A 121,896-nucleotide genomic window follows, 5' to 3' on the forward strand; every position below is an offset into this window, starting at 1 on the left:
TTATCTGTTGTCCCTTTTAGGATGAATATAAGGACAGAGCTTTCAACTCCTCTGGGGAAAAGTCATTTGATATTTTTTCCTGAGGAGAATTTGGCAGATGGAGCAAAACCATTTCAGTGCCCACATTTCCCACCTGATTCCTCCTGGGGATTTTCCTTTTGAGCTTCCCACCTCCCTGCCTCCTCACATCAGTAACACACTGGTCCCATATTACCAAGCAGGGCTGGATCCTGCTGAGCCCAACAAAATCCTCAACCAAGGACACGGCACCTTCCTGACTTTACAATCCATGCTCCCTCAGTCATTCCTGTGGGTTATCTTGGAACATGGACGGGGACCACTTCTCCATCCAAGCAGTGCAGACCCAAAGCCTAGTTCAAGGCCAGGTGACAAAGTTCTTGAGGAGCCATAGGTGTTGTGATCCATGCCATGGGTCCTGAAAATCTGCTTCAGAGGAGAAGGATTTGGAGTCATTCAGGCTGAGTGCTCCTCCAAGATTAGTGCTTTGAAGTAATTCCTGCACCATCTTTGGAGAATGTTTTTTGCATTTCTGCAGCATCTTCGGAGAACACTTTTTGTGTGCGGAGACAACTGACTTCTTGCAGTTGTCCCATTTGGCTCCTGTGTCCATGGAAATGCAGCAACTGGGAAGGCAACAGGCCAGCCAAGGACTCCTTCCCCAGGTAGAGCCTCCTATCCCATTGTTCCTAGCAGGGTCATAGGTGGTCACAAAGCTAAAGCAGGGGTCTGTAACACTACCAGAGAAATTGTGTTTATGTAGTGTCCTCCCATCTTTCCTGGAGCCTCAGGGGACCCAGGGGTGTGCAAAGAAGGATAGTGAGGCTCCAAACCATCATCAGATTACATTTGTTTACTGACACAGAACCAGAGTGATGGCGTCGTTCACATTTATGGCGTCTCTATTTCTCATTCTGGGAAGCACAGCAAACAAATTAATTGAATTTCACTGCATCACTGGCATGTAATAAACTCATCTGATTGTTAGTCTCTCTCATAAAGACCCAGTCCCTAGAGTCAAGATATGACAGAACTAATTCAACTTTTGTTAACCAAATAATATGTTTCCAGCCTTTGGCTAGGCAATCAGGCATGAAAAGGAGGTTCCCTGGATGACACAAATCCAGAAGATGAATAAAAGACCTCAGCTTTTTTAGATATTTGTTTTGCAATTCATAACTGGTTAAATTAATCTAACTAGTTGGGAAGCTGACATTATTCTTGGGGTTATGAGTATTCGGGGAAGCTTAGGAGAGCTCTATGCTTATTGGAGGGACTCATAAACAACTGAAGCCATAAGCAGAGTATATGCTGACACTAAAACCTGTCCAAAGCTCTGCAATAACCTGAAGGGTCTGGCCAAAAAAAGAAGTTGCAATGGCTCTTGAATCAAGACTTTCTGAGTCAGGATCTCAGGAAATATATCACAAAGTACTGTGTACTTTGACTCCATATTGCTCATTATTCTCCCTCCCAAAGGAGAAGCTGTTATATGTATGCAGACTTGTAGTATAGCAGGGAATTTCCCAACAGGAAAAAAAGAAGGGCCATAAGGTCAAATTGCAGTTTCCAGAGGTCACCACAGATCCCACAGTCCTAGGCCAAAATAATCTGGATTTTTTTTCACCAGAAGTTTTTCATTACAGCTATTTTAAAAGGGAACAGATACTCTTTATGAAAACATAAAAGAGAAGAGAATGGGACAGTAGGAGCAAATCACACCTGCTGGGAAGCATTGCATTTGTCAGTTGTCTAAGCCAAAAATGTCATCCAGATTTATCCCCTTAGAAAAGAAGTACATGTGCTATTTCAATAAAACATTTTAAACAGAAATCATGCAACCACACCTAAAGGAATGAAAAAAACCCCTAGCCTTTTGAGATTTCTGTGTCTGACAGAAAGCAGTAGCATTAAACTCCTCTCCCTCCATCCCTAAAGCCACTCTCTACCATGCAGCATTTCTTCAGCTAAGCAACAATCCAAATGTAACAGAGCTCACCATGGGCAGCATGACCTGGGAGCCAGGACACCTGGGGTCTTCTCCTGTCTCACAGAAAAACTGGCTTGTGAAGACTGAGAGGCCTCAGTTCCCTACACTGGTGCATAATAGCAAAAGACAGAAAGGACTGGGGGTCAGTATGCCTTGGTTCTCTGCCAAGCCCTGGCAAGGAAGCAGTGTGAGATGAGCAGGAAATATGTCTATTCTTGCAAACCACTTGCAACAGATGCTAAAATTGTTGTGAAAGAAATATGCCGTGAGCACTGGAGCCTGCTCCCCACAGTGCCAGCAGTCCAGACTCAGGAGATGAAGACGGCTGAGGGAGATACTGATCATGTAAGATGACCACAAGGCTCTAAGACTGCTGTGACTTTGAGTCACAGATCCTCATCACAGGATGGCTATTGTGGCACCCAAAAGCCATGAGTCTGCTGGGACTCATCACTCCCAAACTGTAGCTTCACTGCTGTCCTACAAGCTATGCTCCAAACCAGAGTATTGAAGTCCCTGGAGAAGTGCATATACCACATGCCCTATCAGGAGTCCTGAGCCAAGTTCTGGGTGACAAGGAGGTAGATTCAGGTGATCTGGGACTGTGGAAACAGTCTGGGACGTGGGGGAGGGCCAGGGAGTCTCTCCACAGCACTGAAGCAAAGGGAGGGGGTGAAAAGCAGGATCTGCTCACATCCAGGCTGTTAATTAACCTTTTCTGGTCCTCATCACAAATGCAGCACTGTCTTCTATCTGCCCCCATGGAAGAAGGATTGTTTCCAAGGAACTTTGTCCCTGTTATCCAGGCCTCCATCACTTCCCACCTCTCTACTGCCCCATGTTTGACATTGGTGACAGCGATAAAGGACCTGCTTATTGGATGAGGGAAAGGCTGTGGATGTTGTCTACCTTGACTTTAGTAAGGCCTTTGACACCATTTCCCACAGCATTCTCCTGGCAAAACTGGCTGCTCGAGGCTTGGATGGGCACACGCTTCGCTGGGTAAAAAACTGGCTGGATGACCGGGCCCAAAGAGTTGTGGTGAACGGAGTTAAATCTGGTTGGCGGCCGGTCACGAGTGGTATCCCCAGGGCTCGGTTTTGGGGCCACTCCTGTTTAACATCTTTATTGATGATCTAGACGAGGGGATCGAGTGCACCCTCAGTAAGTTTGCAGACAACACCAAGTTGGGTGGGAGTGTTGATCTGCTCGAGGGTAGGGAGGCTCTGCAGAGAGACCTGGACAGGCTGGAGCGATGGGCTGAGGCCAACTGGGGGAATTTCAATAAGGTCAAATGCCGGGTGCTGCACTTGGGCCACAACAACCCCCAGCAGCGCTACAGGCTTGGGGAGCAGTGGCTGGAGAGCTGCCAGTCAGAGAGGGACCTGGGGGTGTTGATTGACAGCTGGCTGAACATGAGCCAGCAGTGTGCCCAGGTGGCCAAGAAGGCCAATGGCATCCTGGCTTGTATCAGAAATAGCGTGGCCAGCAGGGACAGGGAAGTGATCTTACCCCTGTACTCGGCACTGGTGAGGCTGCACCTCGATGACTGTGTTCAGTTTTGGGACCCTCACTACAAAAAGGACAATGAATTACTCGAGCGTGTCCAAAGAAGGACAACGAAGCTGGTGAAGGGTCTGGAGCACATGTTGTACGAGGAGTGGCTGAGGGAACTGGGGGGGTTTAGTCTGGAGAAGAGGAGGCTGAGGGGAGACTTCATCGCCCTCTACAACTACCTGAAAGGAGGTTGCAGAGAGATGGGGATGAGCCTCTTGAACCAAGTAATAAGTGATAGGACAAGAGAGAATGGCCTCGAGTTGTGCCAGGGAAGGTTTAGACTGGATATTAGGAAGCATTTCTTTCCAGAAGGGGTTGTTGGGCGTTGGAATGGGCTGCCCAGGGAGGTGGTGGAGTCCCCATCCCTGGAGGTGTTTAAGAGTCAGGTTGACATAGAGCTGAGGGATATGGTGTATTTGAGAACTGTCAGTAGTAGGTTAATGGTTGGACTAGATGATTTTCAAGGGCTTTTCCAATCTTGATGATTCTGTGATTCTGTTCTGTGATTCTGTGACAAGTATTGCTGTCCCAGCAGCATCAGCACAGATGCAGCCTTCAGCACCTTGGCAGAGTTGGCTGTGGTAAGTAAGAAGAGGGCAAAGCTATGGGTGGCACCCCTGGGGGTACCCTGGATGGGGAGGAGGGGCAGCACGAAAAAGCAGCTGTCTTGCTTGGTACAACAGAGCTTAACAGTGGACCTAGGCAAATGGAGACCATGCCAACCACAGCTAAATGTCAGCCAGTACTGCACCTTCATGTTCTGTTGCTTGTTTCAGCGTAGCAGAGTATCCTGTGGCTTGGGGAGCTCAACAGTGGGGTTTGTAAACCATGTGCTTGCATCTGTGTCTAGTCCCCCCACTCATAGTCCCTTTTCTGATTAATTCCAGATGTTTGTAGCACTGAGTCACAGTAGGATAGCACAGACGACGTACCTCCATCCAGTTCTCTTTCACTACTGGTTTCAGCTGCAGTGCACCCTTTCTTAGGTTGCATGGCAAACCAGAAGCCAGGCAAGAGGTAGGCAGGAGGGGTGGAAAAGAGAGACAAGGACCCTCTTGTTAATCCAAATTTGGAGGGACATGAGAGTTCAAAGCTGGACCTGAATTGTCCCTCTGTTTACTTATCTACTGGCCTGCTAGAGGGACTGGGCTAGAATCTGAAAATATCTGTTTACCCAGAGGGATCAGCAGAGAAACTGAAATTATTTATCTAGCTGGCTAGGTGATGAAGGTCTGCAGAGATCAGTACTGAACCTGAAATTGTCTGTCAGCCCATCTGTGCATCACCAGGACAAGGACCCAGAGGAATCAGCACAGAATTCAAAATTACATATCTATTCATGGTTCAGTCTATTTACTTTCCCAGATCTGAGACACGAAGCAGGGCAGCAGAAACATGAAGTATATCAGATTGGGGCCAGCCTGCTCTTGAGTGGTATAAAATGCTACAAATTGTCAGAGTATCCCTGCAGTTCTTGGAGAATTCATAATTTGCAAGGGAATTGCTAAAACACTGTTTCAACAATGGCCAGGACCGCTATGTATTAAAAAAAGGTACCACGTGGGCCCATTCCCTCAACTGTCTAAAGCGTTTGACCATTTATGCCCAGCCATTCCCTCCATCTGATCCTATCATTTTTCCCTCATGTGTCTCGCTGTCTGGATTGCACAGAGGCAGAGGGGAGGAAGGGGGATTGGGTCTAGTGGTGAGCTTTTTAGTGTAAATAAGAGATTCCCTTTTCCCATGGGCTATTAGCAGCTAAACCCCCAGCACCCTGTTTCCTGGGGTCCTCAACTACAAACACAGCACCTCACTTTCTTGCTGGTAGAGAGGAGAGGAGCCCAGGGCCACAGCCCTGCAAGGGATGTGATGAATTGCTGTGAACTTGTAGCTTTCTTGGTGCCTCTTTGTGAAATAGGGGTTTAAAGGTGCTCGATGTCACAAAGTGTCTTATTGACCAGGTGCCTTACAATAGTAATTTGGCTGACAGGTGAAAGGGATGGATTTGTGAGTTGCTTACACAGGATGTGCTGATGGCCACCTCCTTCATTTTGTTGCCTTAGTTTCACCGCATTTCCAAAGTGGCGGGACATCTCTCTTTGAGGAGAGCTAAGGCTTATTGTAGCCACCCTCTATCAATCATGTCCAGAAAATAAAGCTGTGTTTTGCTTGCAAAGTACTTATTGGTGTCTATTTTCAACAATCTCAAGGAAAACTATGTATTTCTGCTCCTGTAAGCATTTAAGCAGCACATTACTTGACAGTAAGCAGGGAATTTGCTCTCCTCTCCTGACAAGGTCCCAGGGTCACTGAAGTGTGTAAGGAGCTGGCGATGCTCTTTCATGCCAGACCAAAATGTTTCATCTAGTCAGTGCTGAAAAAAAAGCCAGGATAATGTGTTGCTCTCTGTGACAATTCTCTGCTCTCTCAGCTTTCTGTGGCAACGGGCTGCTCTTCTGGAGTCAGTCCCTAAAAATGTGGAATTATGCTCACACATGGATACCACTGAGATCAGGGCTGAAAGGAGTTCAGGGCTTTAAGACACTTTTCTTTCTTATTGGAGAAAACTCTGATTGTGAGAAATGGTGGAGCCCTGGGCAGCATCGAGCAGCTGTTTCAAGGCAAATTCAAATGCAATTTAAAGAGAACAGAAGTGACTTCAGAATGGTTCAGCTTTTGTGAGATTCACAGTGAATCAAATCTTTGACAGCAGACAGCTGCAACATCTATTGATCAATGTTTTGAGAAAAAAAATAGAAAGTCATGGCTATATCGATTGGCCATTTATCATATGAAATGCGTTTTAAAGAAAGCAGAGGAGACAAGCATAGCCTTAGCACTCGTGTTTAGGAAATGGACACCTGTTTCTCTGATGAACCCCAGTACCTCCAGGCAGAATGACTGGCAGCACAGCCAGCTGTGCCAGCAGCTGGGCAAAGCACTTCCATCCACATTTCTGGAATTCAACATTTTGATTCCTCTCCCCAAGCCCAGATCACTTTCTGCAGCAGTTGCTGTTTTTTCCCATTATTGCATTATTGCTCTGAAGAGTCTTAATTTGGTTTCCTCACAGGTTCCTCCTGGTCCAAACTCCCCAGCCCGTGTGTGCTGTGCTCCTCCAAGAGATTCCTTGCTGCTCCTTTTGCAGAGGGGAAAAGAAGGTGCAGCAGAGGACCTGTAACCATGACAGAGAAAACAGAAGCACAGGGCATGTTTCCAAGTAGGCACATGTCAGTTATTAACCAAAACATTTCAATTTTCAGCTGAAATGTTATCAGTATCCAAATTTGCATCCTTCTTTTAACCCCCCCTCCCTTCTTCCAGACCCCCAGATAGTACACCACCAATAAAACGTTTAGGAATGAGAGTAAGAAACATGGAAGGGGGTGAATATGGAAAAGCAACACTGTTAGTTTTGTGTAATATTAATATGCCACTGAGACCTGGAAACAGATTACTTCAGCCCCTGCCACAATAGGCACAGTACAGACAAAAAGTGAATGACTTATGTCATGAAGCACCTCCTAGCAGCATGCAGAAGCCCTACCCTAGTGAAAGGGAATACATGCATATTCAAAGCCATTTACCAAAGTAATGAAGAAAAGAGAAGCAATACTTTCCTTTGACTTGGAATTCCTGCTTCTGCTCAGCTGGGAATAGAGGCATAATTAATCAAAGTGCTTAAATAAGTTTCTCTCTGCCTTAATCAGAGCTGTGCAAATAAATCATTTTTCAGTTCAGTAGCTGAACCAAAATAATAATAATTGTAGAAATATTTTTAAGTTGTCTGAAATGAAACTTCAGGCTTCCTCAAATATTTTCAGTGAGCAGAAATATTTGATTTAACTGAAATGAGATGGTGACTCTTCACTTTAATTGCTCTTTATTTTAAACACACAGAGCTAAATTTGTCCTTAAAAGGTTGTTTTGAGGGGAAAAATCAAAACAGATCTCTTAAAAACCGTGTTCAAATTAACAGTTGTGGCTGTCCTATTTCTTTCCTCATTTTCACCAAATTCACACTTAATATCACCACCCTCAACTGGCATCCCCTGGCAGCTGAACGAGCTTGTCCAAAACAACTGCCATCCAGCTGTGGCTGACATCTCCCTGAAACACTTTTGCCAAGGTATTCCAGAACTGGCTACAAACAGAAGTTGTGCAGAGCAAGGGGTAAGAGGGATGGGAAGAGAAAAGGATTGACTTGGAGGCACTGCTTGAAACCGTGACATGTTGTTCCTCCAGAGGTCTTTCCTTACAGAGCAATCACTTCTACTGTTTTAACGTGATGGAGAAATCACGTCACAAAAATGCTTTCTCAAACTTCCCCTGTTTGTCCTCAGCTTACATTCACCACATTTGGCAAAACAGGTATTACCAGGGCCAAGAAAAAGTCAGAGTCAAGCCCCTCATTTGACTGAAGCCAGTTCATGGCTATGGACCTCATGGAAAGTACGGTCATAAACGTCCTGGGAGACACGCTGGGTGCTGCCCGTGGGCTCATATCAGTGTTGTGAGATGTAGCAATGGTTGCATGGCTGCCCAGCCCTTCTTGGCCCCAGAAGTGTTTATTTTTATGTTTAACATGATTCACTTCTATCTGCTCTTCTCACCCATTCTCTCTCCCTCCTGAGGGAGCCCATGGAGTCAAAGGTCGAGGGACTCAGAGGTCTGTCAGGGTCCTCGCCTTGTCCAGCCTCGGTACCGAGGTGGCTAACTCTGACAGAGCCACCCAGGGAGCCAGGCACCCACTGCAGCAGCTGCTGAGCACACACAGCCTGTCAGGCTTCTGCAAAAGCTGTTGTATCTGAGGTGTTCGATCACATTTGCAAATGCCAGGTCATGTTTTGCTGCCATATCTTGTGAAATGTGTATCCTCCCAAGAAGCAGGAGACATCCTGGGATGCCCAGCTGGTCTGGGGAGCTGCTGGCTAGGGCTGGAGGCTGGGAAACATCACAGCTGCTGTTCCTTTGATGGAAAAGGCTCCAACAGTCCCCCAGCATTCACTTGCCTGTGTAGCCAGCCGTATTTTTAGTAATTGTGAGGCCCAGATTCACACTATTTCAACTTTAGGTGCCTAATGAAGAGAAAGAGATCTTTCCAGACAGGCTGGGGACTGGCTCAGACCTGAGCCTTCCTCTGTCACTCCCAGGTTCATCAGTGGGAAGAGCCAAGTGATGCTCTGCATTTCGTTTACCTGTGCCCAGTGACTAAGACCCTGAAGTGATAATGGGGTGGATCCGGCAGCAAGTGTTAAATTTTGTGGTTCAAAGAGCCCAGATTTGGAAGCAAACCCCTGTGCACATGCCATTGGCAATGCAGGATGAACTCACAGCCACCCAGGGGTTACAGAAATCACCCTTACTGAAAGTCTGCAGCCCAAAAGTCGTACAGCAGCTCTGTACACCAGCAAAAGTTCCCAATATGACTGCCAACTCACCATACCCACAGGAATCGCGCCTGCTTTATTTGGCAGCACCAAGTCAATTTAAGCATAGTACCTTTTATTAAAGCAATCAATGCATTCAGTGTGAAACAAGCTGCTTTTCAGGCATGCACACGTCTTCAGGTTTGGGATGGACATGCGAGCTGCAGTGCTAAATACAAACTGAGAACAACTGCTCAAGATTTAATTTGATTAATTAATTTGGTGAAACCTTGGGTGAGAAAAGGTAGTCGGTACCCACTGAGTGGGGGAGGGACATTTTTAGCATCAGGAGAGGTAAAAAAGTCATTCGGTCCTCTGGGAAAGAGAGAGGGAGAGAGAAAACGAGAGTAGCAGGTAATTTATTGCTGGTGGAACAAGAAGCTGTTAGCTGAGAGGAGGGGATAAGAATTATAAAGTGCCGTAAAACCAATATCTCTATCGAGCCCGTGATGTTTAGTGTCCAGAGTTATGAATTTCAGTTCCCTGGCTTGTCTCTTGCTGCTCCTATTTCAGACATGAAGAAGGACCTGGGAGCTCTAAAGCTTGTCCCTTTTATCCACCTCTGTGAATTGCTCCCATAAAAATTATTACCTCTCCTGACAAATCTTTCCTCCAGCACCTCCTCGGAGCCAAGCTACTCCCAGCACGGCAGTGCAGAGCTCAGGGCTCGATCCTGCCCTGGCTCATGCAGCAACACAGCGCACGATGAGCATAAAATGCTTCCAGCGCAGAAGGAGATGGACTGCCCTGCCTTATCTCTCCCCATGCCCTGCTGCAGATCACTGGTCATAAAGCAGGACTATGGAGATGCACAGCCTGCTGCTTTCTCCTTGTAGAACTAAAACCAGTCTCTCCTGCAAAATGCAGCAGTTCCTGGTTGCTCCGGAGGTCAAGGAGTTTATATCTGCTGGTCTACAAGACTGATGTGGTTAAACCAGTGGAAACTGGTGGCCATATAAACCCAAACCTTCAGGCATCCACCTACCCCTTTTGTCCCAGGGACTTTTCAAACTGAACTTCTAATGGGACAACTGTTTTTCTCCCATATAGAGCATCCCTGCAGCCAAGCCCTGGCCTTCTGGCTTGTCTTGGAGGAGAGGAAAGCTGCAGCATGCATGGGAACCACCCCCTGAGCACACACAAAAGAGGACTTCTCTTTGGATGGGGAAGGCTTTTCCCACCTACTTCCCACCATATGGCCTCACACAAGAGCCAAGAGCAGCGCTTACCCGCCGGCAGCACAGCTTATGGGATCTGCCACAGCAGGGAAAACAGCATTCACATCCCTTCCCCAGCCTGCCCTTGGCCTGTCTCCAGCTTGCTCGGAGTGACTCACTTTCTGTGAGTTACTGGCAAAAATGGTACAAAGTCAAAGCAGAAAATATCCTATATGAAGCAATTATAACAGAGGGAGGGAGGTGTGGGTTGGTTAGTTTTTTTTCTTTTCCAGAGAGAATGAGAGAGAAAGGCTGCAAGTGAAAAAGTCTGATGCTGATGGCAGGTGAAACCATCAGCCTTTATTAAACTGCTGACAAGTACAGAGGTCTGCCACCTTCTGCGGGTCTGCAACTTAGCACCAAGTCCACGCTGACCTTGCAGTGCCTTATCTGGGTATCTCTGGCTCGCTGCATGAAATCCCTTTCTCCCAAGACCTTTGCTCAATAAGAAAGGTGGCTTCCAGGATGCTTTGGGGCTCCGAGTCAGGCTGTCCCTCGGCGCTGCCTTTCACCACTCTACCTTGGAGGGAGCTCTAACTGAAGGACATCGGCTGACAAGCCACAGAGATTTTAATGAAGTTGCTACCCTCAGGAGCTAAAAATCCAGAAGTCAGCTCTCCAAAATTCAATTAGCTGAAAAACAGGAGTTTGAAAGACAGAACAAATGTTGGTATCTTCTCTTTTTCCTTAGGGCTTTTGTGTCAAACCATTGCCTGCAGCAAACAAGCTAGAAATGTAATGCCGAAAAGAAATAACATCCATGGCTCTCACTCAACTGTATGACTCCTTGAGCTCAGACTAACAGGTAGGGATATCACTGCAGTCACTGGAGCCTGCCACAGGTAGGATCAGGGAGGTAAGAAAGCACAAGCTGGTTTTTCACCTGTGGGGCAAGGGGGTTCCCCAAATCAGATATGATACATAGGGAGAGGGGCAGAGCCTTTGCACCACTTGCCCATCTAGCTGAGGGGCTTGTTGCAAACAGCAGCAACAGCTAGTAGTGAGCAAGATTCCACTCCTGCCTAAATGAAGCCTGGAGCTCAACATGCATTATACCTCTCCTACCTAGGAAGCAGGAGGTGCTTATGGCCGGTTTGACAGGCTGCAAAGGTTGATCTGCAAGTGATTCAGACCACCAGCTTAGGTGGTGTCCTGGTGCAGCTGTTGTCAGCCCATAAACATGGCCCATGTTTTCTATGCTGCCTTTGGTCACAGCTGGGTTTTCAAGTGTGCTGGCCTGTGGGGTTTTCCACATACATAAAGAAGCTGGCACATCACATGGAAATGTCACTGTACATCTCAAAAAAGTTATTTTTCTCCTGGAAGCTGCAATTTTTCCACAGACCTTGTCTCAGGGATACACTGAAGGCAGCTGGGTGTGGGGAGGGGATCCTGAACGAAGATAAGGTGTGTCCAATGCATTTGGAGCACCTCCAGATTAGGCTTTTGGGGCTGGGAACAAAATTTTGTGTCTTAAGATATTTGAGGTCTCATCACTAAACATCATCTCAGGATCCTACTCTTGCATAGCAAAACCATCACACAGAACATATTTATGGGACTGGGTGTTCTTACCCATTTGCTAAAATGAGATACATTGAGTCTCAGCCTACAGCAAGACTGTTTCCAGTTCAGGCATCTTCATCAGGCAGTCCCGGGCCTGTCCCCCGAGTGATGGTCCCTGTTCCCTGTAAGTGAGAGCCTTTCTTGTATGAAGGAGAGGAGAGAGGAGATCAGATCCATGGCAACAGGATTGAAGGTCCCAAAGCCCCTGCAAGATGGGTGGAGGGACAGAAGCCCAGCCCTTGTGCAGCCCAGGTTGTGCCTGGGACCTGCAGAGGGTGAAGGAGACCAGATCAGATTTGGGGGAAGGAAGGTTTTTTGAGGATGAGGAAAGATGCTACAGTAGTTAGCTAAGAAACAGAAGCTCAGAAAAATGGAAATATCAGGCCCCAGGAGACACCAAGAAAAGTTCTACTCCTTCCCCCTGCTCTGAGGGAAAATCCAATTTATCTATCTGGACCATTCCGTGAGAACTTGGTCCTGCCAGCTCCAGTGAAGTGCTCTGGGATCTTCTCTTCTGATGAATTGTCATGTCCCTGTATACTCTATGTCTGGCTTAAATAACCCCTGATACAACAGGACCACTTTCTTCAAGTCTACCCTCATTAGACATGGAGAAAAGTCACTACCTCCTATGCCCTGAAAGAGTCTTAGGAATCTAGAAACCTCAACTTACCTTCCCAGTCACTGATTTGGGGTTGAAGTGTTTTGGGGGTCTTCCTTCCAACTTCAGATGTGACAAGAACAACATTACACACCCTTAAGAAAATGAAGATATAAACAAATGAAATTCTTAGTTCTCGCAAGTATATCTATGGGGAGACACTGGGCCTGATTCTTGTTCACATGAGGACCTGTTTATGCTGCTGCAGTAAAATAATTGCTGTCTAGGCTTTGTTGTAAATCCAAATTAGGCTCCTAATGTTGCTGCTGGGAGAGGATTAAATTTATCACAAGCAGTAGGTATATAATATTACATATTCCCCAAGCAAATCCTTCCACAGCAGAATGAAAGACTAGACATTGTGTCTGTGATCCAAATGGAAGGGCTTTTTTTCTTCATGTTAGGCAAACTAGCAAAAAAAAAAAAAAATTTGGACCCCTTTCCAACTTTCCTGTATTGCAGATGATTTACAATTTATTTTCCTGGGAAAAAGATGCCAAAACAAAACAAACAAAAACTAGTAAAAATAATTACCAAGGCTTCCCGTGGGTTCAGAGTCTTACTTATTCATTACAATGACAGATAATAATGCTGAAGGAAGTCTACACGGAACATGAAGTCAGTAAAATGTCCAACAAATCTTGGTCCTGTGTTCAGGCAGGGAGGAGACATGCCAAAGACGCTAGAGGAATAGACGGAGGTAAGGGTAAAGATTTTTCAGCTTTCTTTCTGAGGCCAAGGGTCAGTGGGAAGTCATCACTGACATGATGATGGACTCTCCAGGTGTTCACTCACCCAGACTTGAGCAGTGGCCAAGCTACTGCACTTTTCTGCTTAGCAAGGTGACCACCAAGAAGCACTGAAAAGACTGCAGTGGGTGTTTGCAAAAGGAGCCACCAGCAAGACATCGCTGTGCCATGTAGGATATCATCAAGTCTGAGGGGCTCTTTGGGCACTGAACACCTGCCTTCAGGCTCTACCCAAATCATGACTGCAGACTCACTGCCTACCAAGGAGACAAGCACTGTCTTGACGATGGCTCCAGAAGCACCCTCAGTAAGAACACAGACAAATATATTTACAAGGAAATGGTGAACTCAGGAGAGCTAAGCTGGATGGCCTAGGTAATTTCTAAAAGGCAAGGGTCTCCCTTCCTCTGTGTTGCCCTCTTACTTTAATACACCACTTGTATTGAGCAAGGATAACTGAACATGGTGTGAGGCCACTGTGGTTGGACATGCATGGGGGCTGCTCAGCTCCACATCCCCATCGGGCCAACCCCCAAGTGTATCAGTGCACTCTGAAGGATCAAGACTATATGCACGATTTGCAAGGATATCTATTTGGCCAGCTGCTCGGTGACCTGCCAACAGGTCTGGTGACAAGGCCCAGTGTGCTCTTCACTGAGTCCTCAGCCCCTCTGTACCGTGCAGAGCTCACAGCCCAGCTCGGCTCCCTCCCTCCCTCTCTCCTTCTCTCACATCTAAGCTAGTCAAAATAACTTGTTAGCAGTCCAATTGCATTCCACCGCTTATCATTTATTCATTCCGATTTCTGAGCCAGACATAACAAATACACCCACCATTAGCTCTGAATACCCCCTCCCAGGATGTAGAACACACTGTAATCAATAAATATGCAGAGCCTGTTGCTTCCACTGCCAGAGGCTGGTAAAACCTACATTCACTTCCCTTCAATTCACTCAGTTCTACTTCAGTTCACCCTTCTTTTAAAACACCCAGGCTATTGGCAGGGAGGTGTGCTAGAAGGCTCTACTATGCAAAAGATGGGCTAAACATTTTTTTCTTTTCTTTTTTTCTTTATCTTGCTTCTGGGTTTTATCTTACACATATCAGAGTCAAAGCAAACATTGCCACAGGGGTTAAGACCATCTCTGAGGACAAAGGGTAAAAACCACACTCCAGAAACCAGTCCATGTTCCAGTTTTGGAAAGCTAGGCTCTATTTTAGAGTGCAGTAGCTCAAAGAGTATCTGGCTATTGCTTTGAGAAACCACCTGTAGTACAAGCCTAGAGTGTAAGTAATGTGCCCTTCAGCACAGAGGGATATTGCTGTAATGCAGAGCCACACGCCTAATGCACCTATTTATCTATGAACTCAGACAGCTCCAAGCTTTGCAGCAGGACTACCCCTACTATTTCACTATCAAACCTGAGAAACAGCAGTTATACATGAAATAACACAGACAATCCCAGAAATCCAGCCATCAGCATTTAGACCATACATAGTGATCATCAGCTGCAATACACTACCCATTGAAAATCCCCAGCTATGCTGATAGAAAGCAATTAGAAAACAAAGCAAAACCCGGATCAACAACAAAGAAAACACACAAGCTGAAAAAGGAAAACCCACCAGAGAAATTCCTGCTCGGGAAGAGCTGAGCAGTTTAGCTGGTTTCACCCCTAAGTTAAGGAAAAATCAGAATCAAGCCAAATTCTGAGAGCTTGGAGGACCGACCTGGTCTGGAACAACTGTTCTCCTGCTCAGTTTGTCTAACTTGGTACTGAGTGTTACACAGCTAAAGGCACTGAGCAAAGCACTGTTTGCCGTGGCAGAGTTAGGGTCTGAGAAATATGCCATCTGATTCATGTAGACTGCACTCAGCTTCAGTTTGAGCTTCAGCGGTTATTAGAGTCAGATGAGAGCTAGAAACTAATTTATATCATCACTGTAAGATGCACCTGGGCTTGGACAACCACTTCATCTTCTGTTGTTCTTGCAGAAGCCAATTTTGGGATAAGGCAAAAGCATTTATATCCAATCCAAAGGGTTCTTAGGCGTAAAGCTCAGGTCACTGGAGACGTGTATAGATCTGTGGGGTTTTGTTCACTCGTACCATAGTTGTGGTTGCCTGTAAAAGCCAAGAAACAGAACAAGCTCTGAAAGAGGGAGCTTTCAGAAACGTCAAAGCGGGTTTCATTTTCGGAAAGAATTCAGTATCTTTACAAATGTCTAGCAGAGAACAAAGCTAGAAAAATGAGAACCCTGCTTCAAATCATGAACAAACATGTGAATTACAGATTCCCTGATTGTCTTTATCTGCCCATTCATCCATCCATCCCCTCCTCAAGGAGTTCTGTACTGCGGTACAAGTCTACAGATGTGTCAGGAATACCAGGTGACAGCTGAGAGCTGCATTAATATTCTGCCCTATCACCAAGCGAGTTGCAGGAGTTTGGAGGGGAGGGAGCAAAGTTTTTAGCCTTTCAATATGCAGCTAGTGTGCGCTACCACATGCAGAACGAAGCTCAGCCACAGAGATTCACACCATGATTAATTCATATGCAGGCAATCCTGCTTCACATAGCTCCTTCAGCAGAGAGCATGCGAGGTGGGAGGCTCCCCTATAAGTCAGCCCACGTATAATTATTAATGGTATTGTTAAAACTTTTGTGGTGTTGTCTGTCTGATTAAGACAGTCAGGTCATTCATGCAAGTGCTAACAGCTTTCATTACCAACACTGTAATTCTGCAACGCTAAGATGAACATGAAGAGAAGAACCTCACACCCCCAAACCTCCTTTATCTCAGGTCTTGCCCAAAGCTGTTTGGCAGTTTCAAGTCAGGAGGCACTTGCTGTAGTAAATATGGGAGAGGTTGTCTCAAATGCTGCAATAAAGACTGTCTTCCAAGTCTTACCATCTTTATGTTCCTGGGAGCCCCTAGGGCTACGTCTTCACTGTAAATAAGCAGGGGCCATGACCAAAGGGTAAGTGGCACCACACAGTCCCTGTCCGTACTGCTAAATTCTCTTTTCCTCCCTCATGCTGCTGCTTGGGAATACATCAAAGCCGTGACAGGAGAAGTGCTAATGCTGATGACTAGTGTACAGTACTTGAGCCTCTGTTCTAGCCTTATTCATTTAGACTGAACTGATATCTCCACCCCATCATGCTGGACTTGCCTCCCCAGCTAGAGAAGGGGAGTCAGGCCACACATTCAGCTTCCTAAATTTCAAGCTAATTACCTTAAGCTCAAGCCTGTTAGTGACACTGGCAGTGTTAGCAGGGTGCTAGGTGTGCCCCATACCTGCAGCCTATCTGGGGAGAAGTGACATGGAAATAAGGCTGGCAGGAGGAGGAGATATTCCTCCTGCTCCACCTGCTCCTGTTTCTGTTCTTCCTCTTCCTTGTGATCCTAATCTCTCGTTTCCTCCTTCTCACGCCCTGTTTCCCAAACACCTCCTCTCCCACTGCAACCTTGTATACACAGATCTTCAGAAATGTTTTATATAAAATTACTGTCTTGGGCTCTATATTTGCTTCACCTATACCCTCTCACGAACACCAAATGTCGGCATTGTTGGAGGCAGGGTACAGGGCTTGAAGTTTTGTGTTAACCCCCTACAGCTGGTTGTTGTCATATTTCGTGGAGGAGTACTTGGAGGTCGAATTTCCTCAGTCCACTCAGCCTGCCTCCATACAGCCTTTCCGTCAGCCACACCAGTATGGGAACCTGTGAAGGTGGGCATCTGGAGGTTTGGGGGCACAGAGCTCAGCGCACTTTTTCAACCCCAGAGTTGCTTCAATAGAAAGCCAAAACAGTTTAAGAACTGTGGTCCAAATTGATAGTATTAAAAAGCTGTGAAAACTATCTCAGAAAGCCTGTGCCTTTCTTTATGGTGGGGATCCTAGAGCTCTGCCTTGCCACAGTCATAAAAAGTTCATTTCCCAGACAGCCCTTGTGCTAATTATAGTACAGATAGCTTTCAGCTGGGATCTTTTAGCTGTTTCCATGCCAGGTTGCAAGTGAGAGTGTGTCTGTCACTACATTTGTGCCTCTTCTCCACCAGACAGGCATATGTATTGTGATAGGGGATAGGAAAATGGACTCCTGTTGACCTGTATTCAGTATGACTATAGGCAGGTCAGTTCCCCTCCCCTGCCTCCATCCAGAATATTGAGGGCAGGGTCTTTTCCCTCTATATCTGTAGTGCTCCTCACATCAAGAAACCTTCATCTCATTTGGTGACTGAATGATTAGTGGCTGCCTACAGAGTACCAAAACCTGGACCCGGTAATGAAATGAAAAATGAAAATGTTAATTAGGATTTCCTAACAAGGAAAAAGATAGACTCAAAGGAATTGAACACAAAAAGAAAATAACAAAAGCTCTGTCAAAATGTACTACACTATTTTTAGCCTTTCTTTATTTTCCAGGGATGATAACATTGCATTAATATAATGTCTTCCATATATTAATCAATTAAGCCTTCCACTACCAGCCGGGAGTATTATCACCATTCTACAGATGTGAAAAGCAGTGTCTTGGCCAGAGAATACCTCCCCAAACAGGGACAGAGCCCAGGTTTTGGAAACGCCACATCCTAAGGTTTCCCCACCCTGGTGTCCTTCCCTTTCTTCCACCCTCAGTCAAAGAAATGTTACGATGCAAGACATTAAACCCAAACAGCATTACTGCAGTAACCTCCCAGAAGAGTTACCAGGGGGCAGAACAGGCTGGGGAACTTCCTGTATGTCCATTATCATAGAATCATAGAACCATTTAGGTTGGAAAAGACCCTAAAGATCACCAAGTCCAACTGTAAAACTAACACTGCCAAGTCCACCACTAAACCATGCCCCTAAGCACCATGTCTACACGTCTTTTAAATACCTCCAACCAGTGACTCAACCATGTCCCTGGGATGCCTGTTTCAATACCTGACAACCCTTTCAGTGAAGAAATTTTTCCTAATATCCAGTCTAAGCTCATCAGTCTCACAAGCATGCCTTGTGTGCTGTCCATACAGGTCTCCAGCCCTACTGTTAGGATGAGATGGTGTCCTGCTTCCCTCCTGGCTGTTTGTAGCTCAGTGCCTTTTCTCCTGCTCCTACAACGTAAAGACTTCCTTGGCCTGCTCTGTAGGTGGGTGATGCGTTGCAGAGGGAGAATGAGACCAGGATGTGGGAAGGCATGGAGGTACTAAACTCTTGCTGACAGAAGGACCAGGAAATCCTGGTCTGGTGCCTGTCCCTCTGAGAGCCAGGGAGCTCTCACCTGAACTTCTGCCCTCTAACCCACAAGCTTAGAAATCATGCTCCATCCATATTTCATGTTTTATTGCTTACACTGTAGTAGGCCTGTTGATGCTGCTTTCACGTCTGTCCTGGGTGCCAGCCCAATGTTATATTACCATCTAAGGCTCAAAAGCATGTTTCTCTATGCCACAGTGGCCCATCCACACTTCTATAGAATGACTCAATATAGACAATTTTGCAAATGAATTAAGCAGAAAGAAAACAATGTAATCAATCAGTATTACGTTATGATTGTTTACAAGCTGTTTCCATGTTTCAGCTGCTGTCTTTGATCTCCTGTGCAGATGAGTGCTGGCTCTATGTCAAAATGCAAACTATATCCTGATCACTGGGGCTCAGTGTTATGTACCTCTGCTGACAGTGGATCGAGCAAAACGAGTGCACGACTTCAACTTGCTGATTTATTGCACAGCACTGGCCAGTGGTAGCTGGCTGGGAGTAAACGCATGTCCAAGGCGAAGATCTGATCTCAAGACCAAAACATTGATAAAACAAAAGCCAATCCATCAGGGCTATTTTTTTGCACAAGGGGGGACAAGGGGGACAGATGACTGTACAACTATGAAATGAAGGGTAGGTTTCTCAAAAAAATGGGAACCCATATGTTTTTACTGCAGTACTTAATACATGGCTGGGTTCCCCAGAGCACATAGGAAATCTCTGGCAAGTGAAATCTTGTAGGGATTCACCTGCTGCAGCTGCAATGTGGTCAATAAAACTAAGTGGAAAGTGAGGTGGTGAGGAAGAGCTAATGCAAAATAGTCAACACTGTCAAAAAAACTGCAGGGCTGAACACATCGCATTTGGTAGTAGCTTTCCGATGGGTAAAGATGAATAAAGGGAGAGTAGGATACTCACAGGAATGATTTCAGAATTATTCTGAACAACGCTAGAGCTTTTTCTTTGTGTCAGGGATTGTCTGTATTTGTACAATGCCTAAAGCTGCTTCTCTCTTCTGGCCCCAGCCATTATGGTAATAATGAGAATAACAGCAGCAGCCGTGCTGTGTATGTTAATGACCATGTACTCAAGCGAGAGCAGGTTACATATTGCTAGGAAAGATGAAGAGAAAAAAACAGCAAGGTTAAGATATGACAGGAACATTTAATGATAACTGTATAAACAGGAGAGAACTGACAGGCTAAAACTTTGGTGAAGAAGCATAATACTGCTGGAGGGATGTATTAGAAAGACAACAAATGAGGTACGTAATGAAGAACTGTTGGAAAGGAGAAGGAAAATTTGTAAGGAGAATTTGTATTTTTTTTCCTTGTCTTGTTTTCTTTAATTCTTAAGAAGAAGGTGGAAAACAATGAATAACTTCTCAAAGGAACGATGGAGAGGGTTTTTTTTGTATTGGTACCACAAGAAACAGGCTGTGAACATGAGATTCTTGAGGGCAAAGATTATTGGCAGTGTGAGATATGTGAGCAGGCCATACTGATGAGACTGATGTACTCAGGGTGCTCTGCAAGAAATAAGGTCCAGAAATAAAAGAGAAGCTGTAGTATCACAAGTAATTTAAATGAAAATAAAAGCCAAACTGTAAGATGGAATGTTTCATTTGTCACTGTTCATGAGATGTATATGAGCCCCCCACATAAAAGAAAGGTTTGATAAAAGGCAGGATGCTGCCTCACCCTGGGCTTTTTTTTTTTTTTTGCCTTTTGAAGAACCTGTTTCGTGGGGCACATGGGATTGTAAGAAATGATGGTCAAATCTGAACAATTTTAGCAGGTGCAAAGATGTCCATAAAGGCAAGACTGCAGTGTCCTGGGATTTTGTGCTGGGGAGCCAAAACATTGTGTAAATTAGAATATCGCTTTATTGTAAGACCACGGGTCTTTCAAAATACAAGACTGATTGACAGGGAGGATGTCTGATGTTGAGGAAGGAAGTAGCACTTTCGGGTCAGTGTTGTCTTGGTGTAAGTTAGCTGTGTCTTAGCCATTGCATTTCCTCTGAGGCTTTGGATGCTGAAGAGAAAGAAGTCAGCAGAAGACATCAGAGCAGCAGGAGAAAGCAAAGGAATTTCTTAATTAAGTTTTGATCTTTCTTTCTCATGCTCAAACTTTATCTTTTCTTGGCTGAACTTGTCAAAACCAAGTGTCATTCAGTGTGCAGCATTACAGACAAAACATGCTTTTCATGCTGGGTACCTCTGTGGTTTGGAAGGCTTCTTCCTTCATAACATAACAAAGATCAAGCCAAGAACTTGCAGAACCAAAACATATGGGGTGACAGCTCAGGCTGAAGAGGTCAAGTCTCAGCATTGGGAGGATGAGATATCTTATATTCTCTGCAGATTAGTGCAGAAGAGGGGTGCAGGGGGCCCTTGCTAGTGAATAGCACAGGAACAGGACAGCTGATAAAATCCCTACTGAAAGTGGAGAGGTAGAAAGAAGCAAGGCAGCAAAGCAGAGATGTGCAGTCTGATTCACTGTTCTCAATATCTTCTCCCACAATAGACTGAGTAGGTTCATTATCTGTGGAAAAAAAAAAAAGCCAAACACCCAAGCAATAACTTGTGCACCTCTCTCCCCAGCTAGAGCAGAGTGTGCAAGTCGGAGCGTACCGCACTGCTCCCAGACCCTGGTACAGAGCCCACCACCCATACTTGAGACTGAAGCAGACTGAAGTACAAGAATCCAGGTCATGGACAAAGCAATGCAGAGGTATCCACGTACCTCTCCTGTATTTTCAGATAACCATACTATTCAGAGTAACTACAAACTTGCATTGTGAGCCCAATAGCTGGTGCACCATTAGTGCCAGCAAGGATGTATTGAAAGGATTCATCTCCCATGTAATAATTTCTTTCCAGTTGACACTGAATTTCCTTTGCCATTTCCCAAACCACTTACCCAAAAGACCCTTCTGCACTCTTCACTTAATCGCAATCACCATCCTAGGAAATTCTCTATCATCTGCAGTCTTGGCAATTCCCCTACTTGTGTTCTTCCTTATGTCCCTTATGAATACGATGGGTAAGCACAGGTCAGTGAGAAGGAGGGGAGACACCTTCAGGAATCTCCTTGCACTGTGAAAGCAGATCCTTACTCCCTACCTTGAGCTGGTGGTGAATCTGTAACATGCTTGACCAGTTTCTCCTTGACAGGTTTTATGAGGGATCTTTGTTGAGGGACCTTGCCTACTACATTTTTAAAGAAACATAGACTAGGTAAGACTCCCTGTTATCCAGAGTCCTCCCAAGAACATTAATAGATTTGACAACATGATGTTTTGTCAACTTTCTCTGACATACCCCACTTGTTCTTGTGTTTACTACTTCTACTCTGCTCTATAGCAAACACATTTTACCCCTTCCATTCTTCTGAGATGAGGCTGGTTCATGCAGCCGGAGTACATTAGAGTGAATAGTTCAGCACTTTCAGTACTTTTAGAACTTTTGGGTGGATTTCAGGTGGTTCCGGTGATATAATAAATAAATAATAAAAATAGAGTAATAAAATTATGTTTTCAATGTATTCAGAAATATTCTGTACTGAATTTGGCCTGGTTCTTTCTTGGTTCTGGGTTTTCTTATTGTCTCAGATGATGCCAGTGACCAGCTCAGCAGGGCTGATAGGGTCAGTTTATTCATGCGAGCAGCCTCTCAGTCGCATCCCTCCAGAGCGGGTCACGTCACTCAGCCGAGATAACCCTTGGTTCTCTCCCCATGACTCAGGTCAGGCAGAGGAATCAATCAGATGCCACAGCCACTGCATGAGTGAGTTGCCTCCATCAGGGACCTCAGGGTTTTGTTCCAGCTGGGCACGTCTGTTTTCTCCTTCCATCAGTCATGTCGAGCACTTGCCCCACTTGTGTGCGCCAGTGGCCTGTTGATGCACAGAGTGGACCGGGCACATACCAGGAGTGTAGCACACAGGCTACTTTCCCTTGCAGAGCTTTTGTTTAAAATATGAAAAAAAAACCCAACCAAGAAGTAAATGACCTCTTCATATCCAATGAAAATAGTTAATCTATAAAAAAGGGCAGGGACTATTTCAGAGGACACTGCTTCTCCCAGGGCACTGCTCGCTTCACTTTGTTCTCATGGGCTCCCTGCTCAGCTGAAGATCTTCAGTGGGCAACTGCCACTCAGGTTGGACACTCAGTCACTCACGTCAGCCTCACCCACCACCTCTGTGCCTGATCTGCCAGCCACACCAGTGCCTGCTGCCGTCTCGGCCAGTGGCGGGGCTGAGCTCGCTGTGCCAGGCGGGTGCTGCAGCCAGCCAGCGCTGGCAGTCACAGCACCCTCCAGCTCCCCTGGTTGCTCCTGTCAGTCAGGTAGCTCTTGCTCCAGGCATGTACCTGGGGTGGTCACTGATGGAGGTGATGCCAGACAGGTCCTGCAGCTAAGTACGAACTCCACTGTCTGTGGAATGCCTACAAAAGGCATCCTTTGCAGACATTTTTATTCCAGATGCTTTCTTTAGTCTGAATAGCTTTTCAAAATACTGTTAATCCTTAATACTAAAATAACTGATAATGTCTGTCTAAAAAAACTGAATGTAAAGGGAACAGTTCATAGGTATAAGCTAATGGTTTTCCTCCTCCAAGTCTCTCCAGAGGTTGGGAGGACCAGGAGTCAGAGCACAGCTGGAAGATCCTTCCTAGGCTGGCACTGAGGCAGCCAAGCCAAGCCCACCTTGGTGCCTGGAGAATAATTCACAGCAGGCTTTGGGCTGCAAAGAAGTTGCCGTCCCCAGGCCTGCAGGGCCTGAAGAGACATTCTGGTTTCTCCTCAGTGAACCTTTGCAAAGAGACAGACTTAGCCAGATCTCTAACACAGTCCCTGGGGAGCAGAAGGCATCACCAGATCTTCCAGTCAGTACAACCCAGCTGTTTTAAATATTAACCCTTTTTATGCTGGGGTCTCTGTTGCTTTTAAGCAACACTTTTTTGCACAGGGGTAATCATGTCCCAGAGAAATGCTGAAGACTCTGCTGTCCCTTGACCCTCAGCCATGAGCTGGAGACCAAGAAAGCTGAAAGAATGAGCCTCACTAAGAGCAAATGTTACAAGGAACTGACCTAGAAATAAATTCACTCAAAATACTGATTGCTGAATACAGCATGTAATTAAAAAAAAAAAAAGAAAAAGAAACACAAATGTGGGGGAGAGGTTTTATCTTGTCAAAAAATTACTTTTCTGCCTAGTAAAAAGTTTCAACAGATACGTTTTGTCCAGCCCTCCTTCCCATAGTGAGACAACTCAGAAAATACTGCCTGAAATGGATAAGACTCCCTCCCAGTGCTCCTTATTTAGAGTATTGCTTCTTAACCAGATTTATAACTGCAGTCCCATGAAGCTAACCCTTAATCTAATGATGCACTGGAGAAAGAAACTCTTCAGTGCTTAAAGAAGACAGAGTGGGGATAAAAAAGAAGAAATAACAGTTCCAACCTTGATCTTGCTCCTTTTTAGACCCTGAAGGGACCCATGTGGGTAAGGTATGATTTTTAAACAATTGTCTTTTCTGCTCTTGTGACTGCTTCCACTGCTCCGTTAGGCTTCCTGATAACAACCCAAGTGGTAATGGGATTGTGCAGGAGGGAGTTTCTCTTGCTTTCCTGGAGACAGTAAGGCAAAACAGGCTCATCATCTGCCTCAAATCCTAACAGAGATAGGCTGAAAAGGGGCCCAGAAGAACTCTTCAGCTAGCTGCACTATTCGTAAGAGGGTTGGGGAGTTCACATCAACGTACCTAGATCACGTCAAGTCAGCAAGTCTTCCCATCGCACTCACAAGCCATGCCTCAGTATATGCAAGAAGCAGAAGCTCCCATTTTTGTTTCTAGGCAGATTTACTATTCTAGCCTAGCCCATCTTCTCTCCCCTTTGGTAAGAGATTTGGTGGCATACAGAGGTGAGATTGATGGTCTGCTTAAGCATGCAGCCAGCACCAGTCTCAATGACTGACATGAGCTAATGAGAAAAGTTTAAGAAGCCTCCATGTGTTTCACAGCATCTCCCAATCAGCCACACCTCTCTCACCAGGAGAAAATGAGTTGGCCCTTCCTCTTCTCCCTGTAGATAGTGTAATCAGATTGCAACTTCCCAGTTAGGCTCTCCTCAGAGATAACAGCCAACTACAAATGGAAAGTGTGCCAGGGAACTTCAAGCTCCAGCCCTGATACATGGCACAAATTAAAGGCAATCTCACATCACCAGCAGGACACACGTGTTCTTTGAAGTGACCCTCAGCATACAGACAGACTAATAATGGCAAAAGTTAGATGGGCAGGTCAGCAGCAAAATTTCCTCTACCTTCAGTAGCTCCATGCTTCTACCTACCACAAATGTGACTTCCCAGAGATAGAAACATGAAAGAATTGCACAGACAGTGCTGTAGGCTGCAGGGGCTGGGGAAGGTGGGGCTGTTTCTTCCTTGCAGCTCTGCAAAGGGCTGAAGTCTGGCAGCACCTCTGTCTGGCCGGGGCACTTCTCCAGGCAGGATGCTGAGAAGAGCAAGTATCTGTTCCCCAAGGCCTGACTGACAGACTCTGCCATCCATCACAGCTGAGATGCTGGACACACGGTTGGGTGCAATGGTTGGTCCTTCCCAATTTGAATGGACTGTGAAGAAGCACAATAAAAAGCACATTATTTTCTGAGCTCTCCCCATCTCACACAACAAAGCTGCTGTTTGCAACTCAGTCATGTTTGCTATGCCATCCTTTCTCCTTTCTGAGCCTCCTCAGAGGTTACTTCTGAAAATCTGGCAAGACATCAACCAATCTCATCATGGTTACATAGTTTTGTTTCTCTTCTTCCCTTTTTAATTGAAAAATATGTCTAACCATTGTAGATAACTAAGCAAAATGTACTGCCAGTTGGGTGGTATTACAAGGGATGGTTGTTTTTTCTTCTCCACCTGGACTTTTTTCCCAGCTGAACACCATTCTGACTTCACACAGGTTTGAAACACTCCTCAGCACATGTGAAGGTGATTTTGAAGACTCTTGCAACAGCGGGTCTCTTCCATCCCAAGAGGAATCCTGAAATGCTTTTTCCTACCCAGTAATGGTCCTAGTGGACTAAAGTACCTGCCACTTAAAAAGCAAGCGAGCACCAGCTCTCTGAAGTGGGGAAATACCTGACAAGACATTAAGAGGCCACTAATGTAAACACACGTAATACGGATGTCCCTTCCCCATATTTGCTCAAGCCAGTCTTGGAGGGGAAGGACAGCAGCTGAACAGCTGAGACTTGGCCACTGCACACTGCGGTGATTTACTGTTGTGACAGTGTGTGCCACACCACTGTTCCATCAAGGGCCACGGGGATGGAGAGGCAGAGCTGGCAGCGTACAGGGCAAACGCTGCTGCAGCTCCAGCTTTAAATACAAGCTCTTAAGTTGTTACCAGCGCACAACGGGTTTACAAGCCACAGTGCCGCATTAGGAAAAAACATCTCTAATCTTATGTAACAAGTCCTGAGAGGCATGTTGCCAAGTAAGCACAGTTTAAAATCAATCAGGCAATAGCATAAAACATTTAGCACTTGGCTGCATGTTTCCGCTTGCCCCTGCTCAGCAGCCATCCTGGGACAGACACGGGACCTGTGGGCAGGGCAGGAAGAGCAAACCACCACTTTGACACAGCCTCCCATCCTCAGCCAGGACTGTCCCAACTCCAGGGACCAACTAGACTCTCAACCTTGGCATTCAGCTTGACTTCGTCCAGCAGTGAGGACAAGTCCATACCCATGCCAATCTGCTGTGAGCACAGTTACAATGCTGTAACTGCTACTTCTCTGTGCTCCTGTATGCTTGCTGTACCCAAATACAGGGTCCCCTGGGAGCTACAGCTCTCTGTCTCAGTGGAAACCATCTCTCAGTCTGGAGCAGACTGGTGCCAGCATCCTACAGTCTGCTCATGGGCCAAATCGATTCCTGGAGTAATACCTTCCCTCCTGCTGTCTGTTGGCAGCATGCAGCAGCATCTCAGCTGGACCTGGGGCTCCTGCAAAGCCTACCTGCATGCATGAGGTCTGTGTTAGCGGTGAGGTGATTTTTACACTTCCTTCCTGAGGAAATATAAAGCTTTGCATAAATCTACCCTAAAAGAGGGTAGATTCAGACTAGATACAAGGAAGAAATTTTTTATGATGAGGGTGGTAAAACACTAGAACGGGCCCAGAGAGTGAGATGGTAGATGCCCCATCCCTGGAAACATTCAAGGTCAGGTTGGACGGGGCTCTGACCAACCTGATCTAGTTGAAGATGTCTCTGTGTATTGCAGGGCTGTTGGACTAGATGACTTTAAAGGTCCCTTCCAACCCAAACCCAAGCCATTGCTCCATGGCTGAGGTCTGGGGGGAATCATAGAGGAGCCATGGAAGAGGCAAAGCACCTGGCAGCAGGCAGGGTTGGCGGCATGGGATATTGCCTCTTACTTACACACTTATTCACTGTTACCTTCAGTGCCTAATGCACGTTTTCCTCACAGATGGTGGAAGCAAGTACAGCTTTTATAACATAACTGAAGCCATGGCTCATTGTGGACATCCCTCCTCTGAGCTGCTACCCAGGGGGTGGAATTTCTGGCCCATGTTTGCCCTGCTGTAAAAGCACTGGGCAACAGCTTGATGAAGGAACATCAACCGCATAGAGCATCTGCTCTCCTGCATAGGTTTCTTACCACATCTTCCTGGCTCAGAAAGGTAGACTTGCCCTGGTGGAGATAGCTGCTGAATTACAGCCCAATGGAGAAGGATCATGTGGGTCAGTGATCACCAGTGGGAGAACAACAAAACTTGTATCTTTCATGACCCCAGCATTTTAGATAGATCTTCTTGAAGCAAACATTGATATAAATTCCCGATCACCCTGGGGGCTCAGAAGACGTAAGAACTATCCCATTTAGGGAGTGCGTACCAGCCCTTCTACTTCATGCTGTGATGTTCAAGAATGAAATCCTGTGTCCTAATGTTAACTTCTGCAGATGAACTTGCAAAGCTCCAAAAGCCCATGAAATATCTACAGTTGACCAGTGCATTAGAACAAAACCCCACAATGACAAAGATAGGGCTCAAATCAAGTTTCCACAAAGACTATAAAGCAAAAGCTAAGTGAAGCACAGAAGTTTTCTACAAAAGGCTGCTTCATAGCATTCATTTTCATCATGTCTTTGAGCTGACTTGTAGACAATAGCTACCTCTGTCACTTCTTGGCAGTGGCTCCATATCAGTCCAGAGGCCAGATAGTTATCACCACTTCTGTGTTGAAGTGGCACCTGAAGATGGACTGAGTATATCTTGCACATAACAAATCTCCTTCACTGCAGAAGTGACAGAGATGTATCCACTGGTGGGAAAGGTTATGTTACAGAAACTTCGTTTTTGTTGAACAACGGAGTGTGACACTGTTTCAGCAGAGCTACAAGCCTACGCTGTTGAATCAGCCACAGTCACACTTTGTGAGCTGCTTTGGAGAGGCGAGGGATCTGGCAAGACCCCAGCAGAGTGGAAGGGGGGTGCTCTGAGATCACTGCCAAAGGCAAAGGTCTGCTCTTAGACTGCAGCAGCTGTCCTCCAATCACAGCTGTGTCTGCTCTGGGAAAGCAATGCCCAGTTTCTCCTGGCCAAAATTCAGCTGCTGCTGACTCGTAAACACCACCCAGAACAATCCAGTTTCACTGCTGGTTGATCAGCCATGCGTGCTGTATGTCCTACAGCTATTGGCAGAGAGACGCCAACAACTCAGCTGCCCTTTATATGCTGCTTTCACAGATAGGAAACTTGCTTTCAATTCCACAGGCAGAGAGGCAGCACACAAGGCAGCAGCAGCTTAAATAACCTACTGAGTGTGATGCATGAGCTTCACAGGGATACAACAGCAAGACAGGAAGAACCCTTTGGGTTCATCGTCACAACAAGAGCACAGGCAGGGTGCATCTTTGACTTGGGGTTACTCTTTACAGCCTGTGGCCTGGGTTTTAGAACAGGTATCAAGTAGCCCAAGAACCATCAGTGTCAGTATGATCTCACAAAAGATGTAAATAACATAGATTTTTCTGGAAAGTTGGCACAGCATCTGGAATCCACACACAAATGCTTTGTGACCACAGCTGTGTCTCACTTGGTCTCTTTCTTGAACTCAGACCAAGGTTCAAAAGTTGGTGTATAAGAACAATTCATGCAGAACTTGCTGAGGTTCCTTTTGGGAAAATACTCACATTAGCCTCAAGCAATGTTTCCTGGGCAAACGTCTGCCAGACAGCCTCTGAACAATTACTATGGCCAGACTCCCAGTGAAAGGTATATAGAGCATACATTGCAGCTAGGTATCACACATGAAGATCTATCAGATGTTATCCTCCCAATGTGATTATGTGGATCCAAGACACTGAAATGCCAGAGGAGCAACTGGATTAGGCTGGAGACACATCACAGAAGTGCCAGCTATAAAGCAGCACAACTGTACTTAACCCAGATTGCAAACCAGACAGCAAGATTTGAGGAGTTTGAAGTGTTGATCAGAGAGCAGCTCATGTTTCTGGATGATGCACACTTAGGCACATTCAGCCCTGCTTTCAAATCTCTGAAGCTCACCAGCAGCACCAGCCCAAAGAGATGTTCCAACCAATGGCAGAGGCCTTGGGGTTACTTCTCTCTATCTTGGTTATATCAAGCAGCCAACAATTTGTCTTCCCCAGTGATTACATTTAGAACAAAACTATACTCAAGGGTCATTGTGGACCATACTGCAGACCCCCAGGTCCAAGCGAATGAAACAAATTAATGATCCTGCTCTACCATTGCCCTCAATGGGAGAAGGGTTTTTTTCCTTGCAAGCAAGGAGTGCTAGCAAGTGATTTTTGGAGAATACTCCAACTGATACACGAGACACTTGGAAAATCTGTGTTTGAAGAAGCCAAGGCGTGACATTCTCTAGCAGCAAAGCAGTAGTGGGAGGAGAAAGGCCCTCTCACACATACCAAAGGCACACACTCCATCACAGTGTGAATGCCTCAGTGTTTTTTAAGTTTGCCTTTTCAGTGAACATTTTTCTTGAAGCTTCAGATATTCACAGGGATGAAAGATAAGGATTTCCTCAGGATTTCTGCAAGATGTTTGAGTACCTTCTCATCCCACCTTTTTAACTGGACCTAAAAATGAGCCAGTTTGGTTTACAGTGCATCCCAGAGAATTATCCCACTGAAATTCCTCGGGTGCCTCCAGAAAGATATGAAGTCATCATAATGATGGGAGTGGAGGTGTTCAGACAGAGAAGAAAGGTGAACAAAACATAAACCCCTTACTAAACCACCTGAAATCACAGTCTCTGCAGTCTGCATCCAAGTCTTCTGGCATATGGAACAATGAGAATATAGTCATACATCTGATTTCTGTGTAAATGTAAAGCCAATTGTTCTTATATTTTATGCTTTTCAAAAAAGTAGGGTTAGGATGAAGTCATGTGCCATAGGATCTTTAGGATATTGCCTGATGAAAGTCCGTCTAATCTCATCTGCCATGCCAATTCAACCCCAGCTGAAGCTGTTTTACAAGAAGTGCAAATGTCTTCTTCCTTGACTTACCTGTAGGTGTGTTGTAGTTGGAAATTACAAGAGCTTGAAGCTATTGAATAGCACTAGCAGGCCCAGGAAGCTTCGACTGACCAGATCTGAGGTTAGAGCTGTGGTTGTACATACCAATTTGGATTCAGTAACTCTGCTTTGTCAACTGCCTTGAGCAGACTGTGCTGATTTCTGCATTTTGTATGCTCAGCATAGGCTGCTGTAAGTTTTCCTCTTGCTGATCAGTAGAAAATTTCCCTATGGGACCCTGCTCTGCATTTCCCTGGAGTAAAGGAGATTTTTGGACTCAAAAAGAAAAAAAGTCAGTGTTTGTATATTATTAGAATTCATTATTTATGAAGCAATGACTGCTACAAATCCCAAAGCTTAAACTCTCTCTGCCTCCCTTTTGGTAAGTGTTACACAAAAATGTAAGAAGGAGGAGTGTTACTGTCCCAGTGATTCCAGTAATTTGTAGAACAGGTAGATTACAAGAGGTGGATAAAGCTGGCAGACTAACTCCTTGTAGGCAAGAGGCATTTAATGGAGACACGTTATTTTGTAAGAAAGAATCTGCACTAATCAAGCACTAATCTGCACTAATACAAGACACCCATAAAAACTGGTATAATGTATCAGTATTTTGTCAGTAGAAGAGAAAGAGAAAGAGAAAGAGAAAGAGAAAGAGAAAGAGAAAGAGAAAGAGAAAGAGAAAGAGAAAGAGAAAGAGAAAGAGAAAGAGAAAGAGAAAGAGAAAGAGAAAGAGAAAGAGAAAGAGAAAGAGAAAGAGAAAGAGAAAGAGAAAGAGAAGAAAGATCGTCAGTTGTCTAGTACCAAAAAGCCAGACATTTGGAGTTCAGAAGTATTGGGTTATCCATCCAAAGCATCTTTAATTGGCTAGGCCCACAAATGCGGGAAGAAGCAGCTATTTTGAAGTGGACGCATGTAAGACAAATCCAGGGCAAATTTTTCCTATTACATTACAAAGCAGTAAGATTAAGAGGCTTCTGTTGTTTTATTTAGGCCAAAATGCCTGGGAATGAATTTCAAAGCTGTCTAAGAGCTTTGGGCACCAGTGCCACTCAGATCAACAGGAAACCTTGTATAAACATGCGAGGCAGCTTCTTTTTTTTTTGTTTTTAATAAGGAAAAAAACTACCTGGAACATCTTTAAGTTGAATAAAGATTTTTTCATTTGCATCAGTATCTCACTGTACACAATATTTAGAAGAGCTTTGAAATATGGAAGGGTTCTTAATCAGAGGCTGTGATATTTCTTCTAAAAATATGTCCCAAACCTTGAACGCTGCAGTTTTCCATTAATGATGTGAAAAGTTGGAACACCTAAACATTGTGGAGAGAGGTTCAATTTTCCTTTTAAAAGCAAAAGTTCTCAAGGAAAACAAACACCCGCTGAAAAGACAAAAACCCCAAACCACAAAAAAACACTTTGCAGATCCAGGCTTTTCCAAACCAGACATAATCTTTATCCCTCACTGAACCTCTTCAATAAACCTATCCTATCGCCTCCTGCACCCATGTAATCTGTCTCATCCGCAGTGTCTTTCAGCAAGATGCTCCACAGATCTGCAACCTGTTGTACAGAGAAACCCTTCCCTCTGTTTGGAAACTTGGCACTTCTTATCTTCATTTGATGTCAGCTGTGGTAGTTAGAAATCAGCCTAATTATATGCCAAAAGCCACCTTCTTCTGCTCCCCTCTTGCCTGGAGGCTTAATCAGTGTATCTCCCCTTTTCTTCCACATGCCCACATAAAGGCATATTTCATTCCCTTCATATACAAGAAGGGCAGGCACAGTTTACATACTAGAAGTGTGGTCCATTTCCCAGTAAGCTCCTTCCTTCAGCTTCAGTGGATTTTTCAAACAGGCCTTAGATTGCCCAGGTGAGATTCTGGCTTTCCTCAAAACTCTTGTGCTCTGCAAGGTGTCACTGAATAATGATGTGACTGGCATCAGGACACCCACAGTTTGAAAGGGCCATGCTATCAGGGCAGTCATCCACTTCTCCTGTCCATGGGCCAGAACTGCCATTTGGGGTCATGATGTGAAAGGTTCTGTGGATGCAGGTGGAGTCATCCTGCTGCTGCAGAGGTATGAGCACGTTGGGAACCAAGCTGGAAGATGGGCAAAAGGCAGCTGTGGCTAGAGGGCTTGAAAGGGGAGGACAGGGTGACGAACTCTACATCAGCTCATTTCCTGCACACATAATATAGCATTTCTGTCAAAATAAATCTGTGAGTATTTCTGATGACTTTGGTTATAAAAGGAATAGGATATAGCAGCGACTAAGTGTGCCCATTTGGAAGAAATCACTAGCATGTTATTAAATATTTAACCTTCCAAATTTAATTTGTTAAATCTGCTGGGAGGAGTTTCCAGATTGCTTGCAGTGTGCTTTGGGAGCAGTTCCAGGTCAGCAGGGACTTTAGCCCTGCTTACCCTTACGCTGGGGCAGAAGGAACTACATATAGTGACGATGATTTTGATTTCGTTTTCAGCTCTCCCTTTTTAGAAACAATGGCTCAGCTCCTCAGCCAGTTGTAAATCCAAGGCTCTGCAGTGGAGCTATTCTGATTTACACCAGCTGAAGGCCTGGCCTCTAGTTCAGAAGAAATGGGCTGCCAGTTTAATTACTTCATTCCAGGTATGGCATTAATAATATGGGGATAAATTTAATGCTGCTAAGTAACAGCAATACAGAGGATTTTGTCACATGCATGACAATTAATGTGTGGTGCATGATATTTCTGCTTCTCCTGAGTTCCCTTTTAAATGATGCTCCTTGTGATTTGAATTTCAAAGAGTACTTCCCCTAGTATTTCTCATTATTGGTGGTGACTGTTTGCAGGAACAGCTCAGTGCTGCTTTGTTGGCTCATCACTTTTGATTCCATGCCCAGATGCTAAGGACAGAAGCATGCAATTAATTTGGAAGCACAACTCTTCACTGATTTCAGTTGGGAGATTTTCCTTGAACACCAAAGGCCTGATCTGTCCCTTACTACTTTTAATATTGTCTTTACATGGAAAACGCCTTCCTTTTTCACTATAGATCTCTTGTGAGAAAGGATCTCAAAACTCTGCTTGCCTATAAGAAAATACAAGGAGACCAGCAGAGAACCATAAGCTATAGATGAACCCTTCACTATCATGGGGAGAAAGAGATCTGATTTTGGGGACACTGATGAGCAAGGTGAAAAGGACAAGCAGTTTGGGATCCAGACCTTTTCCCATGGACAGGAAGGACAAGAGAAAAAGTTGCCTTTTTTTCGAAGATCATGCCTTTTTTCCCTGGAATGATAGAGGTCTTTGTGGGTCCAGACTTCCTGAAGAGCTTCCCTACCCATCCCCAGGTGCTGTGAGCCTGAAAGCTCTGGCTAGGTTAGGACAAGTGGAGTATTCCCACCTCAAAAGCATCTCCATAGTCATGCCGTGAGCTATGGCACTCTGAACACAGCATGCAAACGAGCCTAGGCTTCCTGCATCGCACAGGGCAAGCAGGGAACTGCCACAGCACCTCTAGGGTATTTGTTAGGACATCTTCTTTGTGAAAAACCTGTCCTTTCTCTTTAGCAGATACTCCAGGGGAGAAAACCCCCTCAACATATATAAAAGGCAGGTAAGCACATGGAAATTAATAAGAAAGATAAACTTATGTTCCCCTCTGCATTTTAAGGTGGGATCAGCTCATTCAATGAGCATTTCTGGCAACTAGGTATTTATCAGCTAGACAGAAGAATTCCTTTAGTGAATCTAGTGAAATGTTTGTGGGACAATTCATTAAGGAGGATTCAAGCCATGTCTTCTCAACCACACTACTTACTAACCATAATGTCCTATCATTTTGGCCTGTCTTCTCAAGTTTGCCCTTCCACAAGTTTTCATATCAGTCATTCTCCTCCCCACCTGTGAAACCTGATCATTTCTCATGGAGCTATCTGTAACTTTCATCAGGTTCTCACTCTGTTATTACTCATGTTCAGCATCTTCTCTCGTCATGTCCAGCAGTTTCCCATGGTCTGCCCAGGTAGCCAAACCTGAGGCGAGGTCCCGTCACCTGCCTGCATGCCTTAACAGGTCTTGTCCTCTGCAAGCTCTTGGCAGACATCCTGAGGAGCAGTGGGACTGCATCCTTGCCACAGGATCTGCAGCAGGAAACTGGAGGTGGGAATTGGAACTTCTCTTTATTTTCATGGCCTGTCAGTGCAGAAAGGAAAAGGCTTTTATGTTTGTTTCTTGTCAACCCCAAAGCATGTTCCTAATGTTACAGGACGGGCACTGACTAGTTTAAATCTGCAGGATGATGGAGAATTTGGAAACCATCATGTCCTTCATGCACAGCTGTTGTTGAGACTTCTAAGCTATGAGGTTTCACCCACACTATTGTAGGGTGCAGGCAGCAAGAAAAAGGCTTGGCGCTCTCCTTAAATCACAATTGCCAAGGTGGAAATGAGACCCACAGGTCTCAGCTCAGCTATACCGTTGGGGTATCCTCCTGCCTCCAGCTACTCCTCCAGAGAGGTACAGCTCTCCCAGATGTCTTGTGACAAGTCCACTGACACTGCCTGGATGACACAGGGCTTCTCCACAGGCCTGGGCATGGGCACCTCTCTTTAAGGGACTGAACCAACCCAATGTGACAATCTGCAATTCATTTAATTTAACTTAATGTCTGCCCAGTTAGGCATCAACATGCCCATATAAATCTAGGTCCAAGACCTCCAGTGGGACTAGGTGCTCCCTGCACTCCCTGCTTTTCCTGTCCTGGCTACTTAAAGTATCATACCGTTATGATATGAAGGAAAAAGACTGTCTCTTACCATGTTTATACACATGCCCCTACATACTGGGAGCCTGAGCAATACCGTAAGACAAATAGTAGGTCAATTTTCATGGCACTCAGCTCCAGAGAAGTACCTGACTTAAACAAAGCAGTTATGCTGAGGTTTCACAGTGGATGAAAAGGTATTTAATGGGAGATGCTGAACAACTCAGGAGATCCCTAGTCATATCCAAGGGGACCCTTTATCATCTCAGATATCTCTCTGACTCTGTTCAAGGTCTGTAGCACCTAAATATGACTACCAATGACTGGTTCCTTCCCTTAGAAAAAATCACAAGGTGGCCTTGGCATGTTTCCTGTCTGACAGATGGCCACATCTCAATTAGCACTAACCTATGCCTTTCCTGGCTACCTCGGAAGGCCAGAAACGCAAGGCAGCACAGAAACGATACAGTTCCCTCTCCCTTGGAGCCATCCATACTGGTCAAGGAGCTGCCTTATGAATAGGGAAGCATTGGTGCCAGCGCTTGCTATGAGGCTTCCTGGAAGAATCCCAAAAAGTTCAAACATGAGAACTGCATGCAGTGAGACGACGCACAGATGGCAAAATAAAAGCAATGCAATTTTTTTTCCCAAGCTTCTGAGTCTCTCAGCTCCTGGACATATGAGAAACTAGGCCACTTTAGCTGAATTCATACAACTTGTCTGGAGCAAAGGAGATACAGACAATCCATTCCGGAGACTGGGCTAAGGACTTCTGTATGTGAAAAGATGGTCCTGTCTCACTTTTGCTAACAGGTCCTTCCAAATTAATTTAGTACCAGATGTAAAGTGCTACACCTTGTTTACTTCATCCTCCTAGCAGATGATATCTAGCAGACACACTTTCTTGGTGCATGTTAGTCAAGGAGTGGCAGTGATTGCATTTAGATTCTTCCTCTGTTGCAAGTCAGCATGCATGTCCAGTTTATAAGAGTAAAGAAGAGTTCAGAGCAATGAGACATTTGATTTTGAGCTAAGTTACATGGTTCACTCAGCCAAAAAATTATATATTTTACTTTTCCATTTGCCATAAATACAGAATAAGAAAAAAAATGCTCAGCTTGGGTTAACCCAAGCTTTCATTTTTATTCTGGTTTCAGAACTACCAGCAAAGAAATCAACACAAACTTCAGCCCCCACACAGATCAGCCATCTCAGCTAACCCTTTTTTTCTTTCTCAGAAAGTTAAAAGCACTCCTGGCTACACCTCTGGGGTCTGATCCAATTAAATGGAAAGATTCTTCTTGCCTTTGGCAGGAAGAGATTACAGATTTTGGGCCACTTCCCGATTGCTCTGTACCATCACTCTGAATTATAATCAAGCAAAATGTAGTTCAGACCACACCAGTACCTATGGTGCCAGGATTTTCGACAGACAGAACCCTTATGTGCTGACCTGCCAGCCAAAAGCCCTGCACACTTTGGAACACAGGGTCCTAGAGCCCAGCCGTGTCCTCTAAAGAATGAAGAATTCTTGTGGTCTTGTAGATCTGTTTGGCTTGGGGTTTTTTTGCCAGCTCATTGTCACTGTAAATACCAGCTCTCAGTCCTTCTCTCCCCAAACCTTCTCCTTTCCATCCCCTCCATTTCCCTCTGCTAGCTCTGCACCACAGCAAGATCACTCCACAGCCACACCCCCAAGTTGTTAAGGCTGCGTGCATTGGCTGGGTTACCTCCCTTGAACTGACAAGCATTGCCATGTTAACTGGGGTCTGTTCCTGTTGAGCTTGAGATGACCTCAGGGGATAGTCTACTACCCAGCTATTGCTTTAGAGGCATTACATGACATTTCGTTTCTATGCAATGAAGGATGCTAGATCCTGGACAAATAAGGAGCCATCCACAGAGCCAGCAGGAACCTTTAGGAGAAAGCTTGCAAGGAAAGATTTAAGCCATGTTCTTCTGCTGGAAGAAGGGAGTTTCTCTTTGGTCATCTAGAAGGTCTGGGCTCCAATCTTGTACTGGAAACAGTGAGAAGGAGCAGCACTTTGTCCTCTCTCCTTCCTTCTCTGGTGATAGGTGGTGCTGCTGCTCTTCCTAGAGCCCAGGGATGCTTGCAGGACACAGTCTTTCCACTTTCCTACTCGGGGTGTCCTGGCCTGTGAGAGCATACACCACACCAGAGACCCTCAGACTTTGTTTGGACAGCTGAGGACCACAGCCTCCCACCAGCTCCCATAAGCATTTTAGCACATCAACAGATCTACCAGCTAACGATGTTCCCCAAATCCTCATGGCTACCAACAAAGCTCACCCTCACTTCCCACAGCATTCGACATGTGGTTTCCAAACACGGACTCTTTCCTGCTCAGAGCAGCTCTGTCTCCAAGGGCTCTCACAGATTGACTCTGCAACTCTGATCAGGTGCTGTTACTTAGGGTGCTTCCACTGAAGACAGTGGTCAACTCCTTGTAAGTCCTTGTAACAGCCCTGATCAGAGCAACCAGCAGTGAAATTATTTCCCTGGAGCTATAATGATATATGCCTGCGAAGTCCCATCCCTTTCTTAACTTCTGTAAAACCCGTGTTCCAATAAAAGCTGGAAGCACATCTCTGGTAATTCCTGCTTCCAGGTGGCATTTCCTCTTTACATCCTGCCTGGATGGCTCCCAGATACCTAGTTCTTCACAGACAGCAGGAGATCACAGGAGCTATGGAGGCTCCCAGGCCAACCTGGGCTGCCCCGCATCCCTCCCATCTCTCTCTCTTCTTTTGGCAGCCTTGCCTTCCACTCTTCCTCTTTGCAAGGATTATTCTTGTTCTCACTATTCACCAGGTCTTTGAATGGTAGGTTCTCAGGAGCTGGGGAGCAATTACTCAGATACCTGTTCTCAAAGCAAGAAGGGGTCCCTGGCTGCTATGTAGTTTGTCCTAGCAGGTTTCTGGCGTAAACTTAGAATAGCAAGCAGCCGCAGTGAGCCTCTAACGCTCATCAGACCCCAGCAAGGTGGACTTTTCTTCCTCCCCTGCCTTGTCCCTTTCAAACATCTCTTCATGCAGTGCTCTGTCACTGCAGTGCTTTGCACTTCTGTCTACACAGAAGCTTTCCTACTGAGGTGCATCTGCATCAGACCTGGAGGGATGAAAAGTGCCTTTAGAAACAGAAATGAAGCGTTAGTTACCACTGCTAGACACATAGCATGAATCTCCCCAATTTCTTCCCACCCACACCTCTTACCAAGAAGCTGTGAAATGTGTTTACCTGGTGTTGAAGAGAGCTCTCAGTGATGCCCCTAGACCTGAAGAGAAACCCCGTATCACAGACTAGTCTTCTGCAATTCACCTCACCATAAGCCCCGTTCTTTGGAAACCTTTCTCCAAATATCAGCAGAGTACCAGGTGGAAACTAAGAGCTGCAAATATCAAAATCGAATCAGACATAGTCATTAGCTTCCCAGCATCAGGAACAGGCCAATTCATGGTAAGCTTAGTGCAAATAGGGAAATGGCATGATTAACACTAGTTAGAGCACTGGTAAGCTCCTTCTTGGGTAGTTTTTGGCAAGAGAAGAGAAAAAAAGGGCAAAGTATGTCCTAGTGTGTAGCAACAGTTAAAACCACTGTGGCTGTTGGATTGTGATTGCTCCACTACTTACATTGTCTTGGTTCTGCTGCAAAAATCAACTAAACCAAATGAGGCCTGATTTCCTCATGGACACAAAGGCCCGTGGTCTTCCCGGACTGAATGAAGAACGTGCTTAGTTTGGTGCAGGGAGAATGGGAAAGGTGGAGGAAAAGTGTTAGAGAAAATGATTACTTCCCTGAGGTCACTGAACCTCACCTTGATAACAACATGGAAAACACTTCATTTTAGAAGTGTCAGAAGGAAACAAACAGGCTCACAGGATGTGGCTGCGTGGAAGCCAGAAAATTTGACTTAATGACCCAGAAATCCCTTCCCCGTTCCATTCTGTATAAGCACCATATTTTCTTCTAAGGAAAAACCAACAAATCCATTTGGAAATCTTGCCACATTTCTTCCTATTTCACAAATACTTGTGGTCACTGAGGAACTGTTTTTTGCCAGGAATTCACCAGCCATCCAGGCCAGCTGATCTCTCCAATCAGTAGCAGTAATGCCTGACGAGAAGAATTTGCACTGTAGCAGCTAGAAGCCATTTGGTTGCAAGCCAGCCCCCCTACAGTTTTGTTCCTGTACAAGCAGAATAGAAATACAGTCTTTTTCCTAAAAGTCTTGCTCAGTAAAGCCATAATGAATGTGGTTTACAGGCTTCTATTCCCAAGAAAGGAGAAGTTAAAAGCACTTTGGAGAATCAGGGTGATCATAATTTGGGGCTATTTTTTCTGCTGATTATGTATTTATTCTCTCCCAGTGCCTATTACATTAAGGAAGAAACTGTTTTCTGTAAGACACAAAACCTCTGTGAAGTCCAGAGCCAGTCAGGAATGAACAAGGGACCAGATATTTAGATGGAGAGAAAAATCTTCTGTGAGTACCGCTAGAAAACACTGAAAACAGAGTTTGGAAAAGAACTAAAATGTTGTGAAAAGGGGAAAAATGGGGCTGGAGGGATTTTCTGCTGAAAATCCTCAAGACAGGCTCAAGTTAGTTAATGTGTGTTTTAAATCTTGAACATTCTCCTTCAGCAAAGATTGGGCATGGGTTATTTTGGGAGCATGAATAACAAATAATCAGCAAGCAGGGAGAGAAAACAGCCTTAACCCAGGGAGAGAGGTGAAGGCAACAAAAATGCACCAGGGCTATAAGGCCTCGTGTCTCTCTCTCCCTGCAGTGGCAAAGGAAAGCAGTGATCTAAACTGGGCATGTGATCTTCCAACAGCATTTTGAGCCATTTGAAGCATCTAGAAAGAAGCTTTTAGGCAAATGAGTTGGCTAGCAGGCCTGCTGGGGATGGGAAGAGGAATGAATGAACCCTGCTTACCCATATTATGTAGTTATTAGGAAAGCAGGGAACACCCCCTCAACGCTGCAGCATGCAGCCCGGCGTGCTCGTCACTACGCTAAAAAATAAACCACACAAAGAAAGTTCTTCGGACCTGCTGGAGCTTCCCCATCACCGTGGGGAGCTGGCGCCCCAGGGTCCGTGCTCGCAGGTGCCGGTGTGCGGCTGGGGAGCGGTCCCGGGGTGGCCCTGCGGCAAGGCGAGGGGTGGGGGGGCAGCCTGGGGGGGAGCCGAGCTCCGGCGGCTGGGGAGCAGCGGAGACCGCCCGGCTGGGAGGAAGGCCCTGGGAGGAGGAGGAGGAGGAGGAGATGGGGGGCAGATTTGGGAGGATTTGGCCGTGCCGTACCCTCCCCGGAGAGGGGGGGAGCACACCAGGAGATGTGAGACTGCTCCTGCTGCAGGAGGAAAGTTGGCCGCGCTGCCACGCAAGGCTGGTTCTCCTGCCTCCCTCCGCCTGCCTCCCTCCCTCTCTCTCTCTCTCCCTCCTCCTCTTCTTCCTCTTCCTCCTCCTCCCCGCGAGTTGAGCGCACAGTGCAGCCAGGCGGTGCAGGCGGCGCAGCCCCGCCGGCCGCTCGCCCTGCCCGGCCCCAGCCCCGGCCCCGGCCCCGGCCCCGGTCCCCCGCCGCCGGGATGCTGCAGGTCTCCGCGCCCGGGCGCTGAGCCGCCGCCGGCCCGGGAGCACCGCCGCCCCTCCTGCCGCCCCCGGCGGGAGCATCGCGCTGCGGGTCACCTTGCAGGGAGGTAAGTGACAGCCCCCCATCCCATCCCATCCCATCCCATCCCATCCCATCCCATCCCCTCCGGGGAGCGATGCAGCAAATTCCGCCCCCCATCCTCCGGAGGGGGCCGCCGGGCACGGAGCGGGGGCGGGGGGCAGCGCGGCTCCCGCAGCCGCGGCGGCGGCGAGTCTCCGGGGGGAGCCCCGGGCCGTGGGGCCGCCCCCGGGCCGGGGCGGGGGGATCCTGCCCCCGCCGAGCAGCGGGGGGGCCGCCCGCAGCCGTGCTTCCCCGGTGCCCTGCCGAGAGCCGAAATCAGCATGCCCGGTCTCGCACGGCGCTCCCGGCGGGGGTCAGGGGAGGGATCGGGCTTTCCCAGTGCCGGGCAAGCTTTGGGTTGGGAACACTGGAAGGGAAACTGTGCGGCGTTTCTCCCTTTCCCTTCCCTCCCCAGGAGGAATCCCCTCCAGCTCACTGTGCCAGAGCATCTTCCCCTCGCAGCGCCCGGCCGCCCTGCCAGTCCGGGCAGCCCGGGAAGGGGCAGAGGGGCTGTCCAGGGGTGCGCGGCCCTGGGCAGGCTCCGGGGCAGGTTCTGAGCCGGGGGGCAGGCAGCAGGGAGGCTGGGCTCCTTGCAGCCACAGCCGCCCTCTCCCCTCACCATCCTGCTCAAGAGGCGCCGGATTGAATTTGTCTTCCTTCCCATCCTTTAGTTTGCGGGCAGTGACAGCTAAGTTGGGGAGAGGGATGGTTTAGGCGAGGAGGCAGGAGTGGCCCCTGCTATTCAGTGGCAGAGAAGGGTGACCTTGGGTAAGTCCTCCATGCCTGCCCCGTCCTTCTGGGTCAGGTATCACTACAGCATCCCTCAAGGGATCAAGGATCCCTTCCGTAGGAAGAGGCTGGTAAATGCATTGAGACCTTTCTGGAATTGGCAGTGCAGGAGCACCAGCCTTCCTGGAACAGGACCGGCAGCGCTCGACAGTCCAGAGCGCGCTGCAGGAGGAGAGGTGCAAGGGACTGGCGGCGGTGGTGGGTTTTGTCCCCCCATTAGAACATGGAGCTACCTAGTGGCAGGAGTTGCTCTGGAGAGCAATCTGTTGAACTGTGTCTTCAAAATAACTGGAGAGGAGGCTACAGCCTCAGTGTGAGATGAGAGAGAAAGACGCCAGAAAAAGATCTAAACTTTCCAGGGAGATTAAATATTCAAATCACAAATAATTAGTCATTAATCCCTCATAAACAGAGCATTAACAACAATTAAAAGATGCTTTGATATTCTTAAACCCAAGAAGATGAGTTAACTGGTACTTTCAGGGGGATTATTGTGTATTATAAAATGCAGTCAGAGCAGAGAATGTACTTTTCTACATTCAGGTATTTAAATGACTTGCTCTTAATTATAGTTAATGAGCTATCGTTTCAAAGTAGCTGCATTTAGATGCTCTCCATATTAGTTTCAAATTACCTCACTCCAAAGAATAAGCCACTTAGGGTTTTACTGGCCAAGGTGACATTTTATTGGCAGTTTGGTAACTACAGGTCATGCCAGCATGTACATAGGATAAATGCATTTGTAGGAATTAAATGAAGTTTCCTTTTATTAAGTGGGCAAACAGACATCTCACACCACTGGTGCCATACGCTCTGGAATAAATCTCACATGCACAGGAAGGCTCTTCGTTATACAAATGCAGATGTAATGCAGTATTAGTGTATATAGGCACCACCACAATACATTTAACTTGATGAAGGTTGCTTTCTGGGTTTAAAATGCTTTTGCTTCTGAGGATAGTATTAAAGAAAAGATGCAACATAGTGGGTTAAAGTTTTTCGTCTTTCTACTGTAAATTCATATCCGCAGACGGCTATAAATGCTTCTGTCCAGGAGAGTTTTTAATACTGCCTATGTGGTTATTAAAATTGCAGATTACATATGGGACTTCCAAATTTTGTTTTCTTCACTTTGAAGACTGGACTTTTACAGGTTATTGTTTGTACAGTGCCATTAGGAAAAAATGGAGAAGAATTGTGGAGGTTCAAACAGGAGGAAAATACTCTGTGTTCAGTTTGACAGATGTGGATTCAAATGTGAATGTGCGTGTGTGAGTGTGTATCTGCTCATGTCTGAATACACATCCTCAGGCTATCAGATCAAATGTTTCTGACTACTCTTTCTCTAGTAGAACTTGGAAACTACTTTGAGGAATGAGATCACACCAAAATGCTCCTCTTCAGATGTAAATGTCTGTGACCCTGAGGATTCAGGTGGAGCTGGTCCAACTTGTAGCACCTAAGGATCAAAAGATTTTGTGCTTTGAATTTGCTGTCATAATATCAGAAGAGTGGCAAACTCTGGTTATTTTCATTACACCAGCAAAGACTGCATTTTAAAATGATGGTGCAGTACGTGAGAAGTATGAGCCCATGCGTGCCTTCAGCACTCTTATACATGTCATCCCTGTACACGTGTACCTGTGTATATGTATCTATATAAAACCTGAATGTGTGAAGTTCCCTCATTAACCGTCCACCCAAATCCGTGCTGTAAAGTATTTCTGTCCTTAAGCTCTAAGACTTTCATTCACTGGGGCACCAGAGGAATGAACTGACTGTTCATATCAATTTGGCATAATTTGAGCAGAGGTTTAATGAGGTTTATGTGCTTTGATTGAGTGCTCAGGCCCCTTAAAAATCCCCAGGGAGAATGAAGATCTCTGAAATGGTGCTTGCAAATGGATAATTTGCTTGGAAGACAATCATACCAAAATCAGAGTTCATCTCCTTGACGGGGGACCTGCCCATCCTAGGTCCCACGAGACATCCAGCCGGGTGTCAGGTCCTGCAGGACAGATGTGCTCAGCGTGCTTCTTCAGGACATCTCCCACAGGATCTGCCTGCTACGTGCAGTGGCTGATCCAGCCCTCTCCCAGTGCATGGCGCCCCACGCCATCCACCCACCTTCCAGCTCCTATTCTGGTGCTCTCTGCAACAAAATCATCTCCCTTCTCCCCACTGCATGTGGCTTGCGAGATCACAGAGGCAATGTTGAGTTTATATGCTGCCAGCCAAATGCCTCTGCCTCCCATACAGAAATCTCTGAGGTCCTATGTTCCTTCTCCTCCCAGAGGGAAAAGGTTATAGGATTTTTCTTCAGGCTCTGGCAATGCCCTAAGTCTAATGGGCCTCATTATTCATTTCAGCTCTGATTTCTGCAGGGAAGGATGAGTATGGGGTTAAGAAAGGTCTGTAAAGGTCAATGTACGCCCACTGATGCTACTTTTCAGTGTTTTGCCTGCCCTGTGTGCCTCCAGCTACCAGTATCACTATGTCTGAATCACTTGTTCTGTAAAGCTTTTGTCCCACAGCGTATTCCTGGCTCTGCAATTCTTCTAGAGCCTGATGAAGCAAGGCTGATTTTATTGCCCCAGCAGTGGCTGCTTAATCTAATCATCCTCGCCCTGATGAACTGGCATTAGCAATTTTACAGTATCACAGAAGTGTTTTTCTAACAAAGTGACTTACAACCCTGGGGTGCCTTGCTTGGGGCAGAAGGTACGGAAACCTTCATTTTGCACTAAATCTGCACCACCAAGCTGTCCTCCTGTTTTGTCCTCTCTTTATTTATCATTCCTGCTTCAGGAATATCTCAAATGCTAGCCTCGAGCATAGCGCTGTTGTGTTACACACAGAACACTTGTGAGGCAGATGTCTCGTCCTGCTTTGCTTCCTGCAGGCAATGTGGAAACAGTAGAGCCAGATGAGCAGGGTGTACACAAGAACCAGGTTCTGTGGGGGCTTGGCTGCCCATCAGGAATGAGACTTGAGGGAGTTAGTAGGGCCAGTCCTGGAGCCACATCTGGGTGTTTCTGTCTGTCGGCCAGCCTGGTAACAAGCACAGTTAAACAGGGGTTTTAGGTCAAAGGGGGGCAACTGGAGTTAGCATGCAGGCAGACCAAGAGGGCCAGGTGATGCTGTGATGTTGATATTCCTGGGTGAGCCTGTCAGTGTTCATTTAGATGCTCTGTTGTGTGCGGCAGGGACTTTGCCTTGCTGCAGGTTTCTACAGGGCAGAGCATCAGGTAGCTTCTTCTAAGGTGGAGAATTTTAATTCTGTTGTAACACAAGGCAGAGGGGTTTTGTGGTAACCTAGTCCTTCCCAGACCTTTAAATCTAGATTGACTCTCAGAAACTATCCAGACTCTGTGGCATAGCGACGAAGAAGACCGAAGCATTGCATCTTTTCATCTGAGAATGCGGCTTGTCTATCACGTAAACAGGGAGCAAAGCAAGCAGTTCAGCTGTGCATAAGTTTTCACTCTGCAAAACATGAGTCATGGTTAAATCCACAAAAGCAGTAGTTCTGGCCCCAAACTTGGCATGGTAAGTGTGGGTTTGAGTCAAGTTTTCCCCAGAAGCTGGAGCAGCTCTTGGGCAGAGCCTAAGAGTGCTCTCCACTCTTTTTAAGAGGGTTGTAGGACTCACTCTAGAGAAGTTTTTCTCAGTGAGGGCACTCTGAACAATTAAGGATGCAATTATACACCCCAGAGAACAGCTGTATTCACTTCTTTGCAGGTGAAAGGCAGCACAATTTTCTGCTCTTCGAGTTGGCAAACAGATCCTTCAGCCTGACCACACTGCTGAAGGTAGTGACCTGAGCTGTTTCATTATGTGTCTCTCTATTTAGTATGTTATGAATGTTAGTTTTATTGCGCTGGACATAATCAGAGAGTTTTACAGAACAGCTTTTGGGGATGGATGGAGGAAGAAGAAATGTCAGCTTAGCCTTCTGTTGGGAGAGATACGTCTTTTGAAGAAAGAATCACTCCTCATGACTCGATGTCCCCAGTTTGAAATGGGGGGCAGGGGGCTCAGAGGGTTATGATGAGGCTGGATACATTTGGGGTTGTCAAATGGTCCTATTCTGTGGTATTGGAGACCCTCTGAACAGCAGTGCTGCAAAGGCCCCGGTGATACAAGCTGGTGTGAAGGCATCCTTTGCTGTGCGTGTTACTGGATAGCCAGGCTCAGAGCGGAGGGTACATATTTGCAGCCAGGAGAGAAGGAGAAGGCATGAGAGAAGCATGTGTCGGGCATGTGCACAAAAGGCTTTGCTCCTGTGGAGATGCAGAGTTAGGACAGGATCCAGCTGTTTTATAGGTTCGCACTGAGCTCACCGGCCCCTTGGTCAAGGCTGATGCATAGCATTCATGTGTCCAGATGCAGTTAGGTAGCTGATAATAGCTTTCCAACACCAAGCTCTCCCCAATTGCTTTGGTGAAATGAATTTCTCACTTAAAAAGGCACGGAGCCTGATTTTTGACTGGTTTCACTTTGCAAAGTAATTGCTGTCGGTTGTGCAGATGGCAAGGTGTTTTTATACTGCTGCCTTCCACAACAGGTAGGGTTATTTACATTATGGCCAGGTGCTGTAATTCAGGTCAGTTATTTATTAGCTGGAAGGTGCAGTTTTGTTGTCAAATGAAAAAAGTTGTGAATTTGGACTGAACTCAACAAATAGTTGAGGCTGTCAAAATTAGTTGGGAAGGAGGATTGCTAGAAAAGCCTGAATGTGTAATTTTTTTATTGGAGGCAAATTGAGGCAGATTGAACTAAAAGCCAGTTCATTCAATTAAAAATAAATAAATGAAACATCACACTTCATTTTGGCTCAGGCAAGATGCTTCCATCTGCTCAGAAGGAAATATTTTGTTGCAGGGATAACATTTTATGTTTTAGGTCAACACAAGGTAGTTCCTCCTTTCTCCCCCCCCCCCCCCCCCCGCCCTGTTCTTTGGTTCAGCTACTGAATCAGGCAATCAGTTATTCAGGCAGATCTAATATGCATATGGTAATTGTTTCCACATTTAAATATACCTCTGGACAGGCAATCAAGAGACCTGGATTTTATTTTCAGCTCTGGTACCATGTCTGATGTGACCTTGGGCATTTCACTGTATTCTGAGTCCCTCCTTTTCAGGCCAGGCCAGGCCCATGTCTCACAGTGGATTTGCTGCATATTGGTAATACTAAAATATCATGAAGGTCTTCTATTTCCACTGTTAGCAATTAAACATTTAGCTATCACTAAAGCATGCATTCCTAATTTTCCCAGTGCGAGTTAGTTGCATTGCATTATGAAACTCCCTGTAGTTTACTTAATAGGTCAAAAGGAATTTCAGCTGCTGAAATAGCAGCATTCCCTTAAAACAAAACCTATTTTAATGAGTCCAGCTAAACCAAAGGAAAATACAAGTGGGAAAGGCTTTTTCCTTCCTTTCCTTAAGTATTTCACTTTGTAATTAGCTCTCCAGATCCATACATTGCCTGTGATTTCTCTCAAGCAAAAGGTCCCTATGTGTTGTTGAAATTTCTAGATGTTTGAAATACCTTAAACCATGTTGAAGCCTATTGCATTATGCATTAAAAATTCCATCATACCTGAAAGCCTGCACCAGGAAACCTGCAGCCTCCAAACCTGTCACAATAAGCCTCCACCACCTCTCTTTTACCAGGCTGCATCCCTCACCATTTGGCTCGCCTGCTTTTCCAGACAGCTTTCTCCCCTCTGCCTTCTGCGTGCTGGCAGTGTAGGAACCAGCATCAAACCCAGCAGCACTTTGTTGAATCTGGTAGTCATGAGGCTGCATCAGTTTCTGCTGGTGACACAGCCCTGCAAGGGGTGGCTATTGTCCCTTCTTGCCATGCTGGCGTTAGGTTTATAGTCATTGAGGAGTTGGCAGAAGGATGTGGGAGTGGTGAATATCTTGTTGGGAGCATGGGAGACAGGTGGGAATCTGTTAGAAGCAGAGAGGTTTGGATCATAGGGTAACTCAAGTTGAAGGAACCTCAGGAGGTCTCTAGTCCCATCTCGTGCTCAAAGCAGGGTCAACTATGGGGTCACAGCAGATTGCTCAGAGCTTCATCCAGTTGGGTCTTAAAAACCTCTGAGGATGGAAACTGCACAACCTCCCTGCACAACCTTTTCCAATGCTTGACTGTCTTCATGGGGAGAAGATTTCTCCTTGTATCCAAGACCTCCATGCTGAGGCACACGAGCTCTTCGAGCCCTTTCTCCTGGCTTGTGCTCTGCAAGATCTGCAGGGAATGGCAGCAGGTACAGCCATAAGCCAGATAGTTGTTGGGCACTCTGCCTTCAGCCTCACCATGGCTTGCCTTCATCTCCGAGTTTTCCTGCCAATAAACCAGGCCCTTTGGGATTGTGATCTTAGTCTGCCTGCATGAATGTCTTTCTGACCTGTTGTGAGAAAAGGGATGGGGCTTTTCAACTGTAGTCTGGTATTTCAGACGTAACTGAATTGCTTGTTCACACAGGAGTTTTGGTAGCTGGCAGGGGTCTCCAGAAGGCTGAAACACCCTGAGGGTGTGCTAGAGCTGTGCAAAGGGGAGAGCCCCACGGAGGCTGGAGGACAAGAGCATCCTGCTGGGTCACAGAAGAGCGAAGGAGTGTTGGGATGGTGGGCAGTAGCAGAGCTGGCTTCTGTTCCTTGTTTGCAAGAGCCCAGGGCACAGCGTTTAGCTGTTCTCTCCTTGCCCTCTCTACAGCTTGCATTTCTCTGTCTCACACCCTTTGCTTAATTAGTTTGTCAGCCACTGTCATCATAGCAGGAGTCTGCAGAACACCCAGCGGAGCGTAGCTCTCATTGCAGCTACCATAGCTGGGCTCTGCTGTAACATAAGTGATAGCTTAATAAACCACAGCATTGCAGACTAAATATCTTGGCACTAGTTGCAGCTTCTTATTTTAATAAGAAAGAGAGAGAAAAAAAGAAATGCAAGAAATTGGAAAGAATGAAGGTTATAATAATTAATGGCTTCACTCTTAATACCAGAGACCTGGGTAAAAATGTCTTAATCCCCAAGGTAGAAATTACTATTGAAGTTTGATCTACTATTTGTCAATAGCTTGAACTTGGTTTTCCCTTCTGGTTCCAGCCTCAAGTCTGAAAATGTAGAATTATTTCTGGTCAGCCTGAGTACCAGTGAGTGATTTGTGGGGAGAAATTCAAACTGTGCAAAGACAAATGAAACCTGAATCAAACCAGTTAAATTAACTCTGCATCTTGGAGCAGGCTGAACAGCACTGTTATTTAAAGGGCTCCGATGAGTTTCATTTTCCTGTCAGCATCATTCTGAAACCTCACTGCGGTCCTAGGTAATGAGAGTGGCTCTTTTTTGCTTTGAGTGTTGGCTCCCTGCAGAGAAGGCATCCTGCAGTTGCCTCTGGTAGTCTATCAGAGGTTATCTGCTCAGTCATGCTGCCATCCAGGATCCTCTGGGCTGCAGTTTGACCTGGAAACTGGGGCAATCTTAATTTTAGGACCTGCCTGTGAGTCGCAGACATGTGAGCCTGGCCCAGGTCTGGTCAGTGAAAGCCCTTAATGAAAGGATGGTGAATGAATCCACCTCCAAGCTGTCCTTGCAGGCAGGATACAGGCTCTGAGCCATTGCATAAGCATTTGCTGCTTTTGCCCCTAAGCATCACTCTTGGCCACGTGCCACTGTCCATTGATCCTACGTTTGAACCCGGGGGACTTATTTCACCTGCTTCACTCATCTGAAGGTTAGTATTAAACTGAGAGGGTCTCACCTGTATTTTACAGGGGTATTGTTACTCCAAAGGGAGACTGAGCCCACTGGTCCTGTGCACCTTGCATAATTGTAGTTAATTTCTCCCAAGAAACATCCTCAAGTGTCTGCAGTAGGTGAAATGAAGTCCAGCCTTTGAGTCTAATTCTCCCACCAACTCCGAGGTAGCAGCACATTACAAAGGCCTTAGAAATCTGATTTAACTCACTTCAGCCAGTGGTTGGGAAGAGAAAAGCCCAGGGGAGGTTCTGTTTTGTCCATGAAGACATGAAATTTCATTTCTGGCTGACAGTGCTCTTAATCCTGCCTTTTTATTGATGAAGAATCTCTGGGAACCTCAACTGTTTCTCAGTTTCCCTAGACAGCAATTGACCTTGTTTCAGCTATGCATCAAAATGCACTGGCAATCAAGGTGCTATTGATTTAAACCTAATGGCCAGCCACTCAGGAATTTCACCCAGAAAAGAAAAATCAATGCCACCTTATCATTATTATTATTATTAATTTTATTTTCTGTTAAGATATTATAATAAAAAGGCATAAGAGTCTTGCCAGCTCCTTACCATTAACCAAGGCCGAGAACATTGGGTCAGGCTCTGGTAAGGTAGCCAGCCAGCTATGGATTGAAATGACTCTAGAGTTAAACAGTTTTCCTTGATTGCATGCTGCCATCCGTGTCCCTCTCTGATGACCTTCCCCGAGGCATGTGAGTTGCACTGCTGTGTGGAACTCCAGAGAGGATGTCTTGAGCAATGCATTAACCCTATTACAGGAGGAGTTCTGTGTGGGAAGGATGCTCCCTGTCTTGCCCTTGCCTCATTTTGGATGTTTTCTTGCCCCCTTCCCACATCCCAAGGGGAAAGTGTTACTCAGAATCTGCAAGACTGGTTTACAACACTGGTTTAAATGCACAGCAGGTAGGCACTGGCCAGATAGATGCTTAGATCCATGGTAGGACTGAGCAACACCACAGTCTCCCTCCTGTCTAGTAGGTGAGACATGCCAGGATTCATCCTGTTGCCCACAGGCTGAATGGTCCAACATCGACTGTGTACATTCTGCTAAACTCTTACCTGCCAAAAAAAGGTGATTTTCCCATTTGGGCTTCTCAGGAGCATGCAAGGCACTTATTCACTGCAGAGTAGGTATTGTCTGGAAGAGGGCATAGGCTGAAGCCAGGCTATGGGGTGTGACAATACTTTACTGGTGTGGGTGATTAGGGAGGATGCTTGAGCCTTGAGCCAATGTAGTTGCTCCCAGTTCTTGGGATGGTAGAGCCATAGAGTACCAAAGCCATTGTGAGCAGTCCTGGTTTAGGTCTTTTGCAGAATGTTATCTGTCAGCACTCCAAATGCTTTGGAGCCAAACCACCTTTTGAAATGATGTTGAGTCTCAGGCCTCCTTTTAATCAGCCAAAAGGACTTGGCTCCTTCATCACATAAACTGGTGAACATTGAGGAGCAAGGGATGGTGTGGGACAGTCCTGACTCCTGATAACACTGACATTCCAATGACGTTCTGAAGTGCTCCTGGGTCTCAGGTCACTTAGGCATACTAAAGCATTTTCCCCTGTGGCCTCTGCTTACTTTTCTCCTCTTGTTGCTGGGAAGCGTGAGAAGAACTGAAGGCTGTTTTTCATTTCTCATGAATCTGGAGTGTCCCCATGAAAGTCAACTTTGAAGAGATGGGAGTGACCCTTTCTCATAATCCATCCCTTTCAAGACGACCACCTAAAGCTGCATGAAGAACATGTACCAGTCTGCATAGCAGCTACGTCTGGTGTCGCTGTGCCTGTGGAGCCTCACTTGCACCCATTCAAAGTGAGAATTTTCCGTGAAGACAGTACAGCTGTCAGAGTAACGCCTGGAGTGAGACCTGTGTTTCCAGAGCCAAGCCTTGTTTGTATAGGCAAGTGCAGAGACAACATGAAGGGAATCTGACAGCGTAGCTCGGAAGCACGCAGTAAAGCTGCCTTGAAGTGGCATTTTCCCGAGAGCTGCTCAAGCCAGACAATACCCATTTGTTGAAATTATGTGACCGCATTGAGTTGCAAGGCCTGACCCAAGCTTTGCTGCAGCCATTGATGCGGTGACCAACTATTGACCTCTTCATCCATTTTTCTGGGAGGGGACCTGTTTGATTTGTGCATCTTCTTCCAATTTCTACTACATCTGTGGCATATTTCTGCTGACCATTTCAGTTTGTTTGGACAAACAGCAGGGCTAAGAATGTTTGCGAGATGGTTTACAGTTTTGGGTGAAGTCTCTGGCTTCAGTGAGGTTTATGGTTGCTGTCACATGTCAGGGAGCCTTGCACATTTTTCAAGCCAGCTCAATGGGAACTGAGCAAAATCTCCTGACAACTTACTTTTCAATTACTGAGTTTTTCTCAGCTTCTGCCTGTGATGATGCACTTTCATTTTGTTTCTTTAGGAGGGGCAGGAGGAAGAAGGGGAACGTTTGCAGGCAAGCTGTTGGAGGCACAGCAGAATGGTCTCCTAGGCAGGTGGTCCCACCCAACCTGGGTGTTCCTCAACTGAAGTTGTGACTGGGTCCCACCCAGCCTCTGAAGCCTCCTAAACAGCAAAATTGTGACAGCTTAGCAGCCCACAGGATGCCTTGCAGGTTGTCAGTGCTCAGTGGGGAGAGGTGGATGAAAGATTGTTGTTCTGCAAGCACCAGTCCTGAGGCAAACGTCAACATGTTGGCCTGCCCACCCACTCTCCTCTGCTGAATGTCGCTTGCTTTCTCCAAAAGCAGCTCCACCTCACACCAGTACATCTGTGCTGACACAGGCTGATGTTACCCCACCGGGAGTGGGAGGAGGGCATGGTCCTCTGTTCATTTATCACAGGCATGGTTGCATAGGGAAATGAGTTTTCCTTGGAAAGGCAGGGCACCTGCTCTACCTCTTACCTGCTGCAAAGAGATTGAGGGCTTTGGAACTAATCCTGTTGTGAAACTGAGTCCAAACTTCCAAGCTAATCTGCAAATTGGTTTAATTTTGCCAGCGGGTTCCCCAGGTTTGGGACTGAGAGCCACGTAGTGTAAATTCCATGGGATCCCACTGTGGTGTATTTTCACTTGTGTAGCTTCCTGCCAGTTCACAGAGGACAAACACTGAACTATTTGACAACACAGTAAAATGGGTTTTATATGTGTTAAACTAAGTGCTGTGAATGAAAACATTGCAACATACTTCGTTAAGCTCTCTTGTATGTTAAACAAGTTTCTTGCTTCATTTGTAGTGTAAGAACAGAAGACCAGCTCTTACCAATGGTTTAAGTATCTCTTGCAAGCTAAAAGGGAGACTGCAGATGTTTGAAGTCTGGTGTTACTTAGAGGGAATAAAATTAGGCTTTTACTAGCCATTGGTCTGTTAGAGGATCTCTGATATAAAAGGGGAAAGAGAGAGAAAGCATCAAGTAAAAATAATATGTATGTATGTATGTTTGTATGTGTAATTCTTGTTTTCCTTCAGGCAGCACACTGGGGACAGGTAATCCTACCTTAAGAATTTGTCCTTAGAGGATCTAATATATTTGAAGCCAAGAGCATTTTTGTGTTTTCTATGGTCAGGCCCAGAAACAAAACCCTGAGCTCATTGTTGTTGTTGTGGCAGATACATCCGTATTTCAAAAAGCATTTTCCTTTGACAGCACCGGAGCAAAACTTGCATCCTGGTGAGAACGTGTTTGGGCTGGAAAAAAAGTACTTTTAGCCTTCTGAACTGTCCCTTGATTTCTCATATCCTAGTGCAAACCACACGAAACAGAGCCAGGCTGGTGCTCTGGTGAGACAGAGGACGGCTGTTGTTCCTGCACAAAAGCAGACAGCCAGCTCCTGGGGCTCAAGCGCTGTGCCTCCAAGTCTTCCAGGTGAATCTGGATGGGGATGGCCATGCTGACAAGCCCCATCATAGCCCTTCAATCTGTTGCCCTGGAGCAGCCTCAGAGGCATTGGAAGAAGTAGGGCACCCAGAGCAACACAGGGGATTCGAGACCCTGTCCAGAGGAGTTTTAATTCCTCTGGATTAGATCTGATCTCGCCTTCAGGTAGTGTTTTCTCAGTTGATTTGAAGAGCACTTGCCTGCTTCTTTTCCTTCAGCTGGGTTTTCAAAGGGTAGTAGAGCACTTGCCAAGGGTGAAGGGTGGCTGCATAGACTGACAGCTGAACACACCAGCTGCCTGTCCTTCTCAGTTGCAGTTTTCTGAGAACTGAAAATGGTTCTTTTATCTTCTATCTTTGTTTTTTTCCCCCCATATCTCTTACCAAGAGTGTTTAAAGGCAAGGGACATTGTCCCCAGAGTGACAGTGGTGTACCTGTGGGAAGATGGAGGAGGCATCATAGCCCTTCTCTGATGGGGTCTGCCATTACCAGGACATCTCAGGAGGTCCTCTGTCACCACACATTGTCATCTGCTCCTGTTCACCCCATGGATTTGGGGTGAGTTTGTTTTGCCTCTCCAAGTGGGGATATATTTGGAGAGCTAGGGCAGGGTGTCCGCATATGTGGGTCTGTATTTCCTTGTGAGGTGATACCAATGACAAACTGATTTGGGTGCCTTGATATGTTATTCATTGCCTTTGTCCTCACCTTGTTATCTGTTTCCTTTCTTCATCAGGAAAATGGGAGCTACTGCCCCAGTGTGATGTGTCTCTAAGGTACAACAAAATAAAGACCACCTGTCCCACTCCTTCAGACACCTCCCAGTATGGATGGCTTGGTTGAGCAGAACAGCGTGATAATGCACAATAAGATTGCTGAAGCCGGGAAAAGGAATGGTTTAATTAATACAAGGAACTTAGTGGCAGAGAGCCGGGATGGTCTGGTCTCTGTGTACCCGACCCCCCAGTACCAGAGCCACCGAGCAGGCAGCCTTTCCTCTCCGAGCTGCCTGGAAAACGGCAGGAATGACCCTGTGCAGCAGCTCCTGGACCCCAACATGCTGCAGCAGACGGTGGAGTCTCACTACCGGCCCAACATCATCCTCTACTCGGAGAATGTGCTGCGCTCATGGGGTGAGAGCATTGGCTCAGAGTGCTGCGAAACTACCTTCATCGAGGATCGCTCTCCCACCAAAGACAGCCTGGAGTACCCGGACAGCAAGTTCATCGATCTCTCAGCGGATGACATCAAGATTCACACCCTCTCCTATGATGTGGAGGAAGAGGAGGATTTCCAGGAGCTAGAGGTCAGATGTCATTTGGGATATGGGGGGAAGGCTGAGGGGAGGAGGGCGTATTTAGGGTTAAGTATACAGCTTCCAAGAGCTGGTCTGCATGGCATCAGCTGTATCACCCTCTCCTCCAGTCAGGACAGTGAGCAATTGCTTATTTTTATTAGTTAAGTAAAGTCCCAACTCTGTGGAGACTAATGGCAAAATTCCCACTGGCCCTGACAGAGATCAGCATTTCCCTCCTGCCTCTGAATACGCTGGTCAGAAACTGAAGAAGACCTGTGTGCTTAAATGCTGTGTAAGGTCGAGGCCAGGAGCATTTGTCCACGTACATGGAGCTTGTCTTACTCAGCAGGCCAACTTCTTACTTTCTTCTGACTTGAGCTGGGCATGAAGCAGATTGTTCTGCATACTGGCTCAAACATAAAACATTTCTGTCTCTGAATGAACACAAAATCAGAAGTCTCTGGATTTCAAGCTGCAATGAATCCCATGTCTCTGAAATAAAAGATTTTTTTCTGATGGAGTGAAACACCTCATTACATCCCAAATGCAATGTTTTCTTTTAGGTTCCTGTGCTTCATTGATTGCTCACAGTAAAGTAAGATGCATTTTGTTCTCCAAATGGGGCAGACTGTGGAAATCAACTTCATTCTCTCTTAAATGATGCATTTTTTAGTTTAAAAAATCTTTTTGGTTTGGCTGAAACCAGCTGTCCAAGTGTGGTGCAGATTTGTGTTTGCCAGTGTGTGTGGGAATGGAGGGCATGCATAATGCTGCTGATCCCAAAACTTTCTCAGGCATTGGTCATAGACTCCTAGCCTAGGAAAGACCACTTGGCTGTCTGGAGCAAAGCCATAGCGTCAATTCAAATGTCCAAGCTGAGATTGAGAGACTGTTTGCTCGTGTTTCTCTGTTGCAGGAATTTTCTCCACCGAGACATAACAAGTCCTAAAACTTCTATTTTCACCTCCTGTAATACCAGTGTCTCACCCTGTGATCAGCACAGGGGCAACCCAACAACAGCCTGACTTTTCTTTTATTCTCTTTTTTCTCTGTATTGATAAGGTAGGAACGGAGAGGTGTTTTTCCCAGTGTGTGCCAGTAATGCAGTATTCAGTGCCTCCACGGGGAGACAAAAAGTTTCTCTCTGAGGCATGTGAGAGTGTTAGCTCAAATCACACCCTTCTACAGCATTTCAAAATTGGCTGTGGGAAGTCTCGTTTGCTTAATCAAAACAAAATCCCTAGCTGCTGCCTTTTTGCCCTAGTTTTTCTTATGTAGTAGTGATGCAAGTGACTGCAGCAGGCATGTAATTGCTTAATGGTGTTATTGACACATCTGGCCTGACATTTAGGCAGCAAAGAAAAATGTCTCCCTCTTGTCAATCCAAATCCAGCAAGACCTTCTTTAGCCAACTGTTGGAAAATAGGCTGAAAAAGGCTGGGAGTATAAGCAGAACAAGAAAAAACGTTTTATACCAAAAATATTTTCTCTTTTCTTGGTGTGATTTTTTTTTTAAGATGCCTTTGCAATGTAGGACCCTCGATCTGGGTGTCTCTTTGAAGTGGTCCTGTAGGAGCTTATCAGCTTTTCATAAAGAACATTTGTTTCTAGAAAACCAACTGTAAAACAAGGTCTGAGGAAAGCAGCTTCATCCTTCCCCTCCCCAGATCTCAAGAGGAGAAAGGAGAGAGTCTTTAACAAATTTTGGCACCATGCTGTGACAGTGTGTGCATCATTTTCCATGGATCCTCCATCTTTCTGACCTATTTCTCTGGACTGTAGACTCCTGAGGTCACACGTGTCCCTTCTCAAATGGGTGTACTGCATCTGGCACCGCAGATTCCCAGACTCACTTAACCCTGTGGGATGTCACTGTGCTAATAAACCGAGAGGTGTATGGACAGCCATCCTGACCTGCACGTACAAAGCGCTCAGAAGAGGATGATATTCATAAAGTACATAGGCACGCGTCTTCCTCTCTTCTGTATCAGGTTTTCTCCTCCACCATAAGAATGGAGCGAGGGAGGAGAAAATGAGGCAAGCTCTGGAGAAGGACCTGCCTGTCTGGAAACGTGCATTGCTAGAATTGCTAGAAGTCTCTGTTTCTGGCCCAGAATCAGTCTCCATTGCTGTGCTACTTGGCCAACCCAGTGCAGTGCTGCAGTTTTCACGCTTCTCTGTGAACCAGACCCAGATGACCAACCCGCTGAGCAGCTGCACTCAGCACGAGGGCTCTCAGCATGGGGAGGAACTTCCATCCCAGGAAGGTCCAAATTCTGCAGTTGTGCAGAAAGATGGGGAGGAGAGGAAAGATGCATTTGAAAGCACAAGACCAGCAAAAAAGGTGACTGCTGTGTTGTGCTTTTCTGGTTCCCATGTGTATGTATCTATGTGGCCAGATGCATGAGGGCCTCCTGGACTTGGCTAGTACAGAGGTTCGTTAGACATGTAGCTTCACGAGTTGAGACTTCGGGAATAGAAGAAAAGTATTTGAGGACAGCAGTCACTGAGTATGGGAATGAGCCATGCCAGATTGTTAACTACATAAAAATTTGTTTATCTGTCCAAATGAGAAAAACAGCACCTGAATCACACAGCACAAGTCTGGCCCACTAGAAAACTTTTTTTTTCCCACCAGGTACTGACAAGAAGCAAATGCTTTTTAAAGTTACTAATAGACCTGAAGTGGGGTGGAAAGCATTAGCACCAGGACTAGGAGCAGAAGTTAAAAGGAGAACAATGAGAAAGGGTGCAGAGGTGCAAGGTTTTGCTTACCTACTGTGAGGGCCTTGAAGAATTTGATTCTGCCATCGAGGATGCACAGCATGTTGCTCAGTATCTTGCCACATTGACTGTCATGCTGCAGCTGCTCAAGGGATGGAGCTGCATAGTATAAGAGCAGATGAAGGCTCAGTTCTTGTAAGGGCTCTTTGTTGTAACATACCTGCTTTGGCGCTTCTTTCTGGGAGAAAACTAAAAATATCCCCTTTTTTCAAACATTAGAAAGAGGGGAGCTTTGTGCAAAAGAGCTGTTGTCTCTTGAAAATGGAGGGTTACCGCCAGTTCTCCTCATGTTAGGGCAAGGCAAGTGGATTCCCAACTCAGGCATCTCAGTAAATGCCTTCTGGGAAACAGAACAGCCCTGGGGTTGTGAGTTGTTTCTCTTCCCCCACATCTCTCCAGCACTGCCTGTCTTATTGCAGAGTGCCTGCCTAGGGGTTTTCAGGACTGGATATTTAGTTTCTTAGAAATGCAGAAAAATCTAACTCATTCCTTTGTAGTGATCCCCTCCATCTAATACTTGCAGGAGTCCATGGACACATGCAGAAAATAGCTTTACTACTGGTCAGTGTGTTTCTGCCAGAGTTTGTTTTTGAAGAGAGTTGGGCTCTTGATAACCAGAAAGGTTGTTGTTCTCTTGCAGAAAACTTCACCACAGAGAAAGTTTCTGAAAAAAAACCCAGCTAATTTCACTGGTAGCAATTTGATTTTTGTTTGAAGAGCTGACCCAGCCAGGCTGCAGGGGTTACTGCCATGTTACATGTCATGCCCTTCAGGATGGCTCTATCCTGCTCAGCAATGTCTCTGACAAGTTGCCTAGAAGGAGGAACCTTCTTCCATCCCCAAGCCCAGTGACTCTGAAGAACCTGGGAGATATAGCAGAGGAGCAGGAGACATCCTAAGCAGGGGTCCTGCACGCTGCTGCAACACCATGGCCATGTTTAACTTACTGATTTTTTTTTTTACTAGCAGTGTTTCTCAGGTCCTGGTGTAATGTTGTTCAGACTGCCTACAAAAATCATAATTGTCTGGAGGGAAAAACATTTCTGAAACAGCTCTCATTAGCATATACAGCCCCACTTTGCTCCAGCAATTACCAGGCATGAAAGCAGAAGGCTTCACGTTCTGTCAAAGCTTTAAACTTCTCTCTTCGGTACCCATCCCTGAAATCAAATGCCTCCCTATTTAGGTATCTCTGGTATGCTTATAAATATCTTATGAGTTCTTTACGCCACAACTAATGGACAGACAACTTGTCAAATGTGGCGGCAGTGAAATATTACATGAGTTGCTAGCTGAAATACCCTCCTGTTAGAGTTCATGTGTAAATGTAGTGCCACCTTTCATCCAGAAACGTCATTTGTCATATTACACTCCTGCTAGTTTTCCTCCTAACCCCTAGATAGATGGCTTATTTAGAAAAATCCAAGCTATTGATGACAGCAAATTGAATTATTCATGTGTCGCATAAAAGAATACATCTGAGCTCTCTCTTAAAACTCTTTTTCTTTTTCCCAGCATTATCTAAAGCAATCTCTGAAAATGAAATAAATAGAATGTTCTGGGGAGTGAAAGAAGAAAGGAAACGTAGTGCTTTCAAGCTAAACCTTCCTTCTTATTTTCCACTACAAATTGCTGGATGCTGCTGTGAAACTCATTCCCTGGACATGAGCATAAAAACACAGAGACAGAAGGTGAATCCTAAGCTATGTCCTGTTCTATCTGACCTCTCTTCTCAATGTTCCCAAGCACCTCCTGGCCACCTCTCTTCTACAACGTGAAGAGAGGCCCTGGAGGGGTTTATGCATGTTGAGCCCCATGACATGCTTTTTCTCTCAATGCTTGCAGCTTGCACAGGCTTGGATAGTCCTGCGTTGCACTGATAAGACCTGAGCTGCTGTGTCCTCAGAGTCCCCAGGAAGTAGGTGTCAAGAAAGCATGTTTGGACACCCCCTTGGGGAGCTAGCATGGTGGGGCTCCCCTTCCAAAGAGCTCTGCAGTGTGGGCGAAGAGGCAGTCTGGTGCAGATGTGGGAGGCTGTAGCACAGATGACATCTGAAGCAGATCTTGCATGCTTCTTGCTTGTGTGGCCATTTTCCTTCAGGGTCTTGCACCTAGTTTTCACTAATAAATTCACTGGTCATCGCAGTGCTCTTGTGAGGTGGGAAAAAGTATTTTCTCTATTCTGCACCTGGGGAACTGAACAAAATGATGCAATTAAACACCCAAGCTCAAGTAGGGATGTGTTGTGGATCTGGGAATGTCATTTTGGTTTCTTTTGTCCCGTGATACATGCTCAGAAGAACTCGGGGACAGGGGATAAGGTCAGAGGGAAATATGGAGGCATTTGGACTCTTAGACTCTCCCAAGTTTCTGGATTGTGTTAGTTTCTTTCGGGTATTCAGGTGGCATGCCAGTGGAGAAGAACTCTGGAAGGTCTGCACAAAACTGACTGGCAAAACGGTGGCGGATGTGTTTCAATGTAAATAAATGGAAACTGGTATATTTATGGAAAAATAAACTAGTCCATGTGAACTCGAGACTGAGCTTGTGACTGAGCTAAACTCAGGAAAGACTGTGGAGAAATCAAGTCAACAGAATGTTGGGTATCTTAAAGAGCGGTGTTGAGAGCAAGACAGAGCACTGGCAGCATTTTGCCACTGTGTTTTGCTCAGTGCAATCCACTTTCTTAAGTGAGGTGAGCGATTGTGGTCCCCACTTCTTAAGGGCATTGTGGAGATAGAAAAGGACAAGGAAAATGATCAAGTGGAAGTGGCAGCCTCCTTACAAGGAGCGGTGAAAAAGTTTGGAACTCTCCATATTGTAGAGAAGGTGACCAAGGGGTATATGAGAGGGTTGCACAAGATCATGAAAGTGAAGGATGAGGTGAATGCAGACCCACCATTCACCAAACCTGCAATATTGGAAACAGGGGACATTTGAGGAAGGTAGTAAGGTATTGGCTTAACACAGATAACAGAAAATCGTTGTTAACCCACGGGGTAGTGAATACTTGGTGACTTGTTGCCACAAGAGATTATGGCAGATCAGCAAGTTCGAAAGGGATTAGATTCATGGATAAGGAATCCATAAACTGGTATTAAAAGGAATTCAAAAAGCTTTTCTTTCCAATACCTCTTACACAACAGTTGTGGGTGCTGAGGGAGCAGAAAGGATGGACTGCAAAGTGTTCAGGTTTATGTCATGTCCTCCTGCTCCTGTCAGAGGCAGAGGATGGGGCTCAATGGGCCATTGGTTTGACCCCATAGGACACACTTTATGTCCCTGGATTCCTTCACAGGGACATTATTAACAGGTTACAAGAGTGATTACACTTCATTTGCATTTGATTTATTTTTCTCCCTTAAAGGAGAAGCCACTGGAGTCTGGTGATGCTAAGCCCTGCCAAGGGATATTAACCTTTATTAGCCAGCCCTAGGTGAAGGGAGCATGGCTGTGAAGTCACCTTCAGCAGTCTGCAAGTGCCCTGCTATGAATCTTGTTAATAGCAGCGAGGGCCCAGAGCGATTCCCTTTCTCATCATCACTTCCCTGAGTTTTCAGACTGATGATATGCAATGAGGTCCCTGGGCTCCAGCCCATAAGTGGCAGGAGCTCTGGATGAGCTGCACAGTCATTTGCAGAAGGTGGGGATGGGGCATGCTTCTTTGAGAACTGTGCTACAAAGGAAGCTGTGTCAGCTCTGAAACAAAAAGAGGACAGTCATGAAGGGCCACCCCACCTGCCCCAGCTTGAGTGGTGTACTGCTACTCTTCCTGCTGAACTGGCTCAGTGAAGAGGGGTATCTCCCTAATCTTCAACAGGCAGAGTTGAGACCATCTGCTCTGCAGGAACTGCCTTCTCTGCTCCTCCGGGCAGGAACCTCTGTGTCTGCAAACTGTGGAGGTCTTCCTCTCCCTGAGTGGGAGCCCTGAAGTGATGCCCCATGCCACGAAGAATAGCATTGATGAAGTGCATTGCATTCACTGCAGCTTCACCCTTCTCAACAGCTGCCAGCGTAAGCTGCTGAGAGCCACTTCTCTGTGGTAGCTGCTGTCCCACCTGCAAAGACAGGAGTGTGCCACGGTACACATGTGCCTTCCCCATGAATTCAAAGTGTTGTTGGCAGCCCCTGTCACTCACACAAAGATGAGGGATATTTACTTTATGGCTGTGATTACTGCTCTCCCAGAGGAAGAGTGTGATTTAGGAGGCTGGCAGCTGGCCCGTTTTAGTATGGGTCTGTTTAGTGCTGTCTGTAGTAATCCCCTTCCAGTTGCAATGAGTTGAATGCAAGTTACTGATGAGCTATAGGCAGACTGGCTGTGGCTGTCTAGAAAACATCACAATGGAGATGATCAAAATCCAGGGGGACAGGAGGAAGAATGGGCTTGGACAGCTGCATTCAGGGGTTTTTGCCCCTGATACATACTGGTTTTGCAAGGTTATATATGAAAAGCTTTCCAAGCAAGGAGAGACCTCTGTGAGCCCATTCTGCAAGGCTGGCTGCTCAACTGACAAGGCAATTTAGACTGGGAGTTGTGGAAACGAGAGGAGTTGGACCGCGTCAGGTTTAGTGGATTATGGATCTTTAAATACCTTTAAAATTGAAGGGAAGCAACTGCAAAACTCAAAATGGTAAAAAGAAATAAATAAAGAGGCAAAATAAATTAAATAAATAATACATTATCAGGACAAAATCCCATGATGGCAACAGGTTTTAGAGGCATCACCTCTTAAGTAAGTATCAGTCAGATGCTGCTCAGTGAGTGTGTTGAGGCAGAGCAGTGATAAACCACAGCCCTTGGTGGGAGGGCTACCGTCCAGCATGCTATCTTCAATGTCTGCTGCATTTAGGTGAACTCAGACTGCTTGCAGAAGAGCAAAGGGATGCAGAGTGCTGGTCAAAACATGCCCTTATCATGTTTATCTGCATTACTGAAACAGGCATTGTGTGGAGAGAAACAGAGCACATGTTATCTTATAGTTGCATCATGTGTTGGTCTTTGTCAGAAACAGACCATTGAACCATCTGGATTTGAAGCAGATCCCACAGGGCCGTAGCAGGAATTAGTTTTGTATGCAGTCTGTGTGTGTTGCTGAATTGGTTGCTTTGAAGGAAAAAAGGAGTAATACCAAAAAGGCAGTTTCCTGAATATCCATCAAAGGTTGCTGACGGCTGTGGTTCCAGCAGACCTTGTTGTCTGACTTCTCCAGTGTGCCTAGCCTTTTAATACTGGAAGGGACTGTGTGACCGTCAAGTCCAGCCTCTGGTATGTCACAGGCAGCCCACAGCAGGCTGTCTGCAGAGTCTCTGTTCACTTATAATGTCTTGCTTGAGGTAAAGCATATAGCTTTTAGGGATAGCTAGCCTCAATTTAAGAAAGGGCTTCATGTAATAGAAAATCCATTACAACTGCAGAAAATTGTTCATCACCATCTCTGTTAAAAATCTGCACCTTGTGTCTGTTCTTCATCTGTTCTGCTTTCAGTCGCTGGGGTTTCTTCTGCTTTTCTGCCAAATGAAAGAGCTGTCTCTGATCAGAAATTATCTACTCATGCAGGCACTTACAGACTGATGAAATTGCATCTTAAATTTATCTTCCAAGTCAAGTTGGCTTCTCTACTTTCTTCCTGTGTAGATGATTTTCTGTGGCATGACGCACGTACCTGCCTTCTGATTCCTCATTTCTCCAACATACTTGAGAAGTGGGGGTACCAGAACTGGACCCATTATGTACGTGTCTGTAGTACTGTACCTTTGCTTCCCTCTCCATGGGAAGTTCGTTCCTCCTGTGGTGCATCACAGAGTAGGTTTATTTTCAGCTTGCTCTTGACTGAACACTCTGGTCTGGTGGTCCTTCTTGAGGTTTCTGCCTTGTGAAACACAGTTCAAAGGACACACCCTGCATTCAGCACTGTGTACAGACAGCCTTGATCTGTGCTGGGTCACTCCTGCTCCTAAGCCATGGTCCTTTCAGGAATGGGGTGTCTACATGATTCAGTATCCCATCTTAAATACCCTCTTCTCTCTCCATCCCTTCTGCACCTGTTTGCTGAGGAAGCATTACTATCAACTGAAACAGCTAGTTGAATTTCATGGACCAAAATTCATCGGTGTTTCAGCTTCATTCCATCAGTCTCCAGGGTGACCACCTTTGTAGTTATGTTCAAGGCTGACTTCTTGCACAGGTCATTTGGGAAGTGTCAGAAGCACTCCCCTTGAATACAGAGGTCAAAGTTTCCTGTTGAATTGTCTAGCACCCAAATTCCAGCTGCTGCAAAATCCCACGTACTCCGGGACTGGGAAGGGAACCTCCCTTCTCCCAACAAAGTTGATTTCTCCTCTTCATCCTTTGTCACATCCACAGTTTCTGCAGAAATCCAGTTTATGTCCCACCCACATTGCCTGTGCGTAATGCATTTAAGGGCTGCAGAGATGTGCACCACTGAAAAACATGCATAAATAAGACAGAGTCAAAGAGCTTGTGTGGGGGTGTCCCAGCTGGTTCACCCAGTGGAAGCCTTCCCTCTGAGGGGAACCAGGCTGTTGTCTTCAGGTCATTTTCCTACATCAACAGGGGAAAATGGGAAGGGAAGGGAAGGGAAGGGAAGGGAAGGGAAGGGAAGGGAAGGGAAGGGAAGGGAAGGGAAGGGAAGGGAAGGGAAGGGAAGGGAAGGGAAGGGAAGGGAAGGGAAGGGAAGGGAAGGGAAGGGAAGGGAAGGGAAGGGAAGGGAAGGGAAGGGAAGGGAAGGGAAGGGAAGGGCTGCTTCCTTTCTTTGTCATTCACTGTAATCAACATTCATCTGGGCAGGGTGTTGTGCTTTCTGCAGGAATTCATGCTCTGGGGACATGTCCTCTGGGGCCTCATCTCCTGGTAACTCCAGTCTTGCCTGCACTCCTGAAGTCACCTCTTCCTCATAACAGCCCCAAAAAGGCTTGTGGATAAACTGAGACTGAGATTGCTTTATCCTGTGCTGTCTTCTCAGCTGAACTCCAAGTGTGTTGGCGAGGGACATGCAGCAGGTGTCAGCGAGGATGAGGAGGGTTGTTGTCAATGTAATAACTGCTTTTGCTACAAAGGATCCACTGGAAGCAGAAAATCCCCCCACTGCGTACTCAGTAATTTCAGAGATGTGTCATTTCTGCTACAGGGCCACTTGCACAAGTATCTGTTCTCACAGCAGCACGTTGCATGGGCTGCAGAGAGCACAGCTCACTTGGCAAGGGGAAGGACTGTGGAACTTGCTGAGATTACATCTTTCATGTTAAAGCACAAAGATGTGTCTTCAAGTCAGAGCCTGACTTGCAGTGGAAAGGTGCTGCCTTCTGTAATTACTCTCTGTGTATTGTGGTTAGAAGTGATCGTGCAATTGCAGTGGAAGCTGCTGGAGCCAGATGTCATGTCTGAAAAGGGGTGAATCCCTCCACGTCCCGGAGAGGCTGTCAGCTGCTGCTGTTCCTTGACACCCCATGACCCTTCTTTCTCTTGTCATTTACTTGATTGCAGCTGCATCAGGATGTATTTTGCCTTGTTTCTTCCTAAGATTTTTCTAGCATCATGAAGACAATAATATCATTTGACTGACAGGATAGAAGAGCTCTGTTCAAAGAGGATAACTTGATTGTGTTTTAACCAGCTCAGTAAAAAGCCTGGAGTAACTGGGATTTGTTAGGAGAGTAACTATGAAGGATCTTTGCTCCAGTGATGAACAGAGTATATCAACCAAGAAAGGGATGCTCTTTGCCTGGTATTTTTTTTAACGGTTGCACAAGCTCTCTTTTGATTGCTTATTGTTTGGTTGAAGGATGCACTGGTGGTACACCTGTAGAAAGAAAAACCTGATAATTTGATACTTCAGATTGCTTAAACTCATCTAGCTTAACATTAAATAAAGAAAAGTTTGTCTGTGCAGTCTTGCTTACCACCCAAACCTTGAAAATTAATTAGTTATGCTATTCCCTAACTTTTGCAAGAGTTAAAAGCTTTCAGTCAGGTTAGTGAAATTATGATGTAATTGTGAAAAGTTCCATGTAAATTTGTAAAGACACTTAAACATGAAAGGAGCAGTGTTGTGGACAAGAATATTAGTGATTATGCAGAATTAGTCTGCTAACCCAAAGTGAGTGTAACTGGTCAAAGTAATTCTGACTTCTCAGCACCCGTAACATCCGGCTCCTCCAGTGTCAGGATGCAGCTCTTGCAGAACCAGGAACATGTGAAGACAGACAGCTAGGTAATCAAATTGTCAACAGCTTCCCAATATCAGAAGGGTTTCTGAATAGGGAAGATCCCTCAGTAAGTTCAGGATTGGGTATTGTGTTGTAAGAGAGAACATTAGAGAGGAAGGTTTGCTTGGAGAAAGGAGTCTTTAGCTGGAAGGGGTAAGAGGTACCTTTTGCTATTGGATTTCTTTCTGTGATTTATGACTTTTTTTTTTTTTTTTTCCCCCTGCCCTTCTGGTTCATATCTGGACTTCATGATCAGGGCTTTCTGATCAGAATTATACTATCACTCTTGGTGACTGATGCAGTGTGTACTACGGGGACTTTGCCTATCAAAATGGCATTCACAGTGTAACTCTACTATTCAATTAATATGAGCCTATAGTGACTTAATCTTCCCCAGTAAGGGTTTTTATAGGATCATACAATCATTTAGGTTGGAAAAGACCTTTAAGATCATCAGGTCTAACCGTTACTCTAGCACTGCCAAGTCCACCATTAAACCATGTCCCTAAGCACCACCTCTACATGTCTTTTAAATACCTCCAGGGACGGTGACTCAACCACTTCCCTGGGCACCCTGTTCCAATGCTTGACAACCCTTTCATGTTAACATAACTAAGCAAACTTCCACATTATCCTCTTACAATCTAACAGCCACATGTCCAGTCAGCATGGAAGCTATCATCTGAAATGTCATGACATCACCACCCAAAGAATGGTTAGTCTCTTTGGAAAGCAGCATAACTGATAATTTTCTGCTTCTGCACTTGATCAAAGTTATCTAGAGAATTTTTGCCCTGTTTCATCTTCATCTGCAAGAAAAGGCAATTTGAAATATCAGACAGGTAGTCTCCACAGATACAATGCTAGCACACTACTCAGCAAAGAAGTAGGAAATCAAAAGTGGTTTTTTGTGTCTTATCTGTCATGAAGCTCAAGGAAGAGGACTGTTTCAAGAGACCGTTTCAGCAATGTTGTGGATTTCCTCCCCCCCCCCTCTCTTCTCTTACTCTTGAAAGGAAAGATTATTGGTATTAAAATTTACTACCATGACCTGTTCTGAAAATTAAAGCAGAAAGGGAAGCCACCAAGCTCAAACACTGTACACCAGCATGAGCAGGTGTCCCTTCAGAAGTGGGTTTTGTTGAGTTTGTGCCGAACGGAGCTTTGTCACTTCTGATGAGGCATCAAGACTCCTGACACAGGCAGGAGTGCTCTACGTGCTGGTGTTCCTAAGCACCACACAATCTTAGTGTGTGGGACCTGTCTGGTTCCCCTACCTGTCCCTCCCAGGCCCCTCTGGTCTGTGGCAGGTGCTTGGAAGCAATATCTGTCAAAGTAGACTCTCTGTGTGAGCAAGTGATGAGTCATGTCATCTGGTGGGTTCTCCAAATGGGTCAGCTTGGGAGGCATCCCTTTGCCCAGTGCCAAGTCTTTCAAATATCATGAGGCTGCCAGCATTTCCTAGGTCCTTCTCACTGGTGGCATGTTTAGAAACTTACCTTCTTCCACATGGGTTCATTTTCCTGTCTTGGACAATTAGCAGCCTGTTCAGGAGTTTCTCACTTGGAGCTCACTGGTAGAGCAACATCACCTTAGCAGTTGTTCTGGCCCAAAGGCCAAAAGCTCCTGAACAGGCTGCTAAGTTTCTAAGAGGGACACAAAACCCATGCCCAAAAGGGTAAGTTTCTAAACATGTCACAGGTATCTCCTTTTAGTGGGATTTTACACAGCATTTCTCTTACAATCAGTCAAGAACATGCAACTACAAAAGGGTTTTTTGAGTTTATTTTTGGCTACCTCTTCTCAGGCTGGAGGTGCTCCCAGGTTGAGTTGTAAAGCTCTGCAGGACCTTTCTTGCACCAATGCTGTAACTATAAAGCTGGAATAACCACAGCCTCGGTGCCTGTTGTGCTAGCTGCTGCTCTGCATGCAGTGAGAGAGAAGAAGAGTGCTGACTGTGTGCGGCTGGCTGGGGTGGCTTCCCCAGGTGTCGGTGCTGACAGGGCAACTGCAGTCCCAGCCTTCAACTTGCAGAGATAGCCCTGCCTCTGAGCTGTGCTCCTACTTCTCTCCTGTTTGATTTTGGTGCAGATGTAAGGGTTCGGGTCTCTCAGCCTTCCCTTGGGGTGCTGCTAAAACAGGGGGTTAGTGCCCTGGTGAGCGTTTCAGCAGGGCAGGGAGTGAGATGAGCCACATCCACAGTCCCAATCCTGAAGTCCTTCTGAAGGATGCTGCCGGCTGGTGTGCAGGCTAACTCCTGTGGTCCTGTCACTGTGAGGCCACAGCAGAGCAGAACGGGTGCACAGGCCCTGATGAATAGGGTGCAAGTGCCCCCAGAGCTGGCCCTGTCTGGAGACCCCTGTGTGGTAGAGACACCAGGATGGATCACCAGAAGACTTCTACCGTGAGTGCTGGAGGCCTGTCTTGATGTTGAGGAATTGCCCTGGTGTGACTGGGGAGAGTTTTATGGGCAGGTGATCACAGCATTGGCCCATGGCAGAGGACAAATAATGATATCATTAACCAGCACCTCTACACTTCTTTCTCTCTTCCTATTCCAGAGCGATTACTCAAGTGACACCGAAAGCGAAGACAATTTTCTGATGATGCCACCAAGAGATCATCTCGGCCTCACTGTGTTCTCCATGCTCTGCTGCTTCTGGCCATTGGGCATTGCTGCCTTTTACCTGTCTCATGAGGTAACGTTAAAACATCTCCTGCTAATTCAGAGTTTTGCATCCACGGAGTAGCTATCACTGCACACCATCAAGGAAAGTTCACCAAAACCCAAATGTGGGCAACACATTCTCTAGGATAGTGGGAGGTGGTTAAACAGTGTAGTGTGTTTCCCACCTTGATATGTCTCTGTGATAGTGGTGGTTGTCTTGTGAGATACTTCGCTGGGGGAGAAGTCTACAAAATATTTTAGGTTTTAGTTAACAATGGTCAGGTTCCATGTCAGGTTATACAATGTCCAGCTGGGGATTTTCTGTGGACATGACTTCTGAGTGCTGTCTCAAACACTTGTATTTCCCATTGGGAACACTGATCTCTGGATTCCCAAGCTGATCACCTGGAAAAGCAAACCAAGTAATGTCCTTCCAAGAGTAGAAGAATAATTTATGTTCTGCAGAGTTGAATTTGCTTTCCAGGAACCATTTCCTTTCCCCCTGAAAAAGTGCTCAGTCTTGTCCAATTTTAATATGGAAATACTTTTTACCAGAGAAGTGACAGTGTTTTGGTTTGTTTCCTTCATGAGACGGGCTTGCTGGTTTCCAGCCTGTGCCTAACTAACAATCACCTCATGCCCCATCATTTGTTTCGACAAGTATGTCTTCATAAGTGCCTGCAGAGTAATTATTGAGTTTTCCAGTGTGGCAGATAATGTAACGTGACAGAAAAGGAGTCACACTGGAAGTTTCATCAATGACTGCCAGGAAACGTTCACTTATGTTTCTATCTACTGGTGGTAGCAATGCCTATTGCAAACTACAGTCTGTACTCCACAGCACCAAAATCATTCACCTTCTTGCCTGTCTTTCTAATCTGCTGGCTCTAAACATCTACCAGCACTGGATATTTGTCAAGCCGGAGCAAGCACTTCAGATCTGAAGAATTCTAGTCTTCAATATCAAAGAAAGAGATACAGCACTACCATTTTTTGCTTTAAATCACATGTCTGTTGTTGAAGGTGGAAGCCTCTGGGACAATTAGAGTTTGTCCAGTGGAAAATAACAAGTTTCCTTGTTTGAGTGCTATTGATTTCTCAAGTTTGGGTCAAGGGATTTGCCTGGTGATGATGACAGTAAGAAGTAAAGCATCAGATGGGATCCACATGCACTTTAGTATCCTGCCGTTTGGTCCTTCAGGCAGAGCTATTTGCCAGCAGTTTCAATGGCCACATCTCTTCACACTTGTGGACTAAGCAGAATTTTTCACTAATGCTGCAGCCAAGGAAGGGTTGAGAGTTTGTCACCATTATCAGTGTGTTTGCTCTGTGCTGGGCAAAATAGTGTGTTCATTAATTGCCTGCGGTAGCATTCCTTCAGGAGGCCTGGGGATTGCTAGCTAGTTTTATCTAAGCAATGAAAGCACAGCACAGTCCAATAAATGCAAAACAAACAACATAATTAAGTACTAAAAAGCAGTATGGCTGGGAAGCTAAATGTGCTGAGAGCCAGTGTATGAAGAACAGGGCATCCACATTAGCTATGAACTGATCCCAGGGGCCAGCGTGAATCCATAAGACCCTACTACCTCGATAGGAGCATAAGGAAGGTAGAAAAGGCCACACAAAAGCAGGGGAAGATGATGATATTGTGCTGAAGGATTTAGGTACTGGAAAATGGAAACTTGGGTGTTGTTTGGTTTAGCATAATAATGGAGAACAGCTGAATGTGGCTGCCTAAACTAGGAGCTCTCAGCAAGAAAGGTCAGGCAGGTGCTTTGCTTTGTTTAGGTTGAGAGACAGTAAATCAATCTTTGTTAGTTGACCCCTTGGGTGAAGCAAGGCAAGCTGTGCCTAAATCCAGCCGGGAGGAAGGACTGTGTTTCTGAGGGACTTTGACTTCTGCTTTTTGTTTTTGCATTGGAAGTAGAAATCTTTTCATCTCTTCCCACTAAAAATGATAATAATAATACCACAACACCTGCATGCTCCTTTCTTCCTCTTAGCTCTCTGTCTGCAACAGCTGAATCAGCTGAGAACTCATTTCCCAAATCTCTTGCAGAAAGATGGTCAAATCCCTGCTCATCCTGGTCTAACACAGGCACATTAGTCTGTCGCTCCCCGACTTCCCAGGCAGGTACCTTTGCTGCCTGCCTTCCCCTCCAGCAGGTCCATCACACACCTGAGAAACCACGAGCCTTCACTGAAACTGGCTCTTCTGCAAAACCCCACATCCAACAAAATGGCATTTTCAAGTAGAAAAATGAAACTAAAATTAAGGCCAAAACCTTCTGTGGCTGAGAACTGGTTAAAATATATGGTATAAACCACTGGAGTCCTGCATGTAGCTAAGTTAATACAGACAGTAGCATCGCCTCATACTTTGGAGCATAAACCATTCAGAGTGATGTTTTATATGTGAGGTAGTAAAACATTGCATCCTATTAGCATGTGATTTCTGTTTATATAGGTCTTCTAACTTAAATTCCTGAATAACATTTGAGATCTCTTGTTAATACAAAAGGGTAGTCTAACATTCCCTGTCCTTTATCAAAAGTCACAACTATAACTAGAGATCGGCACTTGCATTCAAACCTTTTTTTTACAGTTGCTTAAACTCTTGAAAATGTCATGTTTTCAAAAGTCTCCTGGATAGTTCTACCAAAAAGGCCCAGTCTGGCAAAAAATTGTAACGGATAGGAACTTCAAAGTTGGTGGATGGATTCTTTGTGCCAGAATTAGCACTTGTGGTGAACTTTTTTTTAAAGAACTGGTCTCCTTTAGGTGTGCAATGCATTTACAGACGAAGGCCTGATTTGCAGAAGATATATTTGCAGTACAGCTCAATCTAAAGGGACAGGTGCTTTCAGTTTATTCCTGCAGCACCTGGCAGTACATTTACACTGCATATGTCTATGTCATGGTGCAAAACAATTATACAGGGCTGGATGCTTTAAGGTTTCAGAGGTGGTCTTTACAAACAGAATGATTTCATTTTCCCTGTGTTCCATAAAAGCAATGTGCTTCCTTCAGGGGCTATTTCTGCTCTGTGGGGGACTTAGTGTTTCCACCAAGGCTCTTGCCAATGTGCTGCTGACTTAGGGCTTCTTGGAGGCCATCTGTATAGAACGATGCAGGTGTGCAGGGTCTACCTGTATAGTGGAAATGAAGATGTGCATCAGGTTTAGCTGAGCCAGCAGGGAGGACCAGTGGATTCAGAAATGTACTCTATGAAGGCACGACTAGGGCATCACCTGGTCACCTTCCTATCCCAAGCAACACTGAGAGTTGCTGCTTTTCATCTTCCCGCAGTAAAACAGAGAGCCTGAGGCCGTCACTGTGTTGTATCCTTGCTCATTTACTTTCTTCTGTTTTGATCTGTGTTCTTCTTCCCACAAGACACCCACTGCTCTCTCTCTCAGCTACCAGTAAATCGTTCTCAGGACCAGGCTGTTTTCTTCCCATGTATCCTGTCTTCCATCATGCATGCTTCTTCGGATTGTGAGATTGGGATGTGACTCCCATTGCCTCACAGACACAAGGTGTCCTCCTGGTCACACTGGAGTCGTGCTAAGTGGTGTCCAGGTCCCCCTCTTGCCTGAGCCAACACAGCTAAAATACTTTGCACACATCAGCCATTCGGGTGACCTGTCCACAGGCCACTGCTTTAGAGTTACCTCTCAGGAGGGATAACGTTTCTGAGTACTAGATTTTTAACAGTAAATAGTGTTTATTGGCTAATTTTCCACTTTTCTACAAATGAAGCATATGAGTTTTTAGGCTTGCAATTTTTTGGATTAGCTGCTTTCCTAACAGTTTATAGCTGAGTCTGAAGGGGTCAGAGGGAGTTTTGTGCAGTTTGCAGGGAAGCCTTTGTAGAGGAAAATGTAAAAGTTGCATGCCTTTCACCATAAAATTCTCCTCCACAAATACTGTCTGATCAGAAAAACTTCATTATGTTTATTTTTTCATAAATCTCCACCCTCTGGAGTCATGCAGGTACCTCAGTTTTTCTTTTTTACAGAAGTTTTTTAGCTTTGTAGATTGTAGGCAGGTCTGAAGCCTCCTAAGTCAGAGAAAGACATTTTAAAAAAAAATCTTTTTGTCTTGTCAAGTTTGCCATTAAACCCATCAGATGATTTATCGGGTCCTATCAGGATTTCTGCTTGGTGGGGGCTGATATCCTGTAAGGTCTTTTTGTCTGAATCCTCTTTTTCTTCCTGCGTTTATTTTTAGGAAAGAGAGCAATACTGTGGCACACATTTCTTTCCCTCCTGTAAAGAGATTAATTATCAGAGACCTAAGTCTGTGCTGCTGTGAATGAGCTTCACTTTGTACCTGCTGTCTTGTGGGACACGGGTGGTCATGTGGAGCCCTTCACCCCAGGTAAGTCCCCACCAAAGCATCTGAGAGATGCCAGCTGGGCCAGACAGAAGCGAGAGTATGTACAACACCTCTATCCAGCGTCTGTGCAACCTCCACGGAGCTGTGTCAAACTGGCATAGACATACACTTGAAAAATCCCACTGGTCACTTCTCAGCATGCTTAGTTGCTCAAATAGCCTCCAAACCCGCCTTCCTCTCCAGCAGCACGTGAGACCTGCCAGGCAGCAGGCTGCAATCCAAGTGCATGACAGCAGTTGCTTCCCGTCTGCTGCATTTACTCCATGCCGTAATCACCTCCCTCACACGGTGATCGAGGGACACACTGTAATTATTTCCCCAGCCCATGGATTGCTTCAGTGGGCACACCTCCAAATACCATCTCTCGGATTGTTTTTAGAGAAAAGTAGGGACTGGATGCTGGGTGAAAGGATTTTCTCCAGTTTTCGTACAGACATGAGTCATGTGAACAGGCAAAGGAGTAGCCTGTCTTTCTTCATGATAACTTCAGAAATGTTTGGTTACTTTCTATCCAGTTTTTTAGAGATAGAGACTTTGAAAAAACTATTTTGACACGCTTCAGTGGTTACGGGGGAGAGAAAGGAAATAATGATCACGTCCCCACTGGGAGGGAAAAGGCAGTATGAACTTACGCTTTATCAGAGACCAGAGATTAGGTGCTCAGCACAGATAAATGTATTCCACTGTCTTTGCTTTTCTGCATCACATTTTGACATCTAGCCACTACTGAAAAGGACAGGGAAATAACAGCCATGCATTATCTACTGTTTATTCATTAAAAATGTGGCTTATAGTCCCCATCTCAATGGGGAAGACCATGAGACAGGACAGCAATGTGATGTGCCACACCCCACCAAACTGACTGGTGGTGCTGGTAAGACCCTTCTGTGTTCTACCAACCCACCCTGGATTTTTTTTCCTTTCTGCCCCACTTTTCTCAGTCATCCATAGATTATAAAAAATGACATCCACAGCCATGACCATATGTTTGTACTGGTGATGCTGCATCCCATTGTATCTGAGATGAAAAGGCACAGGTAAAAGCCTTGGAGCATTTTTCTTGTTACACGTGCAGTAACAGGCCAAGCTGTATACTTGCAAGACATGCTGGTCAGCATTGCTGAAGCAATGCTGGCAAAGCAGACAGTGGGCTTTTGGATTTTCAAGAGGAGTTGCTGATTTTTCAGCACTGTATTGCTTCTTGGACTAAGTAGTGCTTGTACAAAAGAGCTGACTGACAAAAGGAGCTTTAGCCTCCATAAATGTAACATGAAAAAGTCCTTTTTTTGGTGTCTTGGGCCAGAATATCAAATCACACAATTCCTGAGTTGAAGCTGGGCTGTTGCTTCGGGTCACACCGCTTGCATATAGGGTACTGGGTGTGTTCTGGGACTACCTAGCCCTGTCTCTGCTGTCGGTCACGCAAAGCCTTAGGCTGTCTGTGCTGATCACTCGAAAAGCGAATCTCTGAGTTCTTTGGCTCTGTGTGTGCATGTGAGTGCAGGCATATGCAGGCACCCTTCTGATGAAGTTTTGTAGTCTTTGAGCTGTAAAAGGTTATGAATAAAACTTCTGGACAATTAAACCCTCTTGTGTCAGGAAGGAGTCAAAGGAAGTCAAAATTAGTTCCTCTTCACATGGAGCTGCTAAGGACTTTCGTTGCAGAAATCGTCCCAGCAGAGCTCTATGCCTGTGTCTTGCTGAGATGGCCAAGGGCTGACGGTGTGGCCGCTCTCCCTGCATTAGAGCCCCAGTCCTGGGAGGTCCACTGCTCACTGGTCTGTGTCCCAGTTGCAAGGTAAATGGCAGGCACCGTGACTTATGGGTTTCTCTGAACCTGTTTCAGTCTTAATAGCTGATGAATGCAGATTCTGTTTAGTTAATATTTATAATTTCTTGACATGCCAACTCTTCAGCTGGTGAGAATCGCTCCCCCTCCACTCACTTCTGTGGGGAAAATCTGTCTTTGCCAGCTCTGTCTTACAGAGGAGGGGACTAAGCCAGGGACTCACACAGAGGGTCAGATTCCCCTACCAGTGCAGTCCATGCTTACATGACTTCACCCCTAGGTGCCTGTGGCTCTCAGACCCTCACGTCATGGGGCTTAGCTTCTCGGTGAGATGAGCTGTATGCTCTGGGACTTTTCTTCAGTAATCACCTTAAGAAAGAGCTGAGTTCTTCCAGCCACATACACAGGAATAGCTGTAGAGGACTGTCATGTTAGATTCCAGGCCTGAAGTTTGGCAAGAGATTGAAATTGCTGAAAACAAGGTTTTATATGAGTCAATGTGGGGTGAACGTTGCTTGCAAACTGCTCGTACAGGTCTGCTTGCAAACTGTCTCTGTATGAGTGCATATGTGTGCACTCCTGTTAAAACACAGTGCTTGTAAGGATAAGCACTTCAAGATCATTGAATGACACCATAATTTTAGCTATCACAAGATAGCTGTCTTGTACTTGCATATGGCTCTTCAAACATGCATATCTTGTGCTTTGACTTGCATCTATAGCCAAGCCTAGGTCTGAGGAGCATGGCCTGTGCTGATCAGTTCTAGCTGATGGCTCTTACCCCTTGTCTACTTGTCCACTCAAGTGGTTGAGTCAGGGGCTGCCTGCATGTGGCCCAGGCATCCTGCCCTTGGCAGGTCTGTAGACATGACTGATACTAACCTGAAGGTGGGTCTGACCCTGGGGAGGGAGCTGTGCTGTGCACACCAGTCTCCCTGGGCTGAGCAGCACAAGTCGGCCTGTGAGCAACAGACACAAGCCCATTAAACTGCTGACCATGTGTGTTCATTAGACACAGAGGTAGAGTCTGTTAGAGGAAAATATGTCATGCCAGATCCAGCAGCTCGAGAGGAGCGAAGCTGCTGCTGCTCCGTGTCTGCAGGTCCAACCAGCAGTAAGGCTGACGATGCACTCCCAGCAGGCACAAACACACAGAGCACACATACACACTGTGTACACGGTGTATTTACATACATACGTGGCTGACCACACAGATCACAGAAGGACACTCGGAGCACTCAACAAATGCAGACAGCACCAGCAGCCTCATTCTGCTCCTCTCCCTGTCTGAGCAGAATGGAGGTCCACTAGTGAGTACATCTGTCTATCTACACACATATATATATGTATGTATATACACACACATCTGTACAATGTGGATCCCTTCAGTACCTGGGCTCAGGCACCTAGTCTGCCCAAGTAGCAAGAGTGAGGGTCCATCAGCCTTTCTGAGGAGGAATAAAGGGCATCAAGGAGAGGGAAATACGCTGTGTTGGATGGAGAAACAGAGTAGGAGAGAGGCTGTGATGACCAGAGTTAACTTAGGGTCATGACATGGGATACGATAGCTTTGGTAGGGCCAGCTTACTCCTCCAGGTACGTCTTGCTTGAAGAAAGGCAGGTTAGAGAATCCCCCAAGGATTAAATTGCACGAATACTGCAAGGGGCTTTCTCTGCCACTGCAGCTCACACATGGGCATGTTCATGAGGCAGGTGGTTGCAGCCATGGGCCAGGCGCAGAGTGAAAAGTAAATGCTTGGAGGATGATTCCCTGGGCCAGCAGAGCCCATGGGGCGTGCAGAGCGTGTGCATGGCCAGGGCACAGACAAGGCTGTATTCACAAGGGCTGGTCTGCAGAAGGTCGCTGCTGGCTGCCTGTCCACACTCCTCCCCTTGCTCCCATTAGGCAGATGGCAGATCTGCTAGGCAGAGGATGGTAGTGAATACTGAACAGCACAGCCTGTGCCAGCATAAAATAACATGGCTGCTGTTTTCAACTGCGATACAGAGAGCACCTACCTGCTGAAATAGCCAGGAACATATGTTACTGTGTGAGAGTGCTGGGTCTCTTGTTCTTGGAAGAGCAGCTCTGAAATGGATGTCCCTGGCCCCTGATTAGGGACATTTGGGTGACATCCTTTGGCTTTGCAAAAAGCTTGTCACATGGTTCAGTGCATTCAAGGTTTGCAACTTCTGCTCCTTTCAGAGGAGAGGGAAATCCTAGTCCTGGACAGAGTGGCAGAGGATGTCTTGTGTCCCTTTGATTCTCCAGGGTCTGCCTCAGACTGTGACAGTAACTCTGAAGTGGGGTTTGTGAAACTACCAGCACCTCTACTTCTCTGCTTTCCGGGCAGGAGCTGGCTCCCAGCCAGTGGTTTGAGTGTGGGTAGACTTTGCTCATGCTGACTTTTCCCTTTGGGGTAGGCATCTCCTGAGAAGAGAGATGTTTGTTCACACAAGAAAATGGCCATTTAGAGTGCGTTGTGTGTCAGCAGCTGCTGATTTCAGTGCGCTGTGGGTGAGGTCTTGGGCCAGGGAACTTTATAAGTGTCTTGTGTAATTTCCTCTTCATTCCTCTTTGTCCTTTTGATCTTGTGGTCACATTTCCAAGTCACGAACTACAGCTACAAAAAGGGATTAGATTAATGAATGGCCTGATTGCTTTAGCCCTTAAGCTAATTTTAAATAATTGGAAAGGTAGCTGGCAAATAACATTCCCTGGAGAGTTTAGTTCATTATGCAGGTATTTAATTTACAAGAAAGTTTTGGGACAGAAGAGACCAACTCAAAATCTTTGAGGAGATGAGGGGTCTCTTCTATTAGCAAGAACATCCTGCACAATGGAAAACTTTGTACATGAATTGTTCCATGCCGGACATTCATGCCTCACACAGTATGCTGAGCCAGCCAGAGCCCAGAGACATATCAATATAGTCATGCTCCAAGGGTGTAAAACATTATTCCTTCCTGGCATCCTCTTTTAATCCTGTTGGCAATTTTTGCTGCTCATCTATTGGCTGATTATTTCACAGGCTTACAAGACAGGGAGGATTGTTTCAGTGCAGAATAATGCACCTTCAACAGGTTACTTCATGCCTGCCACTAAGCTTGGTGTGCCTGTAGTATTCACAAAATCATTCAGAAGCCTGTTCGGTAGAGGGATCTGAAGAGTAGGGTAATAAATCTTCCACAGCAATTGAGCAGGGGTTTACACCCCCTTGCATTTAGGTGATTCTCACTAAGTTTAAACAACTTTTTAGTCTTAGGCAGTGGATTTTTTGGTGCCTTTAGCTTAGACAGCAAGGATGCATTTTGTTAGCAGGGATATGGAGTTAGAATTGTTAGCACAAACTTGGAGGGGCTTTTGTTAGTAATCCTCACATGTCCCAGATAAATACCTGATTTTTCACACCTGCAAAGGTAGAATGTCTAGGATGGATTATATTCCAGGAGAGGACAGAGAAGGAGCATGCTTCCAGTCCAAGGGCAAAAACAGGGCATATGATTTTGCACCTCCCTACTAGGTTGCCCTGCTGAAAGAGGCATGAGAAAAGAAGAGACCCATTGCAGATCCGGGAATGGAACACGGTCCCCCCATTCTGGCTGTCCCAATGTCTGCTGCAGTTGTCAGAAAACCCAAAAAGCTTTGGATGCTGCTTCAGTGGCTGCTTCAGAACCTTGGTGACGTGATGAAGCTCCTCACATCCAAGGTGATAAATGTTCTCCCTTGAATTCTCCTGTGGCAAGGGGAACGGAGTGTGTGTCTAGAGTAGTTCTTTGGGTGCTGTTTATGTAATACACCTTTCTTTTGTCTTGCACTGTGACAGCACCCTTTTCCAAAACAAAAACAAATGAAAGGAGGCACGCACATCTGAAGTTTAATGTATGCAGCATTAAATGAATGGGTGTTTTCAGCAGCAAAGACTTAAGGTTAACCTTTTATCATTTTACAGAATACTCAGGTATTTTTCTTCTTCTCAGAGATCAACATTATGTACCAGAGGCCCAGGGCTATATTCTAATCTTGAATATACAGCTTGCTATCTCTTAGCAGTGGTTCTGGTGAGGGCTACTGAATTACTACTTTGTTTGGATGCACAGCAAAGTGAATTGATCACTTCTGATTACAATCTACATATCTCTTTCAAATGGGCTGCAGAAAACCACTTAGAAGTGAAGACTTGAGTCTAGTGATCTAGTCTCCCAAAGATGCCTGACAGACAATTCTAACTCCTTGTTGAATTGACTGACTTCCCAGCAGCAAGAAAGAAATAAAGTTTTTATATATTTATTTTCTGATGAACTGCAAGAATCAGCTGAAAAGGGAGAGACTAGGACCTACCTGTAGCTGTGAAGTTTGTATCTAAAATTGGGCACTGCATTTTCATAAGTAATAACTATGCTCTTCAGCCTAAAATAAATACTGGATTATCCATCGTATCAAACTAGGTGAGTTTCAGGACCCACTGCAAGGCAGAACCTTGGAAAGGAATGCAGCTGTTTTATAAACTGATAAAATATCTGAGATAGGAAGGGAGAAGACTTTCCATTTTCAGCTGTTGTGCCTGAGCAGCGTGTACCTCCCCAGGGGTTATGCACTGAGGTTTTCCTTCAGGACAAATGGTTGCCATGTCTGTCCCAGCAGTGAGCCTACACACTTCCCCACTGAGTGCAAGGGTTTCTTCAAGTGAAAACTAAAACATACAAAGGAGTCATATGATGGGACCCCGTAAGGTAGCATAGTAAAAGACAGATTTCTGTTGCTAATGGCAGTGTCTGTAAAGTTAAGCTCTGTGCAACAAGACCAGCAAGAAATAAACCTGTCCCATTAAAGTAGATGGAGAGATTTCACTTTGTTCCCATGACTCTGGACAAAATATTGAGCCCAGCAGCAACAGTTTCCCTGAGGCAGCCACTAGAAATTCAGGCTGCCAGAGGTATACAGATACTGTCCTCCTTCAATAGCTCAGGCCTTGATCTGTAACAGTCTTGATCGGTCTCTTATCAGTCTCTGTGGTGCCCTTTTTGCAGCCCTTGTTTCATTTGTGCCTAAAATAGTGGAAATTTTTGTCTAAAAAGTGAATGATTAGTTAATTATCTAATATTATTACATTGTTCCTAAACACTGTTTCCTAATCTAAACAATAGCATTTGCTGGAAGCTTTGCTTCCAGCTGTATCCACAGAGATAGGCAGGACGTTAAACTGCACCTATCAAGACACATGATGTACTGCTGGTAATAAAACTAACGTAGTATTTATGTGCTTGAGGGAAAAAAAACCACCAATTTTTTCATGTTCTGAAAATTGTCCTTCTCCCTTCCCCCATGCCAGTTTAATATTAAAATGCACTTGTTATGGGGCACGATGAGCAACGAGTTATAAATGACATTCCACATCTTGGCATTTCTTGTATTATTTCCAAGAGGTCTGAAAGAGTCATGGTTGCTTGGGTGAATGCAAGTCCACGCATGGAGGGACTCAGCTTCCTCCAAGAGGATGTGTGAGGCCAGAGATGAAAGAAGAGGGGTCAGCATCAGACAGGAGAGATGGAATTGGCAATCCCTGCCTTCCTTGGAGCAAGTGCTTTGCCATCATGAAGTCCAGGAGAAAGGATGCAATTCAAACCAGCTGTTACCCAGAATTCCCAGGCCTCAGTCCCAAAGACGGCCAATGGATGTTAGCGTTCATCCCAGCATCGTGAGATGTATCACCATGAGGGATCTCTCCTTATGGCTGCTGTCTCTAGCAGGAGGTGTAGAGATATGATGGTGGGAGCAGGAAAGACTGTATCTTTTCTTCTCAGGTCTGTTCAGGGAGCCTCCTTTGGCTAGGATTTGGACTTTTTGTTGCTCAGTGATATGATGGGGTATCTCTAGAAGGAATCATGTCCCCCTTCACAATGGGGACCAAAAGTTGGTGGAGAATTCCCTGTGCACAGTTCAGAGCCTAGTAGCTGCTCCCAGCGCTTCCCTTCCCTACGGCAAGGACGTTCTACAAAAGCTGAAGGTGGTCCTTGGGCTGATAATGGGCAGACAGAGTAACTTCCAAATCCTCCCAGGTGTGATAACCTAGGAAATGGGATTTGGTGTCCAGAGACATGTGGGCCTTCAAACTGATTTAAATAGTAATTGTCCCAGTCTGGGATTTCTGGATTTCATTCAAGACACCACACTCAGTAATTGTGCTGAATGTGTCCTCATTCCTTGACCTTGTCGCACAGATGGCATTGTTCTAAGCAGCTTTCTACAGACTACAACTAATTAAGCAATTAATTAGGAGCTTGCACTTACACAGAAGCTATTGTAAAGCAATAACTTCAGTGGCCTTATGGGACCTTGCCACAGCATTGGTCCAAAGACTGTCCAAACTGTCTTTGCTAAAGCTTCAGTGCATCCACCCAGTCTCAGGGTGAACCACAGCTGTTACAGGTTGCCTCAGATTAAGCTGGACTCACCCTGAGCATCACCTGGACCTTTCCTGGTGTGTCTGATGGATGTGTCACTTACATTTGAAAGCTTTCCTTTGTTAAACGTGGTGAGGACCGCCCTGTCCTGTGATGTTCAGTGTCTATTCCTAAATAGTTGTGAACACAAATTTCTTGTTCCCCAGGACTTTTAGTATCCCCACAATGAATATGAATGTTTATATCACATGGGCATTGGCTCTTATTCTTACCATATCTCACTTTGCTCTGTCAACACTTTATCATTTTCCTCCCCATCAACTTTGTTTAAAGTCTTTAGATATTCTGATTCTAACTGTGTCATAGAAGTGATGCATTATGACTCCCTCCTTGCTTTCTAATAATTTCTGTGTTGTATAATACCAACAAAACCATAATACACTCTTTTTATGTCTGGTGTTTGGAAAACAGATCATCATAGAGGTTTCCAGTGCATGTATGTACTCTTGCTGGAAAAGGAGTGAGCAGCATTAGTTCCCCTTCATTTCTTTATTAACAGCAAGAAATCTCAAAGTATTTCAGGGCATTGGATTCAGCCTGGGGAATTGGTAACATTATTTGCCTGTTTTTTCCTCATGAACTGCAGGTGGAAGTTTATGTTCTCTGTACATTTCTTAAAGTTACTTAGCAGAAATACTGAGAAGAATGAAGTGTCATTTAAGCAAAATTCAAGGTAAGCTCAATGAGCAACTTTTTATTGTGGCATGGAATGTCTCAGTTCAGGGTTCCTCTGTTGTGAACGTGAGACCCAACACAGCCATACACACTATGTATAAATGGGGCCTAACAGTGGCTCCCCTTCATTGAGGGAACTGGGGTCTCAGCAGCAAAAAGGCCTTAATCTTGGAAGGGTTATAGGAGCATTCCTGCATCTCCTGATGATGCAGCTCTCTGCAGGTGATGCCTTTCTCTAGGATCCCTCACATCCATAACCGCCAGGCACCCAGGACACCCCCTTCTTGGGCAGATGACCACTTCCAGTATTCAAGAAAGGGGAGTTGAGTAAAACCAGTGAATTTCTGCAGTGTTAATGATTTCCGGAGGTTCCTTACCTCATCAAGCAGTTTTGCCAAAATGCTGAGAAGAGATAGGGCTCATTCTGGTAGCAGGAACAAGCTGTGGTAGGAATACTGCAATGACAGCACGCTCTTGCTCTTGGAAGTACCTGTACTCTCCTGAATTTACGATGATTGGACTTCTAACATATTTGATAATGACACAGGTTTCAGTTTGGTTTCTTTTATCATAGAATCATAGAATCATTCAGGTTGGAAAAGACCCTTGGGATCATCGAGTCCAACCATCAGCCCTACTCTGCAAAGTTCTCCCCTACACCATATCCCCCAACATCTCATCTAAATGACCCTTTTATCTGTCAGTGCATAAAGCAGCAGTAAGTACATTTGAAGGCTGCCTGTGCCTCTGCTAAATTTGGCATGGAGGTGGCTTGTGGCACAGCTTTGCCTCGGAAAGGGCTGAGCCTGAGTCTTGCTTCCTCTTCATTTGCAGAGAGCAAAAGGAGGGGCATCCACTGATTGACTTTGGAAGGGGAGCATTACTAAGACACTCTGGCGATTGTACAGCCTCACTTTCCCTGCTTTGGTCTCCTTGCAGTCAGGCTGTGAACACTTTGGTGTTGCTCTCTCTGCCCCTTGGGTCCAGCACTCCTTGAATTGCAAATTTCCCATTTACTGTGGCCCAGGATAAATGAACAATCCAATCTTCAAAACCCATTAGGGATTAATTGCAAGCAGAAGTTATACTGTTTTAATTAAAGCAACATACTTCAGGCAGCCCATCCCTGTAATGTAAGCTTAGTATCAATGTCCTTTATACCAGTGAAGATCTTCCCAGATATAAGAGAATGTGTAGAAGGGAGTAATCTGTCCTGCAGGAAGCACAAATATACTGGCATGCTCTGCTACAATTAGCTTGAAAGAGAAAACAGTGTCCTGCTGGGTGCAGTTAGACCACTGCCAATCTATAGGTTGAACTTACTTTCCTCTTGTGCCATCCTGAATGCTGCTGGGGTGATGGGTGAGAACCATATAAATTACAATGCTGGAAGAGCTGAAATGGGGACACCGGAGTGTGGCTGTGTCAGAGGGGAAATAAATCTGCCTTTCATGATGTGCTGCACACAGGAAGCTGTTTTTCTTGGGGGAAATGAGCAGACCAGCCCTGTGGAGTTGATCAGCCCCATGAGGAGCAGACATGGCAGGGCACGTTGATGGAAGTGTGCTGCTTGCAGTGCTGAGACCAGCACCTGTCATTTGATGCTGGGGACCTTTCTGCTTATCTTTAAACCTCACGGATCACATTGAAAACCACTGGGATTCAAGCTGCTGGGTTATTCATCAGCACTGAAAAAGCAACCTTGTATTCATTAACCACTTCATAGGCAAAAAGTGCCAAAAGCAAATTCATGGGGGATCAGAGATTTTTGTTCTCTCTGCTCACCTGGCATATCAGAGAGGGCACCCTAGAAAAGAGGGAGGCAAGAGTCGGTTGGTGGTGTGGTATTTCATAGGGATTTGGGAAGGTTTCTGCACAGCAAAGGCAATCGAGGCGTTCAAATGGGTCCTTCACGGGAGTGCAGCAACCAAAACTCTGAACTAGTTCTTCAAAAAGCCAAGGGGGTCAACAGTGGGAAGGAAGAGAAACAGCCGTCTCCTCTGTACAGGCCAGGCTTGCCGATGCAGGCAGGCTTACGGGGACCTGTGAAGCTCTTGTGTTCCCACCGAAGGCTGTCCTTAGGTTGGCCTCCAAACCGTTTCTTCATGATCCCATTTCTGATATTGCTGCCTGGTTCCTTACTTCATTTCCAGGGTTACAGAGCTGGGAGCTTGGGCTGGAGCCTCCAGCCATTCCTCCCTCCTGGTCTGCTTCCGATCTCACATTATCTCCTCTGTCAACCTGCAGGACCCGCATTTCCTACCCAGCTTTAACAAAGACATAAATAGACATATGAAGGAGCTCACACTGTTTCATTCTTGCTTCTTAATTTGGTGGCCTTACCCCCCAGCCCTCAATAGGGGTATCCATCAGAGTCATTATCTGAGGTTTCGAACTTTAGATGTAAAAGATGTCGTGGTTTGGCATCAAGCCTATAAATTCAAGATGTCTTTAGGAGAAAAAGGGTCAAGCAGTGGGAATCTGAACTTCTCTCAACATTGCAGCTCTGACTTGCAGCTCCAGTTGGAGCTGGGGAAGCTTCTGTTTTGCTTTTAAAATAGGATATGTGTGAAGATTATGTTGACTTACTGTTTGCCATAACGTGATTTGGGGGAAATAGCTGCTTCCGCTCTTTTTGGGAAGTCAGCCAGACCTGAACAATCTCACAGTGAGCAATGTCACAGTGAAACCTGGAGCAGAGATTCCTGTTCCCCTGCATTTGCTGTTTTGTTAGAGAGCCCTGCTAGTATCATTAAAAAATTTTCTCCCCCTCTGTAACAGCTCCCTTGTGGATTTGAGGCTGTAATGTTTTTTGTGACCACAAAGGAAACAGCATGTTTGAAAATTATTTGATAAGGCCAAAATAATTTACCTCCTACCAAGTGTGACATATTTCGGCAATTGCTAATTAAGCTGAGAGATTGCTGTCATAGCTCTGTGCAAAGGAAAATCACGACCTCTGTGAAATCTCTTTGGCAGAATGTGCATCATCTGCTATCTCCAGTATGAGCACAGGGTGGTGACAGTATTGTTGACATTAAATCACCCTTCCAGTATGTTCAGCTTCTCTTTTAATCTACCAGCCTGTACCTCGCCAACCTGGAGTCTTCACTGTATGTGCTTGCATCTGTTGGCAAAGCAAATAGGATCATTCTTCCTACCAATCGCTACGTTGAAGATCAAGGGTAAAATGTAGAAATGCCACCATTTGTAAACTCTGGAAAATATGTGAGCTGCTTATCCTATTAGGTGGCCCGTCTGGGGACATTTGTTGTAACAGTCAGGAGGATGTGTGCTTTCCCTGCTCCTGCAGGGATGTGTCTCTGTACCACTCCATGGGTTGCTGGGAACAACTGCTTTTGCACTGTATGGCTGCGTCATTAGTAAGGAGAGAATTGGGAGATTGAAGGCAATGGTGCTAGTGCAACTGTTGACAACTAGATACCCTGTCTAGTATTTCTTTTGCTGAACAGAGGTGGAAATGTTGTCTAGTTCAGATCTTTCTTGGGCATCCAGGTTATGGATCCCAGAGCTTCCATTTTAGGGTGACCAGATGGAGCAGGGAATTATACTAATGTCAATACTGAGAGTAATCTGAGGGTAAAACTTTGGTAGGCTATATCATACTTCTTTTCCACACAAATTTCCATTCATCCCATGAAATAGTTTCTTGGTGATCTCCCTTGCTCAGAGGCATCAGGGAACAGCAAGATCAGGGCTACCCCACAAGGGAAGAGGAAGATGGCACAAAAGGTAGCAGTAAAGCAGGGCAGTGTCCTCATCATGACAGGGAGCAGTCCCACAGCACCTGGCTGTAGAGCCCATTGCTGCACTCAAAGCCCTTCTACCTTTGCAGAGACTGGAGAAATGGTGTTTGGAGCATAAGGTGTCTTACAGACATGGATCACTGATTTTGGAAGGCATTCCTGTGTGTAGGGAGTACAGATAAGATGAGTTGTAATGTCTGGACTTCTGCAAGATGACACATATCATAAGACCTGAAACCTTCTTGGCCGTGAATAGGTCAGAAGAGTTATTCAGCAGCAGGAGGAAATGGCCATGTACTCCTTTAAACAGGAGACCTGCTTGCTATATTGCCATTTTGGCATATCTTCATACTTGGTCACAGAGGTAGATTAAGACGATGCCTTGCAGAGTTTGCTGTCTGGTGTCTGCTTTTTACCTTTAGCCTGTGCTTGTGAACACCTGAAAACAAATTGCTCTTTTAGCTTGTGTTTGTGGTAGAAAACCTGAAGGAGATGGGGTCAGGCTGTGCAACAACTAATGGATGAGGGACAGCTCTGGAAGGGTGTGAAGGGCGTTGGTGTGAGTGGTGCAAAGCAGCAAGGACAAAGGGAGACTTCTCTAAGGAGGAAAAGGAAAATCTGGCCATGTGTGGGCATTCTGTCCATTCGATTAGGAAGCTCTGGCAATGTAGGGAAGGCAAGCAGCCCAGGTAAGATGTAATGTTTAGGTATGACATCTCTGCGGTTAGTTATACAGCCCTGCAGCTACAGAAGTAAATACCATGTTACATACAGTAACTGTTTTCATTTGTTCTTTGCACCACGTGCAAACCATGGAGTCTGTTTTGGGAGACAAACAGAGAAGAAAAATCAAAGCAGCAACCTTGACGTGAGCTGGGAAGTTCTTTCCCCCTTGCCAGCATTTTAGTCATTATAAAAGGGACAGGTCAACTAACACAACCTGTGCTTGCATTGGGAGGCTCCATCTCCTCTCTCCTCACGTAAAGTCTCAAGGGTCACTGAGCTGTCAGAAGTGAAGGGGTAGTCTTTCAAGAGGAGGTGAGTTACACTCCAGTATCCCTGTACTGTCACAGCAAGCATTTACAGATGAAACTGCAGCTCATAGCTGATTGCCATCGTCTGTTGCTGTGTCTTTGTCTCAAACCCCTCTTCTAGCCAGACAATGCTTCTACCAGTGTCAGAGCATGGGAGAAGCAGAAAAAGGACAGTGCTCCTCCTTCTGTCACTCTTGGCAGGTTGTGATCCTCCTTTCCTGCAGCAAAGACCTGGAGCGGGGCTGAGGTTAGGAGGTGTCAGGAGGAAGCAGGCTGTGCTGGGTGGAAGGGCTCCTATATGCTCCAAGGCAGTGGAGAAGGGAGAGGCACGTGCTGGCAGGGGGTTGAGCCCCTGTCTGTGTAATGCTCGTGAATGATACGGAGTCCTTGAACCAACTCAGGACCCTTTGCGGGTGAATACCACTTCATGTGAAATTATGTGTCACTGTGAGTTTTACTGTGCCATGAAGTCCACTGAGGAAAATCCTGACTTCTCACCTTAAAATGAAATAAGCTAGCAAGAGCAGTACTCTGAAAGGCATCAACAGCCATGCCAAGGAGATCTCACCAGGGCATTTTAGCCATCCCAGCAGGACAGAATGTTCAACTAAACAGCCAGAACAAAAAACGCTGCTAAAGGCTGCAGTTAAGTATTTTAGTTGCTGTTTGGATGTACGTATGGCCAAGACATTGCTTATTTGTTTGTGATGCCTGAAATTTTATTATTTGCTCAAAGACCAAATTGTTCTGCTTTGCGTATACAAGAAAAAACCTCTTGCTTTTCTCTGTTGAATTGATTTAGGAGAGAGGGGAAACGCATTTTGGAGAAAGCAAGTTAAAGATTTTTTGTTAATGATAAGTGGCTGAGCATAATTCAGTTTATTACTAATTCCAAAGAAAGGAAACAGAACCATGATGTCATGTCTTTGTAGCTCCATTCAAACGTTTCATCTCCTCTTTTTCTGACTGAAATGACTCATAAAATCATAGACATTAGGCATGGCAAAGACCTTTAAGTTCATCTTGCCCATCTGTCTGCCACCACCAGGTTGTTATTTAGAATGGTAAACAAGAAAACCACGTTAGAGACAGACACAATTTTCTCTTAAAGAACGGGGAGTACTAAGATATTCTTCAGTAATTTGTGTATATCACCCTGGGTCTGAGACCAGGGACCATGAAGTCAATGCGAATAAAGTCAACGCCACATGGCGTCAAATAAGGCTGAAACAGATCTCACCTTTCTGGACTGAAAGAGTCTTTCCACAGGGAAAGAGCTTGTTTCCACCGCTACCCATAACCCCCCGTTTCTTCTTGCTTACATCACTTCCCACAACTGCTTTGTCATGTGTCGCTTTTGGTGACTTCCTTTTAGATTTAGTGGGTTACTTTTCAGAGCTACTGGTTTTCATGAACCACTGGTTAAACTCACTGGGAACAATAAAAGCCCTAGAGCATCCCTGATGGGGGGCATCTGACTGGAAACACCTCAGGTTGAACAGTCAAAAATACTGATGCTAGAAAGAAAGGCCATCTGCTGGAAATCCAGAGTATGAGAGGCAGGCCTTGAAACAAAAGCTAGCGGAGGAGAAAGGGTCTGTTACTGCACCTTTGTACAGAACCTGGTGCCCCTGAGCCAAGGCTGAGGGATGCATGTCAAATCACTGCTTTTGTGGTGGGCAGGTACCATACTTCAGGGCTACAGGGCTGTGGCATACCACCTCACATCTGGGGCTCCTAAGTGCAGTACAGGCAAGTGGTATATTTATTCAGCAAGTGCATTGCAGCAGTACCTCTCGGTTAGGAGCTTAAATCACGCACAAGCCAGTCATACTCCCTGCCTTTCCTCCTTACTCATTCATTACTGCTGTTCTGACATCTCTGCTGTCGCTGCTGACTGCAAGCCTAGGTCCTCTGGCTGCTGTCCTGAGAGCATTTTTGCAGGAGCTGGCAATACAGCTTTGCATCAGCAAATGCCAGCACGTCCATTTGGACAGTGCTCACTTGTTTTCTGGCCACATGTGTTCTCCAACGTCATGAGAACCTACTGGAAATCGTTATCTGCAGGACAACACATGAAGACCTAATACATCTCTGATGATGTGCATCTATTCTGCTCTCAGGACGCTTGACAAGTTCACTCCCAGGATCACTTTTGCTGTGGCCTCAGTAGCCTTCCCTCTGTAGCAGGAGTGACTGAGACAGCCACCCTCCCGCTGAGCCACCCCCACAGGGATGCCCTGACTTCTCTGATTAGCTGTCTGTGGCAGGGATCTCTGTGAGAGCTTGCTGCCTGAGCCCCTGTGAGGAAGGATCATTAACATGCAGCCTGCCTGCCTGTGGAAAATGGTATCTGTATACCTAGCAGTGAAGGATAACCAAATCAACACCCAGTCGGACTCCATTAACATGGCCCTCAGGAGGCAAATGCCTCTTAACATGGAATTATGTGCCACTGATCATTGCAGCAGCCAGGGCTCGTGATTGGTTCACAAGCCAGTTTTCCTGTAGTGAAACATCTTCAAACAGCATCTTTCACAGCAAGTGAATCTGCTTCCTCAGAGGCGAGGGTGAAACAAAGAGTTGTCTGTGGGCAGTTTCCCTGCAGGTGCTGCGAGAGGCACAAACATCCCCAGTATCAGAAAAATGGCACCTGCGTCCTGGATTGCAGGCATTCCCATGCAATGGTATATGTACCACTGTTTTGCCCCCTCTACAGCCCCAGGTGGCAAAATGGGCAAGAAATGGACTGAAGGCCAGTTTAGGGTCCCCCCAAAACTCAAGACTGGGTTACAGTGACCTACCAGCTCAGAGTGGAAGCCAATGGTGCAGTGATGAACTCCACCAGCTACTGATCCATGGTGGTGTTGATGCAGCAGTGCTGGGAAGTTTATGTACAGGTTAGGATCAGGGAACTCATTTCTCGTGCAAAACCCCAGCTAGGAATAAATACAAGTCCTCTGGGATCATTAAACCCATTTTGTCATGGCTTCATTCTCCCTCACACTTGTCTTGGCACTTCCTTTGTTTGTCTTCTAAAATTTCTTGAGTAAGTCTCCTTATATTGGGAATGGTTGTGCCCAGAGATACCCCTGCTCCCTTCCGCTAGCTGTGACCTATCCTCAGAAAATCCCTTTCACTGAATCCCTTTCAGTTTCTCCTGGCCACAAGGAAATTTCCAAGCAGTAACCACTGGCTAGCCACTCTGCAAGTTTTTGGGATTCCCAGTCAAGCATTTGGGGTTCCCACTCTCCAGGGCTTAGCTCAGCCTCCAGCTTCCAGGTACCTCCAGCAGGAGACAACAGAGGAACTTTTTGGGATGACTTTGTTTAGACAGTCCTATGGGTCAGGTTTCACGCCAGTGTCTCTGCATCAAAACAAGCTGCTGGTCTCTCAGCCAGCAGTGGCTGTTTAGGCCACTTAGGTTGGGGAGCGCAACCCAAGCAAAGGAGAAGTCCTTTCTGTTATCTCTGCTAGTGAAGACATGCCAGGAAAAGCAATAATGGGTCCCTCTTGTCTTTGACAGTGCTGATGATGCTCATTTTGGATCACCATAAGGGAACATTACATGGCTTTATATTTGTGATTTACATAGATTGCATTGTAGAGGTTTACAGTCTAATATATGCATTTGCTGCTCTGTTGAGAGCTGTAAAGAAGAAAATCATGTAATAAAGAGCCTTCTGGTCCTGACATAAAATTCAGCATAATACATATTATTATCTGTGCCTGTGCCAGCCCTTCCTTCTTGCTGTTGCCTGCATTTTCAGTGTGTGGCAGTGTTATCAGTGCCTGAACGCCAGCTAAGACTCCTCACTGCTGTAGAGCAGAGCAGATGAAAAGTCTGGAGAAGAGCTGAACAGGAAGAAATATAGGAACACTTTCCGAGTATGTGAAAGGCAGGTGCAAACAGGGAGGGAATAAACTTTCTCCACATCCACTCCAGGGTGGCTAAAAAACCACAGTCCTAGGTTGCAGTGAGGCGGGTCTGGGTTTGGCTTTAGAAAAAGCTTTCTAGAGGTAAAGAGGGGAAAATGCAATACCACTTTACCTGGGCAGAGACTGGAGAACAATTTAGGTAACAGTCAAGAATGGCTTTGCAGCTTTTATAGGCAGAGCTTAAGATTTCTACAAGCTTATAATTGTTTTTGCTAAAACCCTCTCTTATACCAGTATGATATGGACTGGAACTTATTTATTGACATGCTTCTGCTCTGTGCTCCGTAACTAATTTGTGAAAAAACAGTATAGTAATGTTTAATTTCACACAGCAGCAATCTGTCTCAGTCTTGAATTAGTTTACTGGCTACTTAATAACTGGTGCATTTGCAGCTTTTTCCAAACTATCCTATTTATAAATCTTGGAGCGGGCAACTACTTGCTCTCCTGTTGATTGCCACTCAGCTTTGTTAGAAAGCGTAATGCCAGCACTCTTTCAAGCCACAGAGGCAGGTGGATGGGGCTGAAAAGTAGCTTGTTTCTTTGAGGACCAGGGTACTTTACAGTAAAGACCCAGTGCCTGTTTCCTCCCACCATTAGTTTCTGCATCAACTGGAGCAAAAAATAATTTTCCATCCTGAGACGTCTTTCCAGACTTCAAAAATTTGCCTTAGGATGGCATTCCAGTTCTGAACTTCCAATGCTTTTCATGAAGAGATGGGAAAGAGGTGGGTCTGATGAATAAAGATCAATTTGCAGATCTGGAGAAGCTGCCTTACAATGTGACAGTTCTCTGTTTGGCATAAAAAAGTGCATTTAAGACTCTAGGGTTTAGGTTTCAATTTATGTTCTGTACTCTGAGTAATGGGACAGATTAGGACTCTGGGCTGGTTCCTTCTGAATTATTCTTGTTATCTGTGACCTGCTCTTTGTGCCATCTACACAGTCAGACTTTGTTCAGTTCCCTTGCTTTCAGGCATACTGTTCACCTTTGCAGGATACTCTTAAGTCTCACTTCTTCCTGCAGGTTTTGTGTCCTTTGATTGGTGAGCTAATCTCACTGAACTGACAAGAGAGCTCTGTCACATTTGTAACTCGCTTGGATTTGCTTGGTCTGATGCCATGCAGAAATGGTATATAATATATTATTTTGGTGACTTTCGTAGATGGTGAGCTGACTGCTTTTGCAGGATTGCTGAGTTCAAGACTGTGTATTTTTGGAGTGACATTTACTTATTTGGTGCTTTATTGTATTAACCACCTATACGCTGAAAATAAAAGGTAGTTTCCTCCAGTAGGAGGAAGACGGTTTGTCTTGTGGGTTTCTTAATATCCAGTAAACCCGTAGTGAATGACTAAGAATAGTTATCAATTCATACCAGCAGACTGTGTTGATATATTTACGGCCATCAAAAAGGGTTTGACAGATAGTCCAAAAGCGGAGTGTTTGCTTTTTTTGTTTAGCTCCCTGCAAAAAAGAGTTTAACAATAGGAAAAAACACTTTGGTGAGAATGCACTAGGCAAAGCAAAACAAAAGAAAACCCAAGTTTGCAGCTACATGTTTCCATACAGAATCACTTTCCTGCTTTATATTCATGAGTGTTGGCAGGACTCCCTGCAGGAGCATCCCAGAGCTTCCTGGCCATGGTGCATCGTGGTGGAGAGACAGTCCCAGTGAGGACACTGGTCCTCAGATGAGAGGGAGATGGTTGGCAGGCTAGCTGCAGCTCCTTGGAGCAGCGCTGCAGCAGAGTGTTGGAACGGAAGTATTTTCCTTTCCTCAGCACTTTTTTACACATCTCCAGGAAAATCTTCATGGAGAGCAGTCATGTTCTGTCAAATACTATATACAGGCAAACAAACATAAAACACATTGAGAGAAAATTCCCAGCCAGGCCCTGCTGTTTGCTTCTGTAAATCTAAGCTTATGCCTTGCAAGTTTACTGGTGAAGAAAGGGCTATGATGAATTACCCCTCAGCGGTCCGTATTTCTGGGCTGTTGGGGCTATATATCTATGCCAGCTGACAGCTATTTCCTCCATTGCAACTTACGCACTTACAACAGCAGCACTTTTAGTGTGTGCTCTACTAGCAGTCACAGCTATTTTCATCACCCTCTTTTGCAAATTCTGCATTCTGCACATCCCCCTTTTGACATGCACGTCCTCTTCAACCAGATCATGCAAGCATACAGCTGCTTTTGCAGCACCCCTATCTGGAACATTGCTTCAAATTACAGAAGGCAGATATGTTTATTAATATTTAAGATCTGTCAGTGACTGTATTAGCTAGGCTGATGGTTCTGAGATCTTCACTGCAAAAAGAAATTAACAAAGGAACAAAATGAACAAAGGGATCTGAGGTCTCTAAACCACTGCTGTTCCATGGCAACCTTCCTTGAAGACTAGAGGACTGTTTAGGGGAAATAGCATGATGTCCTTGCCCTGCCCTTTTACACTTCCCAGGGCGTCAGGTGTAGGGGAGCCTTGACTCACTTGTTGTGCTGTGTCTGTTTTTCATGTTATGCAAGCTCCTAGTTTTTCCTGGTTCAGACTTGCTGAGGGACAGCAGTGCTGCTGATGGACTAAACAATGATCTCCAGCTTTTTTGTATCGCAAAGAGTGGTCTCTCCTCCAAGCCTGGCAGCATTAGAGGTGAGATTTCCAAGGAATCAGTTCAACACATATGAAATGACAGCACTACATTCAATCCTTATTTGGCTACCAAAAAAGCAGCCTGAACACCGTTTGGACTTTGTTTTGTAAGATGGAACCACAGAATCTAACTTGCCTGGAGGTGTCCTGTCCTTGGACCACCTCAGATTTGCCCCACAGATGGCATATCTCTGTTGTACCCCTGGGGAGACTGGGGGAGCACTGGCAGAGATCTCTGGGAGATTGCTGGTTGGAAGAGGCAAGCACTCACTCCACCAGCTGTGCAGACTGGGTGAGGGGATGACAGAGAAGAGCCTGGGGAAAGAGCAAGGTTTGTCATGTACCTGCATGCAGGTGCACCTGCAAAGCCTGCCTCTCCCTTCCCCAAACCTCTTGTAGGTTTTCTGTTACCCCATGAGGACTCATTTATTGCTTTCCCTTAGCAGGAACCATCTGCTGTATGAGCCTGCCAATGTTGCTTAAGCTCATAGAGGGGATCCTAGTTTTTCTGAGTCACACCTCACCAGACCTCTTGAAAGACTTGATGCACACTGGCCCTCCATCTCCCTTCGCCTCCTGCAGAAGCCTGTCCTAACCTCTGTGTGCATGGAGGGAGCTTGAGAAACCCTCTGTGTACCTCTGAAGCAAGCAGAGGTAACATTGCACACTGAGGACATGGACAAACTCCAGTGCAGTTTAGGCTAGTGCTTCACCACTTTTGTATCCTCTCCCAGCTGCAGCTGTGCCTCATCACCAAGTATCCTTGCTCTGGGGAGAAGCCATTTCCATCAGCTTATGCTCAAACACCAACCAGAACAAGAGCAGGTCATCCCAACCCAAGGCTGTTCTTTGTTCTGCTGTGTGACCTGAGATTTTACTTTCCCCTTCCTCTGTGCTCTGCACTCTAAGATGACTGATTCAAAGGATAGATCCTGTTCTTTGAGGAAAGACCCCTGACAAGACGTGTTAGTGTCCTTGCAGCTGTCTAAGGCAAGGTTGGGGGAAGAGCTGGTGCAGGCACCGAGAGGTGTCTCAGATCCGGCTGCTGCTGCCTGTGTGGCTTCCCATCAGAAGTGTGTTGCTAAGTTCCCCAAACAGCCCTGGGAGTGTGTCATTCTCTGTGTGGGCGAGTGTAAAAAAACTGTTTCAGAAAGTTTCAAAGGAAGCTTAACAACAGTGAGAAGAGCTGCAGCTCCATGCAAATAGCCCAGGCCCATTTGCAAAACACGAATGCCACCTCCGCTTGGCACGGAGATCAGCTGACAATGGCAGGAAAGCTGTAATTTCTTCCCTAAAAACGAGAATGTTCCTCACTCAAAATTTCATCCAAAGGGTTTTGAACTCTTTTCAAGGCTGGTATCTGATTTACAGTGATTTTATTTCCATCAGATATTATATATATTACTATATTTTATATATGTGTCCAAGTGCGCATAGGTTTGTATGCAGCCAAGATGTCCCCTTGAAATTAATTCAGACGAGGGTTGGATGTGCCCCATGGCCCAGCCTCAAGATTCAAGCACAGGAAAAGCTGAAGGGAGTTACCCAGATTTAAAACTGTGAAGTGGATGCTGAACCTGGCATGTGGGCCACGCCCTGGGTATCCCAGATAACTCTGCCCACGAGACTAGTGATGACCAAAGTGTTGAGTCTTGGCCTGGCACTTTCCCAGAAACTCTGAGGATGGGTGGTGGTCCGTCATCCAGTGAAGTGGGAACCAGTGGATTAGACCACAGTGACTACATCCTTGCTAATAAACTGAATGTGCCCAGGGCTGTTCTCTGGCGCTGAAGCCTGTGGACAGGCATGGTCTAGGCCCATTTTACTCTCTTACCTTCCATAAGGGTCACTGCATCAAAGATGAACATTGGGAGTGGTCCTGCTCTGCTCTAACTCCTTCACCATGCAGCAGCATCATCTGGGACACTGATACCTGTCACAATCAAAACCACACCAAGGACTTTCCTAATTATCTAAAGTGTGAACATTTAAGTTCCAGGGCCAGAACATTAACAAGGATTTTCTAATGCTATTACAGGTGCAGACCATTTGGTTTCTGGCTGCTGTTGCCCTTGTTTGATGGTGCTTGAGTCTCTTGTTCTCAGTGGGTGGTTCTTAGAGCAGTTCATCATCCATCCCTGCGTGCTCCCTCTGTTTATCTGTGTGCTCCAGTTGCACATGCGACTGCTTTTCTTTCCTCTGCCCTCAGATGTGTAATGAAGCAGGAACAAGGCAAGGGGAGGATAACACCCCTGCCACTGGCCACTGGTGCTGGTGAGACAGTGTCCTGGTTTAACCAGGATAGGGTTAAGTTTCCCCAGCAGTGGGGGGGAGCTCTAGCCGGGTTATTCAGATACCATGCGGACGTCACATCCTGGCAGGTCACATTTTTTCCTGGCGCGGGAGCGCGGTGCACTCGTGGTTTTGTACATCGTGCTTCAAACTGCTGTATTTGGTAGCTATTTTGCTCTGTTCATTGCTATCACTATTACTGTTATTGTTATTGCTGTTGTTTGTTGTGTTGCTGTTGCACTGTTGTATTAAACCTTTCCTTATTTCAGTCTTGGGGCTTTGTATTTCACTCCCTTTGTGGGGGAGGGGCAGCGGCCGCGTGGTCTCAGACCCCGGCAGAGGATAAACCATTACAGACAGACTCAGTGCTGGCATTCCCATGGGCTTGGGAAGGTTGCTGTAGGGCAGGGTAGAAGTCAGAGTTGACCAAATGCTCAGTGTTTTTCTGTATCAAAGCATCCTTGCCAGTCCACTGTGTGATGTGAATTTGTTGAATTTGCCAGTAGGAGATTTTTGGATATAACATACAAATGACAATAAATTTCAAATTCCAGAGAAGTTAAGGGGCATCAAAGAGCGCTGCTATTTATTGTGGGCTCTTAATTGCAGCAGGCCTTTTTATTTTTTTCAGTCTCTTGCAATTATGGAGTGTGTCCCAGTGCTACAGTTCATAAACTGATTTCTTTCTCACCCCCATCTCTTTCACTTTCTCTCTCCTTCGCTACAATCTTGACTGGCATAAGCAATTAGCCACCCCTGTCCTCTCTGCATTTGACACTGTTCAACTCCCAGATCAGCAGCTACATGTAAAATGAAAATATCAATGCTATCCTAACTATCTGCATGTGAAGGGGAAGTATGATTGACCTCCTTAACGATTGGTATAAATGCAGGCTTGGTCTTCAGGGGACAACCTTGACTTCTCTTGCTTGGTAGCTCTTCTCCTCCCAGAGACTCAGCTCCAGTCCCTGTTTGTCCCAGAAGAGTAGAGTAAACAGCACGAGACAACAAACAAGTTAGTGGGAAGACTGTCGACAAGATTTTCAATCTCATCTTTCCACTTTTTACTTGCAAGAAGTGATATTCAGGTTTGGCATGTGGAAGCAGATAAACCCGGATCCACTCAGGGAATGGCAAAGATAAGATCTCAGTCTGCCTTATTTTCCATACTGTCTTGAACAGACTGCTCTTCAGTCACACACCTTTCTACTTTAGAGCTAGACAGGTATCCCTATGCGTCAGAAAAAGCTTCACATGCCTGTAAAGCACCAGGTTTTAAACATCTTTGCATTTCAAGCCCGTGATCCAATGCAATATCTACCACCCATCCACCATATTAACTCGTCCATCTGATTTCAAAAGTAGAACTTCTGGTAATCAAAAAAGACTCTGCTTTCCGACATCAGAATATCAGCCTTGATTTCTAACCTATGCATCCCTGAATTTACTTGGAGGACCTTCACATGATTTTGGTTCACAGACACATGTCCTGGGTGCTCAGGCTGGCTCTACATGGGTAGGCTGTGTTGCTGAAGCCTGACTTTCTGAGAGAGGAGGAGGGCATGCATCTTCCAACAATGCCACTTACTTTATATTCCTCAGCAATCTTGTGGCACCTGGCATGCAAAGAAAAATGTTATTACTGAGGTAATTTAGCATTATTTTTAATAGCAGAAACATTGAAAGCTGGCAGATTGTGTATCCTTAGACCCTGGGGAACCTTTCCAAGAGCTTTCTTGCTTGCTCACCTGTGCTCTTGTAGCATGTAAAGAAAAGTACATACTGTGCTCTGGCCCTTTACAAGCTAGAAAAAAGCTTGGCTGGAATTAATAAGTCAATTAGAATGATGAAAAATTTTAGCAGCAGTTGCAGCTTAAATAACTATATCCTTTTCAAGAAGGAAACCAGTATGTATTATTAACCAACTGTATTATTAAACTGTTGCCCAATATTTACAGTGACAGTGATGTTACACTGCTGATATATCTGTCACTCATCCCCTCCCTTTAGAGAGATCTAAACTGTTCCTTCTTTCCAAGTGAGTATACAAACTGAGACCCTTAATTATGATACAGACCTAAGAATGTTCCTAACGTTACTCTTGTGTGTAGCTGGCCTGAATTCAGTTATTCTACTACTTGAAGCCAAGCACTGGTTAAAAATGCTTTCTCCCCTTGAAGGTCACTATGCAAATACACATACTTCGTAAAAGCTGGGAAAAAAGAGAAAAATAAATTATTGAAATTCCATCCACTCACCATAATTTGAATGATGAGCTCTCTTCTCTTCTTAAAAAAATTATGCTTTTAAAACTGGTGTTTCTACACAGTGATGAATCCATATGTCAAAACTGCAGAAATGGACTTAACTTGCAGCCAGCCACAGAATGGTGGCAATAGTCAGTTAATAAAATGCATAAACAAGTCCTGATTTTGCAAATACTTGGCTTAGCTGCTGGCTGGGGTTAAACCGCAACATATATTTAAATATTGGCAGGTATTAGTGGCCATATTTTGGCTGCTCGGTATGTTTCAATAATCTGTTGTGCAGATGCTTTTTCCAAGTCCATCCCCATCCTCCAACGTGTAGAAAATGATGTTTTGTCACTCAGCTTTAGGACGGTAGAACTGAGAGGGTAGCTTCTGATAGAAGTTTTCCGTCTTTAACTTAAATCACATTATAAGCACATATACTTGCACTGATGCAGAATGTGACTATGGAATTCTTATTCAAGGTCAAGAACGGCACATTTCAGTGCACATTGTTTGAATATTAGCTTCTATAATTGTCTCGCTAAACTCAGTTCACCTTTCACCTGCCATTATCCCATGTTGGGTGTGCCAGTGGTCTCCTGCATTTACATCCTGAAGAAACCAAGCTTTGCATCAGATCTGGATAACTCCTGGGCTTTCTTCCAAATGTGAGATGGCTCCTGCCCTTGGAAGTTCAGGCACAAACTCCTTCCTGGCTTTCTTGCAGCAAAATTAAACTGTTGATAGGAAGTGCCCCAAGGAGGGAGAATCTCTCTGCTCTGCAGAATACCTCTGCTCTGCAGAGGGATGCCAGTGGGGAGGGACACTGGGCCATAAAGGTCACTACTGTCACCTACCTCTTTTGGGTTTACACAAGTCTTCATTCATACTCTTGTTTGCTTGGCTTTCAGTAATTTCAGCAATGCCTATGTCCAATTTCCTATAGTTATTACATTCTCTTTTGAATATATATGTTTTCTAAGTGCCAACAGGTCCTCATGACACACAGTCTCACACAAATGAGATGCATTTCAGCTTTTATGCTTTGCTGTAGGCATCGCTCCACCTTTCTTCCCATCCTTGGCAATACCATGTGCATGTCCCACCTCATCTGCCTGTACATTACAGAAAAAGTGCTCACTGGGACTGAGTAGGTGGAGGTGTTCATGCAAACATGTCAGGTCCTCCCTCCCCAGCCTCCCATATTCCCCCAAACATCTCTGTTCTTTGGACAAGGCATTGAAAACTTCAGAATTTTTACTGGAAATTGCAAACACGACATTAAATCGCAGTGAAATGTTAATGAAAGTAAAGAAAGAAGTTAGGCGTGAGAAATGCTATCCCTAGGTGAATATTCTTATGACATGAAGAGGTTGATATCCTGTTGCAAAAACCTTTCCAGCAAGGCTCAGTTATGGATTAGCTTCACATTGTCCTTGCTACTATGAAAGGAAAGCCCTTCTTTAGTAGAAAGGGGAAAATTGAGCACTACTCTTGTCTGTAATTGAATTAGTCAGTCTGCCTTTGCAGTTGCTGAAGTAGGAAATCCAGTGTTAGAAAGGAGCAGCTGAACTGAAGAAGGAAGATATTAGCATTAGAGCTGAAGACCAAAGGTATTCTCATCAACATATAATCCTGAACCATAAGAAGTCACACATGGACAGCTTCAAGAGGATTATCATTTCTATGTACACTCAGCCAGCTCCTCTCTGCCACCCCAGCCATATTAAACAGTGATTTTCCAGACTGAAGCTGGGAGGAATCAACAGAGATGGCCCCAAAAATGAGAACAAATCTACAAAGTAATTAAGATCTAAAGGGCTTCTCTAAGGAGTCAGATTTAAAGGGCTTCTCTAAGGAACCTGTTCATAGTTTCTCAAGCCACTGTGAAGTGTCCCATCCATTTCAGCTGGCTTCAGATCAGACCTCAGAAAAGCCAGAACTGAACAGGATATCTTGGGGAGAGGATCTGAACTCAGGACCCCACTTGGAGCCAGTCAGTAGACCTCACAAGCCCTGTTGCTGACAAGTATCAAAGAGCAACCATCCCTCAAAGGCTGTAAGACTGGTGACCTAAATTCACACCCCTCCATCCAACTTGTGTGCAGGCCCACAATGTCATAGGGGTGTCAGATGCTGCTGCATGAAAGGCAGGTAGACAACACAATGATGGATGTAAATCAGCCTTGTTCCACTCAAATAAGCACAGCTCCCAATGCACTACTGCAAAATCAAAACCTTTATGGACCAAAGAGAGAGGGAGAAACAAAACAAAGAACTGTCTGAGAAGATGTGCCCTTGCACTAGCACTCCAGTGTTTCAGAAAGCCAGTGTTTTCCTCTGCAAATAATTCAGGGCTCTCCAAAAGCACTGGGAATCTGAAAGAAGGGATTAAGGTAGCCTCAAATTGCTGTAGACATCCCCTTCATTACTTTCCTTACTGTGGGCAAGGGCCAGAACCTTAGTTGTCTCTCACACGAAGTTAAAGAGAAAGCAAAATGATTTTTAAAGAGCACAGAAGTGACTCAGCCTAATTGCTCCAACAGCAGCGATGGCAACTGAAACACCCTTGAGATTGCCGTCATGACCTGGTGCTTTGCTCCAAGCCATATGCTTGCAGATAATAAACCCACTCTTTCTACCTAGTGAAGGGCTCATTTGAAAGTGGACCCATTCCATCCTGGTGACACAGCTTCTTCTATTTTCAGTATTGATGTTTTTCTTTCTGTGGAGCCATGTCACTGACTGTGTCTCAGCTGGTTCACAGTTCACACACTGTCCAGACTAAAAGTGGTGATGGCCACAGAAGTGCCCACCTAGATGTGCCAGAAAGCAGCTCCCCTGCTTTAGTACATATGTGGGGTTAAAGGGGCACTGTTCATTACCCATCACCCGGTGAGCAGCTTAGCAATGTACCTTTCCGGCCTGACTGATCCTCAAAACCATGCACATGTTCTCTCATTCCCCGTGAAGATCCTGCACGCCCAGTATCTCATCCAGTTTTTCATCCATCAGAAGACGTTACTGTATGAACCTTGATCACTCATGCCCATTGCTACATCCCTGGCCTTGTGTGGGGCTGAGTCTCCTGTCTGCATTCCCAGGAGCCTGGAAAGCACTTCCTCCGGTCCTTTGTGCTCCACTGAGGGGAACTTCCAGGTGTGCCTTTCCTACCAGGGGACCACATTGCCCCCCTGGGCCTTCTCAGGAGAAGAAACAATACAAATACTGTTAGCAGCCTCCCGTGGATAGTTCAGCAGCTCCAGCAGCTAGCCTGAGTTAAAAGCACCACAGACCTTGAGTGAGGAGTCTGGTGGGTCTGAGTCAGGACACAGCATTGGAAGAGAGACCAAGTTCCCTTCCTTGCAAAGATGTACCCCAAAGCCCGATGCTGTGCTCCTTTACCCAGCTCCTCCTGCACTGTGCAGGGAAACCACATTCACAGTCATGTATGTCCCTCAGGGCTGAGCAGAGCAGCCCCTGCTTGACTGTAATTGTTCATTTCCCATCAAATGAACTGGTGGCCCCTCATCATCCTTGCATACCTGGGCCAAGTATAGGCACATGAAAGTCGTCTGCTGGCAGTAGGGATCTGACCTCACTGATATCTCACGGCTGGGCTTAGGACCCCCTCGTGTTAGGCATTACAGAATATATTAGCTCTACAGAATATTTTTTTCTGCAGATTGCTGTCACCAGGCTCCCCAACATCCCGTTTCCCCCTCCCAGGGCTCTTTGGCATGTTATCTAACACTGAACTGCAGAAAGGAAATTTCAATCTGTGGTCCTGTTCAAGAGGGGAGGCAGCACAGTGGAGAGGTAAGGGCCACATCCAGCCCACTGTGGAGTCCAGCACAAGCCAAGGCTTCTCTAGTGGTGTGCACACCACTAGCAATCTGTCCTGCTGCCTAAGGCTGGCAAAATCGTAAACAGTTGTGGCTGTTCCACATCACCTTCCAGGGATGTCAGGGGGCCCTCTGTTTTCAAAACCTCCTGTTTCTTGGCACTTCACTCCTACCTCATCGTCCCAGATGTCTCCGGACACTTAAGTCCCACTTTCTGCCCTGTACCAGCCAGTGGGACATATTTGCTCACATCCCCTGAAAGGGTTTCTTCAAGTGGATACTTTTCTCAAATGCTCCCTCCCACATGCAGACACCACAGAGCATGTCTTAAGTCTGTCTCAGCTGGAGGTTTGAAATGTCACAGAGACATTTGCTGAGGGAGTCAGGGACAAAGTCATGCAGAACCCACTCCCATCAGGAGTGGTGGAGCTGTGCCCTGTGAGAGTGACTTCCCATCTCTGAAAGTTTTGCATATGGGACTGCTATTTGCACAAGGAACCACAGGGTAACTCCACTGAGCAGGAATAACTCTACCTATAATTATACTGGAAAGAAAGATTTCCTCCATCAGTAGACAGCTTTTCTGTAGAAGGAGACAGAAATGTAAGCAAAAGTCTTACCTGATACTCAGAGTGGTTTTGTGGCTAGCATTCTTGCTACTGTGTGAACTTTGTCTCTGAATTGAAAGGGAACAAAGGCTCAGAGAGCACCCTGTAATAATATTTGTATCCTGTTCCAAAATGGGTTAGAGCTTGGCCTTGTGCTGTTTTCTAGTGGAGAAGTGTGGACAACTAGCTTAGTGTCGTTAGGGTGCTCTTGATAACATCTGTATCTTATTACTGCCACCAGCACTTGTCCAGGACAAGGATCCCTATTGTGCTAGCTGCTCTTCAAATCAAAGCTAACACCTTGGAAATGACAAGAAAAATGCATGAGCCTGTCCCCAAGGGCTTACAGCTTAGAAAAAGTGAGAAACAAAGAGGGAACAGAAGGAGACAGTGGGGTAGTGCTGGTCACCAGGGCAGATGGTTGCTTTAGACCTCTGGGTGCATAGCTATCATGAAGTCATTTAGCACTGAGCAAATAATGAAAACAGTTGTTCATGAATATTTTAGTGGAATATTTTCACAAAGGATGTATTTCAGTCATGAAGTATGTATTAGCCCAGTGGGGCAGAGATGAAAGAGAGAGAGAGAAGGGGGAGGAGGAGAGGACAGTGAGTGAGCTCTGAAATAAATAATTACCAAATCCCTCCCCACATGAATGACTCCTGCTGAAATCTTCTGATGGACAAATGCAACAGAGATATAAGACCAGGGTAGGCTTTGTGCCTCACTAGCGCAGCCCTCCTTTTACAGCTCCACTGTTGCACTGTGGAAGATATTTAAGCATCCACATGGTTTATATCTCTGCATCCAGACTTTCACCCTGCTCACTTGCTAGCACCTCTGGATGTGGCCCATCCTCTCCCATATCCTTTTGTGTAAAACTGCTGCTGCATGAATCAGATGGATCTGTTGCTCCTCATCTCTCCTCACCAAGCGATAAGAATGGCTCTGAGCAAGCTCTGAGGACTTGGTCCCCAGGGGCAGACCAGATCTCCTTCACTACTGTGCTCAGGAACCCACCCAGGAGGCAGGTTTTAACAAGTTTGGCATTGACTGCCCCTTCTCTCTGTCCCCAGCTGGCTGAGCTCTTGCGAAAACCCTGGCACGAGCAAATTCAAGATACGTGGCCTGTGAGCTGTCCAATCCCAAGGCACACTGGTTCCTAGCCTGAGCCCATTAGCTCAGGCTGCGATGCAGGTTGTTGTCTCTGGGCACTTGTTCTCGCAAGCTGGGGCAGGCAGAGGGCACTGACTTGGGTAATGTCAGCAGCTCAGCTGATGGGTGGCAACTCATGCTGTAGTAGTGTGGCATGCTGATCCCTGCCACAAAAAGGGCGTGGAGGGCTTTCAACTGGGTTTTGCAGGAAAAGCAAAGGCAGGCTTATAGCATTCCTCTGCCTGCCAGTATGTGATGGAATAGTCCTGGACACGAGATGGCCAAACTAGAGGGACTTATATGTGAAAGGTATTTTCTCTGTAGTGGCTGTCATCCTGCCAGATGCCCACAGGGTAGCACACTCAGCTCCCAGTACCTTGAAGGGAAGGGACTGGAGAGCAAGAGGCAAAGTCCTTTCAAATCAAAGGGAGTCTGGTCTGACTCCTGAGGCTTGCATTTCACAGAATGAGTCCTCTGTTCAACTGGAGCGTCCTGCCGAGGCTTTTATCCCTCTTCACAGAAAGAGTGTGGCATACAGGTCACATCCTCCCGCAGTGGATGTGCTTGTGCATTCTCTGCCTCTCTGCAGTGGTCTCACTCGGCGCAGGACATGCAGACAGGGGTACACACAAAAACACCGCCCTCCTGCTGACAGGGACCTGGCGTCTGCAGCAGCCACTCTTCAGGCTTGACCTGCCTGCTGCCAGACAAGTTAACTGGCTGGAGAGGGGAGCTTTTGATTTTCATTTTTCATTACTTTTGGCAGACACAATAATGCCAGTTAAATCGTGGGGAGCAAGATATTTGCTATATGTATGCAACAGAATTGAAGGAGAGGGAAAGAGAAAATAAGCAGACTTCATGTTCCTGTTTGTACGCTCTGGAATAATTTGATATTAAAAAACTTGGCCAGGTTGTTGATGACCCCTCAGAGCCACTAAGAAGGTTCCTTATTAGCAATCTTTGCTCTCCCTGTTGGACAATGAGGACTTATGTTTGTATGCTAATGGATTTCCACTGAGGAGGAGCCTTATCCCTGTGGAGCAGTTTGTTAAAGGCAGAAGAGACCTTTGGGATGGCCTCTTCCTTCCACCAGTTATCAAAGCAGCAAATATTCTGACTGGGGGCCCCATGAATCAAAAATAAAATGGTCCCAGCACACTAATGTAAGAATTGCTGAAGCTCTGCTCCATCCTGCTCCTTTCCCTTCATATGGCAATAGGAGATTCAGGGAGCAAGCCTGCAGCAAGAAAACAATATTATAAGGTGGTTACTGCAGGCATTAGTAAGATGCTGGAGGAAGAGAGAATACCAAAGCTAGAGAATCCTTGAGGATACATGTCTCAAGCCAGTTTGCTTTCTTCCTGTGGGCAGGAATAAGAGCTGACTCAGCATGATGAAGGCACATTAGCAGGATGTCCTTGCTATCATGGAGGTGAAACCAGCACCTCTGTGCTGCAAGACCTGCAGGTGTCCCTCACTCATTTGCTTAAGGCTCTGCAGGTGTGGGGTCTCGCTGGTCTTTCTGTGACACCAGCAGACAGACTGGGTTGGGAGAGGCTGTTATTAGTTCTCAGGCAGGTGACTTGCTCCTCAGCAGCAGCTTTTGTGGAGAGCTCCCCTGATCTATCACCAACTTTCTGCCCTGTTCACTGTGCCGCAGAAGTATGAGCAAAGCCTTTATAGATCACTCTGGTTGCTGCTGGGCTCCTTCCAGCTGCCCACCCCTGGGAAGGTAGTGCTTCTGCCTGGATGTCTTTTATACACCCACGCCCCAGCTCTGCAGAAAGCTTTTTTCATGCTGAAACATTCATCATAAGAATGCAACGTACGGCACCTTCCACCCTTCAGACAGCCCACACCCATTTAAAAGGGTGGAGATAAAGTCCACAAAATGGCAAAGCAGGGTTGCTATTTGGGTAGAAGAAAGAGCGGGTGAACCACAAGCAGAGGGACAACAAGAGGAGCAGAAATGAGTAACAGGAGGTCAAAGGGGAAGAAATCTACAGGGAAAGAGCAAGGGCTGAGATAAAGCCCTTTGGTAGACTCCCCACACATGCAAGCCCTGCACCATAGAAACACAGGACCCTCTGCCGGGGAGTACTGTAGTTATAGGAAGGAGGACTTTTGTACACAGGAGATTAGGGGCTGGTATCTGCTGGCATGACAACACTGCGATGTGTTATTGCTGGAGAACATGGAGTTCTTGTCTTGCAGACGCTGAGTCATAAGAAAGACAGAGCAGTCATTTCAGGGTGTTGACAGCTTAATACAAGGTTAGACCTTCCATTTCCATGCCAACAGCACTGGTGACAAATACAAATGAACTGTTCCAGGTCAGCTGATATACTTTCCCTGTAGTGAAAAATAAGATCTTGTTGAGTCCTCCTCTACTGAGTATGGAGTTGAATCAAGAGATGAGCATGTCCTCCAGTTTCTTCAGCCTGTGCAGAGGTGTTACTGGCATTAGTAGATGCTGGTGGGTGTTTGGGTAGGATGCTTGTCTTACAGCACATTTTTTCTCCTTATTCATTCTTTCCCTATCCAAGGATGGTTTTGGGGGCTAGACATGGAGGATGGAGAATGTCTTCTTTGTACTGAAGTGATCACACCACGTAATGCAGTTTCCACGTCTCCCCCCCACAGTACGAGCAGCCTAGCCAGGAATAATTTCCTTAGTACTTCCCTTCTAGCCTAGGTGTTTTCCAAGGCGCCAAAGGCAGCTTCAGGTCTGCATCCAGCAGCAGGCACAAAATACCCCATAGGTCCAGGCCACCTCTTCTCAGGAGGGTCACACTCCACAGGAATTTGTTCGCTTGAGGCCATCCCAGCCCCAACAAGAGGAGCAGCTTCCTCAAAAAGGGTCACATTTATGAAGCAGCAACATGTGTTGGTTACTGGAAAGCAATTAAAAATTGAATGAATAATGACCAATATTGGAGGCAAATGAGAATTTATGCACCAAAGTTTTGTTGATTTGTTAAGACTGTGGGTGCATATATATATGTGTATATATATATATAAAATGCATTTCAGAGAAGAGTTGTTTTGAGAAATTTCTTGTCTCAGAAGGTTTTCAAAAACATTTTGAAAAGGTTGGAAAATCCCATATCAATATATTTTCTAGCAGAACAAAACCAATCCCTTTTTTCAATTGTAACAAAATTTTTGATTTGAAAGGTTTGGTTAACATGTAGAAAAAAACCCAATCACCAAATAAAGAAAAGCTCAAAAGCAATGTGAAATATTTCAAAACTATCTATATAAAGTGCTTAAATTAATTTACATTTAAAAAAAATTCTGATTGCACACATTTGTGTTTAACATATTTTTTGACACTGTTTTCTGCCCTTTCCCATAAAGAAATGCCACTTCTCATATTCAGTCCCTTGCCTGTATCCCTATTTAATTTTGAATGCGGTTTGAGTTGTTTTAAAAGTATTAAAAGATCTATTTATTTTCTTCTCCTCTAGAGCTTTTAAAACCTTCTTCCTGACTTTCTGTCTTGTGGAAAGTCACGGTTGTATTTTTTCATGGAACTTCGGTCAATATTTTTTTGCCATGTAAATATAGGACCTATTCTAAAAGCAGTGACAACATTTAAAAAAATGGAGGAGGGAAAAGCAAGAGATAGAAAACTAATTAAATTTTGTTTTAAAAGATGTATGTTGATCAGAAAGGCAAAAATGCACTGCCTTATTTCCATACTTGTTACCAGCTCAGAAGTTTCTGTTAAAAATGGTAACGGAAATCTGAGCAGAAAGCTTAAGGGAGCCAAGTTCACAGCGCTTTTGGTACTTCAGTCAAGAACAAACAGATTTTTTTGATCAAAATATGGTGACTTCAGCTCTTGTACTAAATAGGTGAAATTTTTATGTCAGCAAAATCAACAGTCCTTTGTTAAATAAACGCAGGGATACCATATTAGCGTAATGGATTAACCGAGCATGTGACCCTGCATTATAAACCAACAGTGCTGAACCCTCCTAAGAATAGATGAAAATTCTGGGTCAGACCAGGTGTCCATCCAACCCCATAACCTGCCTCTGGTGGTGGCATAAGCAGGTAGGAAGAAAGGATTTTAAGAACAGGGTAAACATGTACTTCTGTAATACTTTCATGATGTTGTTCCCAAATAATATCCATGATATATGCATTGCTAAAATTTTAATGGTGAATTCAAAAATACAACTTCTAATGGAATTTTCCCTCTGAGACAGCCCCTTGAAAGAAAATACTTTGCTGCTGTGTTCAAAAAAGGAAAATAAATACAGTTTCACATCTCCAGTGTCAGAGGTATCAGTATATGGAGATGACAGAGTCCTTTATGCTATTCTTCAACATTTTTCAGGGAATGAGGCATCAAAAAAAAAAAAAGTATATGCGATTGAATGAAATGTTTTACTTGACCAAACCAAGACAGTTTGTTTTATGCAGGGAAGAGGTGTTAATCATTTTAGTCAGAAGAGAAAGGGAACACATCAAAGTTTTAAAATCAAAGCAATACACCCAATTGTCTGCCAGAAAGAGTTAATTTTGCCCAGGGCCATTCTCTGTCACAGCTCACAGGGCTTTGAGATACCTGAAACAAGACTTTCATGACACTCCGCTGGATTTGCTGCTGTCATCTGGGCTTGGAGCCAAAGTCAAGAGACAGGAAAGTGCTGACTATGAGTCTAGGGAGCTGCTGCTGGTATTGGGGAATGGTGCTGGGTAGGAAGAGAAGGGACTGAAGCTTGAGTCCTGTTTTTTTCCCCTGCCACAGGTGGCTGGGCTCTGTGGGGATGTAGTTGGCACTTCCTACTTGCCCTTGGGAAAGGAGACCATCAGCATTTTGCAGGAGTTGCATTTACAGCTCGCTCCTATTTAGCTGTCTTACCGCTCTAGCATGTGCGAGGGCATTCCTGATGCACTCAATAGCAAATCAAGGCTAGGCATTTCCTTGCTGGTACCACACATGCATAACCCATACACTAGGGAAATTTGCAGCTTGTGTTAATTTTTTGTGGCCTTTGTAATTGTCTGTCTGCCTGTCCATCTGTCTGTCAGACCTCACTGATAACTTTTCAATCCGTTGGCCAATTTTGCTCACCAAGTAAGCAGAGCAGTAGGGCTCCTGTAGATGATGAAGTCCATTTGTTGTCCAGATAAGCAGCGGGGAAGGCAAGGGATGCTCAGCACATCCTATTCCTCATGCTGGACAGCTCTCCTCCACCATCCAAACAGCATGGACACACAAGCTATCTGGCATTCCTGCAAGGTGGAGGGAGTGTCAGATGCAGCCTTCTGAGAGCAGACCCCAAATTAATTCAGATTCACTTTCCTCTGGGGACTCCTAAACGAAGCTCCTTGCCTCTTATGAGAAACAAAGTCTTCATGGGGAAGAATAGACTTGTTCATATTCTGGAAGTTAATTTATTGCAGAACTGGCTGATACAAAAAGCTCTGGGAGTAAACTGATTTGCCTCTTAAAGCAATACAATTGAACCAGCAAATATTCTGTGTAGACACTCTCTGAAGCCTTTGCAATTTAGTTAGATTTCTTTCTGACTGTTGCTAAAATAAAAGAAGTTTAGTAGCATCAGGATACCTTTCAGAAGCCTGATTTTGCTGCAGCTTCTGCCTTTCCTTGCAGGATCACCCCACTTCTCCCTCCCTGCTGTGTCATTGTTTTTAGATGAAGATGGTTTGGCTGATTTAAAAATCTGAATAAAAACTGGGCATTATTCTTTAATTTAATCAAACTAAGGGACAAGAGTGAAGAATGAAAAGGTTGGAGAGACACTGGTTAATGCCAGTGAATGATCCAGGCTCTGTGCAGCAGTATGCTCTGTCTCTGCTCATCTGGAGCACTCCCCAGCACAAGCAAGTCTGGACTTCCAAGTGTCCTTGATATCAAGCCTGACCATCCACCTACTGAGATGCAAATCCTCAGCCACCACAGGTCACAGCAGCCCTACTGAGCTGACCTTCGTGGGCATTTGGTCCTAGGGATAAAATATCATTTTCCAATGAGAAGTGTGTAAAATACACAGATATCTCCCCAGAGGACGCTGCAAGGTCAGAAATGCTGTAATTTTGAGCCCTGTTCTGTAGCGACATTGGATCAACATGAATGCTTCCAGTGTCTCCAAAGGACTGAGAACCTGGTCTACTGGCATTGTTAGGAAACTTTCTATTTGACCTAATTCCTAGCCACATGGAAAGGCAACCCCCTGATGTTATATTCAGACTGGACTCTAAGTGGGGTATATCCCCTCTGAAGTTATTCTCCTTGCAAGAGTGCTGCAGGATCATCAGGCTCTTAATTACTTGCTGTTGTCTCCATTTATAAAGCAAATCCACAAAACTTTCTGTCATACTGAAGAGATGGTATGTTAAAGCACACACAGTCTGTGACTCTGCTTGCCCCTAGGATTTTTAATGTTGGATTAAATGTGCTGGGAACCCAAGAAGAGCTTTCTTCCAGCATGTGCTTGTCAGGCATTTTGCCCATATCCCACTCAAAACAATCCATGGAGTGCCTTGGAGAAGCAGGGTTCTTGCTCTATATTAATCACCCCTCTGGTCATGCAGTCCCTTGTGTCTGTCTGCTAAAGCCAGTTGCATCACTTATGTTGCCTATCCAGGAGAGGGGGAGAAAAGAACATTAAGGTTTAAAGAGAACAAAGAAGCAATGCAAGAGAATATAGTTTTGGGGGTTTGCCCCCAGTTTCATTGTTTTTGTGGACTTTGAGAAAGTAGAAGGAATGGAAAGGGGAGAAAAGGTCTCACATGAAAGAGGTAATCTTCATCATTTGATCTTTGGTGACTCCATGGACATGTCTGAAGTACCCTATCAAAAAGTTGAGTTCATTCAAGGTAAACATGCTCCTTGAAGGAAGAGGATTAAGTTACCTCACATTCACTGTCAGATGCTTCGGAGTCCACAGTGCTTGGTAACTTCTTACCTCACTAATTAACACATCAAATGACAATTTTTTTCTCAGAAATAGCTTGGGTTGGGTCTCCTGCCTAGAAAGATGTCACCACAGGATTGGTGGGAATCAGAGTAATTTCAGAGTTTGCAGGCTGGTCTGTCGAATGGTACCCCAAGAAACAATCCTCCAGAGACATTTCCATATAACTGATGTGGTACCCACGCCATGTGCTGGGAAAAAAACTGTCCTAAGGAAACCAGGCTCTGCCAACAACAGATCAGAAAGAGCTACTCTGAATGTCCTCAACACATGAAATTGGGAGTAAATAAGATAAAGATAAAGAACAATGTAACACAGATCACATGTAGAGACATCGTGGATGATTGTAATACAAAGCTGAGAAAGCTACTGATATCAACAAACAAGAATGAATCTTACATAAGAGTTCTTAATCTTATCCCAAAACCCATTAATGGCCTATTGATAAGAGTTTGTATAATTCCCTTAAATCCCAGAGTTCTAGTTTCAACTCAAATAGGGGCACCTGCAGGTGAGAAAATTGAGAGTTCAGAACTGGAGGAACTCATTCTCTGATCAAATCTGTTCCTGCCAGGAGAAACCATCCCAGAGACACTTTCAAATCTGCACTGTCTGTGACTCTCCCCATTCTTGTCCTCCCCCAAAATGTGGCTCAGGCTGCCCAAGGCAGAAACCCCCATCACTTCCTTGTCCCACCATCCCTTTCTTGTCTGTTCCCAGGGCAGGAGGTGGGTGTTCAGGGCTGAGATCCTCTCTGGCAGCACTGGGCAGCATCTTCTACCCTTTCCTCTGCTGTGTGACTTGTGATGGAGGGAAAAAAGATCAGGGCCACTGCAGTGAAGGTACACTGACATGGTCTTCCTCTCATCACAAATGTGAAAGAGGACCAGAGGCAGATAGAAGGAACCAGAACAAAACAAAAACAGGTCACACCAAATGTCACAGAGCTAGTGCCTCACCATGTTCCTCTTGCTTGGTACTGTGGACATTTTGAACTGCCACATAACGGCCTACTCATCTACCCCAAGGGATAGCAAATTGGGCCAAAATGATGAGCCCCCAACTTGGAGCTGGGCATTGATGCCACCACTCCACATAAGACACATACCCACATGACTGGGTGTGGGGTCATGTGGCCATAGTCATGGACAGAAAAGGTCCCAACGGTGAGGTCTGAGATCCACAACTACCCAGGTTGGGACCATGCACTGCACCTTCATACAAATGGAGTTGGAGGGTCATGCAGCAGTAGGGTTGGGTGTGGACAGAGGGAAACCACTCTCTACACCAACCTTACATAACAAGATAGAGGTAGAAATATATGAATGCAGCTTTTTCCAAAACCTATCTCCAGCAGGTCCGTCAGCAGAGCCCTAACAAAGTCATTACAGGGCTTTAAAAACCCTGTTTTTGCCTGTGAAACAGAGAGGAATGTTTGTGATAAACAAATTGACAGTTGAATAACCCCTTGCACAACTTTGTACAACTGTCAAGTCTTCACAAAATCACAGAATGGTTGAGGTTGGAAGAGCTCTCTGGAGGTCATCTAGACCATTCTCCCTGCTCAAGTAAGGTCAGGTAGAGCAGGTTGCTTAGGACCATGTCCAGTGGAGTTTGGAATATCTCCAAGAATTGAGACACCACAGCCTCTTGGTGACCTCTGTTACTGACCACACACCAGATCCAATATCAAGAAACTCTGACAGTCCTGAAATGCAGACTCATCTGTGGCACTGTCTAGTCAGTCCCAATACAGATCCTGCGATGGGTAGGAGCACCGTGGGCAAAAAGTACCTTGTGATGTCCCCTGAGCTGAGGGCAACTTCTCGCCACTCACAAAATTGAATCTGAAAAATAGGTATCACTTCCAGATTTCCCTTCTTGAGTAATGCTCACATTTTAAACTCTGTCTTCAAAGGAAGAAACAAACAGCCATCTAAATGGGAAAAGTAAAGGAGTCCCTTGGGACTGAATTGGTCACTAATAATTGGTTGATAAACGTAAGTGGTACCTAGGTATCTGCATCCAACCTCTAGGCAGATGTATATGTCTATGTGTGTGGACACAAACCCATGTCAACTGTGTGTACGTCTGTGTGGGCATATGTCTGTGTGTGCGTAAACTAGGGTTCACCACATGTCACCTTTCCAAATTTTCTTCTCTTTCATCACAAAATGGCAACATCTGTTTAAGGGCTAGAAGTAGAGTGGAAGGGGGAAATCATCTTCTTTAACACAAACATCCAAATTCCTGTATATACCAGGAAAACAGAATTGCCCTCATATCCCAGGCTGAGGTCTCATTCTCTCAAGTGCAATCAAATGAACTGCTGTTGCTGTGGAGCTTGTCTAAAAACATCTCTCTGCATTCTGCTCATTCAGGCCTTTTATGCCTGCTGTTCTCATTATTATGCTCTTGTTTTTCCAAGTGTCGAAATCTCATTCGGACATTTATAGTTTTATCTGCACTTCAATACACAATCAAACACCGCAGGCAGCACCAGCCGGGGACTGAATCACGTCCTCGCCTACGTCATATTTTCAAATTCCAGCAGAAAACTTTGATACCAAAATGACCCAATGGCTGAAACCCAGATGTTATGAGAGTTGATCATGCAGAAGAGGCAGACGCATGCTGGTTTCCATTTACACCGTCTTCTCCCCATTCACACTCTCTTCTGAGCCTTTCATGGGTTTCCAGGAATAAATATTGTTCCCAGTACATCCCCTTCCACCGACACAGCATCATTTAATTTGGTGGCAGTAGAAATCCTGTTACTCAGGCCACTTGTTTTCACCTGCCACATTTTGCCAAGGCTGGAAGTTCATATGCCATTGTAGGGCAAAGAAGGTGATGCTCACGAAGGAAATGCCACTTGGAGGGCTGGATGGAGACAGGTAAGGTTAAAATGCACATAGACTTGAAGTGCAACACAAGAGACTACTCCAGAGAGAGTATGGTCACCAGCTTGTCCTTTCTCACTGCCTTCACATAGGTCATTGTTCCTGCCTCTACTGGGATGAGCCTGTTGTTTGTTTCACTGCCTTGCTGAGCAGTTATGGTAAGGAAGGGGGTGAGGCAGGCCAGAGGGGCTGCTGATGGGAAGCAGCACTCACATTGCACAGTGCTATGCTCTGGCCACTGCAGGCAGAAGCTTATTTACTAGAATGAGGATTCACTGTTGAAAGAAATCCTTCAGGGGTAGGTTTTCACACTGAATTTTGTTTTGTCAGTCTGAGGTGCAGCAGAGCACTTAGGACATCTGGCAAGAGCCTCGAGCAAAGCAGCAGCAGCAGCTGCATATGCCAGTTTATTCCCTCTCCATGTGTTAATGAAACTCTGGTGATGTCCCTGTATCATGCTTTTGTCACTGCTACCCAAGTACTCATAGTATCTCGGCATTCCCCTAGGGGAAGTTCTATGTGGGCTAGGCATTTACTGTCTCAGGGTCCTTATCAGCCACTTCAGCTGTATCTCAGTGCTACCAGACAGTGAGAGATAAGGATATGGTCAAGATCTTACACTTTTTATCTTCTAAATGCTCACTTTGGGGTTTATCCCTCACTGAAAGAATGACGTTGATCCCAAGCAAGGTATCTAGTTTCTACCTATCAACACTGGAGTGTGGATGGGAATTTCCCGAAGATGATCCAGCAATTGGTTTTGGACATTGCAGTCTGCAGGCTAGATTAGACAAGGTTGGATGCCTTCCTTTGAGGAGGAAGAGAAACTTAAGCATCAGTAGAGATTAAGTCCAGCATTGAGTCTAGGAGGTTTGTGTATCTGTTCAGAAATGCCTGCATTTCAGGTGACACCTGCTCCCCACTGTTTCCACAGTAAGTTCCAGACAGGGAATACTTGATACTCATGTCCATTTCCTGGGCCAACTTCCCAGCAGAATGATGGAAACCTCTAGAAGATCTCTTTGGTACCTAAAAGACAAGTTGCCACAGGCTGAAGTTTCTATTATACTATGGGCATAATGGAGTTTGCAAATGCCTGACAGAGCAAAGTACCATTTGTCATTTATTTAGTTTGCCACTTCTGCCTGTGGAGCTGTTTGATGGGACACCACTATCCCTTTGATGCCCTCCTTAGGAGTGAGAAGTCTCCTGCCACGTCCCAACCCCTATGCCAGGTGTCTGCCAGCCCCATGCTTTCCCTGCTGACTGGCATCTCCACGCAGTCATTCATGGTCCAGAGGCAAATCCTGACTTCACCCTTTTCCCATCTGTATCTCTAGCAAAGACTATAAAGTCTTTTTCTCACCATCAGTGAAAATATGTGGTGTAAGCCTGAAGGTATATTGCCCAGAAATGTGAGATCAGCAGAAGTACAACTTGGGCAAGTTAAAAACAGTAGCTAGAGCTTTGGACGAGAAGAAAGATAAGAGAAGATACAGGAGACACAGCATTTTCTCTAAGTTACTCCTCATTCTGTGGCATTTTTTTTGCATGTCACTTGAAGAAGTAAGACTCAGGGTCTGGCCCGTGGCTGCATGGAGCCTGTGTGTCCCTGCTCCCTGCTGGCCTTTTCTTCCCATGACGTGAAAAGAAATCCTCCCATCACCTGACCAAAGGGGCAGGATACTGTCTTCTCCTCCTACACGGAGCTATTCCAGCTCTCCATTCTCAGGGAGATAAGGCAGAATTAATAATTGTGATCAATGTGTTTCTTGTTTCCAGATACAGTGTACCAGAAGGTATTTTGTGAGTATGATATATGAGTCAGTGTGGAATGCAGCAGCACTTTTTGGCCTTGCAGCTATGGAGGTACAGTTTTCATCTTCTCTCAGCCTATAAAACATGCAGCCCAGAGACATGATGAATATGTTTTGCAGAAGCTCAAGTGGAAACTCCAGGGAAGTTCCTTGAAAGTGTTTCTAAACAACAAGACATTCATTTTGTTAGTTAAACAAAGTAAGATAAACCTTCCAGATCTCCTTACCGCTTCATTGCCTGTCCCTTCTCACTTTTCTGGCTTACTTCCAAAGCCTCTAAAGAGAGGATTGACTGGGGGCTGGTATTTGCTCAAGCCCCTGTTTTTAGCTTTGGAGTACCCAGCCTTCATCACAACCTGTGCCAGTAGCTGTCAAGTTGATAGTCATATCTGGGCATCCAGAGAACACAGACCAAGGGAAAACCAAGAGGCAGGAGTAGTCCAGGGACACAAACCCTTTGCAAGAAAAGTATCTCATCTTCTGGCTGTGCAGTGAGGGAACTTGCCTGGTGCTATGTGATGCATTATCCCCCACTCATAACTCATCCTGTGTCTTGCATTTGTCCCCTGCTCTGTTTATCAAAACCTGTTGGTCCTGCTGCTGCCCAAACACTAGTAAATTGGTTCATCAATCATCTGGCTCCCAGCCACAGTCTTGCCAGGGAAGGGAAGAAGTGAATGGATAGAAGTACTGTAAAACTCCACAGATAATATAATTTTGATTAGAAAAAGTGCTTACTTCTGCAGCCACTTTTAAGCCCATTAGAATAGCTGTTTGTATTCCTGACTACTTAATTTAAGGCACTTATCTTGAAGAGGCTGTAGTGAATCAAGCCCTTCGTTAGCAGGGCATTTGGATCTTCATTCTTGCACCATTCTTGCTGCATTACCCTCCAGAGTCAAGCATGATGGGCTAGTTAATACCAGCTAAGTATTCAGCCCAGAATATTCACAGCTGGGGCTTCGCTTTTCAGGGCAAAGAAGTAGCAAAAGCAAATATTGTTTTAGTGAGTCCAGAGCTCAGTCTGCAAAGAGGAGCTCACAGAAATCCATTTCCAGGCTGGGTATGAATGGCTGGACAAACAGCGACTTTGTATTATTTGTCCTGTCAGCGCCAGGGTCTTGGCAAGGGCCCTGGTGGTGCACATTACCCCATCCCCATCTCTAATTGAGCAGAAACGCCTGGATGGATGCAGGGATTTATCATCTTAGGCAAGACTTCTGCGTAGATTGGGGTGCCTATGGCACCAAGGGCTGCCACAGAGCATGTCCTTCACAGGCACTGTGGGCATCCGGGATGGGGCTGTTTAGTGACAGTGGAGAGAGCATCGGTCTAATTCATCCTGCCTTGCACTAGTTTGCAGACTAGCACACCATAAGTGTGACCTCATTTTTAACTAAATTTTGGTGGGGTATTTTCCTTACTCAGTATTTTTATCTGAAATACATTTTTTTTTAAATTAGGTAAAATGGATTTTTGTTTCTTTTTTCTGAGGAATTTTAACTACAGTGGCATTGTGAAAACATTTGTCATTTCACCCAAAAACATGTGTCGAAAAGGAAGACTGAGCTTGTTTTTGATGCCTGAGGTCCCAGTGTTGGGTCCACAACAGGTATCACTCTCTGTGCTTGTACCTATTTTGGCTCTGGAGACTGGAATTGCTGCATCTGCTTGTCTGTCTGTGGTGTTTGATTGTGGGCTTAGGTGACCAGTCTTTCTAAGGAGACAAGTTTTATCTTTCAGCTAACAGTACCCAAGGTACAGACACCATGAAGACAAGTGAACAGCCTAACCACTGTCTGCATTTAGATGTCTTAGTTTCCTTTTAGGTTTAATGACCATTGTTTTCACCTTTTCTTCCACATCAATGAAAAGCTGGTGAGACTGGGTCTGACTGGGCTCTCTGATCTACACCAAAAAAATTCAAGAAAAACTGCTTATTAGTGGCCAGATGCTAACCTATTAGAATTGGCCTCAATTGCATTTTGTGTAGTAACTGTTTTCCAGCTCTGTTTAGCTTAAACCTGCGGAAATGCTGTAATTTGCATATAGTGACACTGGGGAGTAATGGGATGGTTTTGCTAATTAGGGAATAGCAACAAAGAATTTTCTTAGTGATAAGCAAATCCTTTCAGACTAGTCTTACACTGATGGAGGATGGTTTCTGTGTTGATGATTTCTCCATCTCAATGGAAACCTTTGTGAATGGAATAAAGGAGGAATATAAGATTGTCCTTCCCATATGGCCTTACCAATGCACTCTACATTCAGAATTCAATATAGGAGGGATATGATTTTGCTAAGTCACAAAATATGCATTAGGTTAAAAGAAAAAAAACTACACTCAGATTAGATAATTTGTAGGAAACTAGAACTGTGAAAGTGCAGGCCTGTTCCCCAAGCAAAATCAAGCTGTATTGTAACGACAGGAGCTGCAAAATTCAGCAACTCTATGGCAGCACATGACTAATACAAGACATCTGGTTTTGGCTGGGCTGAACATTTTAACGAGAAGCTGGATTTTCACCACAGGTCCAATCCTTTCACAAAATTCAGTCCTGTCCTCAAAGAGCTCATCAAGAAAAAGATCTGTTCTTTGGGAGCAGGTTTGTCACTAGGCTGAAGATCCTATCAGGAAAAAGGCTATTAGTGCTTGACAAATCAGCCTTCTGAATCCTTTGGGGTCGCTCGACACATCATTTTGGATAGATCCGACCTCTTTTATTGAATCCAATCAAGACATACTGTCAAGTTTTCAGATTATTTGACATTTTGGTTAATGGTTTCTTTTCCCTTTGAGTTTCCATCTATTTTCAAGTGAAAAAATACTGGTTTGAAACTGTACAAAGTTTCATTTAGAAGAGGTCAACCCAAAATGTTGCAGAATTTTCCATAACATAACGTGACATTTCAGAAATGTCAAGTTGAAATGTTCCAGCATTTTCAAACTTACCCTCCATTTTGGGGGTTGAAACCCAAAGTTTACCTCAGTTTATCCAACAGCTCAAATCGCTTCAGTGCTGTGCATTTACCTTCACCTGACAAATTTGACCTAACTTCAGTGAATAGGAGCCTCTTTGTTCAAACTTTTTATTAATGCTATGATGAGTAGCAGATGCTTGAAGAAAACCTTTGAGGAGAGCTGAATGACCAACTCTTTCTAAAGGTTTCTCTGCTTTCCTTGCCAAGACTTTTTAAGTGACCCTAACAAATATGTCCATGATCCCTAAAGCCCCTGGCATTTTTCTGGAAAAGGCTCTTCTTTTGGGTGTTTGAAGGTCCCAGAGAAGAAGCTCATGAAATTCCTGGTCACCCTGCTGAGAGGCCTGGCTGGAAATCCTTTGCAAGGTGAATAGGATACGCCCTCCCCACCTCAACTGAAGGACGTGACACTAGATGTAAACCTGGGAGTTTTTTACATGTTGCTGTTTGGAAATGATCATTTTCCTTCCGCCTGCAGCCTAATGTCTCTCTCTTTTAATACGTATTGTTTGACATTGTTTCTGCCTGAAACATTTATGAGACATTATGCTTAAAAAATAAGGTTGATGAATGAGAATAGACGGTTCTCCTAATAAAGTGATTGACAGAAAGGCCAGAAGCCTTTTTTTCAGCATGGAAGCTTGTCATTTGGCTGCTGTAAATTGCTCTGAGAAGCAAGATAGTAAAAACAAAGACAAAAATAGAGCAATAGATGACACTGAAGCAGAAAGTGTCCCAGTAAATCGAGCATTTGTGGAGAAATACGATTAAAGCATTACAAATTCCTCGCTCATTGTAACAAGGGAACAAAGACTTCCTCAGAACTTATGGAACTTATATGCTTCTACAAGTCCTTTTTTGTAGGTGACAGATTTGTAACTGCCTGCTGGGTGACCCATGGTGTGACATCCACCTTTCATCATGCTGCAAGACTGAGACCCACTGAAATGGCATTAGGTGATCTTGTCAATGGGTAGATCAGTCCTGCCCAATTTTACATTTCCTTTGCCTGTTTTGAGCAGGGATTTTGCTTTTGTCCTGGGTCCTGGTCTTAAAGGCATCTGGAAGGGTGTGTTAGAAGAACTGATATTTGAATACTTCTCAAACTCCATATGTAGCTTTCTACAGTGACCATCCCACTGGTGTCAAGTGTGACTGTGGGATCATCACAGGACACAATCCTCTCAGCTGTGATTCTGCTTTCTGTGTTCATTATTGACAGCTGTACTAATCAGCTGTAACTTTGCAAGATTCCTTGTGTTCAGGTCAAAATGCCTGACAAAGAACTTTGGGAACTCCAGCTGATCAGGTTCAAGGCACCTGCTTGGGTATTCAAAGCTACGTAGAAGATGTGATACAATTACCAGAGCTTTGGATTAGTCTTCTGAGTTAACAGGAACCATAGCAAGAGACACGAAAGCCAGTTTAACACCATCAAAATAGAAACTCCTCTTCCAGCTGACACATCCAGATGAATGCACCACCAAGAGAGAAGAACATGGTTCCAACACCAATGGCCCCACTTCAAAGTAGCACTTAAACATATGTGTCATCCCTCTGATAATCAAGGGAACTGCCCTGCTTGTATGTGTAAGTGTTCATCTTCTAGCTTTGGTTTCCTAGGTTTTTGTCCTGCACTAAAGCTCAGGCCTAAGGTAGATGCAAGGTGGTGTCTGGCCTCTCTGTGGTGGTGAACCTGTGCCATCATTCCACCTAGTCGGTATGCTCAAAAGCACTGCACTGGAAGGTGAAATATAGCCCCTCTTGTCCTTGTCCAGGTAAGAACAGATCAATCATTTCAGCTGACTTGGAAGAACATTTTTGTGCAAGTGGCATTTTTAGAGGGATTTTCCCATGTTACCTTTCCCACCCAGGCTGGAATCCAGCCACCTCACAAAACCAGGATTGTAGCTGTGTCTGGAGGGGAGATGTCAGACCCTTGGCTCACAGTCCATCTGTCCAGGGAGGCTGAGCCATCTCAGGAGTCACCATGCTGCATAGTATTAAATCCTAGGATATGTTTAAGCTTAAAGGCACTTCAGAGTATCACTTGAGATGCCATTGGTTCCATTATCATCCTAATTGTGCAAATAACCTCATTTGGCTAAAAAAGTATCTGATTTCCAACCAGTTTACTGTCATATCCCAGGATCATGTTTAAGCCAAGAAATGATCATCACATTTTCATTTCCAGGTGCAGCAACTAAATATATTGTATTGTTGTTGTTGTATATCTTGCAGACAAACAAAGCAGTAGCCAAGGGGGACTTCCACCACGCAAGCTCCAGCTCCCGACGAGCGCTCTTCCTGGCTGTGCTGTCCATCACAATCGGAACTGGCATCTACGTTGGGGTTGCTGTGGCTCTTATTGCCTATCTGTCCAAAAACAATCATTTATGAGCCTCAGGAAAGGGGGAGAACCAGCCACCCGGCGCCTGCACTGCAGAACTCCCAGCAGATCAGACTGCATGATTTTCCAAAAAGATCAAGAGACAAACATCTTCCGGGGGCAGGTACAGGATAAGATGGGCTTGTGCATTATTGTAGGGTGGGAAGCTGGCTGGGGTGGGGGTAGTTCCACCATTTGTGATGCACAAGTCTTGCTTCTCTTCATGAACCCCCGTACAAGAAAGAAAGAAGGAAAGAAAGAGAGAAAGAAAAAAAGAAAAGGAAGGAAGTTGGGGGAGGTGTGAGGAGGGTTGTTTTGACGTTGCCTTCTTTGCAATATGGTGTTTACAAGCAGCTGGCAAACTGAGCTGTTCTCTTAATACCTTCTTGGTGACCTGAACTTTGCAGCCAGCATGAGCTTGTGCTTAGTTTGCTTGTTAAACACGGCACTGAGATCTGGGAAAGCATGGACAGTGTCTGGTTCTCTGAAAGAGCAATATAACAACAGGAGGAAGAATATATTTTCTTTTTTTTTTGAACGCAGGACTCATTTGCCTAAGAGTGAAGCAGAGACCTCAGCGTAGAATGGTATTGCCTACTCTTCTTGTGTGGGTAGGTTTCCATGGAAGGAGAAAAGGAAATAAAAAATATTTTTTCTTTCCTTTCCTTGTTTTTGGATTAAGATGTGACCCACAGGCCCACCCCAATGCAGAACAGCTGAGGTTACTGCATGACTTGGCTCCGCAGACTGAGTGTGAGGTCGAAGTAGCATGGGATCCGTTGTAAAATGAATTCCTCCATCCAGTCACATCGTGATAACAGCACATTCCTGTGGCATATTGCTCATCTGGGTTGCTCCACCTTACCATGGAGACCTGCATAGCAGTCAGTGCAAGAAACCTGGGGGAAAAAATGCAAACTGAAATACTAATCAATTTTAAATTAAAAATCGTGGTAAAGCATGGGAATTAACCAGGGGAAGGAAGCTTCATATATTTCTGGGGTCCTGCTCATACACAGACCAGTGAAGGAGACCACTCAGATTGCAATCTCACAGCTCATCCGTGGACCAGGGACACAGCATATCCATGGAGAGACAAGCATGTCCATCGATAAGAATGGTACGTTGTAAGGGAATTGAGCGTTGTCCTTACTTCACTGACTGAAACAATACATTTGTTTTCTTCTTTACTCCTTCCCCACAGTCAACTTTTTATCTTTTTTGACTTACAGATGTACCATTTCATCCCACCAAGGGTGTACCAGCATAGATATATATGTATCTACATATATAGATATACAGAGAGAGAAACTGTTCGAAACAATAAGCATTTATTATTCACTGCCTTGTGTTTTACAAACATAATTTCTTTACCCAAGAATGTCATCAAAGACCATTTTTTTCAATTCTGTATTGTGTGTCAGATTTGCTCTGGGACAGTTTTTTTCTCCTGTTTTGGGGTTGGCATTATTTTGGTTTTAATTTGACTTTTTTTATTTTAGGGGGGAGGAGGACAAACACATCCAAAACTATTTTTCTGCTAGTTATACAGTTTATTAAAACACATGGTATACAGCTGCTGATGCTCCGTGTGACACTTTCTTTGGACGGATGTGAAGCGTCAGACTGAGTGAAACTTGCCCCAGTACCCCAAGTTCAGCTACCTGGAGGAGTACCCATATGGACCATCCCATACTCTACCTGGGCTCAAAAGCTGTCACTGATAGATCTTCTTTTGCATTGATTTCTTGGGCTTCAAACTAAGCCTGGAGACTAGCAATGTACTCCTAGGCATTTTCATCAACTCTCAGCCACTGCTAAAGCTGAGGGCCCAGTAAATGCAATTTTTTGGCCAGGTTGCCCTGTTAAGGTAAAGTCAATTCTATGGTTCTTCCCCTTCAACCTTTGGGTTTTTTTTAGCAACTGCCATGGAAGCCCCTTCCCTGTGAAGCATGGAGTAGGGGTGGGTGTGTTAGT

The 121,896-nt window shown here is 45.4% G+C and overlaps 1 protein-coding gene across 2 annotated transcripts; it reads left to right on the forward strand.

Annotated features, from left to right (window-relative positions):
- The first annotated feature begins 40,352 nt into the window (after positions 1 to 40,352).
- SYNDIG1 (synapse differentiation inducing 1) lies at positions 40,353 to 121,497 on the forward strand. Of its 2 annotated transcripts, XM_074864882.1 has the most exons (5): positions 40,353 to 40,543; positions 53,748 to 54,317; positions 67,883 to 68,020; positions 119,772 to 120,043; positions 120,602 to 121,497. In XM_074864882.1, exons 2-4 carry the CDS (start codon positions 53,838 to 53,840, stop codon positions 119,928 to 119,930), a joined length of 777 nt encoding a protein of 258 aa, XP_074720983.1. In that variant the 5' UTR covers positions 40,353 to 40,543; positions 53,748 to 53,837; the 3' UTR covers positions 119,931 to 120,043; positions 120,602 to 121,497. The 2 variants fall into 2 exon arrangements, with proteins under 2 accessions (XP_074720983.1, XP_074720984.1); XM_074864883.1 differs by lacking the exons at positions 119,772 to 120,043; positions 120,602 to 121,497 and adding an exon at positions 119,154 to 119,260.
- Positions 121,498 to 121,896: the final 399 nt, after the last annotated feature.

The sequence above is a fragment of the Strix uralensis genome, chromosome 3 (genome assembly GCF_047716275.1).
Source record: "Strix uralensis isolate ZFMK-TIS-50842 chromosome 3, bStrUra1, whole genome shotgun sequence".
In the NCBI taxonomy this organism is placed as follows: Eukaryota; Metazoa; Chordata; class Aves; order Strigiformes; family Strigidae; genus Strix; species Strix uralensis.

Bases quoted from the DNA above. Each gene is read 5' to 3' on its own strand.
- SYNDIG1 (XM_074864882.1), top strand. From the start codon at position 53,838: ATGGATGGCTTGGTTGAGCAGAACAGCGTGATAATGCACAATAAGATT. The intron at 54,318-67,882 runs GTCAGATGTCAT...TTCCTATTCCAG, and splicing joins AGGATTTCCAGGAGCTAGAG to AGCGATTACTCAAGTGACAC. The intron at 68,021-119,771 runs GTAACGTTAAAA...TATATCTTGCAG, and splicing joins CCTTTTACCTGTCTCATGAG to ACAAACAAAGCAGTAGCCAA.